This window comes from Oryctolagus cuniculus, chromosome 2, assembly GCF_964237555.1.
Source record: "Oryctolagus cuniculus chromosome 2, mOryCun1.1, whole genome shotgun sequence".
Taxonomy (NCBI): Eukaryota; Metazoa; Chordata; class Mammalia; order Lagomorpha; family Leporidae; genus Oryctolagus; species Oryctolagus cuniculus.
In genome coordinates this window covers 126,285,742-126,429,920 of record NC_091433.1, presented here as the reverse complement: position 1 = coordinate 126,429,920, position 144,179 = coordinate 126,285,742, and the positions used below count along the sequence as shown (strand labels likewise).

General features: G+C 37.5%; 1 pseudogene; it reads left to right on the top strand.

Moving 5' to 3' along the window:
* The first annotated feature begins 40,094 nt into the window (after positions 1 to 40,094).
* On the top strand, positions 40,095 to 124,581 carry LOC103347788 (U3 small nucleolar RNA-associated protein 18 homolog pseudogene; annotated as a pseudogene).
* The last annotated feature ends 19,598 nt before the right edge of the window (positions 124,582 to 144,179 follow it).

Sequence of the window (144,179 nt, the reverse complement as noted above, 5' to 3'; positions counted from 1 at the left end):
CTTTTCCTCATTTGTTCTCTTTCTTATACGTTATTTGCTGAAATATCCCTGATTTCAATATTAACTTCTTCTCACCTCTCCTGTCTTCATGTTCTCTTTATCTTCTTTCTTCTCAACTCTCTTCTACTCTTGCTACATTTTCCTTTAATTTTCTCTACCACAGAAATGTGATTAACAGCTGTATATTCTTGGACAAACTTTTCTTTGCCTCAAAGTCCTTATTGAAAAAACTGGAATAAGAGTAGTGCTCTACATAGAGTTGTGATGAGGATTTAATGAAATAAGGCAAGCAAAATACTTTAAAATCTGGCTTATAATAAATATTCAGTAAATATTTTACTATTTTTCTCATTTCTTTATGTGCTTTCTGGATTACATATCATGATTATATAACCACATTGTGTAATTAAATACCATATTAAGTATTTAAGTCATATTCTTAAGGATTCTTAGTCTATGTCTATCAGTTAGGACCATTCTAACATGCATTTGCTATTCAGTGGACATCACCACGTTGACATGTACACAGAGAAACTCATACCTTCCAAATACCCATCAAGCAAACAACAGTATGCTCGTTTTCCTATCTTTCCTCATCCTTGTATGAATTAGAAACATAAAGGTAAGGATTTTGTGACATTCCTGTTTTCCTTTTCTCATATTTGCCACACTTAAATCATTACAAAATCTTCTCAGATCTAACTTTAAAGATATTTTCAGGGCCAGCATTGGATAGTATTTAAGACACTGTGATATCTGTATCCCATGTTAGAGTACCTGAGTTCATATTGTATTTCTATTCCTCATTCTAGCTTCCTGCTAAAGTGCACTTTAAGAGGCAGCGGTGATAGGTCAAGTCCTTGGGTCTCTGCCACCCACATTGAAGACACTTTGGTTCCCAACTCTAAGCTTCAGCCCAGCTCAGACCCAGCTGTTGAGAGCCATGTGGGAAGTTAACCAGAGGATGGATACTTGCTTGCTTTCTCTTTGCCTTTAAAATAAAATACATACATACAGACAGATAAGTATAAATTTATATGTATCTCCAGTTTATCCATTATCTTCTTTTTCCACTACTGTCATCTTCGTACAGACCATCACCAACTTATATTCAGAATGTAAGCACCTTTTGGTATGTTCACTCCTACATCTGCCCTATCAAATTCCATATAATTGCTAAAGTGATTTTTTATTTTTCTCATTTCCTTGCTTTCAAATATTACTTGCTTGGGTTATAATCTAATTTAGATTAAAATTAATATGCCTTATTTGCCCTAAATGGTCTTACTTATCTCTCAGTTGCAATTCATATTATTTTTCCTAGCATTCATTACGTAGTTCTACTATGTTGCAATTCTTCAAACAATTCAGTACTTTCCCAGTACAGAGACAGACTTTATACCTGCTGTTCTCTGTGGGTGGAGTTACTCCATCCCTTCACCTGATCCACTTTGACCCAGCCTTTATGTGACCGTTTAACCATTACATCTGCGAACTCTCTCTTGATTGCCTGATGTAAATTGAGACCCTTACTTATCATGTATAAGACCATGACTTATCATATTTGTAATTTCAGATGTGGAATTGTAATTTTATAATATTTATTTGTTGTTTAATGATAATCCCCCCTGTGATACACAGGAAAACCTTGACAAATCAGATGACACAAATAGACATAGATGAAAATTTAATGTGAAGCAAGGTAAAGGTGAGTGAAGTAGAAAATCCAATCAATGGGGAGAAGAAGATGAATTCTAAGCTGTGAACTGGGACAGATATGAAGGCATAGCACGGTAAGCTGCAACTTAGGATGCCTGTATTCCACCTCTAGGAGCATAGGTCTGAGTCCTGTCTATCCTGCTACCTGGTAATGAGACTGAGAAGCAGTAGATTAAGGCCCAAGAGCCCCAGCAGATATGGCCAAGTGGTTTGTGAAACAGCAGGTGGAAGATTAATCTCTCTTTATCTCTTTCACTTTTCAAATAAATCTTAAAAGCTAAATTGTCATGAGTAAAATTCCTCCTGAAATGAAAGAAAAATTAATATGAAGATAGAACATTACATTCTTGAAAAATCAATCTTAAATTATCAACATGAAAAGAAAGTTATTGAATTTCCCGAGTAAGAGAAAATTTCTTACATGTTCAGGAACAGACACATTATCTGCAAGAGTGCAAAGTATTTTCTTATTTATTTGGAAGACATAGTTACAGAGAGAATTTGAGACACAGAGAGAAAGATACACAGACAGATCTTTCATCTGCTGGTTCACTCCCCAGATGGCCACAACGGCTGGAGCTGAGCCCATACGAAGCCAGGAGCTTCTTCCCAGTCCCACTTGCATGCAGAGGCCGAAGGACATTGGCCAGCCTCCACTGCTTTCGCAGGTGCATTAACAGGGAGCTGAATAGGAAATGGAACAGCCAGGACTCAAATTGGCAGCCATAGTGGATGATAGCCCTGCAGGCTGCGGCTTTAACATGCTGTGCCACAGTGGTGGCCAGAAGCGCAAAGTTTTGACTGACCCTAGACTTTGCTACTACAGTAGCAAATGTGAGAAGTTAAAGAAATGAAGCCTACAAAGTTGTGCATGAAAGAAGTGCGACTCAGTAGGAATATACCCAGGTGATATGAGTTTCAAGTCTGCCAGCAATGGGAAATCATCCTCAAACATCACAGAAGTCAAGGAACTAACAACTACTTAATCTTCTTGGGATACCTTCCCAGTGGCCAAATGCAGATAACTCAGTATTGAACCAGCATGTCCTGAAAAGACTAAATGTTGGTGAAATGAATTTCATACACTCTTAATTCAAACAGAATTAAACTCAAGCACATGTGGAAGTGAGACAGAAAGATACCATTGTTCTTTACCATGTAAAATTAACAATATAAATAATTATATTTGGCAGAACAGGAGATGGGAGGGAGTAAAGGGTGTCAATTACCTTGTCTTACATGGAATTCAGTTAAAAAATGCTTAATGGTTGGCCGGTGTGGCAGCTCAATAGGCTAATCCTCCATCTGCGGCGCCAGCACACCGGGTTCTAGTCCCAGTCGGGGCACCGGATTCTGTCTTGGTTGCCCCTCTTCCAGGCCAGCTCTCTGCGGTGGCCCGGGAGTGCAGTGGAGGATGGCCCAAGTGCTTGGGCCCTGCACCCCATGGGAGACCAGGAGAAGCACCTGGCTCCTGGCTTCGGATCATCACGGTACACCGACCACAGCGGCCATTGGAGGGTGAACCAAAGGTAAAGGAAGACCTTTCTCTCTCTCTCTCTCTCACTGTCCACTCTGCCTGTCCAAAAAAAAAAAAAAAAGAAAAGTTTAATGGCTGGAGTATTACATTCCAGTGAAGCAAGACAAGGGAAAACACATAGAAAGTATAAATTATTTAATTTAATTACAGATGTTTTAATGAAACCAAATCAAGATAATGAGATTACCACAAATTTTCAAAGGGTGCAATCCATTAGCTGGAGCACCAGAGAAGGCCTCTGTAAGGAAGGGGTTCACTGTGTGTCACATGTTTATGAATAACAGTAACCAACCGCCTAGTGTGTTTTTTTTTTTTAATCTTCCCTTAAATTTTTAAGAAATACTACAACTTGATGGGGGTGCATTTGGTGCAGCAGTAAGAAACTGCTTAGGATGCTTTTGTCCTGTACTGGAGTGCCTGGTTCCTGTACTGGCTCCTTTGCTTCCTGGGAGGTGGCAGGTGATGACTCAGGGATTTGGGTCTCTGATATCCCTGTAGGAGACCTCAATTGAATCCCAGCTTCCTGACTTTGGCCTAAGCCATCCCTGGCTGTTGGTGGGTGTTTAAGGAGTGAACCAGTGGATGGAAGCTCTCTGTGTGTCTACATGTGTCTCTCTTTCACACACACACAAAAAAACTGATAAATAAAAATTTATAAATGAAACAGCATGTCTTGAGAAAACAACATATTTAAAAAATAAATCAGGACATCTCTCTGTTTACTTTAGACTAACTGCATTTTTTCAGTTAAATTTAAAGTAATCATAAATGTCCTTTCTTAAAAAGAGCTTGTAGAAAATTATAGAAATCAAGTATCTCTGCCTATTTATCTGTCTCTGAGCATCTCTAGCCTTCGAGTGGTGACACAGTTACCAGGCATCTGTCACAGGGGACACATATCAGGAATACTGGTCTCCTGTTGTAGCAATTGTGGCTTCTGTGCTACAATTTTTTAAAATAAGCAATTTTACAGAACAAAGATTTCTCACCCATCTCCCCCACCAAAAAGATACCCTTTTAGAGCTCTCCTATTTGCTGCACATACTATACTGCTACCTCTTTAACTCCACATAGTTGGTTTCATTGTTTAGTTTTCTGTTTTTATTTGGCAGAATTAACTGCTGCACGGTTTGTTAGAGGAAATGACTTTATTTTTTTTTACATAATTTGGTCAGGAAAATTGATAACTGCATTCACCATAAGCTTTTGATTTCAACTGTCCTTTACTTTATCTGGTTTCATATTCATAAAAGATTTTTATTCTCACTTAAAAAGTGACCAATAGAAGCAAAATGACAGACAAAAATGTTTATCTGAGGATACACTCTGAATAGAAAAGCAGTCACTGTAAGGTAAAAATGCACCTTGGTCGTCATGAAATGTTTTCTATTTTTCTCTGCTAAGTAACCCCGTCTCAAGTGTAGGGTCACTCAGTGAAGTTGCCATGGGATATATGTATACCTTATTTTCTTTATTTGCATCATGGACAAAATATAGTGACTGTGTTCTGAGGAAAATCATGCATCACTGAGGACAGAATAAATTTGGGTTTAATTCGCAGTTGCAAATCAGCATTATTCCACTAAGAAGCTTTAACAAATGAAAACAAAATAGAAATCTAAATTTAAAAACTAATTTTGTTGTTCCTAGACATTTTTGCAGAAAAAATATTGCATAATGTACTGGAAATTAATAATGTGAGGAAGGCACTAATCAAAAAGAATCAATAAATTGGACAAGAACAGCTTGCGGCAAGCTTATACGTAACTTAGGTAAATTTAGATTACAAAAAGGATGAAAAAAGTGTGTTTTTTAAAGTGCATATTTATTTGAAAGGCAGAGAGACAATGACAGAGACAGACAGAAATCATTTATCTAATTGTTCGCTCCTGAAGTGCTTGTAATAGCTGGGGGTTAAGTCAGGTTGAAGCCAGGAGCAGAAAACTAAATCAAGGTCTCTCATGTGGGTAGAACGGATGCATTAACAGGAAGCTGGAGTGGAGAGTGGGGCCAGGCCTCAAATTTGGGCACTGTTGGTATGGGGTGTGTCCCAAGCCTCTTCCTGATCACTGCGCCAAATGTCCACCCTTTTTATTTACACATTTTATTTATTTTTTTATCCTTGCTGAATGGATCCTTGTGATTCTGAAGTTGTAGAGAAACGTCCATATATATTTGAGGATATAATTTGTACCAGTTGATAAGCTGTCAATCGACAGTGCCTTTGTTTTTTGCTCGAGTTTGGAATCAATTGGCAGAGAGATTGGATCAGGCTAATGGAAATGCTAGTGCTTCTTTCATGAATGATACAGCGTCGGTTGGCAGACGTGCCTTAGATAAGCATCCACGTGAGCTTGCTGATACTTCCTGTGCCCCACCCCTCCTGTAGCTGCAGTCCAGATGGCAACCCCTCACACGAAAAGGAAAACACAGATCTCAGAGCAGAAACACTGATCTAGAGTACAAGAGAAGACACAAAAACACAAATGCTTATGGGCTTTTAATGGATTGACATGACCCAATTGACAAATATAAATTAATGTCTGCTTTCTCTCTCTCCAGTATCTCACTTTTTTTCTGTGGGCAGGAGTGAAGAGTATATGAGAGAGAAGGTTCATCTGGTTCATCTTAGTGTGTTCTTAGAAACATGACAAGTGGGAAGTAACTATTGCTTCATTAAGCAAATAAATTCCCCATGCATCTTATAGTCTAACACTTTAAAATTACATATAATCTTTTTTTTTACCTTACATTTTTATTAATATAAAGAGAAAAGATTCCATGTTGTTCATAGGTACAAATCTAAGAACATAATATTTCTCTCCCTCTCTCTTCCTTTTCTTTATTAGTTTTCATGATAAATCTATAATATAATTTATTTTTTTAAGATTTTATTTATTTGAAAGAGTTACATAGGGGAGAGGCAGAGAAAGGTCTCCCATCCGATGGTTCACTCTCCAGTTGGCTGCAACAGCCAGAGCTGTACTGATCTGGAGCCAGGAGCTTATTCTGGGTCTCCCACACGGGTGGGTGCAGGGACCCAAGGACTTGGACCATCTTCTGCTTTCCCAGGCCATAGCAGAGAGTGGGATTGGAAGAGGAGCAGCCAGGACTAGAACCAGCACCCATATGGGATGCTGGCGCTTCAGGCCAGGGTGTTAACCCACTGCGCCACAGTGCCGGCCCCTATAATATACTTTATAGTCAAAGACTTAGTGCTGCACTAAATAGAGTTCAGCAAGTAAGGAATTAAAAGGCTGCAGTTTGGCAGGAATATGCACAAGAGCTATAGACCATCAAGTCCCAACTTAATTTAACAGAATTATTAGAAAATATAATATCAAGGTACTTCAAAAACGTTCATGGAAAATGTAATTAAAAGGTTATTTTGGTGGAAAAATCTTGAAATCGATGCACAGTTTTTTCATAATATGTGTTTTACAGGCATTTTTTGAAGTACCCACTTAGATCTTTGCATTAAATGCCACTTGCTAAAATACTTAGATCCGTATACATCCACCTATGTTTTCATTAAAATATTTTCAAAAGAAAATTATAAAAGTATTTTGATTGTCAAAATACAAAGGAAAAAGTATATGAGAAATTAACATAAAACAAGATATCACTACTCATGTGACTGTGTCAGATTTTCCCGGAATGTTTTGGTCAAATTTTATTCGCCCCGTGGGTGCTGGTTCAGTTCAGAAAAATACTGTTTTTCATAATGTGACACTTTCTTTCATTACAATACATAACAACTAAGGGCCTTGTCAATAGAAAAGTCAGAAAGAATGACAGTTCGTTCTCATGTTACTAATTTCTGAGCGACTGCATCAGTTGATTCTGCGATTTTTGTCAGACTGAGTGACATAATTGATTGGATCTACTCAATATTTCTTATGTATTAACTTGATGATTCAAAAAAGCTAGGCTTATTACATTTTCTTGTTGAGAGGAATTTGTTGATCTGAACAGTAGGAACCCCTCAGAACCAGTTCGGAACGTTGCTCAGTAAATGCGGTTGGTCTGCCTGAGAAACCAAAGTCAGGGTTGCAAAGCTCTAATCCAAAGCCAGAGACCAGTGCCAGAACCTCCTGTCTCAAGGTAATGGAGCACAAAATATGGTAATGGTCATAAGTCTTATTTGGGCTGGCACCGTGGCTCACTTGGTTAATTCTCCGCTTGCAGCGCCAGCATCCCATATGGGCTCTGGGTTCTAGTCCCGGTTGTTCCTCTTCCAGTCCAGCTCTGCTGTGGCCCAGGAGGGCAGTGGAGGATGGCCCAAGTGCTTGGGTCTCTGCAGCCGCATGGGAGTCCGGGAAGAAGCACCTGGCTCTTGGCTTCGGATCGGTGTAGCTCCATTCATAGCGACCATTTAGGGGGTGAACCAATGGAAGGAAGACCTTTCTCTCTGTCTCCCTCTCTCACTGTCTAACTCTGTCAAATAAATGTATATATATATATATATATATATATATATGTCATATTTGATCAGAGGGTCTTTTATCCAGGGCTTAAAATAATGGGTTGGCCTGCATATATATTTGCCTTTTTCAAAGAGACAGAAAATGAATGCTATCTGTTTGTCAAGCCTTTCATTGATGAGGAGCACTGGTGTGATTGTTGGGAAAGAAATTTGATATGTAGTACTGAGTAATGCATTTGATTTCTGGAAGTAATTTCTAATATGTATTTTAAAAATGATTCATAGCTGCTAGTTCAGTATTGAGTGTTCATTTTATGCATATTAAAGAAACCAATTCATAAATGAGTATAAAATATACCTTTTTTCATTCACCCTACAGGGAAAGTACAACACTTTGTTTTTTGTGGATTCATGACTGAACAGTTCCAGCCACAAGAAGGCCAATTTGCTTTTGAAAATTGTGAACAAATATTCGTTCTCTTTGTACTGGTTCATTAAGTATAGTATATTTCATCATAGATCCCTAAACCATTTGGTCTTGTCCAGCTAGTTAAGCCTTTTGTCAGACACTGGTTCATTTGCTTCATTATTAATAGAGCTAAAGCATATTTTATTTGCAATGCTCGGTAGTGTTCTCGGGTTAGTTATGAAGATTCTTAGAAGCAGACTTGCTTTTTCTGGTTCAGGTGTTTACCTTGCTACCCACTATTATATTGTTTTTCATTGCACGCTCTTGACTGGAGCTCATGGCTACCCCAGTTAGGAATAACTTAACCAGCCATGTGGTGACATGAAGCAAATGACTACAGTGTTATTTCAAAACTTACAAAAAAGTTCTGAGGAGTCTGATCATTACCTGCAAGCACCATCCATCTGTTCAATTTGGGTATCAGTCTGATACTTTGGTAGGATATGGATAAATTGTATGATTGGTTTTTGGTTACACAATTACTAGACTGTTCACTTTAGAAAAGTTAAAAATACAATGAAGCTCAAAATTCTGAATTTGGTTACAAATGACTGAACTATTAATGGGAATTTTATAATCTTGTTAATAGTAATTTGCAGTAAATACGAATGCAGATATGGCTAGATGAATGAAGGTACTTCAAAAGGTCATGGAAGTGGCTGGCACTGTGGAACAGCAGGTTAGACTGCTGCCTGTAGTACTGGCATCCCATTTGGGCACCGGTTCATGTCCTACCTGCCGCTCCTCTCATCCAGCTCCCTGTTAATGCATCTGGGAGAGGAGTGAAAGATGATCCAAGTGTCGGGGCCCCTGCATTCGCGTGAGAGACTCAAATGAATCTCTTGGCTCCTGGCATTGGTCTGGCCCAGCTCCAGCGTTGCAGCCATTTGGGTAGTAAACCAGAGGATGAAAGATTCTCTCTCTCTCTCTTTCAAATAAGTAAATCAATCTTATTTAAAAAGTTCATGGAAGACAAAATCAAGGGTAAGATTATTTTGGTAGAAACTATTTGATTTTTACATGTATGTGTATGTATTTGGTTGAGTTATAGAAGGAGGGACAGAGAGGGATCTTCATCACTGAAACTTCTTACAAATTGATTTTAGGATGATTCTCTTAAGATGATCATATCCTTGGCCAAAAGGGAGAAATTTTTATCTTTTTTACCAAAATCTATTCTGCTAATTTAATCTTACCAACACAGAAGGAAAACGTGAATATTAATTTTTTTGATGTTTTGATTTTTAATTACTTTATTTACATTTAATCCATACATAATTTATCTTGATGTAATATGATCCAAATTCATTTTTCCACATCATTTGCTGAATAATAGTCTTAAAAATTAGCATTTTATGAGTAAAAATGTCTATATATTTGAATCTGTGCACATTCCTTTCTGTTTGATTTGTTTGTTTATTCTACAAAGACTATTTATATTTCCTGCTTTAATTTTCTAAAATATTTTAACATCTGATAGACAAATCCTGTTTTGTTACTTCCATCATAATTTTACTACAATAAAATAAAACAGTGTATCAAGTTCCAACACAATCTCATTCAGTCCCTTTTGTGTCTTCAAAAAATGTCAGTGAATAAGATTTTTGTCTCCTGTAATTCTTACTAAATAGTAGGAATTATTTATTTTTGTTAATTGAAATTTCAGCTCATTATGTTTGAACCAATTTCAGTTAGCATGTAGAAAACCCTGAGATTATACTTAGAATTTGGAATTGGCCACCTCACTGAAACTTCTTACAAATTTGATTTTGGGATGCATCTCTTGAGACTATCTTAGTCTTGGCAAAATTGAGAAATTTTTATCCTTTTTACCAAAATTTATTTTCTAATTTAACTGTCTGGTTTGTTTCTGTTGTTGAAGATTTATACTGCTACACTTTAAAAATAAAAAGTTGGGGGCTGGCACCGTGGCTCACTTGATTAATCCTCCACCTACGGCGCCAGCATCCCATATGGGCGCCGGGTTCTAGTCCCAGTTACTCCTATTCCAGTCCAGCTTTGCTGTGGCCTGGGAAGGCAGTGGAGGATGGCCCATGTGCTTGGGTGCCGCACCCACGTGGGAGACCAGGAAGAAGCACCTGGCTCCTGGCTTCAGATCGGCACAGCGCCGGCCATAGTGACCATTTAGGGAGTGAGCCAATGGAAGGAAGACCTTTCTCTCTCTCTCTCTCTCTCTCTCTCTCTCTCTCTCCCTCTTTCTGTTACTCTACCTGTCAAATAAATAAAAAATAAAAATAAAATGTTGTGGTTGAAAGTGTTCTTCTGTAGAAAGTGATTATGTAGGAAAATCCCTGAAATCCAGTAACAAATAAAATATGACCAAGTAGATTTAGTTTGGGAATGCAAAAATGTTCTCCCATCAAAAAGATATGTTAATTTTAAATTACCATTTTAATAGGCCCAATGAAAATATTGTTTCAGTACATTGAAGAAAGCTCTTTGAGGAAATTTGCCATCCTGTGCAAAATCCGAATAAACTCATAATAAAACATTAGCTGAAACCAGTAACTAGCAGCATATTTAACGGTAAATACTAAAATTAGAGATTAGAGTGGATTTCTACAAGAGAAGGATTCATCCTTGTTATCTCTGTCTCTTATGTCCATAAATAAGAATCAGGGAATCTGTGTGCTGAGGCCAAAGTAGAAGTGAATGTGCAATATATGAGGGACTTCTAAAAGTTGGTGGGAAAATGGAATTAGAAGATAATGCACATTTTCCATGAAGTTTTGAACCCTTCCCGCATACAAATTTTTGAAAACTTACATTTTCCTGAAGAGCAGTTTCATAGCTCTAATAGATCCTCAAAATATCCAAGGTCTTAAAAATGAAAAAGAAAAGGGGCCGGCGCCACGGCTCAATAGGCTAATCCTCCACCTAGTGGCACTGGCACACTGGGTTCTAGTCCCGGTCAGGGTGCCGGATTCTGTCCCGGTTGCCCCTCTTCCAGTCCAGCTCTCTGCTGTGGCCCGGGAAGGCAGTGGAGGATGGCCCAAGTGCTTGGGCCCTGCACCCCATGGGAGACCAGGAGAAGCACCTGGTTCCTGCCTTCGGATCAGCGTGGTGCGCCGGCCACAGCAGCCACTGGAGGGTGAACCCACGGCAAAAGGAAGACCTTTCTCTCTGTCCTCTGTCTCTCTCTCTCTCACTATCCACTCTGGCTGTCCAAAAAAAAAAAAAAAAAAAAAAAAAAAAAAAAAAAAAAAGGAAAGACATAATAGATTAGCTTGCATAGTTACTTTTAAAATATTATTCTTGGCCGGTGCTGCGGCTCACTAGGCTAATCCTCCACCATGTGGCGCCGGCACACCGGGTTCTAGTCCCAGTTGGGCCCCGGATCCTGTCCCGGTTGCCCCTCTTCCAGGCCAGCTCTCTGCTGTGGCCAGGGAGTGCAGTGGAGGATGGCCCAAGTGCTTGGGCCCTGCACCCCATGGGAGACCAGGAGAAGCACCTGGCTTCTGCCATCATTGGATCGGCATGGTGCGCTGGCCCCAGCGCGCTGGCTGCAGCAGCCATTGGAGGGTGAACAAACGGCAAAAGGAAGACCTTTCTCTTTGTCTCTCTCTCTCACTGTCCACTCTGCCTGTCAAAAAAAAAAATATTATTCTTGTTGTGAAAGGCCACTGTAATTAGACAAGAAAATCGAGTAATAAGATTCCTTCATAGAGTCTTTAGGGAGCTAGCTTCAGTTAAGAATGAAATGAACGGGATGAAACTCAAATTTCCCACATACTCCTTCTCTTCCCTGGGTTTTGGAAACAAGTTTCCTAACAGATCACCTGGGATTATCTTCTGAAAAGAACATGGAATGTGGTCCTCTGAGTTCTAAAGTGACTGAGATCCCTTTTATGTTTTTAGAGCTATAAAAGCAAGGGGTAAGTTGGTAATATTTCATAAAATAGTAGATAATAAACCATCATCCTTGATAAGATTCTAATAAAGGAGACCAAATTGCAGCTTCCTTGTCTGAGATTAACGAAAAGTAAAATAGTTTACAGAATGTTGACTCCAAAATCAGTGGTTACAAGTACAAATGTGTATATATCTATACCTAATTACCTAATAATTACTTCAGATGAAATGTATATAAAAATCAAAAAGCTCTTTTTATGCTTCTAATAAAGATGGTAATGTTTCCAGTGGTTTCTCTCACCATACAATTACCATATTTATTGAGTGCCTAATATTCTAGACTCTATATTAGTACTAAGTAACATTTTGTGTGTCTTTACATTTATGAAGTGTTCTCAAATAAACTCTCATTATCAGGTTCAGAATAAATGACTCATTATTATTTTAAGTCTATAGCTCTATAATTTACATTTCTGAATAAGTATCTACCAATATTAATTGAGCAAATCACACTATAACTCTAATTTCCTTTATAAAATTGTTTTCCAGTAAAGGTTTGCAATTCTCTCTACCTTCCTGCAATTTTTTTGTGTATTCTTTTGTAAACGAAGATGATTGTCCTGCACTTGTGGGCCAACAGTGCCTCTGACAAGACTCTGCCTGGAATGATCAGGCTATTTCAAATTGACTGTCTTCATTTTCCGTCCCTGGTACTGAATCTCAGATTAGTTTTTCTTCTGTTTCTTCTTTTTTTTTTTTTTTTAATTAGAGGAATTAGAAACTCCTTCTCTGTCTTTATTCTTGAGATACTGCTAGGGTGTATATTTTAATGTAAAGAGTGTTTTGAGAGTAGTTTTCACATTTTAAGGGTTGTAATGTTCTCCAGGTCATTCTATGATCATCATTAGTTTGTTGATTCTCCAACAGTGAGGAGTGACTCTTATTGGCTGATGGTCCTACATCATTTCATCACTTTTTGTATTTCATCACTTTAAAGTACCATCTGGAGAGAGAAGCCCTCAATGACCAAATCTGCAACCCTCTTAGTAATTTTTTTTTTTGATGACATAGTTTTCTTTACTGGAAAGGCAGAGAAAGAGAGAGACAGGCAGACACTGGGAGATTTCTCCATCTGCTGATTATCCCCTAAATGCCTTCAATAGCTGGGGGTAGGCCAGACTGAAGTCAAGATCTCAACTAAGAACTCAGTCTAGGTCTTCCATACGGAAGGGAGGGATCCAGCCGCTGGGGACTTCACTACTGCTTTCCAGGATGTGAACTGGCCAGAATAGAGCATGGAGCTGTGACTGAGAGCCATGCATTCCCATAAGTGACACTTTAAGCACTGTGTGGATCAACCACCTCTACCCTCTCAGTATTCTATTGTACTTGGAGACATTTTTGTTGATGCCAATGATATTTGCAACTTTGTGTTTACTGTAGCAAGGGAATGAAATAATTTTAGTGCAGACTTTGTTTTTATGTATTAAGAATTATCCCTTATAGCTTTTACCACCAATCATCTTTATCACATCTTTTATCTCTGTTGTCATCCTTTAAATGTCACAAGTCTTAGAATTATCGCCATTCTTTAAGGTGCACGCATGTGTGCAGTTCTACTTACAATTTATATGTAGTGTGCACTGGATTGCTTATTTAGAAAGGCCTACTTATCAGTTAAATTACAATTCAAATGAAGCGAGACACTAGCAAGGTACTTACAGTAGATTCTCTTGTGGGCATATTCTGAGTGTCATGGTACAAAGAAGAGAAGAGGGGTGTGTAGGAAGAGGAAGAAGTAGAGCTGTGACAAAACCTTAGCCTTCTCCATTAGAAGCTGGGAAACACCGGAACAAAAATGGTTTATCAGAGTTATTCCACACTAGGTGAAAATGGCCATGCTTTGGATTTTTAAAAGATTTTTCATTCTTTGTTTATTTAAGAGGCAAAAACAACAGAGACAGCTATATACACAAAGAGAGGCCCAACTTCTATTTCACTCCCCAGATGCCCACAGTGGTTAGGACTGGGCTGAGCTGAAGCCAGAAGCTGAAACTAAATCCAGATCTCAAACCTAGGTGACAGGAACACAACCACTTGAGCCTCCCAAGGGCATGCATCGGCAGGAAACTGGAATTGGTAGTCAGAGCTGGTTATAAACCTGTGCACTCCAATATGCATTGTGCACATCTTAACCATCAGAGCCATACACCCCACCCTTGGCAGGCTTTTTAAATGCATCCTTAATCACCCTTGGGTAAGTAGGCTTTCCACAGCTATGGCAATCCCTGAAGGGGTAGACAACTCTCCAGTAATTGCAGAACAAGTAATTTTTCCAAGTACGAATCTGGGCAGCACATCTTTGGTTCCATCCATCACAACACCATTCTAAGTATAGACATAAGTATTATGGAATCATCAATCTATTGGTGGGGAGGAGAAGTGGGTGGAATAAAACATATGCAAATGAAAACACAGCTAATCTTTCAAGACTAAGATGGAATATATGTCTTTGTATCTCCATGGTTTATATCCTGAATTTTTAAATAGATGATGATGAATGATCAGAATATTTCACTTGAGAATTGTTATTATAGCAATCTAGTGTAGTTTTCCTAAGAGTTTGAAGAATAATCAGTTCCAATTAATCCAAGAAACATGCTATTTACTAGAATGACAGGTAGTTCAATGCTCTTATTTCTGAATCAATAAGGAATTGATGACACAGATAATTATGTGAACAATGTGACCCTAAAGCTAAAAAATGCCAATAGTGCAGACATTTAAAGGCAGAACTCCAGAATTAAAAGACCAGTGAAAGATAAATTATAATTAAAAAGCAACAAGCATAGGTTGTTATAAAACATTTAAATATATGTATCAATGTCCCTTTTTGAGCGAAGTTAGATCAATTGAGCAAGTAATGTGTACCAGTCATTGTTTTCTAATATTTAAGGCAGTGGAATTTATAACTGTCTCTGGAGAAATACTTCATGCATTCATGTTATATATTTCACTAGGCAAATTATAGTCTTAGCTTTTCACTGAGAACTCCCATTGGGAACAGTGTGATTCATAGGAAAAAATCAACAACAACAACAACCCTGGATCTATTCAGAGACAAATCAAGAAGATGAAAACAAGCTCTGAGGGCAGTGAGCCAAATCCCTCCTTCACAGGCATTGCCTGACCACCATTGCCATCAGCATCAATGGATCCCTCTCTGGAGCCTTTTCACAGGCAAAGCTCCTGGAGAGGACCTGCTCCAGGAGAGATTTGGTGAATCTGCCCATTTCTTTCAGAAAGCCTGAAGCATTCTTTGTGCAACTGGAATAAAACCAAGGCTATCTAATTATGTAGTCAAATGTTTTGTTTAAATGCCTCCTTTCTTGTTCTAATTATCACCTATCCCAAAGGGGAGAGCTTCACTTTACAAAAAGCAGGGAGAACAAGGTTAACTTCCCCTCCCAAACCTCTTCATAGATGAGAAAACACACAGCTGGAGTCCTCACCATACTTAACTGCGGTGTTTATCAACATAATTTGTTGTTTTTCTTTAATAGAAATTCACAAACAGTGTTTGAGAAAAAATAGGAAAAGAAAAATATTTAGATGCTTTGCATGCTAGAAGTTTGAACTCATGGACTTGGGATACCAAAAATGAAATTGTTAGTGGATTTCAAATTGGATAGAGATTAAATTAAAAAAATCGAAAAACTGTCTGATTTCTGATTAAATTATTTTATGTGTCCTGATAAAGATTAAGGAAATAACATCTTGACAGCTGTCTCTCACTTGCTAATAAGCATTGCAGCTTTTACAAATAGATTCAAGGGCGTGCTGTACTTTTAATTCCAACCTCTCAGCTAAGTAGCAGCTTAAATGCTTTCTTGAATTGTAAGGATCTCCAGCTCTTACAAGTATTTTCTTGGCCCTGACATAATTTTCACAAAACTTATCTGATGTTTTAACTTGACTAGGTGCAAAAGGTTTCTTATTTGAATAGACTGCTCACCTCATTCCAAAATATTTTTTACACATGCCTTCAAAATGAATTAGTTAAAACTTTGTTTTAGTGAGATATTCCCTGATGTTGTACTTTATGAGTTCTCATGGCATCCCCTGTCCCAATGTGCTAAATTTTCACCTTTTCCAAAGTTAAGTATTTGCATCAATGTGCTATACTGGCATTTTATATGCAATTACACTCGACTCATATACGTTATCTCACCCAAGAGCCCATCTAGACTCAAGAACTCTATAAATCTGGTTTCCTTAACATCTTTCATTCACATGCTGCCATGTGCTTGCTAAATGAAGTCATTTTAATGTCCTTCTATCATCATCAATTCAATATATTTAGAATCATTGTCAGACTTCTTTCTGTCATTAAATGTTAGTGAAATACTCACAGATTTATTTCTCTTCTTGCAACTTCTCTACTTCCACCTATGCCAAATCATACCTATTTTGCTATGATTGACCTTGATAAGAGAGAACACAATGCAAAGCAGAGAAAAAAGCATATGAGAAGAAGATAGGTCCACCAGGATAAGACAAGCCTATGGACAAATTTAGGAGAGAATGAGAGGTCTGTGAGATGGTAGTTTATGACATCAATTGTTTGGTGACAGAAAATAAAAACAGATCCATGCAAGCAGCAGCAGAAAGCACATGGAGAAGTTGAATTTTATGAAAGGTTGAGAGAGAGAGAGAAGAATAGAGATTGATTTGTCTCTCATCTTCTGATTCACTCCACAAATGCCTGCAGTGACTGGGGCGAAGCCAGACTAACGTAAGAACCAGAAACTCAATCTGGGTCTATCACATGGGTGGCAAATATCCATCACTTGAGCCTCCCAGGGTGTGTACTGGCAGGATTCTGGAATTGGAAGTGGGCCTAGGACTGAAACCTAGGCACAGTGATATGGGGTGTGGTCATCCCAAATGTTATCTTTGTTAAAAAAAAAAAAAATTGAGAGGCAGAGTTGGAGAAGGAGAGACAGATCTTCCAACCACTGGTTCACTCTCCAAATGGCCACAATGACTGGGGCTGGGCCAGGAAAAAGTCAAGAGCCAGGAGCTTCTTCCAGGTCTTTCTCTTGGATACAGGTGTCCAAGGGCAAAGGCCATCCTCTGCTGCTTTCCCAGGAGCATTAGCAGAGAGCTGGATTAGAATTGAAGCAGCTGTGACTCAAACCGGTGCCCATATGGGATGCCAGCATCAAAGTTGTTAACTTGACCCACTGTGCCATAGCACCATCCTCTCCCCCCTTCCCCAGCAAATAACATTTAACTGTTAGGCCAAATGTCTGCCCTGCCCAAGATGGGGTTTCAGGAGTGATAAAGCATAAAGATAGTCTGTGATTACAGGGAAGATGATAAAAATGCAAAGGAGAAAAACATAATAAATATCATCTAATAAGTGTGACATGGGAAGAGTGATTTAAAAAAAAAAAAAATTGAGAGGTAGAGTTACAGACAGTGAGATGGAGAGGCAGAGACAAAGGTTTTCCTTTCGTTGGTTCACTCACCAGATGGCTGCAATGGCCTGAGCTTCGCCGATCTGAAGCCAAGAGCCAAGAGCTTCTTCCGGGTCTCCTATGCAGGTGCAAGGGCCCAAGCACTTGGGCCATCTTCCACTGCTTTCCCAGGCCATAGCAGAGAGCCGTATTGGAAGGGGGCAGCTGGGAGTAGAACCGGCGCCCATAACAGATGCCGGCGTCACAGGCGGAAGATAAACCTACTGCACCACGGAGCCAGCCCCAAACGAGTCATTTTACAATGGAGAATGTAAAAACACTACCTCTCCTAGGTGATGAAGGTCAATATCAACAATGATAGCATTTTGACGGCATGTACACTGGCTATGACATGATGGGAATAGAGTTTTACCTCTGTGGTTGTCTGACTCCATTTGTGCCACTATAGTAAAATACTGGTGAGTGACTAATTTATAAAGAATATCAATTTATTTTATCACAGTTCTGCAGACTGGGAAATGCAAAATCAAAGCAATGGCAGGTTCAGTTATGTGGTCAGGGCTGCTCATAGCTTCCATGAGGGCACCTTGTTGCTGCATTCTCTAGAATGGAGGAACTGTGCGTCCTTACACGGCAGTAAAGGATGGGAACAGGGAAAAGGAACCAAGCTTCATGTGAAGCCTCTTTTATAAGGCACTAACCTCATTCATGAGTAGAGGAGCTCTCGTTAATTAATTCTTACATGCTTCATATTGGCTATCAGGTTTCAATACATGAATTTTGGGAGAGGTACATTCAAATCATAGCAGTCTTTGCTTTGACTCCCAGTTTTGCTTCTGATCCAGCTTTCTGCTCCTGCACTCCTAGGTAGGCAGCACGTAGTGGGCCACCAGTGTGGGAGACTTGGATGGAGTTCCAGGCTCCTAGAGTTGACCTGGCCCAGCCCAGGATATTGCAAACAATTGGGGAATAAATCAGTGGGTGAAAGATCACTCTCTCTCTGTCTGTTTTTCTCTGTTACTATATCTTCCATATAAATGAAAATAAACCAGTTTGTAAAATGAGCCTAGTAGCAATCTTCTTCAAGACTCTTAAACACTGTCTAACCTTGAGGAAAACATCAACCAGATTAAAATGGAAGACCTCTAAACCTGCAAGATCACCAAGTCAGCAAAAAGGGAGTCAGAGAAGCAAGCACAATCCAAAGAGCCTACAGAGGTAAGAAGACCAACTCTGATGCGGACCCCAGCTGAATTCTGGAACAGCTAAAGAACAGTAAAAATGAAGGAAATCTGACTAACACAGGGGAATTCTTTTTTAAAAAGTCAGGATTTCTTCCTTAGTTGTAATAAATGTATCAAGGGGAAAGGGAGGCAGGTGGACAATAACTTTATTCTAAAATAATTTTTTTTTTTGACAGGCAGAGTGGACAGTGAGAGAGAGAGAGAGAGAGAGAGAAAGGTCTTCTTTTGCCGTTGGTTCACCCTCCAATGGCTGCCGCTGCAGCCGGCGCACCGCGCTGATCCGATGGCAGGAGCCAGGAGCCAGGTGCTTTTCCTGGTCTCCCATGGGGTGCAGGGCCCAAGCACCTGGGCCATCCTCCACTGCACTCCCTGGCCACAGCAGAGAGCTGGCCTGGAAGAGGGGCAACCGGGACAGAATCCGGCGCCCCGACCGGGACTAGAACCCGGTGTGCCGGCGCCGCAAGGTGGAGGATTAGCCTATTGAGCCACGGCGCCAGCCCTCTAAAATAAAATTTTAAAAATAACATAAGGAAAAAGGCAAAAAAAAAATTCAGAGAATTATTCAGATAGACTAGAGGGAGGGAGTCATGGAATAAAGATGGAAACCTTAGGTTGGATACTGAAGCAACTAAGAGCTTGAACAGATTTTCTGTCATGGGTCAGAGAGTAAATATTTTCAGTTATGCAGGGCACATAGTCTGTCAAATTATTGCTCACATCTGTCATCGTAACACAGGCAGAACCAAAGTCAATCCATAAACAAATGGCCATGACTGTCTAATAAAACTTTATTTACAAGAACATGCTTGGTGAAAGTACACACTGAGGAAGGAGTGCAGGCAAGCTCAGGAGAGTGCGGTACCCAACAAGTTTTGGGGCTGTTACCTTATCCGATATGGAGGCACAGAAGGGACTTAATATTCAAAGGAGGCAGAGCCTAACACTGGGCTTGAGAGTTGCCAATTTCATTGACCAAATTTAGAAATCTGAGAAGTTTCATGGCTTTGGATACATGATATGAATGGGACTATCTGTTGTGGTAATTTTCTAAGCATGATATTTAGGCTGCCGTCTGCAACCACGTTGGGTATTTTTAGCTGGTGCCATTTCTAAGTGTCCAAATCAAGGAAGTTGCTGTTTGCTTCAGGGACAAGGAGCATTTTGGTGGTACACAGAATGGAGACTGGATCACTGCATGGAAGCAGGGAAGGGCAATGTGGGCAGAACACAGAAAGGGTGTTTGGGCTGCCTAGGCCAGGCCTGCTGCACTGCCAGCTGGGCAGGCAGGGTAACAGGCTGGTACCAGAAGACCCCAGCTGCTTTTGCTAACACCACCTTTCTTCCCATAGCAAGTGTTTTCTCAAATATTTTGCTCACCTGTTACCCAGACTGGAGATCAAGGTGTGGAGATGTATGCATGCAGGCTAAGTTACAGCATCTGGGTCCTTAGTTCAGTATTGGCTTATACCACTTTATTACATGTCAGACATTGGTCACGGTCTCCCTCCATCATTCTCACAAACCACGCAGTGCTTCTCAGAAACACTGCATGTGACCAGAGCAAAATGTCAAGAACTGTGAATCCACCTTTGAAAGGCTTTCTGGGGCCTTAAAATGTTGCCCTCTGAATTTGAAGCAATGGTATCAGGAAACGCCTGTTTAAATTGGCAATGCACAGGAGCTGGGGTGGGACAGAAATGTGCCTTTCCCAGAAAATCCATTGGCCTGGAGTTCTCTGCTGGCTTAGTTATAATTCAACTTCTGCTAATAACACAGGGAACTATCCAAACTCTGAGATGTGTGAAGAAAATCATTGAAATTAGGACACAGAAAAACTGAGTAGTCAGGGGTTTTGAACCAAAAGGCAGAGAAGTGGGTGTTCAAGACAGCATGGGAATGCTCACTAGAGACAAACTTGTTTGACCACAGCTGGAGCCACTGCTGATCACTGTGCAGTCCAGCTGAAAGTTGCTTATCACATGGGACATCAATCTCTGACTCATTCATGTCTGTCAAATGGAGGTAAATATTATTTCAAATCATTAGTTCTTCACAGATCGATAGTTTTTCTCATGTTACTACTTCCTTAATGTATTTACCATATTTTCCTTATTGCCCATTTTGTGAAATACATACTTATTGGTATTTTTCAGGCAATTTAATAGTTTAAACGTATGTTTTTGGTGAGAAGACGACTCACAGGTTAGGAACATCAACTTCCCTTTGAATTCCTAAGTTTAGAAGAATAGTAGACATAAACTTATTAGTGTAGTTCCAAGAAGTTTGATATAACGTCAAGGCCAAGTGAACAGGACTGAGTCTTGATGAAGATCAGCGACTGTTATTTCACAGAAATGAACAAATCAATAAGTCAACATATTGTCTGAATCCAAACTGATTTAGGATTGTCCCAAAATTTAGGATCTGTTGGTCTGATAATTTTGCTAAAAATTTAAAAAGAATTATCTTTATGACATGCTTTTCATTTACTTTTAAAAAAATATATACTCTCTCATTTTGGGTTGCTTTAGACCTCCCTCACTACTATATCTAAAAAAAGAAACCAAAGAAAAGTTAGTGCTACATGATGCTTAGTAAGATTGCATTGTAAGTGAGGAGCATCCATGTGGGGTGTGGTCAGGAAAATTTTTATTCCTCAAATATCTTAAGGTTTAAAAAAAAGTTTCTGATGGTGGAAGGGTGGATGTCTCAAAATACAACATATCTAGTAGACAGAGAAAAGACTACTAAATCCCAGAAACTCAGGGAGTTGGTGCAGCACTTTCAATGGGGTCAATGATCTCCCATGGTGCTTAAAAACATGGGTAGAAACTTTCTAGGGTTTGGTGCTGTGGTATAGTATAGACTAAGCCTCTGCCTGCAGTGCCATCAAACAGGGCATTATTCTTTGTGTGTCTGTGTGGGTGCAAACTTTTGAAATCTTTACTTAGTATATACCAAGTTGATCTTCTGTATATAAAGATAATTAAAGAATGAATCTTAATGAAGAATGGGATGGGAGAGGGAGTAAGAGATGGGATGGTTTGTGGGTGGGAGGGTGGGTATGGGGAGAAAACTGCTATAAGGCAAAAGTTGTACTTTTGAAATTTATATTTATTAAATAAAAGTTAAAAAGTAGAGCAGCTGAGATATAAACCTGTGCCAACGTGGGAAACAGTGCTTTTACCTATTATGCCACAATGCTTGCCCTAGTCTGTGAGTTTTGAGAAGAAGTTTCTAGAAGTCAGTGGAAAAAATACTGTTTTTTAAGAGACACAAGAAGGAAGTCATGGCCTCCTTTACTATGGTATTTTTATATTCAGATGTCAGATCCATTCTGAGCAAAAAACCTATAGAGAGAGGAGATATGAGAAAGATAACCTGAAGGAAATGAACCTCACCTTGCTCTACTTGGGAACTTTGAGTTACATGGCTTACTTAAAATTAGTTTGAGTTGAGTTGGATGCTACTTGAAGCCCAAAGGATTCTTACGTATACACCTTGTTGTTGATTCTTCCTCTATAGTTTTCGGAATCATATTTCTGTTTTCTATATTGATGAGGGGAATAATAATTTTTCTATTTACATAGAGGTATTCCACATGAAAAAAGAGTGCAATAAACATACACATTAGAATGTCTGATGTTTATTATAACAACTGTGAAATCACAAGGAGAGATCAGTGTACTTGGATTTGACTTACCGTGTCTACTATCCTTTTTATATTCCACATGAATTACTTTGGAGCTACTTACATAAAGGAGAAAGGAAATTTCTTAAGAAAATAAAGTCTTGATCATTGATATACTAGAATAGAAAGTAGTCAACAAGAGCCACTTTTTTTCTGAATATTATTGTCTAACACTCAAGATCCTTGATATAGAAGGTTACATTTAATGGCCTCGACAAGTACCACCACTTTCTTATAATTTATCCATTTACATTAGAAGTTTCATAAATACAGGTTATACTTTTATCTTTCTTGTTCAGTGAAACAGTAATTGGGGACCATTTCCTTGCAAAATAAGGCCTGTAGGCTGATAGGACACAAAGAAGTGAAAAGTTTGAACGTGGACTGTTAGTTGTAATCTCTAGGAACACCTTTATCTTCTCTACCGCTACTCCTCTTTTCATGGATTTGGGTTTTCTCTATGGGGCAGAGATAGATTTTCCCTATGAAATCTCTATAGGAGAGATCGAATCCTATCATTGAGATGTGTTGTCTCCCAGCTTCCAGTAATTTTTTTTTCTGTTATTTAGGAAACCAGTCACTTAGAGTTGATGGATAGAAAATAAGACCAGTGAGTCTCAGAAACAACAGCCTTTTATTTACTTCTTTTATTTTGAATTGGCTTCTTGGTTGGAAGCTGAGTATAAAGCGTTGAGTAATTTCATGGATGAATGATATTGACAGCAGCAGAGAAAGTAACTTCAAATCTAGATTAGGTGTCTGTTTGGCGAGGACAAAGCTTTGCCCCATACATGATGGAAGGGGTCATATTTAATCAACCTACTACCAGAGAGCAGGCTAGTACCCTAATGCATGGTGTCATATTATGGATTTGAAATTCTCAGCAGGAGGGATAGCCAAACGAAGCTTGGGAAGAGGAAATGCCATACGATTAAACACATGGATCTTTCCTATACCTTTCCCCTTAATTCCTATGTTTCTATGGGTGCATTGTATGAATACATGAACACTGACCTGGCTGAGAAAGGAAGCAAATGGGCATTTGCAGAGGTTCATCCTATCTTCCTGATTATATGGAAGACAGTATGCAGTGGTAACCCTCTGGTGCATATTCACACAGCATATAGTTATTTTCAGACTGAAGGCCAACATTTTAAAGCTATTCACAGTGAAAGATTTGATTTTTAAAAGGTGTGTAATCCATCATAAAGCAGATTTTCTAGCATTGTTCTAAGTGCATTCTTAGATCTTTAACCATAGTCTTTCAGCAAGACTCCTTTCCATTAAATGTTCTCTTATTTCTGTTCCTTTATTGGATATCTGACCACACTATCGGTCATTGTCTGAGAGTCAGTATATATCTTGACCTGAGGCCTTCTTTGTCTTCAAGGAGAAGTGAAAAGCAAGGATGTAGTTGTTGGAGATCTGCCAAGGGGTGGATTTCTTTACTGCATTCTCTGGTAATCCTTGAGAAGAGTTTTAGTACTCCTGTAAAACACATCTAGCTACTTTTACCATAGTGAAGGAACCTCTAAATCAGCTCTGGTTTTTCATCAACTGTCGTTTATGTCATGAATTAATGGTGTGATGAATGAGAGGTACTCTAAGACTGCACTTGTATAATTCATTGTGTCTTCAGATTCTGTTTGGAACTATTTTCTTTTTTTAAGACTTTAATGAAAACAGAGTAATAGAGAGGTAGAGCTAGAAAGAGAGAAAGATCTTTCATCCACTGATTCACTCCCACAAATGAACGCAACAGCTGTTCTAGTCCAGGCCCAAGCCAAGAGCCCAGAGTTCCATGTAGGTCTCCATATGGGTGGTAGGGGTGCAAGTACACTGGTCATTCTTTTCTGCCTTCCCAGGCATATTGTCAGGGGACTAGGTTGGATGAATAGCTGGATTCAAACTCATGCTCTGGTATGATATGCAGGCGTCTCAGGCAGCAGCTTAGCTCACTGCACCACAATGCCAGCCTCTGGAATTACTATATGATCTGTTCTGTTGAATGGGATAAGCCAGAAATATTAAAAGACATCTGTTTTTGTTCTCATTCAAGTCCTGTGGTCATTTATTCCATTTTCCCTTTCTTAAAAATATAACTAGTTCCTTTCAAATGAATCCTGAGGTTAAGATACCCTGTTCCACTACTCTCATACATTTTTCTATCAGCTGTGCCATAACACTCCAATGTATTACATATTTATTGAACATGAATATGGCAGTAAGACACTTGCAACAGACGTATGAGATCTTTAGCCCATCTTATATGCTACATTATCTAATTCTGCATTTCCCATAAAGCTTAGTGATTGCAAACAACCTTTATCATCCCAGTTTCTATGGGGAGAAAGCAGGGTACAGCTTTACTGGGTCCTCTGCCTCATTTTCTTTCAGAAGGCTAGACCAAGGTGTTGGCCAGGGCTGAAGAGTTACATAAAGGCTTAAAGTGTATATCTGTATGGGATCTATTTCTACATTTATATAGATGCAGGCAGGATTCAGTTCCTGGAAGGATGTTAGATTGAAATACTCAGTTTCTTTCTGGATGTTGACAGAAGCACTGCCTTAGTTCCTTAATACATGGACATTATGCTATAGCAGCATATGTTATAACTGACTTCATCAGAAGAGCAGGTAAGAGAGGAAAGACGCTAGAATTTTGTAAATTACTCATAGTAGTGAAATCCCATCCATTTTGCCGTATTCTGTTCGTTGAAAGCAGTAGATCCATTTTATATTAAGGGGATGGGATTAAAAAGGACTTGAGCATTGGGACCCTAGGGATCATTGGGAACCCTCTTTGAAGCTGTCTATCACAGATGGCTTCTGCTCAAAGCAGAGAACATTTTTGTTCTTCTAATGAAGAATAGTATCTAAATATGGCATGTTACTTTCAAAACCCAACCGAGCATAGCAGACATTACAACTCCTTCCTAGTCAAAGACATGGTACTGTGTCTTCACTTTGCAGTGCAAGTCTTGGGTCAACCCAGCCCAGCCCAATTCTTAGGAAATTCACTGAGGTGACATCATCCTGTATTTGTTGTGAGATTTATCTCCCATCCATCATCATTCACATAGATTAGAAAGTCTTCAGGGAGCTTATTATTTGTGCTTGCCAGATCCTGTCAGAATTTTATCATTAATGTAATAAACAAGAATCATGTCTTGTTAGGCTCAAAGGGATCCAAGCCTCTATGGCATAGATTAGGGGTGGGGAATGGCATTTGGTCTGGCCCTGCCACAGCAAATACAGGCAGGACTCAAAATTCAATAGTTGTATAGCAGGCTAATTTTTAAGTTACTAATTTTGTATGGTCTTCAAATGATGTTATAAATATAAAATGGCACTTGGCAGAAAGAAGCTTCCCCACCCCTGATGCAAAGTGGAAAAATTTTAGTAATATGGAGTCCTTTTTTAAGATTTATTTATTTTTATTTGAAAGAGTTACACAGAGATAAGGAGAGGCGGATAGAGAGACAGAGGTCTTTGATCTGGTTCACTCCCCATATGGCCACAATGGCCGGAGCCATGCTGATGATAAGCCAGGAGCCAGTAGCTTCTTCCAGGTTTCCCATGTGGGTGCAGGGCCCCAAGGACTTGCGCCATCTTCTTATGCTTTCCCAGGCCATGGCAGAGAGCTGGATCAGAAGTGGAGCAGCTGGGACTATAACTGGCGCCCATATGGGATGCTGGCGCTTCAGGAGGCAGCAATACCCACTACGGCACAGCACCAGCCCAGTAGTACAGAGTTCTACATTGGGTGAGAGTTTGACAACATGGATGGTCTCTGTGTATTAGAAAGGAGGAAAACCCAGCCAGAGCAGTGACATAGCCATTAAAGCTGCCACCTGCAGTGCTGGCATCCCAAATGGGTGCCAGTTGAAGTCCTGGCTGCTCCGCTTGGTATTCAGCTCCCTGCTAATGGCCTGGGAAAGCAGCAAAATATGGTCCAAGTCCTTGGGTCTCTGTACTCATGTGGGAAATCTGGATGAAGCTCCTGGCTTCTGGCTTTGGCCTGGCCCAACCCTGGTCATTGCGGCTATTTGGGGAGTGAGAGAATGGATGGAAGATTTCTCTCTTTGTTCCTCTGCCTCTGCCTTTCAGTAATTCTGACTTTCAAATAAAATGAATAAATATTAGAAAAAAAAAAAACAAAGGAGAAAAACTTGTTAGCAAGGTCAAGTACTATGCTTTTGGTACCATGGAGAAAAGTGAGCAATAGTCAAAATTAAAGTCATCTGCTGATTAAGTTTATGATAATATAAATTGTTTTCTCGCCCTACCAGTCTTGCCTCCAGGCTAAATTAGAACATTTAAAGTCACTTGTGAAGTAAAGAGAAATTGTAAAGTGCTTTTAGATGTTTCCAGCATATTCCCTAGGCAAGGAGAAAACTGCTACTGGATTTTAGTAGTGAACAAGAATAGGGTATCAGACAGGCGAAATGTATTTTAGGAAATGTTAATTTTATGAATCCTATGCTAATGTTTTTAAATTCCTACCTCCCTATTATGCCAAGATCATTCTTTGACCTTTATTTGTAAGCTTATCTTGGCCATGACAGGTTCAAGTTTTGGTAGTCAAGCTAGTGTAGAAATGTAGCTGGTTGTTGAACTAGCCTACAGATTACAGTACTAGTACCAGGTGAGCCATTGTGATAAGTTTTTCATGCTTCAAATTTATACTTTGCTATTCTTGGTCAAATACCTTAAGATTGTGTACAGAAATTTCATAATGTATATGAGAACAATATACATTGTCTTACAGATTGTTACTAACAAATAGAAACTTCAACATAAGATTGTAAGGTGTGAAAACATTTATTGCAGGTGTACTCTAGTTAATATTACTATGTAACACCACTTTAAATCTTTGCAACAAAACAACCACATTTTATATGCACAGAATCTATGAGTTAGGAATTTTGAAAAGTTACAGCAAGGACAGACTATTTTTGCTTTATGATTTATGAGGTCTCAGAAGGGCGCAGTCAAGACTGGAAATGATTCAGCATCTGGAAGCTGGAACACCTGGATGTATCTTTACTAACCTGTCTAGGAGGTGATGATAGCTTTGGGCAAGAACACCTACACAAGGCCACTCAATGTGATCTCTTCAGCTGGGCTAGTTTAGGCTTCCCTGAGGCATGGCTGCTGGATTCCCGAGCAAGTATCCAGAGAGAGTAAGCTGAAGCTACAAGTTTCCCAAGGCTGAAACTCTGAAGTTGGGGTAGTGAAACTTCTCGTTCTAGTCAAGTATTTACAGGATCCAGATTGATGGGAGGGAAAATGGACTGCATGTCCCTATGCTAGGACTCTCAAAGGATTTGGCAGCCATATTTTAAAACAGCTGCTGGGAAGCTATGATTTGTGAATGTTCTGGCTCATCTCTGTTATTGGCATTTTATTTACTTTTAAAGGTCCAATGCTTTCCTCATAATGCTTTCATGTCCTATCAGAATCCCAGAGACTTTAATTTCTGTAGTCTTAACCCAACAGTTGTCCTAAGCAAAATGTTTTATTCAGTTCTGTTGCACAAATTCCCTGAGTTTTATTCATCTTGAGCTGAGGATTTTTGGATGTGACTTTATCTGTTTATTTTAAGGAACCTGTCATTGCTGCAAGGAATAAAAACAATTCTGTTTTCAACTTTTTTTTCTTTATCAGTGACAAAGATTCATATTGGAAATAATTTGCAGTCTGAAATACAAAATCAGGGTAGGCTAGAAGCAGATTTACTGCTTCAGAGGGAATTGTAGACTATTTCTAAGCAATATTATAAGGAAATATTTCATTTTTCTTTTTTGTAAAGATTTATTTTATTTATTTGAAAAGCAAAATTAGAGATTGATTGATCTTCCATCCTCTGGTTCACTCCACAAATGGCTGAAATGACCAGGACTGGGCCAGAAGCCAGAAACTTATTCCAGGTCTCCCAATGGGATGCAGAAATCCAAGAATTTGGACTATACTCTGCAGCTTTCCCAGGTGCATTAGCAGGGAGCTAGATTATAAGTGGAGCAACCAGGGCTTGAACAAGTGCCCATGTGGAATGCCGGCGGTGCAGGCAGGGCTTAACCTGCAACACCACAATGCTAGCCCAAAGGAAAATACTTCAATTGTTCTAAATATCCACCTGCTTCTGCACAACTTTTCTTTGTCCTATAGTCACAAGTGAACACAGGTGATAATGTTCGTTGATGGGCATGTTAATTCAGACAACCACACTTAGGCCCTTGTTTTCAATATCTTGTATTCAAAGTATTCTTTGATTGCAAGATACAGAAACTGCTGATGACTAATTTGGATAAAGAAGGATTTTTTGCATTGTCATTTGAGGAGTTTTTAAAATCAAGGATATAATATTTGAGGATCTTGGGCATCACTGTGGTTATTAACAATGGAACATTTTTTTCTGAGGGTGCTGCCATTCAAGTGATTCAGCTCTAAACATTTCCAGAGCTCAAAGAAAAAAAATATTTTTTTCACAGGCAGAGTGGACAGTGAGAGAGAGAGACAGAGAGAAAGGTCTTCCTTTTCCATTGGTTCACCCCCTAATGGCCACGCTGATCTGAAGCCAGGAGCCAGGTGCTTCTCCTGGTCTCCCATGTGGGTGCAGGGCCCAAGGTCCTGGGCCATCCTCCACTGTACTCCCGGGCCACAGCAGAGAGCTGGGCTGGAAGAGGAGCGACCGGGACAGAATCTGGCGCCCTGACTGGGACTAGAACCCGATGTGCCGGTGTCACAGGTGGAGGATTGGCCTATTGAGCCGCGGTGCCCGCCAAGAGCTCAAAATTCTTAAAAATTACTGGTTGTGTGTCTTGCCTAATAACTACCCAGAACATCATTTAATTTGTTCAGGAAAACTTTGTTTCCTTTCCATAGTCTAAGCATGAAAAGTTGCTATGGGGGCATATGGGCAAACACCTCTTATTATAGTCACAGCGCTAATCTTAGAAGCTGGCAGTCTTCTGTTTTCCTTGAGGAGGTCCCTTGCTTGGCAGCTGCTCCTGACCTTTGAACTCCAAAATAAAGTTTGCACATATAGACTATTTTTCAGTTCGGGTTTATTGACTTTACTTTTTTTCCCCATTTGATCTACTCTGGAATTTTTCAAAGCAAGTTCAATTGTTCATATGTTAGATCTTTGTTGAGTGTTGACAATATTTCTGATAATAGTTTGATTAATTTTATTAGCTATTTCATTGCTGCTTTGTAATATATATAGACATTATTGAATTACTGATTCTTTGTGTTATACAGTTGTCTATTCTATAGTCATGTCTTCTAAATATTTCTTGAAGTCAATACTTCTGAAAGTTAAGCTTACAAAGTAGACTATACACTTAATTTCTGTTTTCTTATATTTTTGTTTTATAAAAATCCACTTCTGTTTTTTATCTAATGGGATCAGTTTCACATTTGTTGCAGACTATTTTAGCATTCTTACTAGGTTTTTTTTTTTAATATTCATCAAATGAAGATACTTTCCATGACTGCCATGTTCTTTCTAACTAGAGTAGACTACTTTTCATTTTGTCCAGTATCTTTCTTTCAAAATTCTCTTCTAATATTCCTCTTTGTGGTTAAGCTGAAGGGTGTGTAGGTAAAATTTTACTTAACCAGGTTTTTTTTGTTTGTTTGTTTGTTTGTTTTGTAGAAGCTCATTTGGAGTGAAATGGGATGGATTGGAAGAAACTCAATTCCTGTCAAAGATTAATTAAATCATGATTCTCTCAGTCTCTCATCATTCTTTTACCAAATGCACATACTCAAGTTTTATTTGTATGGGCCTCATACTCCTGGTACAACAGGCTGTGAGTGTTTCCTCCTGACATCCCTGTCTATCATATCTGAGAAAAGCCCAGCTGCCCTGAGAGGCACTGTCTGCTCCTGCTGCCCTATTGATGCAGCATCACTTGCTATTGCCATATTGGAGCAGCTGGTTTCATTTTCCATTGAGACCGGTCAGGTAGAGGGGCTCAGCCTTATGTGCCACTTGTTTATGTCATGCTCCTGCCCTTTTCTTTACATGCCTGACACCTTCAGATTTTGAAATCTTTCTGGAACTTCTTGCAGTAGCACATTTTTTTTCTCTGCATTTAGGAAAACAAAGTTTTCTTCTTATGAGGTTTTTTATTTTTTTATTTATTTATTTTTTTTGACAGGCAGAGTTAGAGAGAGAGAGAGAGACAGAGAGAAAGGTCTTCCTTTTCCGTTGGTTCACCCCCAAATGGCTGCACTGATCCAAAGCCAGGATCCAGGTACTTCCTCCTGGTCAACCATGCAGGTGCAGGGCCCAAGCACCTGGGCCATCCTCCACTGCCCTCCAGGGCCACAGGAGAGCTGGACTGGAAGAGGAGCAACCGGGACAGAATCCGGTGCCCCAACTGGGACTAGAACCCAAGGTACCAGCGCCACAGGTGGAGGATTAGCCCAGTGAGCTGCGGCGCCGGCTTTCTTTTGAGATTTATTGCCGGGCTTATCTTCTAATACATCTTCATTATGCCACGTCTCATTGCAATTTCACATTTATGGTATATTGATGGTACCATTTCCTTGTCGGTATGTTTGTGGTGAATTTTTCCTCTTTATTCATGTTGTTTGTTGATTTAGGTCAACATCTATAATGGTAATATAGGTGGTTCTGCTCAAGTTTCCAACCTTTAAGAAGCTTCCTTGTTTAATTTATACTGTCTCCTTGCATAATGGCAAGTTTTCGCAGGGTGATAACAAGAAAAATGATATATAGCTGATAAGGTTTGTTTCTGGTCATCCTATTAGAGTAAGGAAACAAATATAATCTTCATAATTTGTAGTGAAAACTCCTCTTGAGGCTTAGTTAGTGTTCAGAACAAGCACACATGTTGAGAGATTTATTCTAAAATCTACAATCTTATGTCCCATTTCCCATAGCCATATCTTTTAGGTGTAAGCAACCAATATGAAGTGTTATTAGAAGAAACATTTAGCATCATAGAAGACATATTTTAAATGAAAAATGAAGTAGACCTTAAACTATTTTAAAAGTGCTAAAGAAATATCAGTATTTTTGAACATAAGGAAAAAAAGAAAATTAATAGACTATAACATTCACTTGGACACAAATGATTTAAATGGCAGAAAAAAATTAAAGGCCTATCCCAGTTGAAATGTTGGTAATCTGTGTCTTAGCTCCTCAACTTGAGTGTCTTTTCCAATTTTGGGTGTTTTCTTCACATGTTCTCAAGTTATCTAGTTCTTACTCTGAAAAACTAGCTTTTAGTTTGAGATGTGAAAATTTTATTGGCAAATACATTCTTAAGATATAAACTGAATTCATTATTAGACTACTTTAACTTTCCTAAAAGTATCAGATCTAAATAGGTCAAAACCTGTTTATTGATACTTTTTTTTAAAAGAATTATTTATTTATTTGAAAGTCAGAGTTATACAGAGAGAGAAGGAGAGGCAGAGAGAGAGAGAGGGAGGCCCTCCATCTGTTGGTTCACTCCCTAACTGGCTGCAATGGCCGGAGCTGCGCTGATCTGAAGCCAGGAGCCAGGACCTTCCTCCGGGTCTCCCACGTGGGTGCAGGGGCGTAAGGACCTGGACCATCTTCTGCTGCTTTCCCAGGCCATAGCAGAGAGCTGGATCGGAAGTAGAGCATCCAGGACCTGAATTGGCTCCCACATGGGATGTCGGCACCACAAGCAGCGGCTTTTACCTGCGATGCCACAGCACCAGTACCTGTTGATGCATTTTTGTACGTAAGAAACTCTCTTAGGTGTTTTCCACTGTATACCACTGTACTCATTTCCAGATCTTCTACACTGAAATCCTATGGAACATATAATTTAAACAATCAGAATTCTATTTTCTTAAGAATCTGGTAGATACAAATTGTTGGCAAAAATTTTTCCTTTTGAGGGCTATGAGGGAGTGAGGACTATTCGCTATCTCTCTCACTGGCTTGTATATGGCCATATTCTCTGTTTGTTTGTATTGTCTCCTTTTTGTTGATGTCTGAGTCCTAATTTCTTCTTATAAGGACACCAATCATTGGATTAAAGTAGACCATGATGATCTCATTTTAACCAGTAACCTTAGGAAATACCTTATCTCAAAGTACAACCTCATTTTGAAGTTGAGGAAGTAGGTCAAACTTAAACATATGAATTCTGGAAATACAGAATTCAGCTTTTGACATGCCACATTCTATTAATATGCATAAGAAACAGGGCATGGCTCAGAGAAAAGACTGTGGAACTCTTTTGCTGATATCAGGATCCTGATTCTGTCTCTACTTCTCAGCAAGTTACCATTTCAGTGTTGCGGTGCTTCAGAGTTCCCTTGAGTGAATTAGGATGTTAAAGTAAGAGTGGATACCTGACTTGAAGATCCCTTGAACAGAAAAAGCCAGCTGGATCTCTTAAGTATTCTTAACCTTGCTTGGTTTGCAAATAAGGAAAACCTGAGATATTTTCTGTAAATACAGACATACAAGAAAAATGAAACTTGAGGCTAACCAATCAAAGATGCCAATTTACTTATGTAAATAAGTAGCTTCTAGCAGACTAGACAAATAGGCAATTGAACTGCTGTAACCAATCAAATCTTGCTTTGCTTTTCACTCATCCCATAGAAGTCTCTCCCTTGTATTTTCTAGATGGAGCTCTGAGGCAGTTGGTCAGTCAGTTTGCTCAAACTCTTTAAAATTTCATTATATCAGAGTTTAGCTTTTAACAAGGGCAATACTTATTTCATAGTCTTATTTTGTAGACTAGTGAGTTAATACATGCAAATTGCTTAGAAGTACATTACTTGGAGTACAGATTCAAGATCTGCACAATTCTCTTTTAGATATTCTTATAATTGCATAAAAATAAAAGATAAAGCATAAAGCAGGTAAACCCATCATGGTGATTAGATCAGGCAAACACATGATAAGCTAGTGTTCACGTTAGATTCCAATAAAACCTATTTTGAAAGGGATAATCATTTGAAAACTATTTAGGCCAAGGCATTTTATCCATAGTGAAATGTTTGAATTCCTTACCTGAACAGATTCTGGTCTTGGGTATGACTTGGTGTACTTTGCCTTTCCCATACACTGCAGCTATAAAACCTAAACACAACACATGGAAAAGCTATCTGAGGACTTACAAAGTATTTAGTAGTAGGCATATTGGAAAAAATCAGAATTTGGAATAGTACCACACTGGTGGTGATTTTCCTTAACTTGAGTTGGCAACTAACCAAATTAGAGCTGTCCCAATTCGGGATGTGTGTGTTTTTCCAAATAGAGAGCACTTTGACTTAACAGAAAAGAGGTCTCCTAAGAATCAGAAACAGTAGACTAAATCCCGATTTTCTTTGCCCTCAATTTCCCTCTTGTTTGATTCTTTCTCACCCCAGCACCCAGGAAAATGTCCTTGCAGGGATGGTGAGGACAGCCAGAACGAAGCAGGGCGTTCTGCACGCACCTGAAATGCAGACTGAGGCTAACGCTAGAGCAGCTGTGGCCTCGACTGCCATTGCTTGTGTTTTCTCTGTCTCACCCTACTCAGTTCCAGAGGCAGACAAACTCACCAGAAGTGTATAGCAGAGCAGATTAAATAAAACCTCAGCTTTCTCCTGAACAACTTAAACATTTGCCTGGAAACTGGAGGGTAAGGAGGTAAATACCAGTTGGGAAAAAACTCAGAAAAATGACTCCTTAAAGGTGTGTATGGTATCATAGCCTCAGCCCTGAGCTGAGTATATGGATCTTAACCTAAACAATTTAACAAAGTTTTGAAACTTAAACTAAGGTATAGATCAGAGCCTGACCACCGGCTGATGTACAAGCATGGGACACGTTAGAATAGTAACGGCAGAGACACTGAAACTGACATTGAGCAATAAACAGCATCAGATAGAATTCTTTTATAGGATCCTCACTGTTAATTACTTGCTAAGAAAAGATATAAATATTAAATATCATTTAAAGGAGGCAGTCTCAGTGGAAAATATTCCAAAATATCTTTCACGTGACTAAACATTACTAATCATATGAAGATAAAAAAGGAACCCTCAATTTGCAGGTAGGAAAGCAAAGAATAGATACCGGGGCTAACATGGTTCAGATGTTAGAATTGTATAATCAATAATTTAAATCATATATAATTGTTTGTTGCAGCAGTTTAAGCTGTTGCTTCATATGACAGAATTCCACATTTGAGTGTCTGGTTCGAGTCCTAGCTAATTTCCTTCTGGTCCAGCTTCTGCTGATGTGATCCTGGGAGGCAGCTGGTGATGGCTCAAGTCCTTGAGTCCCTGCTACACCCACAGGAGACCTGGATGGAGTTCAAGGCTCCTGGCTTTGGCCTGGCCCAGCCCTGGTTGTTACAAGCACTTGGGAAGGAACAAGCCAGAGGAGGATCTCTCTGTGTCTGTCTTTCTCTGTGCTTTCAAATAAAACAAAAAAAAAAATTAATCTAGAAAAATAAATTGGCTGTTTTAAAATGCTTCCACAAGAAATCACAGGTGCAGCTGAAATGAATAGGATGATAGAATATGTAAGCAACACAGTAAAATATGTGAAGATGGAAATGGAAATTTTAGAACTGAGCAACAAAACAATAACAATATGAAGCCTTATGAGATAGATCTGGCATTTTTAATTTAGAGTCAATAGTGGATTCCTGAGAGTAAGAGGAAGCTATATGGTCCTTGAAATTGAATTATATGTGTTATATCAAATGAGTATTTTTCTAAGTAGGTGAATACCCTGTTGAAATCCCGATGAGAAGGCCATAAGCTCTGAGGATAAGACTTAATGGCCTGTGAGTAGGGCCAGGATAATCTATTTTTAAGAAATGTACCTAGACATTTTCATGACCAGCCAGGGGCAAGAACCATTAGTCTAATACAATGCACTTAGTTTTCAGAAAAGGAGACTGATGCCCGACAGATTTCTGCCCCTCAGCGTTCTCTGCCACCTGCCGTGAACTCTACTGACTCTCAGTTGCTCCTGTGGTAGACCAGCAGGCTGATCTGACTTGAAATCTAATTCTTCACTGGCCCCCACTACAGCTGCCTCTCTTCTTTATTTCACAGGAAGATCTTTTTTATTTATATACTTTCTTTCCTGAAAGATCCCAATGAGCTGTCCTTATTTATTTATATTTTGCATTGATTACAGAGCTAGAGTGGGGCAGGATGCTTGCCTGCAGTATGGAATTTGGGGAGATATCTTAGAGTTTAGTGGTTAAAATAAGTAAATATTCAGAGGAACTATTTTAAAAAGCAAAATTAATGAAATTCATGATGAACAAAATATAAAAAACAAAGTAAAAACCACTAACAGTGCTGTGTGAAACTATATTTAAAACCAAGTCCCCCACCAAAAATATATTAATATCTGCCCTGTCTTTATTTGGAATTTTGATGCTTTGCTCTTCATGGATTATTTTCTTTTTTTCTATCAGTTTAGCACATTAATAAATGCCAATAAACTGCATTGAAATGTAGTTTGTCTTGATTGACGGGTTTTTGGTGAGCACTTAAATTTGATGCCTCACTTGGTGCTGGTTCTTTTTTTTTCTTTTTTTTTTTTTTTTTTCTCTTACTCATTCAGATCATTTATTAAGAGCGAAAAGTCGGGCCATCTCATCTCTGTGATACTGCAACATGAAAAGTCACATACATACTAAAGACCTCATAGAATTGAGAGCCTTTCAAACAGTACAGAGCCATATATTATAAAATTAAAACACAAACGATCCCCCAAATTTGGCAGGAAACAAGTACAATATGAGGAGGCCTGGAATGGAAGGGCACTTACTTTTCAATAAGGCAGTTACAAAATGGAGAAAGGAAAGATCCATACCCCAAAATACTCTGATGAGCATAGGACGACAGTGATGTTGAACAGGGATCCTGTGCAACCCTGTGTTGCTGGCAAATGTATTCAGCAAATGAAAGCAACTGAAGGGATTCTGTGACAAGACACAAGCTTGATGCAACAACTGAGTGCAGAGATTTCTGCCTCAAGAGGTCCCACTTTGCCTCAGGCAGGATTCAACCACTAACAGCAATCTACTTTATCCTTCCTAACAATAAATGTGGGAACAGTCTATAATAATGAAAGGAATAGGCAGCACCCTAAAGCACCATGCTTCCCAGGGCATGATCTTGAGTTCACCTGTTATTGAACTGCCTAATTCAGCAGGAGGGCCAGGGCCAGGGCCAGCTGAATCAGACACTCTCCAAGGACTGCCTGGGAGGTGGAAGTTTGACCCATCACACCCCAAGCCCATTTCATGAGAATTAAGATTCTATGACAACAAGACACCTTCCACTAGAACTTCTGATCCTGGGTCTTCTATTATAGGATAGATATGTTTTCCCTTTTTACTAGTTTTGCAAAACTCAGCTGGTCCAATCATTTCACTTGCCCTTAAGTTCTGCAGGTCAGTTCATAGTCCCTGGGAGCCAGGGTGGCCTTGGCAACTTCTGCTCAGTTACAGATTCTCTAGAATCTGAGGACAGCTTACTTTTTCAACTGAACTGATCTTTCCATGAGTCAGAAAGTGAGCAGAATGCTGGACAGGTCACAAGGACTACAGGTTAGTCTGATAATGCCATGTAAACTCAAGCAAATCTTGTATTGAATTTCAGCTTTATCTTTAAAAATTTATTGGACAATTCAACTTTACAAGACTTTCAGTATGGCACTTCTCTGATACGGAATCATGGCTCCCCACCCCCATGTTCTTAGCCTTTGTCTTCTCAGTGAAAACAGTGTATGAAGTTGCTATGGGAATCACAAGGAACACACTGTTGGCAACCATGGAATCTTTAAACTCCATGGGAAGCAATGACATTATTTTACAATGTCCTAGGTCAGGTTTTGCCTAAGCAATGTGGTGAGCATTAGTTTTTGTGGGGCAAGCACACAAATAAGGCCTCATCTGTCTTAGGTGATTTTTTTGTTTTTTTTTTTTTTTTTTTTTTAAAGCAAGCTGTTAACATCCCCTCTACTTCCTGCCACATGCCACCACTTTGGCAAGAACAAAGGAGAATAACCAGGCTGATGGGGTTTCCTCCACATTCTCCAACAAGGAACTAAGTGGACACAGGGCAAAGGACAGTTAGGACATGAGAATGTCTATGTCCTAGTTGCTCCATTCAAAAACACACTATGCCCTTGGATAGTGCAATTAGGGACTTTGCCAAGATGAATAACTTGTTCCACATGGGTCCCATGGGGCCGATGGAAATGACAGAGAACACAGAAAAGCCAGAGGTTTACAAGGATAGAACAAGTTCCCCCAGGAGGTAGTGAGTTCTCTGTCCTCAGAGGTGTTTAAGTCCAGACTGCTCAACCCCTTGTTGGGATGGTTGTAAGCAGAATGTCAGCACCTATGGGGAGACTAGGCCAGGCAATTTAAGGTCTTTCCACAATTTTGGTGTCTTATCCTTGTAATGACAGTCTTCAGGTGATTTCCATGGACCAATTCCCCTTGGACCCACACCCAGGACAGCCTACTCAACAAGCAAGGCCCTGAGAGTAAGTTCCCATCCCCATCCTCCCCCTCCCACCAGGCAGATGTTCTGCAGGACACCAACAAAAAGTTCCCACAAAATAAATAGCGCAAATGCCAAGGTTAGATTCAACATTCCAGCTGCAAACATTAGTATCTGTTCAAGAGGCTCATAGTAACTATTTAGCTACAAGAGGAACATCTAATAACTCAGCAGCTGTAACACATAAGTGAAATTCCTCTTCAGTTTACAACACTGGTCTTGAATCCTTTGGTTTTTCAATCTTTCATGAGATTCAGCTTTGATCATTATTACATATTTTCGCCAATCTAAGAGTTTGTTCTTCAAATAAGAAATTTGTCCATTTGTTTTTTAAAAACAAAGTGAAACAACATGAATGGCAGGACATTGATGTTTCCTTGTGATGACCTTCAGGGCACATCAAAGAACCATGCCACGCTGGAATTGAGAGGCAGGGCCCATACTTGTTAAGACAATGCCAGTTCTGGATTTCAAATTCCAGTTTTGCCCAGGAGCACCAAGAGGAAAGAAGGTAATGCTGCAACATCACAGGTGGAGAGAAGCACACGAGTCTGACTGGTGGTATAAGAATGCAGGCAGCCAAGGCGAACACTGCTTTCCCCAACCCCACTGCTCTCTACAGCCAGATTCTGTTGTTTTGGAGGGCCTGGCTGTTGCTCATAGGCAGAAGTCTTCTGCCCACAGATGAAGCTGTCAGAAACTGCGGAAGAGGCTAAGGCAAGTGGTTTAGTGGTTTCATGAAAGAACAGACTTTTGGACATGAATAAACGTTAAGTTCAAATAGCTTTGTCTTTTCTCTCAATTGACCTGTTTTTAAAAGGTTGAAGATGCCTACAACTTCCAGTTTCCAAAAGCACTTTTCAAGACAACATGAGACTCAAGTGCGCACAGCCTCTGGCTGAAGGTCACAAGTCGCCCAGGCTTCCGTTTGGAATAAAAGCAGTCTTACATACACATTTCAACATGTGAATCCTGATACCACATCTTCTTGGACGAGAATGCACTGCTGTTTCTCTCCACTGGGAAAACAGATTTGCTGTTAAAGGAGCTGTGACATTCTTAAATACGTACCTGCTACGGCTCCAGCCATGTTGAGCAATAGACTAAGTCATTATGGTACAGGATAGGTAGCTAGTGAGGTCTGCAGAACTGGAAGCCAGGAACCCCATCCCCTTCCACAAGGTACTTCCTACTTTTCACCCAGCCTCCTTCCTGGGATATATCTCGCTTACCTGAGAGGGACCTGGGGGCAGGTACCATGTGAATAGCCACTCCCACTCCCAGCCTCATAAAAGGAGCTGCCAGCCAGGAGGAAGGAGCTCTCTTCTTTTCCTCCTAGACAGTGGAAGAGGTGCTGAAGTTCTCTACTCAAACTCCTCCTCTCCAATTCTCCTTCTGGCCCACTCTCCATCTCTGCTCTACTGCGTGTGTAAGTTCACTTTCTCACCTTTGGAATAAAACTTACTTCATATATGCCAGCATTAAGAACTCCTCTCTTTATACATGGCAAGGACCTATAATAAAAATTAAGCCCCACTTCCTCTACTTCAGTTGGAAACAGGGAGCAAGGCTAGAATGACAGTGTGTTGGGTGGAGGGAGGGGACTGATGCAATGCTGTATTATAAAAGTGCTTTATCAATCAGGACTAGACATTTTCCGAGGGAGATGAAATGTCATTTCAGACCACATTTTAATGTAAAAACTGCATAAAGTGAACATAAAACTAAGAGCATCTCAGTTATTAACAATCAGGGAGATTTTTAAAAAGATAATTCCGTAGATTGGTCAGAGAGAAAGAGAATGAATAGCGGAGGGAGGATCTGAGAAGGGAACAGAAGGAGGAGCGTCATTTTGGGTACAGGAATTGCTAATGGCCAAGTTGCTTTCATTTGAAATGTAAATCTTCTCTTTCTCCCTTAAACTTTGCACAGAAGTCCATAGAAATGCCTGTGTGAGTGGGTTTTATTTTATTTTTGTGTTCTGCAAATTAAGGAAAGAGACTCATTTTCTGTCAGTGATAACAATAGCAAGAAAATGAGAGGATCCTTAAATTAAACTAATTCAGCCCAAGCAGGAGCTGGGCGGCAGAGGAGGGGATGAGAATGCAAGTTATGTTCCAGTTCTGTGGTGAACGCTTGACTCCCACCTTCCCCAGATCCTGTGGTTTCTGTGTCCAGAACTGGTATGTGGACCACCCGGTAGCAAGGTTGCTCAGCCTAACTAGGAAGTATTCGTACTTTGTAACTGTGTAATACATAGTGTTCCTTAAGTGTTTCTTCTCTTAGTCTAATGACTCTTCACCTGCTTTTATGAAAACTTACCAGAAACTTAGAAATGAAGCAAATAGGTAGGCAGAATGTCCTTTCATCACCAGATGGGGAGGAGCTAGGGCCCAGTTAAGGGTTATCTAATTTATTGCACTTTCTTCAACTCACTTTTTACTGTTATTCCGAATTCTTGGACTTAGTGAAATTATATGTAAATTGTGATTTTTTTTATGGTAGATTTAAAGAACATCTGTTTGAAAAATATCAAATTTGCAATTCATTTTCTGGAGCACATTAGCTTTATGTCTAGCCTAAAAAATCTTATAAATATAATTTTGTAAATTCCCAAAAAGAATGTAGTGTTCAAATATCTTTGAACCAGTCTTAATATCTTACTGGTTCCCTCATTAATTAACAAACAATAAAATCTTCAATATGTGTTTAAAAAATAAAATCTCATGTTATCAGCTAAATATTTAGATGAGTGTAATATCAGAAAGGAGATAACATAAGGAAGAGTTAGCAAACTTAGATCTCTAAAAATTATCCACGCTGAGAAGATAATAAAAAGACAATAAAAATGCTCAAGGACTTACAGTTGTATTAGTAATATCACAAGATTCAACATGCATGTTATTAGACTTCTCAAAGATAAGAAAGAATACAGTGCAAAAAAGTGTTTGAAGAATTGATGGCCGAGAACTTAACAGAACTGGCTAAAGTCACAAATAGATCCAATCATCTCAATGAATGTCAAACAAAATAAACACTAATAAGTATATGCCAGTGACATCATAATCAAGACACTATATATTAAACACAAGGTATCTTGAAAGTGACTAGAGAAAAATAATATATTACTTATAGGAGAACAATGGGTAGAAAAACAGCAGATTTCTTATCAAAAACCATTGAGGTCATTGAGGTGAATTGGCTCAATATTTGTAAGGTGCAGGATGAAAACCACTGTCAACCCAAATGTCTATCTCCAGTGAAAATATTCTTCAAAAATGAAAATGGTATAGCGACATCTCAAAAAAGGGAAATTAAGAGAATACATGGCTAGCATACTGCTGCAAAAATTTTATTGAAGAAAATTCTTTTGACAGAAGAAAAATTATGCCACAAGGAAATTTAAGACCTTAGGATGAAGGAAGAACAGGATACATGATAAATACTGACATTAATAAAATGGACTTTTGTTCTCTTCTTGACTTCTTTAAGTATGTTTGAGAACTGAAACAAAAAATAGCATGCTGTTTTTAGTGCATATAAATGCAATTCAAGGTCATAAGGAGATCATAAACACAATCATGAGGAGAGATGGAAAGGAACCTAGCTAAAGGTAATTTTTCTATATTCTACTGGAAGTGATATAATAAAATAAGTAGACTGTTCAAAGTTAAGTATTATTTTGTAATGCTGAGGCATTGAGTGATTGAAGGCAACTGCTCAAAGTATTTACTTTAATATTTATTTACTTTATTTACTTTTTAAAGATTTATTTATTTATTTAAAGGTGAAGTTAATATAGAGAGAGGCAGAAGTCTTACATCAGCCAGTTCTCTTCTCAAATGGCTGCAATAGCCCAAACCAGGCCAAATTGAAGCCAGGAGCCAGGAACTTGATCCAGGTCTTCCATGTGGGTGCAAGGACCCAAACACTTGGACCATCTGTCAATGCTTTCCCAGGTACATTACAGGGAGCTGTATTGGAAGTGAGCAGCTGGGACTTAGACAGCTGCCCAAATGGGATGCCAGCACTACAGGCAGTGGCTTAACCTGCTATGCTACAGCACTGGCCCTCAAAATATTATTTTAAAAATAGTCTCAATAACACAATTGATTCAGTAAAAAATGTTCAAAATTCCTGAAAGAAAGCAGGAAAGAGAAAGCATAGGCAAAAAAATAAAACAAGTAAACAGAAAAGATAAAACAGTAACCTTACAACCAAACATAATAGCAAGCGCATTGAACCACCAGTAAAAACACATCCATTTAAAAATAAGAATGCCACAATATTTAAAATTAATATCACCTACAATGTATTTACAGTAAGAAACTCATTTCTAATGGTTAGATTTATGTAAATCACATCTCATTGGAACAAAAAAAAAAACTTAAGAACAAAAATAATTACTAGGAATAGATAGGAACATTACATAGTGAAGGAAGGGTAGATTTACTGAGAAGACATGACAAGCCTAAAGTGTATGCACTTAACATGAGAGCTTCAGAAATGTAAGCAGCAAGATCTGGGAGAGCGTCATTATTGTAGTTGGAGACTGTGGGACTCTATTTCAATAATGGATAGGCATAAAATCCACAAAACACAACATAACTGAACTATCATATTCACCAAATGTATTTCATTGACATTGATAGAACATTCCACTCAAAACAGCAAAATGTATATTCATTTCAAATGTACACAGGATGGAAACCAAGCTAGTCCACATTCTGGGTAATATTACAAACTCATGTAAAAGTTTAAAATTATGTATAAACTTCATGGAATTAAAGTAGGAATCAGTAACAGAACAACAAAAGGAAGAATCTTGAAATACTTTGAAATTGAACAAAAGCACTTTTACAGAATAATTGACTCATGGAGAGAGACTCCAATTAGAAAAGATCTAAAACTGATCAAAAATAAAATTATCATTTGTGGAACGCAGCTGAAAGTTCTAAGGGGAATTTTATATCATTAATTACTAATATTAGAAAAGAATGGAAGTATCAAACCAATTACCAAGATCACAAAAAACAGCTAAAAGCAACACAGGATAGAAATAATACCTAGAACAGAATTTTTAAAAAGAATTAGAATAGAAAGTCCATGACACCAAAAGCTTCTTCCTTAAGAAGAAGGTTATGCAAGATACACGTCACTTATTTTAGGACTGAAATAGGAGATACTATTATGGACCCAGCTATCTTTAAAAAAAAATAAAATAGAAAGGAGAAGGATGGGCATTTCACAGTTAAGACACTGCTTGAGGTCTAAATTCTAGTTCTGCTTCCACTTCCAATTTTCAGCTAATGGCACACCCTAGGAGGTAGCAGGTGATGGTTCAAGTGTTAGGTACTTGTGACCCAAGTGGTTGACCCAGATTGCATTTCTAGTGATCAGTACTGGCCTGGTGAGCCTTGACAGGGGAATTGTCAAGCGTATGAGAGATGTCTAGCTCTGTCTTTATCTCTCTTTCTTTCTGTATTTCAAATAATGTAAGTAAACAAGTTCAAGAAGGAAAAATAGACAGTATTACAAAATCCGTTCACATAAATTTGACACCTTATTTGATATGGGCAAATTTCTCAAAAATCATAGTATCCAAGCCCTCCCAAGATGAAATAAAAATCTTTAATATTGCTAACATTATTGAAGGTATTGGTAAAAACACTCTCTCCGTTGATTGAGATTCTAGCCAGACATCTCTTTGTTAACTATTTGATCATGTCTAAACTTGAGCTTCCTTCTCTTCCTTGTGTAATTCAGTTGGAGCAAGAATCCTGCTGAATCAGTTTAGTGAAAATCCCCTAGGTTTGGTGTCCATCCACCTTTATCTTATCACTTTATTCTATCTTCATTGATAATCTTATCAAGTCAGTTAGCCAGAAACCACTTTTTATAATTTCCTTCTCCGCCCCTGACCCTGCCACTTGCTATAATTCCCCATTTATCCATGTTGGAGGAAGAGTTGAGTCCAATTTGTCTCCCTTACGGCAAGATCTTATTGCAATGGTCCCTGTACTGATAGTGTTGGCCATCTTTCAGTAGTCTGCCCTACCATTTAAAAAATGTTTTTGGATAATTAGTTTTCTTTAATTTCATTAAATCATAGCAAAATGTTTTTCCAGGAAAGTAATGTCCAGGTCCAGATGGTTTCACTTGATAATTTATCAAATATTTCAAGAATAACAGCAATTCTTCACAATCTTTTCTAGCAAATGGAAAAGGATTGAATACTTGCCAATTTGTTTTACAAGGCTAGTATTACCACTTTACCAAATCCAAATAAACATTTGTAGAAGTGTAGGGTGTATTGAACATAATTTTTTAAAAAAAAATCTTTCTACAAAGTTAGTTGCTTTAAAACAAAATTTTAAATAAATTAGAATCCTGGACAAAAAGCAAGCCCTGGTTAGTTGATTTGCAGTTGGATAGATAAAAGAAAACTGTATAGCTAGAGTTAATTAACTCTGCATAAGTGGGGTTACATTCCAAAGAAAAATAAGGTTTTCAGGACCTTGAGGATATCTTCTACATCATTAGAAAGCAAAGACCCTGAGAGGCTGGGGAAGAGTAGTTTGGCCTTTCAAAATGTTACATTAGTAAGTTTAGAATGGGTATCAGGATTCATTTTACCCTTTTCTATAGAGGAAAGGTATTTTTCCCCATCATTTTTATAGAGGAAAGAAAGACAATGATTTCTGTGTTGTGTATATAAGCAAAGAAGATTCCCCTTTCCTCTGTTTCCCATCTAAGTACTGACTTAATATAAACAGGAAATTTGATCTGGCTTTCATCTTGTTCTTTCGAGGGCAAGGATTGGAATGTGGAAAACTGCAGTTATTATTTTCTTTTAAGTGAGTAATGATAATCTACCTCCAACCTAGCATACTGCTTGTGAAAATTTAGAATAAAATTAATAAAAATATTAAAATCTCATCACAAAGGTAAAGAGTGCTCAGGAAATCTGAGATTGGTATTGAACTGCTCTACACTAGAATGGACACAGAGCATGTCAACTTACTGTTCTGCATCTGAAAAAAGTACCTGGCCCTGATCAGACAAAAATAGTACAGCAGCCAATGGCACAGTATGCAAAGGTAGGAGGTGCTTAACAGTGTTAATCATTGTCAGCTTTTAGAAGGCATAATAATGATAGGTTAAATGAGTTAGTATCAGCTCTCAGAAGTAAACCTTCAAACATATTAAACACAATATTTATTTAAAATTACATAATTTCTGGGGCTGGCATTGGCACAATGTGTTAAGCTGCCACTTGTAATGCTGGCATGATGTATGAGTAATAATTTGTACCGCAGTTGCTCCAGTTCCCCTCCTGTTAATGAACCTGAGAAAGCAGTAGAAGATTCCCTAAGTCTTTGGGACCCTGCCATTGCCACCTACATGGGCTACACAAATGGAGTTCTAGCTCCTGTCTGTCTTGACCCAGGTTGAGCCTTGGTGGCCATTTTGAGAGTGAACCAGCAAATCAACTCTCTCTCTTTGCCTCTCTCTTTCTCTCTGCAACTTTGCCTTTCAAATAAATAATAAATAAATGATATAATTTCACTACACACTATGAAGTAACCAATGAAGTCACTATCACTTCTACCTGGTAAGTGTAAAAGATGTTGCTTGGAGTGACCTAATTCTCACAGGGATGTTCTCTTTCAAGCCATCGTTGAGCCTCAACTAAAAAGCTCAATGGAAGCTTCTTGGCTTTCCTCTCCTCCCCAGTGGGCATTTTCACAATGTCTGTCACATTTCTAATTGATATAAATGGCAGATGTGTGAAGGTGGCTGTTGTTATCTGGAGGTCACAACCTGTAGGCCAGTCCTTATAATAAAGTATTATCCAACCCCAAATACCATAGTGCTGAAGTTGAGAAACCGGGATAAGGTCAGGAATAAAATGATCCATTCACTTGCCTTACATTTTCCCATACATATATAAATGTTTCTAAAATATAAGTATAAATGAAAGCATGCTAATAACATTTGGATAATATTAAGTATTTTCAAGGTCAAAAAGGAAAGTTATAGACAGAAACATATTTTATATATATATATATATATAACTTCCTTAAGAAAATTTTCCTTTTTTACCATATTGCTTAGAACAGACTGTATTACATGAATCCTACTACCATATACTTCCTTTTCATAGCACTTACTACAAATGATAACAAGAAACAACTTGCCATAACAGTTGTTTTACCTTATACAGAGCACTATGGCAGTTTGATCACAAATAAATAAAACCAGTCCATAGAATCCTGTTTAGCCAGGAAACAACTGACTGCCGAAGATTCTGCATGTAACATTAATAATTCCTCATTTGAGATATTCCCAAACTTCTGCATTGACTCCTTGCAGACAACCAAGGATGGCCAAATTGGCCTAAATGTCAATAGTAAAATCTTTCCCACTTCAAAACAATCCAACTTAATAGACTATTTGCCAGTCAGAGGCTAAGTATGTCAGGTTTTTACTCTGTAAACTTACATCTTTTTTCTGCATACTATTTTTTACAATCTTTACTTAGTGTAAGGTTAATCCTATGAGTATAAAGTAAACTGAAAATAGATCTTGGTAAAAATTAAAAATGGGAATAGGTGAGGGAGAAGGAAGAAAGGTGGGAACATGGGTGGGAAGGAGGGTTGGGTGGGAAGTATCACTATGTTCTTAAATCTATGTATATGAAATACATGAAATTTGTATACCTCAAAGTTAAAAAAAAAACTTACGCTCTTTTAAAATACCTTTGAACCCATGCTAACAGGAAACTTAACACAGATGCTGGGTCATTTCCACAAATTGATGAATTTTGCTAATTTTGCCTTGGACTTAGTGGTTTTTCTTTTCTTTTCTTTTCTTTTCTTTTTTTTTTTTGACAGTAATTAGATCACTTGCTGGGAAAACGCTAATTTATTGCCAGTTACCATTATTAACAGAATATGCCTATCTTGTTCACAATTGTATTCATTTCTTTGGAAGGAAAGTATTATCTTACATGCTTTTAACTAAGCTTGTATATACTTTTAGAATACTGCTTAGATCTCTCAATTCCTTTCTCATTAGGGATCATCCAGCTCCACTGATAAACTTAGAGATAATGATATGAGGTTTTTAAAAATTTTTACTTAGTGAGGTCATAACTAAATTAAACAGAGGATTAAGCTATTAGGAAAGATGATATGATAAATTTAATTAGGTGCATTAAGTTCTCTGAGGTTAGCTATGGTATACTTTCATGAAAATTTCAGGCATAAAAATAGGGCTTAAAGAATTTTGAAGTTTGCTGAAGTAAAATTAAAACAATATTTCCAACAAAGAATTTTCAACATTGTGACAGTTATGTTTATAAGTTACAGTAAAGAGAGAAGGAGAAAAGGTGGGAAGGATGGTTAGTCAAGAAGAATTCAAATGGTAAATATCTTTAAACTTTTCATTCTCTATTTGTTTTACAGATCTATGTCAAATTAGAACTTGATGTTTTATGACCAGATCTGGATATTACATAAGCCTAGGGTTGAGATAAAATTCCCAAATTTCATTTTTGCCCCTAAAATTATGTTAATTCACTGTGGTGACCAATAGGACTATTGTAAAGTAATTTAGTTCTTTACCCTTAGGTCAGTGTTTTCTCATCTTTCATAAACTCTTTTGTTGTTTGTTTTAGTTTTGGTACTGGTCATTTGACTTCATTTGGAAAATGTGACAAGAGTTAATTCTTTTAAAAATCAGTTAAAATTTGCTGGCATCTCTTCTCCATGTCTCAGAGGTCTTACAAGGAAACATGTTGATTGATTCATCAATTTAATTCACAGAGTTGTGACAATACTAAGGATTTGTGCTTACCATGTTACATGTGTATCACGGGCAAAAAATAAAATATTGTTGGTTAATCCACTGAAAGGTGGACTATTGGTTACTGCTGCATGATCAAACTTATCCTGATTGATCCACTTAACAAGTTAAACACAAAGTAGCCATGAAGAATTAAGTATTCTTCCAATTTATTTAACTGGGTAATTTTAATGCATCTACTCAATGAAATGTAGTGGGGGATTAGTAATAGAATCAGGTCTCTATATGCATCAATGATATTGGAAATCCTGTTTAAAAATAAGAAGCTTAACCAGAGAATTGAAAGGATAGGTTCTATTTGGGAAGAGCACATATACACTCTCACAGAATCATATCTTTGGAAATAGGTACCATTTAATTTTGTGTACTTTTGTTTAAAAAGTGTAAATATAGAGATTTAGAAAGAAAGTAGTTAAGGAACTAATTTATTATCGGAGAGAAAGATGATAGAAAATACAATGAGTATGTGGCCCAGGAAATCAATCTGATGAACTAAGATTTATTATTAATATTTCCTTGGGAAATCGTAGTCAGAGGAATCAGGGAGGATGTGGATATTAGGGTAGATTAAAATAGAAGAGGTGGCAATACTATCAAATATGTAGCAGCATGTCAAACATATTAAAAACTTGAGGGTCCAGTGTTGTGCAGCCACCCATTTTAGAGTGCTGGTTTGAGTTACAGCTGCTCCACTTCTGATCCAGCTCCCTGCTAATGCACCTGGGAGAACAGTGGTCAATGGTCCAAGTAATTATCACCTGTGTGGGAGACCTAGATGGAGTTCTGGGCTCCTTGCTTCTGTCTGGCCCAGCCCCAAATGTTGTACCCTTCTGGAGAGAGAGCCAGAGGATAGAAGACCTCTTTGTTTCTGTCTCTTTGTGTCTCTGTCACTCTGGCTTTCAAATAAATAATATCTTTTTTTAAACAAGTAGCTGATTTAGAAATAGCTAGAAAGAAAATTAATAATATATCTTCAGTTATTTTGCAGAAGTCTTTTAGAAACCAATACATTTCTATAAGACTGTTTAACTGGTAAAACAAAGTTGCTGTAGGGGCCCTAGTTTGGTAGTGATGTCATTTGAAGAGTGGTAAATTTGATTCTGAGAAAGAATACAAGTTCTCTGTATGCAAAAGATAAGGACGTAATTTTGGAAACCTCTTAGGTTTCTCATTGATCATTTCTGGTGAACCTGACTGAATATGCTCAACTTCAACCACATGTTGAGATGAAGGAATAAAGGGAACAGAAGTAAAGATTTGTTGTTTGATGGCTTGTCGGACAAATACTGGCATGTAAGCTAACACAACAAATTTAGAGAATTCTTGTTCAGGTAGGAAATAAAATTGATTTCATACAGGGTCAAATATATGCTACAAATATATGCTATATCTTATTTTATTAAGAAGATGACATCATAACAAAGTAATAAAGTAACTGTAGAAATAGATGCTGCAATGAAATAAAAACCAAAGAAATCCTCTTATACCTAAGAGCTTGGATGAATTGTAATGTGCTTCTAAATTGCTAGTATGTAACCAATCTCAGAAGTCAAAAGAAATGTTTAATTTTTAAAAATTTTTTAAAAATTTTTTTAAAAAAATTTATTTGTGTATTTGTTTATTTGAAGGAATGTGACAGAGAAGAAGAGAGATTGATCTTCCATTTGCAGGTTCACTCCACAAATGGCCAGAATAGCCAGTGCTGAGCCAGGTTAAAGTCAGGAGCCAGAACTCCACCTAGGTCTTCCATATGCGTTACAGGAGCCCAAGTACTTGGCCGTAATCAGCTACCTTTCCAGACACATTGGTAGGGAGCTGGATCAGAAGTGGAGCAGTTAGTGTTGCAAATGGTAGCTTAATCAACTGTGCTATATATTGGTCCCTATTTTTAAGTTGTAAATGTGGAATGGCTAATATCACTGTAGAAAAGCCGTTGGAATCATTTATCATTTAATAAATAACAATAAATTTAAGAACAGGGATCATGGCAAAATTACCATTATATACATCAGACAGTGGAGGCTGGTATTTTGCTATTAGATGTAGAACTGAGCCATTTGAGAAAGTCTCCTGCTTTATTTGTAGATATGATTTTCCTATGAGGCTCTTTCCAGTCCCTAATCACTTAGATTCTATTAAAGAATTCCTCTAAGAGCACAGAGAACAAGAGAGATGTACTTAATATTGCCTATTTAATTTCATAAAAAAATCAGCTGAGGTCAAGGAAACCTAAGATGCATACCATAATAAGCCTTTACTAGGAGATAAAGGGTCTGCAGCAGAAAAATTCACCCTGCTTGGCAGTATAGAGAAATCAACCAAAGTTATGATTTTCTTTATTTAGATGATCTCATATTGGCTGGCATAATGATTTAAATCCTTGAGTCACAAAAGTCTGTGCCCATCATCCCATTTTTCCACTGGTCTCCACCAGATTTATGAGGGGGTTAGATCAAGTCTAGGAGTATACAGAAGGACAGACAGTCCCAGGAAGCAGTTCAGTCCTTCATTCACTATAAAGCAGTGGTTTACCAAGATGGAAAGACTGTCAGAGGAACTCAGGAAAGTCAGAAGTGAATTCTTTGAAAAAAAAAAAAATTAGTAAAATCCACAAATCCCTGGCTTAGCTGATCAAGAAAAATACAAATAACACAAAATACCAGCAACAAATAAAAAGAGGGAAATGCAATATAGAGCTTTATAAAAGCAGTCTGTATTATGAAGAAAAAAAAAACTGTGGTAATAAATTAAATAATTTTAGATACTGAATTAATAGAAAATGACTCAAGAAGAAATAAAAATACATAAAAGCCTCATCTATTTTAAAACATAAATGTGTATTTAAAAGTCTTTCCACAAAGTAAAACAAATACCTAGATGTCTTTCATAGTTAATTCTACCAAACAGCTAATGAAGGAAAAGAAAATAACAATTCTACATGTATAATTTCATATAAAACAGTAGGATGAATTACCTCTTTAGTCATTTTTGTGAAATCATCATTGCTCTGTCACCAAAACTACTCAAAGATATTGCAATAAAAAGGAAATGCAGAACAGTATCTTTTATAAAGGTAGAGACAAAAAATGTTAAGAAATAACATTTACAAAAGGACAGTGTACTGTGACAAACTGGATGTTACCCCAGCAAGCCAGTTGATTTAACTATTCAAAAATAAGTCAGTGTGCTTCTTTAAATTTATCAAAAAGGAGAAAAAAACAAATAATTTCTTTAATATGTATAGGAAAATGCATTTTGCTAAATTCAAAATCTAAGTTCAAAAATTATGTTCTCCCTGATAGGTGACAACTAACTGAGCACCAAAAAGGAAACCTGTTAAAGTGAAATAAACACTATGAGAAACGGTGACTTGATCAGCCCTCACCCTGACTGTTGATGAGCAACTTAATATGTTATCCCACTTAGTATTTTTTTTTGTTTGTTTGTTCTACTTAATACTTTTGGTTGAATACTGTAATCAATACACAATTCTTCTTAAGTGCTGAAACTTAACTGAAAAGTGATTGCTGTTAAATATAAGAGTGGGAATAAGAGAGGGAAGAGATGTGCAATTCGGGACATGCTCAATTGGACTTGCCTCAAATGGCGGAGTTAGAAACATACCAGGGGATTCCAATTCAATCCCATCAAGGTGGCATGTACCAATGCCATCTCACTAGTCCCAGTGATCAATTTCTGTTCACAACTGATCATAATGATAGGATTAAGAGTCAAAGGGATCAGATAAATAAGAATAGTGTCTGCAAATACTAGCTGATAGAATCAAAAAGGGAGAGAATGATCCAACATGGGAAGTGAGATACACAGCAGACCCATAGAATGGCAGATGTCCTAAACAGCACTCTGGCCTCAGAATCAGCCCTTAAGGCATGTGGATCCAGCTGAAAAGCCCATGAGAGTATTTCAGGCATGGAAAGCCAAGACACTCTGGGGAAAAAAAAAAAAAAAAAAAAAAAAAAAAAAAAAACCTAAATGAAAGATCTCCGCGAGTGAGATCCCAGTGGAAAGAATAGGTCATCAAAGAAGGAGATACCTTTCTCTGAAGGGAGGAGAGAACTTCCACTTTGACCATGGTCTTGTCTAAAAATTATCAGAGTCAGTGAACTCAGGGGGCTTCCATAGCCTTGGCAGCTCATGACAAGAGCCTAGGGTGATTACTGAGGCCATAAACAATTTGTTAAATCAACAACAGGAATCACTGTGCACTTACTCCTCATGTAGGATCTCTGTCCTTAGTGTGCTGTACATTGAGATTTAATGCTATAACTAGTACTCAAACAGTATTTTTCACTTTATGTTTCTGTGTGGGAGCAAACTGTTGAAATCTTTCCTTAACGTATGCTAAACTGATCTTCTGTATATAAAGTGAATCGAAAATGAATCTTGATGTGAATGGAAGGGGAGAAGGAGAGGGAAAGGCAAGGGTTGCGGGTGGGAGGGACGTTATGGGGGGAAGCCATTGTAATCTATAAGCTGTACTTTGGAAAGTTATATTCATTAAATAAAAGTTAAAAAAAAGAAATTTTCTCTATGAAGGTTTTTCATTAAATATAGAGAAATAATATAATTAATGACATTGGATCCTTTTCCCCTAAAATAAGAAAGCAAAGCAAAGAGATCTTTCTTCATCACTTTCATTTAATATTGTTTTATATAGTCTGGTTTTCACAATATAGAAGGAATTTTAAAAAGGAAGAAGTTGAACAGATGTTTGGTGTAGTGGTTAAGACAATAGTTAGGATGTCCACATTCCATATCAGAGTATCTAGGTTTGGTACCCTGCTCAGGCTCTTAATTCCAGTTTCCGGCTAATACAGATTCTGGGATGCAGGGTTAATGACTTTAGTAAGTGCGTTCTTGCCACCCACATGGAAGACTTGGATTCTATTTTTGGTTCCTGTCTTTGACCTGACCCAGTCCCAGCAGCACTTGGAAAGTGAGCTATCAGCTGGGAGTTAGGTCTACTTCTGCCTCAATCTCTCTCTCTTCTCAAATATATAAGAATATATTTTAAAAAAGAAAGAAGTGAGACTTATATTTGTAAAGGTAGCATGGTTATATGTATAGAAAATTCAGATATATTGCTCTATACAGTGAAGTTGCTAATTTAAAATATAGCAGTTCCATACAATTCATCACCAATATTCAAAACTATGTTATGTTTGTAAAAAGCAGAAAAATTTTTCAATGGGGTTAAAATATAATACCATTTATTCTCTAGACTAAGACCATTTTCATCATGCTAATCCCAACAGATTTTTTATCAGTATATGACAATCTGATTTTAAAACATATGTGAATATGTAAAAGATTAGCAATAATTAAAATGATCTTGAGAACAGAGTGCAAATTTGGCTTACCCTATCTGAATTCAATACTTTATACCATAATCAAAATAATGGGGTGTTGAGGATCAAAGGGTTTTGAAAGAGAACAGAGTGCAGAGATAGGCACTGATTATTGACTAATGCATCAAGACTATACAATAAGGGAAAAATAAGTCTTTCATTAAATAATACAGGAAAAATAAATAAAAATGAACTTCCATCCTTTCACTGTTCATTACATTTTTAATTGGGAAAGATGATAAAAATTTGTAAGCTGGAGCTATAACTCTTAGAGATGAAAACATAGAATACTATATTTGTCATTGAAAGGTAAATAGAAATTTCACAAGAAGACAAATAAACACTGATTGTGAAAGATTAAACAATTACTAAATTAGGTTTTTGAAAATGCCTTATTATCAAAAAAAATGAATTATCAAGTGACAGACAAGAAAATTTGCAATATATTTGTTAAAAAGAAATCACATACAGATCACATAAATACTAAAAATCAGCATATAAATAAAAATAATGCAAAGATTTGAACTCAGGGAATAATTAAAGCAATTTGTTTGACATCATTGATTATCAAAGAAATGCAAATTAAAGCGACAAACATAAGTAAACAATAATTCAAATCATCTGCAAACACTTTGAAAAATATGATAGGAAATACTTTCTAACTCATTTTCTGATACCAAAGTCTGACAAATTTGGAAGTCAAGGAAATCACATTAATGTTCTTCACAAATAAAGACATAGTAATTCTTTAAAAAATTATCAAACCAAATAATATATAAAAAGCATAATATACCATATGTAATTATGGTGGGCCTTAGGGATTAAAGGCTGGTTTATCTTTTAAAATATCAAGCAATTCCTTTTACTACATTAAAAAAGGAAAGGAAAAAAGACCATATGAATATCTAAAGAGATGTAAAAAAATTTTTAACTAATTCAGCATCTATCATGAAAAATATTGTCAGCCAAATAGTAATGAATCAACCTGACAAAGGGGATCTAGATTAACCTAGAGCAACCATCACACTGAGCACGTCCCACGTTAAGACAGAGAGAATGACAACTACTCTTCCTACTTCTGCTTAATATTGTATGGAAGCTCTCCCTGAGGAATAAAGCAAGGAATGACACAAAGGCATGCAGATTGGAGGATGAAGATAAAAATTATCTATGTTGCTGGTTACATGAACGCATGCATAGACAATCGTAAGGCACATCCAGAGAGTTGATAGTATTAATAATTGAATTTAGCATGTATATAGCACACAGAAATTAACTGTATTTCTATATACAGACAACAAGCAATTGGGAATAAAATTAAAAGTACCAATACAATTCATTAATAGCATCTAAAATACAAAGTATTTAGAAGTAATTTAAATATTTGCAAGGTATTTACATTTAAAATCACAGAATTACTGAGAAGGCACAAATAAATTGAAAGGCATAAACTATGTGCTGAAAGACTCAAGATTATTGTGATACCGCTTTTCTATACTGATGTATAAATATGATGCAATTTAAGCAAAGTTTGCAATTTTCTATGGATATTGCCAAAGTCTGACATCTTCTGAAATGGAAAAAGTTTACAATGGCCAAAGAAAATTTAAGAAACAAGAAAAAAAATTTTTTAACTAATTGATTTAAATGTGTAGTGTAGATCTACACTAAGCATTGCAATGTGATTTAGGCATAGGATAGACATATGATAACTGCAAGAGAATAATGTCTAGAAATATGCCTATACATAACTTTAATAGATTTTATTACAAATATGTGAAACTCAATAGGAAACTTCATAAAATGGTGCTGAGCAGTTGCCTATATAGAAAAAATAAATTGCCACTCTTTTCATACTATATATAAAGTTTTAATTTGATCTAGAATTTAAACACTAAAGCAGGAAGATTTCTAGAAAAAAAGTCTTCATCACTTAGCGTAGGCAATAACATCATGGGAAGAATGCAAATGGCATGAACCATAAAAACTGATAAACTGAAATTTATAAAAATTAAAACCATAGCTCTTTAAAAGATACCTCTAATAAAATGAAAAGATGTCCCACAGACTGAGAAAATATATTTTCAAGATAGGTATTATATATACAAATTTTATTTTTAAAAATTCTCTCAAAGGGCTGGTCCTGTGGCATAGAAGGTTAGGCCTCTGCCTGCAGTGTTGGCATCCCATATGGGCTGCTCCACTTCCATCACAGCTCCCTGCTGGTGCACCTGGGAAAGCAGCAGAAGATGGCCTGAATACTTGTGCCCCTGTACCCATGTGGGAGACTCAGAAGAAGTTCCTGGCTTCAGCCTGGCCATTGTGGCCATTTCAGGAGTGAGCCAGCAAATGGAAGATTCTTTCTGTCTCTCTCTCTCTCTCTCTCTCTCTTACCTTCTCTCTTTGTATCTCTGCCTTTTAAATAAATAAATTAATCTTTAAAAATTATTTCAAATAATAAGATAACAATTTTTAAAAAGAAGCTTTTTTGAACAGATACTTCAAAACAGGAGCTGTATGAATGGTCAATGAACACGCAAAAATAACGATACAATTAATCATTAAGGAAACATAAAATAACAGGGGATAGCTCTTCATGCTTACTAGAATAATTCATTGCTGATAATCAAATTATTGTTTAGATTGCATAGCACCTGGATTTCTTATTCATTACTGATAGGGTTGTTAAATTGTACAACTATTCCATAAAGCAGTTTAACATTTTTTATAAACTTAAAATATACCTATAATAAAACCCATCAATTCCATTACTTTGCCCAAAAGATATGAAACTATACATCAATACGAATATTTTCACTAGAGTGTTTATAGCAGCTTTATTCTAAATATCCCCAACTGGAAACCACTCATATATTTATAAAGTGTTGAATTGATGAACAAATTATGATGGATCTTAGAACGGAATAGTAACACGCATTGTATTATGAATTCTAAAGCATTGTATTTTCTTGCTGCCTCTATAATCCCTACAAAGAGGCTTTGAGTACTCCTCCAGGTCAGTTATACCAGTGTGAAAACTGGTACGTGACACATGTTCCACGTCTTGCCTTCCCCTGACTGCAGACTAGTAATATTTAAATGCATCAGTAAAGTCCACTCACACATTTTGCCTGTGCACTCCACCCTGACCTCCAACAATGACATCTGCCCTTGGATCCCAGCCTCCCTCTGTCTGCTCTCCACCTGCTTGGCTGAGCTCGTTTGTTTGCTGCTCCCTTCCATGTGGTACCCTTTTGGTCTCTAGCAACTCTGTTTCTTTAGGACCTGTAACAACTTCTTCCCCTGTGCCCCTCTTGAGGCAGCACATGAGTGACCATCACCTGAAAACACCACACTTTCATCAACTAAAGGCAAGGAACTGGAATTAGGCAAACAGCATGGATATATTTCCAAAATATGCTGAGGGGAAAAACTAGACCCAAAAGATTTCACATACTGTATAATTACATTTGTATGACATTTTAGAAGAGCTGTGACTGCCAAATTGGTGGTTGCTTGGAGTTAGAGATGGGGGATATTGCTTACAAAGAGGCACAAGAGAATCTTGTACATTGGTGGAAATGTTCTCTATAGTGGTTATGGTTGTGGTTACATCATTATACACATTTGACAAAATTCATCAAAGTGTATATTCATTTGGATTCACTTTTTCTATACAAGTTATACCTCAATGAATTTTATTTTATAAATATGTACATTACTTTAATACCCAAGATCTTTATTTGGCCAGCCTTAATGTTGTCACACTTTTTCTGTTTCTGATTTATTCTTGTATTATTAACCTCTCACAACATTAAGCACTTGTATCTTTGAAACTTGGGATTTATTTTTTCCTCCATTCGCAGACCACTTTTCAGGCGTTTAGTTTAAAGACACTACTTTGGCTTGTCTTTGAAAGACTCATTTGGGAAAGTAAAATAGAGTGTCCAAATGGCTTCAAAGGATATGGTATGGAAGCATTAGTTGAAAAAGCTTGTTTGGCTTTATATTTTGTGGTTAATGAGAATCCGTTTGGATTTTGCATTGCTTCTCATTTCTTGTGCATAACAGCATCACCTGGGGGAACATGTTACAATGACCTTGGTCAGAGGTAGGCTCTAGGATCTTGGTTTTTTTTTTTTTTTGAAGTATATCACATGATTTGGATACAGGTGGTTTTCTGACCATGCTTTAAAAGCCCAGTTTTATTGGAAAGATGTTGCCTTTGTCTGTTTGGGGATAGAAGGTATGCATGTTTGTGGTGATCAGGGAGGTTAAGGAGTATTACACTTACTCAATTCATAACCCATTTATACCATTTTCAAAGTTGTGATACATTGGAGAAAAATTTAAACTTTCTGAACATCAGTTTGTCTATTCATTAAAGTTTTACCTACTCCTGCATTTTTTTTTTTTTTTTTTTACAAATTAAAGGTCTGATGTTTGGCACCCTAAGCTATGCCAGGCATATACTATGCATTAGATGTTATTTATTTCCTTTCTTCAGTTTATTTTAATGACAACATGCACATCTTTAAGCTTTATTCATGTATTGAATGTGGAGATGACATCTCAGTTAAAAAATATCTGTCTCCATGATTAGCTACAGGTTTCAAATTGAGGAAATGGAATGAACAATCCTTTGCTGGCAATAGAAGTTCTTGACTGTTTTGCATTGAGAAGATTGAGTAATTTTTGTTGTCTAAGTGGCTGAGAGCTTTCACAGGAATAAGAAACAGATTTTTTCTTCCTTTCTCTCCTTTCCCTTTCTCCTCTCCCCTCCCTTCCTCTCTTCTTCTTCCTAGGCTTCCCTTTCTTCCTATTAGCAGGTCTGGAGAAACATTTCAACTCTGATATAAGCCTCCTTGTTTCTACCTCTGTTGAGCATAGCAACCCTATGATTGAATGAGAATAACACGGCTCCATCTTTGTTGGCACGATGATACCCAGCAGAGATTCATCCAGTACGAATGGGTCAGGCCCCCAAAACAATTCATACAGATTTTTTATCTATGCTACATAGTTAGGTATATTGAAATCCACTACAGTTATTCTTCATTGTCAAAAAATAAGTTTATGGTGGAGTTATAAATTTGTCTTCGGTTTCCCAATTTGGGCTTTTCTTTGGCTTCTAAACACTTTTTTAAAGTCTAGGTCAGAATATTGTTGCCATTATTAAACTCAGATTTCATTTCAGTCACCTTCGGGTGCTTGTTTACTTCCTATTTATTATTATTGGCTCTCGATTCGGGCTTATATTTCACTATCCAGCAATCTGTACATACTATAGCAGTCGAGTTTATCTTAATCAGTCACTGAGCACACTTCTTTTCTTTCCACCTGCTTACTTTGGGTCATGCAATCTTTTTGCCAGCTTAAAGTCTTTGCTTTATTTGAGACCCTATTCAATCTCCACATTTCCTCTAGGAAACTTTCTTCAATTACTGTATCCTTCTCCGAACTCCTGCTGTGTATTTATAGCTGGATCATAATACAGTGCTCTAATTATACACAGAATGTCGGCTTTGGAAGAGACCTTAGAAATCAAAGAGTCTAGTGTCTCTGTTCACCAAGGAGCAAGCTGCAAGATGCAATTTGGGGAGAGTGGAAGGACACGCTCTTAGAGCATGGGTGGAAACAAGACTTAGAGATTATTCTGATGTTGTATTGATGCTAATGATCTCAGCAGATGCAGGCAGCCTCTAAGAAGGGTTCAGGGTAGACTCATACAAGGTGAGTACTGGGACTGGTAATTTACAAGAGCTATGCTGCTGGGTTGGAGATGAACACTGAGATTTTGATACTGATTCCTATGCTGCCTGGCAACTTCTAAATGCTGGTGTTTACTGATGGCACTGGGATTATACAGAGGCAAAGGGCAACGCGATACAAGTCCACTGGATGTATTTACTTTTTAAAAAAATCCCATATCCGAATAGATATTTTTTAAAAAGACGTGTTTTATTTATTTGAAAGGCAGAGTGACTTAGAGATTGAGGAATAGACAGAAAAACAAATCTTCCATCCTGTTTCACTCCACATGTGGCGGTGGTGGCTGGGGCTCTGCTAGGCTAAAAGCTGGAGCCAGCTACTCCATCTGATATTTTACATGGGTGGCAGGAATCCAAGTGCTAGGGACATCTGCTGCCTTCCCAGGCATATTAGCAGGGAGCTGGATCAGAAATAGAGCAGCTAGGACTCAAACTGGCATTCTGATATGGGATCCGGCAACCCAGGTGGCAGCTCTACCTGCTGCACCACATTGCCAGCCTGAGCAGTTTGTTTTAAAGCCGGTCATTCCGATTTGTCCACAAATTGAAAGATAATTGATGTGTAATCTAATTAATTAATTTTGTGTATTTGAAATGTAGAGAGAGAATCAGAGACAAATAGATCTTCCACTCACTCCTGAAATACCTACAGTAGCTGGGGCAGGGCCAAGCCTAGTCCAGGAACACAGAACTCATTTCAGGTTTCCCACATGGGTGGCAGGGACCCAACTGCTTTAGTTACCACCTGCTGTCCAGCTGGTGATGCATTATCAGCAGGCTGGAATTGACAGAGGATCCAGGCCTTGAATTCAGGCACCCTTATGTGAGATGTCAGCATCCCAAGAAGCATCTTATTCATTCACCAAACACCTGCCCCATCCCACTTCTTAATTCCTCATATCCAGTTATCAGCAGTCTTGTCCATATCTAAAACATATTTTCACGGCACACTCTCTTCCTGGTCTCTGATATCCACCTAAGCCAAGTCTCTCTCATATTTCTGTTTCAAAAGTTTCGACCTTAGTGTTGCTGCTTCCACTGTGGCTGCTCTGTAAATCCTTCTCCACAGAGCTGTTAGAGTGATCTTACTTATCCTTGGTACCGTGACCTCTCAGCTCTGCTTAAAAGCTTCAACAGCTTCCCATTGCACCAAAGATTAAATATAGATCCCCGATTGTAGCTTAGGAGACTTTAGAGATGTGGCCCACTGTGTCAGTCTCCCATTCTCTGTTAGCTTCTCCTTGAACAACTGAGCTCTTCACATCTCACTTCTCTCGATCCTGCTGTTTCCTCCATCCAGGGAGAGCTCCTCTAGTGCCTCTCAAGATTGGCTTCTTACACTTTAGGTCTCCATAAAATGTCATATGTGGAGAGGGTTTCCTCTTTTACAGTCATCACCCTCCCTTCCCGTCCCCCTCCCCAAACTTAGCTTTCCCTGTCTCATCATTCTGCTTCTCCTCTACTTATGTGAGTCGGTAATTATCTTCATAATTGACATCTGGGCAATCCGTTTCTCCTTATGCTGATGAAAGCCGCATGAGGGCAAAGGCCCAACTGTTTTGTTTAAAGGAACATAAAACAGATTCTGGCACAAAGGAGATGCCCAAGAAATGCTCATTGAATCAATCAGGAAGCACAGACTTTCACTTCAAAAGGAATAGGCCAACAAAGTTTATGCAGGTGTATAAATCTACAGCTTTTAGTCTTGAAACATAAAATTAAACATGACAACAACAGAGTGACTTTCTGCTTGTTTTATTTACTTTACTATGAATTTAATAACTTTGTTTAAAATGTCAGACAAAACGCCCACCAATTAATACCTAGAGATGCGAGCTAACCAAAACAGGTGTGCAGGATGAAGTGCTGTTGCATATACACTAAGGCTTGAAAGAAGATATTGAAAATTGGCCTTTAGAATCAGATTTTCAAACATTGAACTACAGAGTACTCTTCAGTGGGGGATTCCATCATTTATCAGGAGCCTAAGCAGCTGTAATTTTTATTTTTTTTTTATTTAGTAAATATAAATTTCCAAAGTACAGTTTATGGATTACAATGGCTTCCCCCCCATAATTTCCCTCCCACTCGCACCCCTCCCATCTCCCACTCCCTCTCCCATTCCGTTCACATCAAGATTCATTTTCAATTCTCTTTATATACAGAAGATTGATTTAGTGTATATTAAGTAAAGATTTCATCAGTTTGCACCCACACAGAAACACAAAGTGTAAAATACTGTTTCAGTATTAGTTATAGCATTACTTCACATTGGACAACACATTAAGGACAGATCCCACATGAGAAGTAAGTACACAGTGACTCCTGTTGTTGACTTAACAATTTGACACTCTTGTTTATGGCGTCAGTAATCTCCCTAGGCTCTAGTCATGAGTTGCCAAGGCTATGGAAGCCTTTTGAGTTCGCCGACTTCGATCTTATTCCGACAGGGTCATAGTCAAAGTGGAGGTTCTCTCCTCCCTTCAGAGAACGGTACCTCCTTTTTTGATGGCCCGGTTCTTTCCACTGGGATCTCACTTGCAGAGATCTTCCATTTAGGTCTTTTTTTTTTTTTCTCCAGAGTGTCTTGGCTTTCCATGCCTAAAATACTCTCATGGGCTCTTCAGCCATATCCAAATGCCTTAAGGGCTGATTCTGAGGGCAGAGTGCTATTTAGGACATCTGCCATTCTATGAGTTTGCTGTGTATCCTGCTTCCCATGATGGATCATTCTCTCCCTTTTTGATTCCATCAGTTAATATTAACATACACTAGTCTTGTTTGATCCCTTTGACTCTTAGACCTATCAGTGTGATCAATTGTGACCTGAAGTTGATCACTTTCACTAGTGAGATGGCATTGGTACATGCCACCTTGCTGGGATTGTATTGGAATCCCCTGGCACGTTTCTAACTCCACCATTTGAGGCAAGTCCGATTGAGCATGTCCCAAATTGTACATCTCCTCCCTCTCTTATTCCCACTGTTATATTTAACAGGGATCACTTTTCAGTCAAAATTTAAACACCTAAGAATAATTGTGTGTTAATTACAGAGTTTAACCAATAGTACTAGAACAAAACAAAGAAAATTACTAAAATGGATAAAGTATTACATTGTACATCAACAGTCAGGACAAGAGCTGATCAAGTCACTTTTTCTCACAGTGTCCATTTCACTTCAACAGGTTTCCCCTTTGGTGCTCAGTTAGCTGTCGCCGATCAGGGAGAACATATTATATTTGTCCCTTTGGGACTGGCTTAATTCACTCAGCATAATGTTTTCCAGATTCCTCCATCTTGTAAATGACCGGATTTCATTGTTTTTGACTGCTGTATAGTATTCTATAGAGTACATGTCGCTGTAATTTTTAATTTGCCCATAGCATTCAAATGAAGTGCCCAGAGATTAAAGACATCTATGTTTCTATCTGATTGAAAACCTCCTGGCATACTTTGGGGGAATCCTTGTAATCATGTACCTTGGCTTTAACTGATGCCAAGGGTACAGCCCCTTGGGAGGTGAAGCCTCTCAGTGAAGGACCAGCAACCTCCTTGAAAACAAGAGGCTGCCCAGAGACCTAGTTCCATCAGAAGATCATGGCCTCTGGCCCAGAGACCTAGTTCCATCAGAAGGTTAGGGTCTCTGGTGCTCCATGGGAAAACTCTCTTCTCCCTCTGTAATAAATGTGATATGACAAGGACCCAAGGCTACAAACTTGATTTAGGGGTGGTGGCACTAAAGATGCACTTGGTTTCAAATGCTGCATGTCCAAACTTGATTACCTCTGGATGAGACTGAGGATGTTAGGGTTTCCTTCCTTAGAACAGACAGTCATTAGTGGCTGCAAAATACATCACAACTGAATTAGAATTAGTCTATTTGCATATTAAATATAGCTTCAATATAATGAGAGAACTTTTTGCTGAAGAAAAGTTTTAATTCTTTATTTCTTTTAAAAAACATTCTAATTACAAATCGAACCATGTACAAGGTGAAGCCTAGTATTAAGTAACTTTATGTATTTAGCTCCAAGGTTTAAATGACTATCAACTCATTTGTAGTTTTGTTTGATGCATGCTCTTTTCAGCTTCTCTCTTCTTCACAAGTAACTTGGAGGCAAACATTAGCTATCATTTTATCTCATTGTAAGCGTCTTAGCAATATGTCTTAATGACAAAACATTTTTAAAAAACCACAGTATTGGGTGCAGGGTTAGCCTTGACACAATTGAAGACACCTACACCTGCATCCCATTTTGGAGTACCTGGGTTTGAGTTCTGGCTCTGTTCCTGATTCCAGCTTTCTGCTAATGCAGATCCTGGGGAGGCAGCATTGATGATTCAAGTAATTGAGTTCCTGCCACCATGTGGGAGATTTGGATTGAATTTCTGGCTTCCATCTCTGGCCTAGCACAGCCTCGGCTGTTGTGGGCAGTTGAGATATGAATCAGCAGATGTATACTGTGTTTCTTGCTGTCACTCTAGCTCCCTCTCTGAATATCTTTCTATATAAATAAAAAGACATTAAAATGCCATAGTGCTATCACTCCTCCTAAATAAAATAACATTTGTGTTTATAAAATATTCAATAACATGGTATAAATTAACAGTATTTATTTGAAAGGCATAGATGCACACACACATACCTCTCAACACACACACATGTACACACAAAGGATAGAGAGAAATAGAGGTATCTCCCACCCACTGGTTCACTCTCCAAATGCCCACAGTGACTAGGGCTGGGCCAGGCCAAAACGAGGAGCCTACAGCTTAAGCCAAATCCTACATGTGTGTGTCAGGGACCCAAGTACTTGAACCATCACCTGCTGCTTCCCAGAATATGCATTAAGAGGAAGCTGGGGTCAGAAGTAGAACCACATCTCAAACCCAGGCATTCTGATAGGGGATCTGCACATCCCATACCATGTCTTGACAGGTGCACCAAATGCCTGCCTTTATCAACATGCTTTTAAATGAAAGGAAAGGACCTTATTCTGAAATAGAGTTCGTGGGTACCCAGAAATAGGGGTTCTCTTGCTCCGTGGCCTTCCACATTTGGTGTCTATTTCAATAGGGGCATAATAAATACTCATAAAAACAAACATTAACTTCTCATTTTATATAGTTAGGATTTTCACATGTTTATATTCCAACAGTGTGGAAACATTTTAAAAATAGTTAGTGAAAACAGTGGCTGAGTTGAATTAGATCAAGTTATGGGGAGTTCCAAAAGTACATAAGGATGAAGAGTCAAAGGAAGGAGCACACAAATTGTCTGGTTGCCAATATGTCCAGTAAACTGGGTGAACGTCTAGGGGGAAAAGGCCCAGTTGGGGGAAAGTAAGTTTGATTTGTTGCCAAATGCTAAAGTTATAAGCATGAGATTCCTCATTATAAAAAGGAAAAACAGATCAAAAGACAACATCTTTTCAATATTATCATTTCTAGACAAGTGCTTCACATATAATGAATAATAATTTTACCTATAGATTTATTAATTGTAAATATGTTTAAAGGAGTAAATATGAGAGAAATTGTAAGAAATTGCTGTTAAAAGCAAGGGTCAGTATTATTACAAACTGTTTTAAAAGGAATAAAATGATTCTGAAGAGAAACTTCATGGACTATTTTGATCCATGTAAATTTCTATGCATTTAGCATGTGAATAGATTTGTGTAAACAAAATAGTTACCTCACCCAAATTCTATTGAGATACAGTCCTATATGCAACTCTTCTCCACTTCTAACTCTAAGAATTAATATTCGTATTCCATAACTATCACAAAAATGGAATTACATAGCATGTAACTTCTTGAGACTGGCTTCTTGAAAAAGATTAACCCATATGAGACCCAAGTTGTATGTATCAGTTGTTTCTTTTTCTTGATGAGTAGTATTTCATTGTATGGATGTAATACATTTTGTTTTCCTATACATCTGCTGAAGCTTATTTGTGTATTTTCTGTTTTAAGCAAATGTGAATAGAATTGCAATAAAAACTTCATATATAGATTTCTGTATGAACTTAGTGTTTCATTTACCTGAGGTAAGTATCTAGAAGGGAAGTCGTTCAATCATGCAATGTGATGTTGACCACTGTAAGAAGATGTCTGCTAGAGCTGCTGCACCATGTTGTATACTCTCCAGAAATGTATGACAGTTTCATTTTCTCTGTATTCTCACCAACACTTAGATTTTATTTCAGTTGTTCTAAAAGTTGTATAGTTATCTCTCATGCTTGTCACAATTTGCATTTTCTTAGGGATTTTGAGTATCATGATTTTATCTTCCATGTATTGTCTTTAGTGGTATCTGATAAATTATTTTGCCTATTTTTCAGTAATTTTTTTCTTACTAAATAATTCTTCATTTGTCCTGAATATAAGTCTTTATGAGATATGGAACTTGTAAATGTTTTCTATAGTTTCTATCTTGCCTTTTCATTCTCCTATTCATTCTTTTGTAGAGTTAAAGCTTATATTTTTTAACTTTTATTTAATGAATATAAATTCCCAAAGTACAGCTTATGGATTACAATGGCTTCCCCCCTATAACGTCCCTCCCACCCACAACCCTCCCCTTTCCCACTCCCTCTCCCCTTCCATTTACATCAAGATTCATTTTCAATTCTCTTTAAATACAGAAGATCAGTTTAGCATACATTAAGTAAAGATTTCAACAGTTTGCTCCCACACAGAAACATAAAGTGAAAAATACTGTTTGAGTACTAGTTATAGCATTAAATCTCAATGTACAGCACACTAAGGACAGAGATCCTACATGAGGAGTAAGTGCACAGTGACTCCTGTTGTTGACTTAACAAATTGACACTCTTGTTTATGGCATCAGTAATCACCCTAGGCTCTTGTCATGAGCTGCCAAGGCTATGGGAGCCCCCTGAGTTCACCAACTCTGATCATATTTAGACAAGGCCATGGTCAAAGTGGAAGTTCTCTCCTCCCTTCAGAGAAAGGTACCTCCTTCTTTGATGACCCGTTCTTTCCACTGGAATCTCACTTGCGGAGATCTTTCATTTAGGGTTTTTTGTTTTTTTTTTTTTTTTTTTTTTTTTTTTTTTACTTCCCCAGAGTGTCTTGGCTTTCCATGCCTGAAATACTCTCATGGGCTTTTCAGCCAGATCCGCATGCCTTAAGGGCTGATTCTGAGGCCAGAGTGTTGTTTAGGACATCTGCCATTCTATGGGTCTGCTGTGTATCTCGCTTCCCATGTTGGATCATTCTCTCCCTTTTTGATTCTATCAGCTAGTATTTGCAGACACTATTCTTGTTTATGTGATCCCTTTGGTTCTTAGTCCTATCATTATGATCAATTGTGAACAGAAATTGATCACTGGGACTAGTGAGATGGCATTGGTACATGCCACCTTGATGGGATTGAATTGGCATCGCCTGGTATGTTTCTAACTCTACCGTTTGAGGTAAGTCAGCTTGAGCATGTCCCGAATTGCACATCTCTTCCCTCTCTTATTCCCACTCTTATATTTAACAGCGATCACTTTTCAGTTAAGAGTTAAAGCTTATATTTTGATAATGTCTAAATAACTTCTAAAAAATTCTATGAATCACCAATGGTGTTGTGGCACAGTGGATTAAGCCACTGTCTAAGATGCCCACATCCCATATAAGTGCCAGTTTGAATGTCACAGCTGCTCTGCTTCCAATCCAACTCTCTGCTAACATGCCTGGCAATGTTGCAGAAGACGGTCAGAGTGCTTGGGCTCCTGCCACACACATGGTAAACTCAGATGGAATTCCTGGCTCCCGCCTTCATCCTGGCCTAACCTTGGCTGATAAGCCCATTTGGGGAGTAAACCAGTCTCTTCCTCTCTTGCTTGTAACTTTACATTTCAAATAAATAAATAAATCTTAATGAATCACCTTTGTAGTGTTATGTCTAAAAATTTTTTGCCTAAAATCAGATAATTGATATTTTCTGTTTCCTTATAAAACTATTGTAGTTTAACATTTTTACATTTAGATCTAGGATTCATTTGAATTAAATTATATACCAGATAAAAGATTTAGTTCAAAGTAACATCTTTTGTGATATACTGAAGTCCAATTGTTTGATTAAATTTTTGTGAAAAGACTACCCTTTCTCTAATGAATTGCCTTTGACCTTGTCCAGTATATTCATGTATGTCTTCTTCTGGACTCTGTAATCTATGGCACTTCCATACTCTTTTTATTATTGTAAATTTTTAAAAGTCTTAAAATCATGTCATGTATAATTAGTCCAACTTTATTTTGTTTTTCAAAATTGTCTTTTCTATATTCTTTGCCTTTTCATGTACATTTTATCATCAGGTTGTCAGTACCTACAAAATTCTCCTGTGAATTTGATTGGAATTGCATTTAGTATATTAATAGATTTAAGGATAATTGAAATCTATACTTGGTAACTTATTAGAATCAGAGTATATCTGATTTATTGAGCTATACTTTGATTTCTTATCTGCTTTTTAATAGTCTTCAACAAATAGAAACTATACATTGTACTAGATTTATACCTACATACTTTTGGGAGGTGTGCAATTGTAGATAATATTGAATAGTTCTAAATTTCATTTTTCAGTTTATCTTGCTAGTACACAGATTTTTGAGAGCTGATGTCACATTCTGACTTTACAAATTCAGTTATTCCAGGTTATTTTTAATAGGTTCCTTTGGATTGTACATATTCACAATCAGGTAGTCTGAGTATGGATTGCTTTGTTTAGCTTTTCTTTTCTAATATATATGCATTTTGCTATTTATTTAAAAATTATCGTTTGCTCTGCGTCAGGCTTTCAATAGTAGTGATGAAAATAGATAACCCTGCCTTATTCTCCATCTTTAGAGGAAATAATTAAGTCTTTCACTGTTAAAAATGATGCCAGCTTTAGATTTCTTAGAGATACTTTTACTAGGTTGAAGAAATTACCCTCTTTTCCTAACTTGCCCTGACTTTTAATCATAAATGAGTGTTGAATTCTGTCACATGGTTTTATCCACAGCTATGTGAACGTGTAAATTTTCTTCTTTAGACTGGCTATATGGTGGATGGTGTTGATTGATTTTATATATTCAACCAGGCTTGTAGTCCTCTGATAAATAACTATTGGATGTACCATATTTTTTTTACATTTTACTAGATTCAGTATTAAAATATCTTCTTGAAGATTGTTATATCTGTTTTCATGAGGAATAATGATAGTTTTGTGGAGCAGAGAACATGTATTTGTTTTTATGTAGAATTAGGAGTTTCTGAATAAATTTTACCGAAAATGTGGCATACTAGGCTAAGAGCAAACCTTGGGAGGTTAATTTTCAACTACATAGACAATGTGAAGGAACCAGGGTGATTTACCGAACTCTGGAGATGTGAGCTGACATTTCAAAGAAAAATGAAGCCCAGCACCTTGGAGACATCTGTGTGTTGTGAAATATGGAGATGGCAGGGCTTTTTTGGTCCTTGGAGAAATGTATTTACATGTTGTGTGCATTGCAGTCTATTCATTTTTTATTACTACACATGCCTATTTGTCTAGAATGTGATTAAATTTAAAAAAAATTCTGCATTGCATTTGGACTTGAGATTTTGGGAATTTGGAAGCCAAGTATCTGCCTAGTGATTGCCCACCATGGAATAAAGCCAAATTCAAATCTTATATCAAGTGGGAGGAGATCCCAGAATTAAATATGTGACTCTCGCCATAATAACAAAAAATGGGTTGTAATGTGGCCAAGATGTATTCAGTAAAAATTAAAAATATTTTACTCTTTCTAATTTATTTAATCTATACTGTCATCTTATGAGATAGTTACTACTTCGATTGTTTAATTTTTGGAGTTTGTTATTGGTGGGAATGGTATTAAAACATTAGCATCAACTCCTGAACCTGGACTTCTATCCATTTCCCAGCTAGGTAGACATGGAGCTGCAGGCACCATGAATTCATGCCATCAACACTGAAACATCTCAGTGAAGATGGGAATTATGGGTGATGATTCACTTCTGTGATTTCCAACTTTGTATATTTTTCTTTTAAAAATTAAAATAATTCTTTTATTTGTTACTGCATGATGACTATCAGGAAGAATTTTGGGGAGAACATTGTTTGACATATTTGGGCACTTAGGAAAGAGATATCATCTTGGGACCAATAAAGTAAATGTTAAATTGAATCAGGTCAGGACCGAATTTACTGTTTACTAAGAAAACATCAAGAAGAGTCCAAAATAGAATAAGGATATGATTTTTCTTGTGAAACACAAAAATATGATGACTTTAAAGATATATATGGGAATGCTAGGGAGGGAAGGAGAGAGACAATAGAGTGCTAGAGTCTGACATACTACTTGATTGGAGATATATATATATATATATTAAGATTTATTTATTTATTTGAAAGTCAGAGTTACACAGAGAGAGGAGAGGCAGAGAGAGAGAGGGTGGGAGGGAGGGGTCTTCCATCTGCTGGTTCACTCCCCAGATGGCTGCAATAGCCAGAGCTGTGACGATCCGAGGAGCCAGGAGCTTCTTCTTGGTCTCCCACATGGGTACAGGGGCCCAAGGACTTGGGCCATCCTCTATTGCTTTCCCAAGCCATAGCAGAGAGCTGGATCAGAAGTGGAGCAGCTGGGTCTCAGACAAGCACTCATATGGGATGCCCATGTTTCAGGCCAGGGCGTTAACCCGCTGCACCACAGCGCTAGCCCTTGGAGATAAATATTTTTTAAAGATTTATTTATTTCTTTGAAAGGCAGCTGAGAAAGAGAGACCCGGATGGGGTGCTGGCATGGAGGTGACTTTAACACATTGTGTCACAATTTTGCCTCCTCCAAGATAAATATTTGACTAGAAAATTATTTTCCTGTTTGTTTTCCTTCTTTTCTATGAATACACTTTTCCTGATTTGGGAATACCCAGTTATATAGGAAGTTATAGTTTATAGAGCACAGAGATATCAGTAACAGGAAACAATGGAGAAGGTGTGACATGATTTCCTTTATATCTAAGGCCTGTTTCAAGCCATAAACAAAAGAAGAAAATGGAAATTGTGAAATGACCGTCAGATTTAAAAGGTTCTCTCTCAATATGTCATTGGGAAAGAGTGTGATATTTTGTAAATGGGATGAAAAAGCAGTTTTTAAACTTAAAGAAATTGAATCCACTGTGAAAGTATGCCTATCCATCAGATAATAAGGCAACCATAATGCCAGCTCTATGTTTCATGGTAATTATATTACCAATGAAGTGAAAATATTATCTATACCTAGTTTGGGTGATATTCTACAAGAATTTTTTATTAAAATAATATAATTATCTCATTGCTTTAATCAAAATTGTTTAACACACGTTCTCCAGTTATCTTAATTATTTTGTATCTTCATCTCTTTACACTGCCTCCTTCCGGTAAATCAGTGGCATTATCCTCCCCTCAGCTGTAGGGGATGTTGAGAAGTTGGCTTTAAAGGATGCGTGGCCCAGGCTTAAACTGATTAGAATACTGTGTTGTCTCTGGTTTCGCATTAGGTAGCTGCCTGGGTCAAAGACCAGTAGAATGCTGGTAATTTTTGATAAAATGATTCACAATAAATCCCGAATCACAGAGGGAATCTATTACATTGACAGTTTACACACAGTGACAATGAACTATGGTACATCAAATTTTTTTATTTACTGACTGTGATAAAAGCTGCATTCTGAATTATGAGGACTACAGAGGTAAGGTATTGAGTACCAGATTGTTGGGAAGTGAGCTGCTTTAACTAAAGTAGTCAGGGAAGTGTCTGACATGGTGATGAAATCAAAGTGGGGAATAGGTAATCATAAAAAGGTTTAAGAGAGTTCCTATGCAGGAACAGCAGGAGGGGCAGATGCTATCAGATGAATGAATTCCCCATGCAGAATGACAAGCAAACTTCTGGTGCCTTGAGAATTCAGAGATTGAGTGAGGCAGTGAGATTCTCTGTCTGTGTGGACTCCCCTAACAGTGGGAACTGGCTCGGCACCTATCACCAGGATGTGGTGTTGTTCTGCTGAACATAAACAATTTCACGGAGCACAAACATCACACAAGGTCACTCTGCAATCATAAATTGAGCCAGACAGAAATAAAACTACCCCATAATTATGTCTGATCACAGATAAAAACAAGAGCACTGTCCAATCTACAAAATGGCCCATAGCCATATTTCCTGGCTCATATAAGTGACTGCTGCTTCTCTACCAATCGCAGCTTCAACCCTGGTTAGTTTCTCCTGATTTCTTGATAAGGTTTATTTATATACTCAATGATTGGATCAGCCATGGCATGCTGATAGCATCTGGCCTAGAAAAAATCATGCTTCCTCAAATGTTCTTCAGAGTTCTGATACAGGACAATCTCCTACTATACATCCTTTCTAACACCTTCTGGTTGACTTACTACAGAGCTCTTCATGGTATATTTTCTTCTTTATCTCACTCAGTCCATAAAATCAATTTTGTACAAATACAGGTGGGCAGTCTTTGGATGGTATCAACAAGATCCTGTTGAAAAATAAGATTGACTTTACTATTTTGTTTACAGATAGTTAACAGAAAATTAATGATATATAGATAAAGATAGACAAATAGGTAGATAATCTCCCAGAACATTTCTGCTTCCCTTTCTCACAGAGCAATATTTTTTACATTAATGTTGTCATTATCACCTGCTGAGCTTAAAAAAATCAAAGTAAAACAAAAAACAGAACAAAAATGCTTGGATGCCTGTCTCTTCCATTTCCCAAAGATTCTTATGTAATTGTCTGGGGAGAGTTGCAGACCTGGTTTTCAAAACTGTGCCATCAAAGTTGAGGTCTATTGCTTCAGACGCAGGTAATGATGTATTTAAAGTTTAATCAGTCCCTTACAAATTGTATTTTCCAATTCCTACAGATCTCTGGATAGCTAAGTGAGAAGTTATTAAAAGGAGCAATATATAGAAGTGGGCCAGTTTCTTATTTCCTGTAGCAAGAGAGAAGGAACTTGGAGAAATGTTTCCTTTCTTGAACTTTTTCTGAGAATTATTGTTTGTCCTTAGGAGCTGTGTTACTTATCCAATAGTCAAGGGAATGATGGTTGATAAAAAGAGTGACAAAGTCATATCTTCTATTCAGTCTGCAGGAAGAGCTCAAGTTGTTTCATCTGCCCTCACTTATAAATTACATTTTATGTATTTCTTTCATTTACTCTGACCCTTTATGACAAATAGGTACATCTCTCTAGATTTGGGTGGAGCCATTGTAGAGACAAATTACCTTAACTCCAAATCACAGCTACTGTCACTTCCATGCTACATGTTTAAGGCTGTCAACACATTTGGTCTGATTGCTTCTCACTTCCAACAACTGTCGATGAATACATTTTATTTCTCCACACTGTAGTAATTTTGTGTGTTGTAATTATTTTATGCTTTGACATTAAGAAAGATTGTTGGGAGTAGGCTTGTTGCATCCATTTTATTTGCACTCATTATCTTCCTAGCAAACCTGATAACTCATTGACCATTATATATTTTGTGAAATCCCTCTTGCATCCTGTCTCTTGTTTTAAAAAAACTATTTAATTATTTCAAAGGCAAAGTGACAGAGAGGAAGAAGGAGAGAGAGAAAGAGAGAGAGATATTAATTGATTGACCTTCCATCCTCTGATTTATTAGCCAAATATTCACAATAGCCAGAGCTGGGCCAGATCAAAACCAGGAGCCAGTAGCTTCATCATGGTCTCCCACACGGGTGGCAGGGGCCCAAGTACTTGGGCCGTCTTTTCCTTTCCCAGTTAAATTAGCAGGAATGTACATGGGAGGCAAAACAACCAGGACTTAAATCATATTTATGATGGAATATTTGCACCTTTATTTTCATATAGTTACACCAACTAATAGGTTCTTTCATTGGTTCTACCTTTGAGTCATCCCTTTACTAGACTAAAATTAGGTAAATATTCCATTCATGTGATTCTAGTTACTTTTTAAAATGTATGTTTATACTTTTTTATCTATTGAAAGGGAGAACACAGAGAAAGAAAAAGCAAGAGGGACAGAGACCTTTCACCTGCTGATGTGCTCCCCAAATGCTCTCAATAATATGGGCTGGGCCAGGCCAAAGCTAGGAATGTGGGAGTCAATTTGAGTTTCCTACATGGGTGGCAAGGCCCAAGTACTTGAGCTGTCACTTGTTGCCTTCAAAATTCATTAACAGGGAGCTTGATGGGAAGGAGAGTAGCTACAACCTAAAACAGGAACTTACATATGTGATGCAGGTATCCCAAGCAGTGGCTTAACCCCTAGTGCCAGAATGTCCACCCCTACAGTTACTTTTGATTTTAGAAAAGTTTGTGCTAGGGTTGGCATTGTGGCCCAGCATATTAACCCAGTGATTGTGACAACACCATCCTATATGAGCTCCAGTTAGTATTCCAGCTGCTGTCTTTCCAGTCCAGCTCTCTGCTAATGTACCTAGGAAGGCAGCAGAAGATGGTTCAAGTACTTTGGCCCCTGCCACTCTGATGAGAAACCCAGATGAAGTTCCTGGCACCTGGCCCAACCCTGGCTGTCACAGCCATTTGGGAAGTGAATCAACACATGGAATAGATAATTCTCTCTGACTCTGTCTCTCCTGAACCATCACTCTGTCATTCAACTACATAAATAAATAAATAAATCATGAAACAAAAAAGTATGCCAAATTGGATCTAAGTTTCGTTAAGTAGCACAAAAATCAAGTGATCTGTGAAAATATTAACGTATGTGAAAAGAGAACAGATTGGTAGCATATAAAAGTGTATTTCATTTCAAAAAGAAAATATGAAAAATAAAATATCCAAAAAAAGAAAAGAGTGCCTAGGATATAAATAAGAAATTAGAAAAAGCACCTTCCTTTATGCATTTATTCACTCAATAAAGTTATATCAAATACTCAGTACATAGTTTGTTCTATGTTATATCTTGAGGCACAGTGGTACATACTCAGGTTCCCTGACCTCATGAAGTTTAGAGAAAGTCATTAACTACAGTTGTAACTCTTTTGCTACTACACTTAAATTCCATTATGTTTAAATTATAGTATTAAATAGATATGTTTTTTCCAAAATGTATTTGGAAAAAAACAAAGAATAGTCAGTAACATACAGACTGGTCATCACTCAATGGAACCATGTTTTGATAAACATTCTTTCTAGACTATAATTTGGTAATAGTATTCATAATTGTTTAAAGTCAGTAGATTTTGGAAGTATATCCTAGGAAATAATCAACATAACATTAGTTACATAGGCTTTAAAAATAACTTACAGAACAAAATTATTTTTTGTCACATGGAAAAATGAAACTAGAAAGAGGCAGTATGATATTGCACACAAACACAAAAACACACACACACACACACACTCACTCACTCACATGGGTCAGAGTTGCAGGGCCAACAAAGAGTTCTGGAAGAACTCAATGCCTTAGAATCATGACAAAGTATAATCTCTGCTTTCTTACTACTAATGAGATTATAGATTTACTTACTCATTGAGTAGATAGTCTGTATTTTTCTTGAAACATTGTACAATAAGTGATTAAATTTACAAAAATTACTTTCTTAAAAATTTTCTTGTCTGATTTGGAAAAAATAGTATTTATTCATGTAGGCAGTGTCACTATTCATTAACCATCTATAACTATCTAGGCAGTGAGTTTATTCTATACTGAAGCCTTGGTTTTTTTTTTTTCCTGATATTCAATTTTTTATGGAAGAGTGATGATGACAAGGCTAAAATTAGTGAGTCATTCAGTAGTATAATTTTGAATTATTAAACTAATGCATTAGTTACTCAGAATGATTCTAAGCAAAGTAGGTCTTCCAATGTCAAAAAAATCATATTGGATTCCTGTGGCATAATATGCAGAAATCTCTCAAATTATCTAATGATTTGTCTAACCTTGAGTTTCAGAACAGTAGACATAATTTCATGTAAGACTACATTTTTGAATCTGGATATTATCAAAATTAAAGGGTAATGTGTGTCTAGCAAGAGAAAAAGCTAAGAGTGAATTGGTTTATAATTTAAAAAAATATTAATTGGATTTTGTCATAACATTGCCCCATGAAGTTGTGAACTGTGAGATGATTTAAAATTATAGTTGTTATCTAATATCCGGTAGCTCAATTTGTCTATGGTAAATGAAAAATGAATGATATCTGTGCCAGAGCAAAAAGGAATTAGCGAGTTTGATAAAAGCCAGGCAGAAGTCATGTAATGTATTTGTTATATTCTGTGCTAATTTTTTTTTTGTTTTTTATTTTCATGGAAACTTATTGTCCACTCTGCATGGTTCATCATTTCAGGTTTATTCATATGACTGTACACAAAATGCATGGAAATATTATCCAATGAGCTTTTTAAAAATTATTTTTTGAAAGGCATATTGGTAAAGTGGGAAAGATGAGAGAGAGAGAGGAGAGAGGGAGGAGGGAGAGACAGGTAAAGGCAGAGAGAATGTCTTCCATTTGATTCACTCCGCAAATGGCCACAATGGCTGGGACTGGGTCAGACCAAATCCAGGAACCAGGAGCTTCTTCTGAGTCTCTCATATGGGTGCAGGGGTCTAAACACTTAGGCAATCTTCTGCTTTCCCAGATGCATTAACGGGGAGCTGTGTCGGAAGTGGAGCAGCCAGGACTTGAACCAGTACCTGTATGGGATGCCATCATTGCAGATGATGGTGTTACCCTGTTTGCCAGGTCACTATCCTGCTATGATCTTTTCTTTAAGGCAACTTAAGAGATTTGGTGCTGTTTTAAGAATATGTTCATAGAAAATCTGAAAATCCATCAACCCACCAATAAGTAATTACTATACTACATGTCCACATTTACATATGAGAATCTGCATGTAGGACTTTGTAGAAGATAAGTTTTACAGGTACCTGAAAGGCATTGCCACTTCTTATCTCCCTCATCCTCTTCCCATTATATAATACGTGACAGTAAGATCCTGACTTTCCCATTTCCTCTTGCAGCCAGCAGTGTTAATATGACCCAGCTCTGGAGAGATTTTCTGTTTCCTTTTAGAAAACATTTTTCTTCAGTTGCATGCATCATTTATCCAGACTTGGAATTAGCATGATAAATGGTGGAAAATATCTTTAAAAGTCATGTCTAGGGACACACTAGAGGAATACGATCCATGGGGCTAAGGAGAGCAAAGAGGGAAGAATGCGAACCAGGTCCCTGGAGAGCCTTAGTGAGTCACTGAACCTTCAACACCACTGCTTAACCCCGAACATTTTATGTGATACAGTAAACTCCTATTTGCTTAAGCCACGATTCATCAGTTTTTATTCCTTATCTCTAAACACTGTCCTAATTGATAACCTTCCTTAACATTCATTTATTCAATAAATATTTAAGCATCTGCTAGGAGCAAGGAAATTTATTCGCCCATGTGATTGTGGTGATCATTGACAGAATTTATTCTTCATTTCAGCGGTATTTAGGTGAGTACATGTTAACATGAGAGTTGTCGCTATTCAATCAACACATAGACAGACTCTATTGCCGGGAAACAGAACCCATCAATTGAAACCTACAATCTAATGATGCCCAGCTAGGCAGAGGAGGAGCAGAAGACCGCACATGCTCAGGCTTAACGCTTGAACTGGAAGGAGCTTAGTAAATTTTCACAGTGGAAAAACAATGCTAGAAAGTAATTTTTCTATTATAATCAATTTTAAATGGCCAGACAGCATTTATTATGAAATAGGGTATAATTGAAATTAATATATTCTCTTTATAAAAAAACATGGAAGTTAACAAAACACTGGGGTTCTAAGTGGTGTTTTACATGGAGCTGAGTATACATATTTAAATTCTTTCCTTAATAAGACTTTACAATGAGAATGAAGTAGAAGAAGAAAATAAAGCACATTCACAATATCAGTACTGGTAGGAAATGTTATATGAGCAGACCATAGACTATTATAATATAGATGCTACATTAGTTTATTAATTTCTTTACATGTCTTCATTCTACTAGATCAAAGACTTAGAAAGATTTTACTTATCAGCTAATACTATGTTGAATGTAACACAGACACAGAGAATATACTAATTTTAAGTATGTAACTCAAAAATTATCATAATCACTCCCCAGGCCAAAAAAAAAGTAGAATAATCACAATGCCCCATAAACATTACCTGTGCTGCTTTTGAGAAACTCATCTCACCTCCTGTTTTCCAGACTGTGCAGATTTTGAACTTAAAGGTAATCATGATACTATTTTTTTCTTATAATTTCTATGTAGTAATAGTTGACTTACTTTTTATGCTGTACAACAACCTAAAGATTAAATGTATGGGAATTTACTGTTCTATCCTACTCTTGATGGGACATTTCAGTTGTTTCCAACAATACATTTCCATAATTTTCATTAATAAGCTCTTTTTAAAAAGTTATATAAAGGGAACAGATTTCATGTTTTTCATGTGTGCACTTTCAAGAGTATAATGATCTTCCCTCCCTCCTTCCATCTCCCACTCCCACTCTCATTTTCTTATTTTTATTTTAATTCTTACAATGATGTGCTTTCAAGTTTCTTTATAATAGGAAGGAACTCCACTAAATGATTTAACGTGTAGTAAGTAAAAAAGTAGTAAGAAAAGCCATTGTTCTTCAAGCATACAGACAGTGTCTGTAAACAATAATTGAATTCAAGATGTCAGTTTCACTCATGTACGTTAAATTTTTTTGGTACACTGTATATTGGTTGATCAAATTATGGAAAACATGTGATATTTGTCTTTTGGTACTGGCTTATTCCATTAAGCGTAATTGTCTCTACTTGTGTATACATTTTGTTGTAAAAGGATACTACCAAGATGACTGATTTTTTTTTTTTTTTTTTTGCTTGGGTGTGTGCACATCTCCTGGGCATTACAATAGGATTGCTGGATTGTAGTGGCTTAATACCTTGAAATTAGATGAACAACCATTCTGTGAAGGACCTTGCCAATTTACCCCCAACTTGAAGGTTTTGAGACTTTTAGTTAAAGCATATCTTAATCAACATTGTCAATCTTTAATTTTAGCTGTCCTGATATGTGATTAATGTTATGATTTTAATTTCTGTTTCCCTGATAAATAATAGGGTTGATTATCTTTTTAAATATATATTTATTTAACAGGGAGAGAGAGAGAGCGAGAGAGCGAGAGAGAGAGCGCACTTCTTGCATCCATTGGTTCACTCCCCAATGATTACAACAGCTGGGATTGGGCAGGGGTGAAGTCTTCCATGTGAGTGGCAAGGGCCCAAATACTTGGACATCTTTGACTTCCTTTGCCACAAGGCCAGCCCCAAGCACCTTTTCATTTGACTATTTTCCTAATATATTGTCATGTGAGATTACTATTCAACTAAGTTACCCATCTTCCTATGAAGTTGACATTGTTTTATGAATCTGTGATTTATTACTTCTAATATTCTGGATAATAGTGTTTGATTAAACATTTTATAACATAAACTATTGAGCGTAGTTTGAGCAATGCTTGCCTCCTTCCTCTCATTGTGCATTTTGTGATACAGAGCAAGCATCTTTTGGTGATTTGTTAACTTTTTTCTAAGTTTATATGAATTCCCAACATTTTATCCTCTGTACTTTCAATGTGATGGAATATTTCTCAGTTCCATTAGTGTGAGTCTTTGTTGCCTCTGTCACTTTCACAGGGCGTCTTTATTCTCTCCATCTTGATCACTTTCCTCATTAGATCATTAAACTGACATTCATTAAGTTCAATAGCTAGAATCAATCAGCGATGCTGTCATTTCTTCACAGTCAGTTATTGTTTCCTTAACTCCACTTACATTTTATTCAAACTGTACTTCAACCATCACTTTTTATTTAATTTTTTTCAACTATACTGTCATTCTTGTGGGCTAATTCCTTCTTCAACTGTCTGTTTTTGTAAAATGTCACATGGGTTACCATTAAAATTGTGAGAACAAGGTAGTAACAAACTGTGTAGTTTACTTTTTGTGCATGGGCTAAAAAACATATACTCAAGGTCCAGTTGTTAATAATAATAACCTAAAAGAAATGATTTGCTTGTTCCTGCTCATGTTGTGCATCTATTTAAGTAGAGGTTTGTGGAATATAGAGCTCTAGGAGCAAACTCTGTGCTTTATGTAATCAGTTAATATACCGTGTCAACCTAAATTTGAACTGTCATGTTGGGAGAAGGGTTTTATTTAAATAAACAGTAGTAATTGAAATTTGTACATATTAAAACTGTGCAAAACAGCATGATATTGCATGCATTCACATTTACAAAGGATGTAACTTCCTGAAGCTTTGACATTTTTATCATAATGAAGGCGTATGGTTTACTAATGCTATATTCTCTCATGTCTACATTAGATGACAGAAATGCAGTTAAATTATCTTTTGCTATTATTTGCACAGCACAACCTTTTCACATCTTTTTGTTTGCAACTATTCTAAGTTCTTGTTTAAGATACATTTCTTTGTGTAGCATGTTGTAGAATTTATTCTTTAATTCAGGATGCCAGTTTGTTTAATTAGAGCATTTAGTTCATTTTTATGCAATATAATTACTGAACTTTTCAAGTTTAAATATTCTCACCTCTTCTGTTTTTCTTTCTTGCTTTCATTGCTTAATTAAGACTTTTGCATTTTGAGTATTACATTTTCATTTCTGATTTGCCATGTTTTAGTATTTCTAGTAGGTACCGTGTAGTGCATCTTTTCAAAGTCCAATTTAAATTAGACTATCACTTCACACAGTGAAAAGACTCTTGATTCTTTTAATACCATTTACTCAGTTCTTGAATTTTGTGCTACTTTTGGTTCAGTGTTTTCTTTCCCTGTATTATAAGTCCCACAGGCATTAGTTTTATAGTAAGTATACAATTAGAGTTATCCACATAATAACTTTTGTAGCTACACCTTCTTTCTTATTTTTTCATCACAATAAATTAATTGATTTAACTCATTTTCCTACAGGCTGAAGGTCTTCCTCATTATGTCCTTTAATTTCATGTTCTGATTTCTTTGAGTTTTGCTAAAAATGCACTTATTCAATCTTTGCTTTGAATCTAAGAAGATATGTTGCTTAGTAATTAGTCATTTTAAAAGTCATGGTAATTAATGGCGAAATTGCTGAAATACATAGTTTCAGTAACAAGTTGGGGTGATGATTGAAGAACTCTTTCAGAACATACAATTAAAATAAGGTAGAGATCCAGCAGTTCCACTTTGAGCATTTATCCAGAAGAATTTAAAGCAAGGGTAGAAACAAATATTTGTATACTTAGGTTCACAATAGCCGAAGTTGGAAGCAAACCAAAGGTTCATTGATCTTGAATGGTATATGTGTGCAGTGGAATATTATCCAACCTTTAAAAATGATATTCTGATAACATGGTTACATATAGAAAATGAAATAAATCAGTCACAAAAGGACAGATATTGTAGGCTTTCAATCCCATGACGTATCTAGATTAGTCAGATTCATGGAGGCATGAAGCAGAATGACAGTTACCAGGGTCAGAGGACTAGAAGAGGGCAGGGAATGGTAAGTTGTTGTTTAATGCATACAAAGTTTCTGTTTGAAAAAGTGAAAAAGTTCCAGAGATAGATAATGGTAATGGTTGCACAAAATGTCATTGTATTTACTGTAAACTGCATATTTAAAATAGTAAATTTTATGTTATATATATTTTACCGCAATTTTTAAAATTAATGGCACGTGTTATTAGAAAAAGAAGTTAAAAGCCAGATAAATATTCAGATTCCATCTATCTTTCAAAAATAGATTATAAAAATTGTATAAATTTTGAAAAATAATTGAAGAAATAAGAAAATGTATTACCTAGATCTGATGAAAGATTATGAGGGCTAATAATCATGAATTTGAAGAAATATATTCAGTTTGTTCATGAAAAAACTTATAGAAGATAACATTACATATAATGGGAAAAATAAAAGCTTCCAAAGTGGAAAAGGCAATTATTTACAAAGAAATCAAGGGGGGGGGGCAGTTCTGTGGCATAACAGGTAAAGCTGCCTCCTGCAGTGCTGGCAACCCATATGGGTGCCAGTTCAAATCCCAGCTGCTCCACTTCTTATCCAGCTCTCTGCTAGGGCCTGGGAAAGCAGTAGAAGATGGCCCAAGTCATTGGGCCCCTGCACCCACATGGGACACCCAGAAGAGGCTCCTGGCTTCTGGCTTGAGATTGGCCTGTCATTGTAGCCAATTGGGGAGTGAACCAGTGGATGGAAGACCTCTCTTTCTCTATCTCTCTGTCTCTCCTCTATCTGTGTAACTCTGACTTTCAAATAAATAAAATAAATCTTTAAAAAAATCTGCTCAGACAGACATTGGATAGGAATTGTGGAATTTAAAATTCAATGCGAGAACCCTTCCAGTCTTTGATAGCGTTGCACCTGAAGTTATATGCCTATTCAAATTTTGAGAGCAAAATAAACACATTAGCAAAATAAACACTCAGAATTATAGAAATTTTACCTCTGCAGCCTTCCTGAAAAAAGAAACAAATCTATAATGTTGAATCCCAGGAAAACAAAAATTCAGTCCACTAAGGAAGGGGTCAGGGAATCCAAGAGCAGATGGAGCTCATTCAGGGGAACAAAGGACAAAAATCCAAGAGTGGTGGTCATGTGGATGACTCATGAAGAAATCTCCATGTATTAAATTGTTCGACAAATAACATCATTAAACGTGAATGTGAAAGGACAAGTATATTTCTTTGGCACATAAGCAAATTACAGAAATGCTGCAGTCTAAATGGGAGGTATGCTATTGTGGTTTCATTCTGACCATTTGATGGAATGCATTCAATCTGCATGCTCAGAATATTATTCTTTAAGTGCCAAAAGCTTATTGATTTAAGATGATCATATCTTATCTATGGATTCATTCACATTTCCTGGTTTTGTTGAAACACCTTTATTATTATAAGATTGTAAATAACACTGAGTGGCTTTCAATTTTAGAATCAGGAAGAGCATGAAAAAATTCAGTTACATACAAAAAAGAAAATATAACCTTGGCAATATGCCAGCCTACTTACTTAAGAGAGATTTAAAAAGAGAGGCTAGGAGAAGAAAGAAATGTAGGAAATGGAAGTGTTGCTAGTTTATTTTACATGGTGGAAAAATTACTGTCAAAAAGAGGTTAAATAATTTATTAAAACTGTTAACTATCTAAAATTTACAAAGGGTAAAAAGGGAAGGAGGAGATAGTGTATAGGGCAGATCATTCCATAATTCACATCATGGTACCAGAAGAGATGATTTACTCATAAGAAATCAAGCTATATGAATAAACATATTGTGAAAGTAAAGTTAAGCCTCAAAACATCAAAAAGAAAGCAATCCAAGGTAGAAGTTCAAAGTGGGTGAATGGAGTGAATTTGGAACAGGGGATGTAATTTTACCATTTGATGTACTTATATGATAAAAAATTACATCAGCACTTGAATACAGTTCATTCTAATGATTAGAAAGTAGAGTTAAAAAACAATCATTAAAAGGGAGAAATTAGGAGGAAAACATGCAAGAAAAAATAGGTTCAAAAGACTATTATCATTTGCAATAATTGCCTTTGACAACAGAAAACAACACTTAACGCTCAAGGTGATATTTCCAGTGAGAGAACTGTTTGAAATGCATTCATTCTCTTCTCATTAATTCTGCCTCCCAATTAACTTTTCATTTTGTGTTCTGGAAAAGGTAGTGAAGTCATTTTTTTTAAATCATCAGATATAAAAATCACAAAAGAGACAAGCTATGTATTACTTTCTCATTTTGCTTTTCACTCTTGGCACAGCAAGCAAACTAGCCCATAAAAGACAAAAAAAAAAAAAAAAAAAAAAAAAAAAAAAAAAAAAAAAAAAAAAAAACTTCATATGGAATAGAAAGGAGAATTTGACTTAATAGTTAGAGAAAAACCTTTGTTGAGACTCATTAAGGAGAATTCTGTTTCTGTCAAAATCCTATGTTTTCAGAAATTCCCCTTCATCCAAAGTAAAATAGCTTTAAGTTTTGGAGACACACTTAGATAATATAATATGCTCTTTAATATTAAAACTATTTAACTTACTAAGAATTCTTTGGCTGGAAGTTATATAGTGAAAATAATTTTTAATCAAAATTAGTGATTTTAAATGTCAACCTACATTTTTTTGTTATTTAAAGGGTATTATTATGGAATGCTAATCCTTTGAAAAGATTTTTTGTAAAAATATCATAGAATAATATCATGTGCCACCTTATACCTTAAAGGGAAATGACATTACATATTTTCCTATTGAAAGTGCTGATTTTTATTTCATCTTTTTGGGATTCTTTTAACCTAAATTTGTTATATCCTTCTCAAATGATGCTTAGCTTATTTGAGAATACAATTCTACTTCTAAAATTTAAAATGCCATTTTTAGGGGGTGGTACTTGGCACCATGGCTAAGACCCCACCTGGGATGCCCACTTTCCCTACTGAAGTGTTTGGTTCAAGTCCCAGCTCCACACTTCCTGTCCAGCTTCCTGCTGATGTACATCCCCGTGAGGCAGCAGGTTACAGTTCAAGTGCTTGGGTTCCTGTCCATCACAAGGGAGACCTGCATTGAATGCCTTTCTGCTCCCAGATCCAGCTGTTGTGGGAATTTGGGGGAGTGAACTAGCTGAGTAAAAATAAATAAATAAAACACCAGTTTTTTGGCATACCATTCTGGACTGGCAAAAAATAGTTTGTCAAGTTACTGCCAGTTAGGCCATTAACATATCTGCCTGAGGAGATAGCTATGTTACTGAAGCAAACGTCCCAATATTTATAGTATACTATCTTTTATAAGTTTATGTGTAGCCTAGCTTCTTGCTCTCTCCATGTCTCTGAAATCAGATGTCTGCCCTCTCCAGCCTACTGACCATTTGCTGTGCATCCCAGCTCCAAAGTCAACAGGCCACTCAAATGCTTTGCATTCCATTCCCTGTGCTTTGGCGCTGCTGCCCCAGGCTCTCACTGTCTCACCTCTTATTTTTTCTTCTTTTTTGAAAAAGGTTTTATTTATTTTCAACTACTTGAAAGGCAGAGTGAGAACACTTGGCAGTGGTCCACTCCCCAAAACCCCAGAACAGTCTGGGCTGGGCTCAGGCCAAAATCAGGATGCCCAGAACTCCATTAAAATCTGCCATATGAGTGGCATGGGTTCAAGCACTAAAGCCATTATCTGCTGTCTCCCAGGATGCACTAGCAGGAAACTGGATTGGAAGGAAGGACACCAGGATTTGAATCAAACAGGTGCCCTGATACGCCTGTCCCTCACTCCTCCACTTTTTGCTTAGTCTCTTAGACTGCCCTGATCATTCCCCTCACACTCACGGACTCAGTGGCCCTGCTACTGCCTGTGTTCCTTAATCTGCTTTGATTATCTACCAGCATCTGTTCCCTGGAATTACACATTCATTTGTTTTGTTAACTATCACTCTCCTCTGATCAGCATGTCAATGTTTCACAAGGGCAGATGTATTCTGCTTACTGCCTCTTGAGATGTCCAAAAGCAAGATGGCAAGGAATCCTCTGATTCACCCTTGGTCTTGTACCCTTGTTCCCTACCCTCACTCTCTCTTCTTTGTCTTTGTCCTTCCTCTCCTTTCTTTCCTAGCTAACTGGATTATACCAATGGTCTCAAGCAAATGGCAGGAAAACAGGAAGCAGGGCAAGTTTGTGTTACCGACAAAAAGAGCTTCTAGAGCCAAAGTCTACAAGGACTGGAAATTGAACTTTGCATAGACCATAAAAACACTGACCTTGCATTAATCTGGAAATCACCTGGTCATTTGGTGCCCCTTAATAAGCAGTGCTTCATAATGCTCTTAACCTCTGTTCAAATAGCTGAAACAATTTTCTTTTGATAGCTCTGTCTTGCACCTTGAACAGGTTCAGGTGTATCAGAGGGACTCTGTCTAAATATTTGTTGAAGAAATACCTGTTTGTATTCCTCCTGATATGCTAAAAATATCCATACATTTGGAAGTGGCCTTTTTACTGTTTACACATTTCACTTCGTTGAGTTTTCTCCCTCCTGCAGCATCATTTTAATGGTCAGATATTTTCCATTTAATTTCTTAACTGAATGTCAGAATTTACTCTCGTGTATATGTTGTATGATGTCCATTTCCCTTTACTTAATAGAATGTATTTCTTATAATTTTAATGTATTTGATTACTTTAGAGATGGAAGGGTTTTATGCGTACTTGTTAGATGTTTGTCAGACTTTGATAAGTTGTCTCCAACCTCTGGAGAATTCATTGTTGTTTTAAAATTTGAACTGTATAGAACATATTTCAAATATTTTGTATTGGATTGTTTGTCTTTAAATGTTGATGGTACTGTGTCTCTCTGTGTGTGTGTGTTTTGCTTTGTGGTTTTTTAATTTATTAAGTATTTAGATTTTCAAGAGTCAAATCTGTTACTTTTGATCCCTGATGCCACGCTCATTAGCATAGGTTTAGGCAGCTCGCTCCACATCTTGTGTGTACATTCTATTAATCTGCTTGGGTTGCTATAACAAAACACCACAGCCTGGATGGATTATTCAACAGAAATTAATTTTCTCACAAGCTATAGAGGATAATAGTCCAGGTTCAAGGTGTTAGTAAGGTTGGTTTCAGATGAGATCTTCCTCCTTTGCATACAATGCCTTTATATACTTTCCTGGATATTCACATAGAAGTATCTCAGTTTTCCTTTCTCGTTTTATGAAAACATCAGTTCTATCAGATTAAGGCATATATTATTTCCTCATTTAACTTTAATTAAAAGAAAAGCCCTATCTAAATATTGCCACACTGGTATTAAGACTTTTTCAACATAGGAATTTTGGGGGCACAGGATTCAATCGATAACATACATATATGTAAATATCTACTCTAATGGCAGTTTTGGTCTCCATTTCCTAAATTTCAATATTTAAACCATCTGGGAATTATTTTCTGTAAAATCTTATTACATAAGCTAGCTTTGTTTTGTTTTTTTACCGTTTTTTGTTTCATTTTGTTTTAAAGATTTATTTTTAATATATTTGTAAGCCAGAGTCACAGAGAGAGAGAGAGAGAGACAGAGATATTCGATCCACTACTTCACTCCTCAAATGGCCACCACAGACAGGGCTGGGCTAGGCCAAAACCAGGAACCAGGTGTCTCCTCTGGGTTTCCCACATGGGTAGAGTGGCCCAGGCACTTTGGCCATCTTCCACTGCTTTCCCAGGAACATTAGCAGGGAGCTGGATTGGAAGTGGAGCAGCCTGGTCACCAATGGGCATTTTTACCTGCTATGCCACAACACCAGCGCCTCCACTGTTTTAAAAGTCATCTACATCTTTAACTTTTCTATATTAATTAATTGTACAACTCTTTTCTTTATCTTGTATGTTGATTTCTATAGAAATCTTACCTTATTTTAATTATTATTGTAATGTGGCTCTTAAAAATCTTTTTCATTATTTTTTCAAGAAGTTCTTGACTATTATCATTCTCATTTTTTTTTTGTTCCAGAAGAACACTTGATTTTAATTGGGTTCCTTTAATCATGATTAAAAATTAAAAATAACTCTTGTTTTACAAAAACAATATATTCTTATATAGAAGTAAAAGCTGAAGGAAAATTGGGAAAGACAAAATTTATTTTCTTCCATCTATTTCTGGTATCTGCATTTCCAAATTGTGTTTTAGCTTAAAACCTCTACTTCCTCCAAAAAGAATATTTAAAGACTAGGTAAGTGTAGTGTTGAATTTTACAAATAGTTAAAGAGGAAAAATTATACCAATTCATATTTTTCCTGAAATAGAAAAGGTAAAAAGGTTTTTCAGTTCATATTGTACTGCTAGATTTACTGTGATATAGCAAAAGAAGTCATCAAAGATACTCAGACTGTCTTCATAGAGGGAGTTCTTTTAGGCCTCAATTAAAAAAATCCTCAATACAAAATCAGCTAATAAATCCAATAATAAATAAAAAGGATAACAAATTGACATTTATCCCAGGAATGCAAAGTTGGCATAACACTTAACAATCATATAATGTAATTCATCCTATGAATAGATAAAATCTGATATGAATAAATGCAGAAAAAATCTTCAGCAAAATTCAATATGTATTAATGATAAAAATCTAAGTAAACAGTAATAGAAAAATGCTTCCTCAAGCTAATAAAAGGCACCTATGGAAAACATACAGCTACCATCACACTTAATACTGAAAGATTCAATGATTTTCCTAAAGAATTGAAAGGGAAATGATTGTTCTCTGATCCTCCTATTCTGGGGCTCCTACCCAGTGTAAGAAGATAAGAAAAAGAAATCAGTGGATACTGATTGTAAAGGATGGAATCAAACTTCCTTAATTCAGAACAATGAGATTATCTACATAGAAAATCTCAAGGAATCTACAAAAAAAAAAAAAAAGCTCATAGAAGCAAAAAGTGAGTTTAGTTCTGTGACATATGAGGTCAACAGTAAAAGAAACCTCAAGTATATTTCTCTGTATGAACAATGAATAATTGAAAATTGAAGCAGGGAAATAGTATCATTTGAAAAATATCAAAAAAGTTTATCAAAATACAGGCTAATAATATTAAAATAAAGACAGTGACTGTTTAAAATCATAAAATATTAATGAGAAGGTTAAATTATTTTTTATAAATGGAGAGATATACTGTGTTTATGGATTGGAAGTCCCAATGTTGTTAATATGTCAGTTCTCTCTATATTAATCTATAAGTTCAAAAAATCCAAGCAAAATCACAAGTGATTATGTAGATAATACCAATGTGATTCTAAAATTTGTATGAATAGGCCCTGTAAAACCCCAAAATAGCCAAAGTAATTTTGAACAAGAATAATGTCACAAGACTAATAATACTTTGTTGAAGACATGATAAAGCCACTGTAGTCAAGACTGACATTGAAGGAACAGGCATGTAATTAATGACATAATAAGCACAGAGTTAGGACCCATATGTATGAGTTGATGTTTCACTAAGTTGCAAAAACCAAAGTTATTCTTCTAAACAAATGATGCTGGAGCAATTGAATATACAAATTAAACTTTGGGGTCCAGAAGTGTGGCATAGAGGGGTAAGCTACTGCTTGTGATGCCAGCACCCAAAATTAGAATGTCTGTTGGAGTCCTGGCTGCAATGATTCCAATCCAACTTCACCTTGAAAAGCTGTGGATGACGGCTCCAGTACTTGGGCTCCTGCCGCCCATATGGATGACCTTGCTGGATTTACTGGGTTCTCCCTTTGGCCTGGCTTAACCCTGGCTTTTGCAGCCATTTGCAAAATGTACCAGGAGATGGAAGATCATTATCTCATTTTTTCACTCTCTTTCTCTTGCTCTTTTACTTTTTCAAATAAATATATAATTATTTATAAAAACTTAACTTTGACTCATGCCTCAAACGTTAAACAAAAATTAATTCAAACTGGATCATAAATCTAAATTTAAAGCTCTAACTTATAAAACTTTTGGTCATATATAGGGTATATTGGTCAAATATAGGATAAAAATTAAGGATCATTGGGTTAGGCAAAGGCATCATAGATATGACGCCAAATATATGATCCACATAAACAAAGAAATGAACATGACTCATAAAGCAAAGTATTGAAAAACTAGAGACTGTCAAAATTAAGAGAATTTGTCTTTGAAAAATACTGTTAAGAGAAAGGAAGGCACAGGGAGAATATATACGCAAATGTCATCAAAATGGATAATAAACAAGTGATTACTAAATGGGCTGGCGATTTAAAAATATTTCACCAAAGAAGATATGAAAATGAAAAATTAGCGCATGAAAAGAATTCTCAAATAACTAATAAGTAGGGAATGCAAATTAAAATCACAGTGTTATCACCACATAACTATCAGAATGACAATAAAACAAACGGAAAAACTGACAATCCAAGTGGTGCTGAGGATTGAGAGTATTTGTAACCCTCATGTATTGTTGGCAGTAGTGCACTTTGCAGAATCATTTGGCATTTCCTATGGAGCTAAGTACATTCTTCCTCTATGGCTTGGCCTTTCCTCACTTAGGTATTTTTCAAAGTGAAATTAAAAATTATATTCATATGAAAATCTTGAGGAAAATAGAATTGCAACTTTGTTCATAATGAAAACAAGAGGAAAAAAAAATTCCCAATTTAACCTAATTTAGGTATGAACAAAGAATGAACCCTGCAGTATATCCATACAATGGCACAGTACTCAGCATAATAAGGGAACATTCTGGTGCATGCTACAACACTGATGGACATGAAATGTTTTATTCTTTTTTTTAAAGATTTATTTTATTTATTTGAAAGAGTTACAGAGAGAGGTAGAGACAGAGAGAGAGGTCTTCCATCTATTGGTTCACTCCCCAGATGGACACGGTTCACTCCCCAGATGGACAGAGTTCACTCCCCAGATGGACGCAATGGCCAGAGCTCCACCTATCTGAAGGCAGGAGCCAGGAGCTTCTTCCAGGTCTCCCACATGGGTGCTGGGGCCCAAAGACTTGGGCCATCTTCAACTGCTTTCCCAGACCCTATCAGAGAGCTCGATCAGAGGAGGAGCAACCAGGACTAGAACTGGTGCCCATATGGGATGCTGGTGCTTGAGGCCGGGGCTTTAACCCACTGCACCACAGCGCCCACCCCATGAAATGTTTTATTCTAAGGGAAAGAAGTCAGATTTAAAAGTGTACATACTCTATGATTTCATTAATATGACATTCCAGAAAAATAAAATAAAGAAACAGATCAGAAATTAATAAATATTGAGGTGATGGGAGAAGTTAATGAGACAAAAGGAGAGAATTGAGGGTTCTGTGTGTTCTGTATGTTGACTGTGTCATCAGAGGGGGTAGGTCTGCTGCCTGATGCACACACAAACCAATCTGTGATACCGATGTTATGAAAAGAGAAAAGGCTTTTTTGTTTTTTGGTTTTTGTTTTTTTTTTTTTTGGCCAGGGTTAGCAGAGGAGGTGGAAGGATTTTATTGCCATCTGCCCCCCCCCCCCAGCTTTTAAGTTTTTATGGTAACTTTGAGGGTGAAGAAGGGAGGGGCAGATTTCAGGGCAGATTTTGATTGGTGAAAAATGAAGTAGGCACTGTTGTTTCTCCTCTGGATTCATTCTGTAACAAAATAGAATACCTCTCTCTTTCGAGTATCTTCTGTCTACCATTTGCCGGCTACTTAGGTGCCAGTGAGAGGCAGACTTTTGTTCCATCCTTAGCTGTGGGCATGCAAAGCTGTGTTACTAAGTCCTTAAGCAAATCTCCTATGAAGGCATTTTTAAAATACGTGATCAGATCTTTTTTGTTGTTGTTGTTATTCATTTTTTTTTTTTGAAAGGCAGATTTAGAGAGAGAGAGAAGGGGAGATAGGGAGAGACAGACAGGTCTTCCATTCTCTGGTTTACCCCCAAATTTGCCTCAATAGCTGGAACCAGACCATGCCAAAACCAGGTCTCTCACATGGGTGCAGGGGCTCAAGCACTTGGGCTGTCTTCTACTGCTTTCTCAGGCCATTACCAGAGAGCTGGATTGGAAGTGGAACAGCCGGGACTTGAATGGGTGCCAGTATGGGATGCCAGCATTACAAGTGGCAGCTTAACTGGTTCAGCCATAATGCTGGCTCTTTGAACAGATCTTTATAGTGAGACTGTGTTATTAAAGCATAGGGCAGAAAACAGAGAAACACAATAGGAGGATTTTGAGTTTCTGTGTTTTGGGATGTCAAGTGGAAACCCAATTAAGGGGACAATCTTGTTTAAGTTGTATTAGCAGCTATCAGACTGTAGGCATTTGTCTACATTCAGAGCATCATGCAATAAAAAGTGTCCATGTCTCTGCGTGAACATTTTAAAAGTGCTTGAAAAACAAACAGAAAAACAAATAAATTAAAAATAAAAAACAGGAGCTGGGGTTGTGGTGCAATGTCAACATCCCATATCAGGGCATTGGTTGGAGTCCTGGATGTTTTGCCTCCAATTAATTCCATGCTATTGCACCTGGGAAAGCAGTGGATGGTTGCCCATGTACCAGGACCACAGTGACCCACATGGTAGACCAGGGTGGAGTTTCTCTCTACTGGAGTTGCATGGTCCAGCCTAGGCTCTTGCAGCCAACTGGGAAATAACTAATGGATGGAAGATCTCTTTTTCTTTCTGTTGCTCCCTCTCTCTGTGTCACTGAGCCTTGCAAATACATAAATCAGTAAATCTTTCTTTAAAAATTGTAGAAACTCCTAAAGGACTAAGTCAGTGATAATCTAAGAATGGTTATTTCACTGAGTTAGCATTTAGCTGGTTTTACCCAATAGACTAATAAGAAATATGCTTTCTTGTTTTCAGTTTTAAAATTTTTATTTTGATAAATATTTATTTATTTGAATAGCAGAGGAACACAGAGAAAAAGGGAGAGGGAGATCCTCAGTCTGCTGGTTTATTCCCCAAATGGCCTCAGCAGACAGCGCTGTACCAACTAAAGCCCAGGAGCCAGGAACTCCACCCAGGCCTCTCATTCAGGTGGCAGGGGCTCAAGCACTCTGACCATCTTCCACTGCCTTCCTAGGTGCATTAGCAGGAAGCTGGATCAGAAGCAGAGGAGCCAGGGCTCAAACCAGCACTCCGATATTGGATGCTGGCATGGCAAGTGGTGGCTTAACATGCTGTGCCCCAGTGCCAGCTGCACTTTCTGGTTTTTAAATGAATTAGATTACTTAAAAATTATTGTGGTGTATTTCAAATCCCAAATAATATTGTTTATTTAGTACCCCAAATTACATTGGTTTATATTTCTGTAGCAGTGTCAAATACTTGTGCTAGAATGCTCTTGCATTGTGGTTAATTTTAATGAGAATGTTCATTGTTAATGATGATGTTTACTGATGAATAAGAAACATCGGGGGGTAAAATTAAGTAAATACCCTTATATCACCATTTTGCTCAGAAGGCTTTTGGAAAACTTACCTTGTATTAAATTTTCTTTCTTTTCACAACTGTCCAGATGCACTGAGTTTTCTACTCTGAGAATATGTTATGAAATACATTTGTTTATGTCATAATACTAAATATTCTTTCCAGTAATGTATTTTGATAATATTATTTGCTAGTGTTTTATTTAGGGGGCAGAAAAAAAGGCAGGTGACTGGGTCTAGTCTCTTTTCAACTGGATCTCTAAGTAACTACATAAATGATATTTGCTAGGAGGACTATATCTTATCTATTGAATGTTGTTAGCAGGATGTCTCTGGCAAAAGGATTCCCTATAGTAAATAAATAAGGCATCTATGAAGCATTCTTCTATTAAGAAGGTTTCTTTTAGGGATTTATTATATGTTATTGGTGATATAAAATGGAGATATTTCATAGCTTAAATATTTCCCGCTGTGAGGAACTCTGTGAGACTTCATGCATTATTCTGGGACAGAGAGCATGTATTTGATGTGGCAAAAAAGAACTTAGATGCTGCTTTGATAGCCCAGTTCTCCTTCTGCTTTGATTTTTGCCTCTTGATGCCCTATTCCTTTTAGTTAAGATTTGATACTGAGTATACTCTGATTCCTGTGAGTCCGATTTGATAATCTAATCTTTCGTGATAGCTCACAAAAGGAGTAAAGCATAGTGTGATATTGCGAGACATATATTTTGCCTGAGTACCTAGTTTCCGAGGTAGATCTAATACCTTGTGGATAGTGGTGCTAGGAGCAATTTTTGTTCTAATATTTGGAATTGTCCCATTTCCTAGCACACAGCTTCTAAAACTAGTGGAGTATCTTAAGTGATAACTTAAGTTATCTTAACTTAAGTATCTTAATTGATAGCCTTTGTGTGTGCCTGTGTGTGCCTGGGGGTTCTTGATGGCCTCCAGATGAGGGCTGGTTGCCAGGGGAATAATTTGTTCATAGGATGTTGGGATTCTTAGCCTTACCTTATCTCCAGGGAGGGAAGAGAGGCTGTAGGTTCAGTTGCTTAGCGATAGCCAGGGCATAATCAATTATTCCTAGGTAGTGAAGCTCTGTAATAACCCAAAAGGTCAGGGAGCTACCAGATGGTTGATCAGATGAAGCTGGAAGCCCAGAGAAGGGATGGGAACCCCTTGTCTCTTCCTCCATACCTTGCCTTATACATCTCTTTCCTTCTGATTGTTAATCTATATTTTTGTAATATTCTTTATAATAAACCAGTAAACGGGTTTATCTGAGTTCTGTGAATCATCTCAATAAATTAGTTGAACCCAAGAAGGGGGTCAAAGAAAAATCACTGGTTGGTTTGGAAGCACAGGTCATAAATTAAAGTCTGTGATTGATGCTTTTTTTAAGATTTATTTTTTATTTACTTGAAAGGCAAAGTTACACACACACACACACACACAGATCTTCTGTCCACAGTTCATTCCCCAGATGGTTGCAATGGCTGGGCCATGCCAGTGCCAGGAGCTAGGAGTTTCCTCTAGGTCTCTCACTTGTGTGCAAGGCCAGTAAGCGCTTGGCTGGGCCACGCCAGAGCTAGGAGTCAGGAGCTTCCTGCAGGTTTCCCAAGTGGGTTCAGGGACCCAAGCACTTGGCCCATTTTCTGCCACCTTCCCAGGTGCGCTAGCAGAAAGCTGGATTGGAAGCGGATCAGCAGGGTCTCAAACCTGTACCTATAGTGGATGCCAGCATTTTAGGAAAAGACTTAACTCCCTGCACCACAATGTCAGCCCCTGTGATTGACATTTGGAGTCTTGGGGGACTAAGCCCTTAATCTGTGAGATTTGACATTACCTCCAGACACACTGTTGGTATATTCTGGAGAATTGCTTGGTATGTGGGGGGAAATTCTCACAAATTTGTTGACAAAAATGTACAGACTATTGAGTGAATGACCACAGGAAAAACCACTTTGGTTGGGGTTTTCCATCTCTAAGACATATATAAACAGACAATAACAAAGTGAACAGAGGTGAACTTATTTCTGAAAGACAGAAAAACTTAGAATGGAGGGTACAACAACCAGAGACTCTGGCACTCATGGTACTTGTGGAGTGGATTAGTGTGGAGAAAATCAGTTCTACTTACAAAGCATCAGGAGAGAACCTGCACTGTAAAGCATTGGTATTATGGAGGCATCTTGAGAATTTATATTAGAACAGTTCACTCCTTCGTTTTATTCTTCCCCATACTTTCCACAGAATCCTGAAAGTTAGTTATCAATAATAACATCAGTGATGTTAGCAAACTCACACCTAGTGCTTGCCATCTAATAATATAATGTTCTAATGCTGTATATATGCTAAATTCAAACTTCACATAAAATTTTAAGGCAGGTAGTGTTATTATTCCCATCCTACAATTCATGAGCTAAAAGCACAGAGAAACTACTCAAATAAATAAAATCTTAAAAAAAAAAAAAAAAGATGCCTGCGTCCTATATACAAATGCCTGGCTCAGCTTTTGAATTCAGCTTCCTGTTGATGCACACCCCAGCTCCCCAGGGAGCTACTGATGGCTTAAGTAGGTTGCTGATACCCATTTGGGAGACGCTGATGTAGTTCTGTCTCCTGGTTTGCCAGGCCCCAGCTGGTGTGGATACTGAGGGAGTGAGCCAATAGATGGGAGCTGATTATTCATTTCTATCTCTTTTGCTTTTGAATGAATGAAAGAATGGAAGGAGGAAGGAAGTCAGAAAGGATGGAAGGACAGCTGGATGGACTAGAATTTGAACCTAAGAAACCTGACTGTAGAGTCCATGGTCTTGTTCATTGCGGTATTGTGAGTCTCTCCTCTCTGCACCCTTGAAGCAAAAAAGGCTGACATATTTCCAGAACACCTGCAATTTTGTCAGTTTGGCTAGACTAGTGACCCTATAATTCCTTGAAATAAAAGACATATGAATAGTCTTAAGATCAAAGTGGTCACTTAAGAGAAAGTTATTTCTATATCAAATTCCGTGTTTGGCCAATCAATTGTAAAGATACTCATATAGGCATGAAGAGAAAAAAGCACATTCTAAATACTTCAAAGAAAGTATCTTGAGCTTATATTCTAATGAAAGAAAGAAAAAAATGAAAAGGAAGAGCAATTCACTGCAAAAGACACGGTGTCTTGGGGAGAGGATGAAGGATGATGGCTGCACAGTCAATGTGGGAACACTCAGCTGTCAAGAGGAGCTCTGCGCTCAGACTCTGTCAGGTAGAATTCCAGCAGAGAGGAGATACATCTGCTATGGCAAAACCACATATCATAACACCAGGCTTTCAGAAAGAACGATTATTAAGTTTGGTTGCTTTTATTGCTCCACTATTTGAGATCTCTCTTTTTGCATGCCCATTTACCTTACTGCTTCATTTCCTGGCTATTCTTAAAAACCAAAGGAGGTCTTGCCATAAATCTTGCCCTTTAATGTCCCCCAAATTCTTTTTACCAGGACGAAGGAAAGAATCGGAAACCCCATCCTGATCTCCCAAGAGGGATGCAGGGGTCCAGGCACTTGGGCTATCACCGCTTGCCATCCTGGGCATATTAGCAGGGAGCTGGATGGCAAGTGGAATGGCTGACCTTGAACCTCACTGTGGGAAGTCTTTTACTTTCTTTTATAGTCATAATTTCCTTCCATCAGCCTCATAAATTTCCTTACCAAAATAAAATAAAAAAAAAACACCTCAATTTGGTGATGTCAGCCCTCCCTGATTTCTGCTGTTCTTATATACCTTCCTGTCCCCAGCTTACTTAAGAAATTTAACAAAAAAAAAACTGACAGGAAGTGCAGTATAACAAATCCATTCAATTCATCAACTTTAAGAAGGAATTTAGTGTTGCAGGTACATTGAAGTAAATGGAGCTAATTTATAAACACTTACTTTGATTTTTTGCTAATTTTCTTGATTATTTTATTAATTTTATCATATTTTCATAGGTAGACAGATAGGTATAGATATATGGATATACAGAAATACAACATAAAATGTGTTCCACAGTCTTTGTGGTGACCTCAGCCTTTATAGTAGAATATGTTAACCAATAAAAAAAAATACCCTTAGTAAATTCTTATGCAGTGAAGTCACTGGTATATCATGTATGTAATTTTTGTTCTAAAACATATTCTCTTTATTTGGCGTAAGTTCATAATTATTTATTGTTGCTAAAAGTCAGATATATAAAATATAGTTCTTATTTTTTATTTTTAAGGAGATGCATAAAATAAGTTAGCAAGAACCAAACCTAAGGCAAAAGCTAGTTTTGAAAGTAAGCACACATTCTGGTATAATGAACCATATAATTAATCTAAGAACAAAATGATGAAGTCTCTAATCATACATATATTCAACTGGTTCTTTGTTGATTTGGTTACTAACTCAAGTGTTTCATTTAATACTCTGAGTTAATGAGGGATTCCATTCTAACAAGATGAACATTACAGGATTTCAGCCTTAGGCCCAAGGTTTTCCTAAGCCTGGTTGCAAGTACAAGGAGTGATCAGAGTACATGTGAGCAGGGATGTATATGTATGGAGTATGGGGATAGATGTGAGTATGCATGTATATAAGGGTAATTTAAACATTTTATGGAAGTGGAATTAAAAAGTAATTTTGGTGTAAAAAATTTTGGAATTCATGCATACAAGGAGAATTTACACAGGTCGTGGAAAAATATATTACAAAAATATGCATGGATTTCAAAATATTTTGCAGTAAAATTAACATCTTATCATTCCATTTTCCATGAATTTTTTAAAATACTCTCACTTATGTGTACACATGTGTTTCTATATCAGTTAGCCATTTGCATGTTTGAATAAAGTCTGTTATATTAAAATACCATGTATATGGCAAAGATGGACACATTAATTCTGTCATCAGACCAACAAAAGTATAACATGTATACTTAGTGGGATACAAAACAATTCAAGTAGGTGCTTGAGTATAATAACATTATTTAAGGAATTCAAAACCAGCTTAAGTTTGGAGTCTTTTTTTTTTTTTTTTTTTTTTTTTTTTTGACAGGCAGAGTGGACAGTGAGAGAGAGAGAGACAGAGAGAAAGGTCTTCCTTTGCCGTTGGTTCACCCTCCAATGGCCGCTGCAGCCAGCGCGCTACGGCCAGCGCGCCGCGCTGATCCAATGGCAGGAGCCAGGTGCTTCTCCTGGTCTCCCATGGGGTGCAGGGCCCAAGCACTTGGTCCATCCTCCACTGCACTCCCGGGCCACAGAGAGAGCTGGCCTGGAAGAGGGGCAACTGGGAAAGAATCTGGTGCCCTGACCAGGACTAGAACCCGGTGTGCAGGTGCTGCAAGGCAGAGGATTAGCCTATTGAGCTGCGGCACCAAGTTTGGAGTCTTATAAGTGGGATTTTTCACAGATAGATGCAGTGGGTAAGATATTCATATTTTATTATTTATTGATTTGGAGTAGGGGGAGGTAAGGGGAATGGAGAGGAGGAATGTGAATAAGAGTAAGTGTTCCTAATCACTGTTTCATTCCTTAAGTGTCCACAATGGCCAGGGCCAGGCTGGACTGAAGCTGGAAATCAGGAAATGAATCCATGGACTGAAGCTAAAAATCAGGAAATAAAATCTAGGTCTCTCTTATGGGTTGCAGAGATCTCTTGGCTCAAACATTTTGAGTTTTCACTGTTGTCTCCCAGGCTCTGCATTAGTAAGAAGCTCGAGTCAGGTATGAAACCCTATGATCCCAATGTGAGATGCAGGTGTTTTATCACATGACTTAACCACTAAGCAAAATGCCCACCCCGGATAGATAGCACTGGAGAAGGTATGGCAAGAACAAAGGTATAATAATATCTTCAGAAGCAAATGTAACAGCTTGCCTAGTTTTTATGAAATTGTGAGATATGCTAGAAACAAACTAAACATGGGTCATAGTTTTATTCATCATTAAATGGGAAATGATCAGGAAATCATTTGACAGTTGCTAAAAGATGTTTTGACAGAGGAAAGTCACAGTAATAGACGTTCTTGAGGTCCCAGGGGACAAGAATGAATAAACAAGAGACTATTGTGTGGTTGAGGAATCATTGGCAATATTGTTAGAATCTACATATTTATAAATGTGAGTTTAAATCCTTGTGTTGGCATCCAGGAATAGGAAGAAAGAATGTTTGTGGGGAACTGTAAAAGAAAAACTGACAAAAATGAGTGATATGTTGCCATGGGACATAAAGAAGAATGGGTTATTGGTATCACCAGGATACAGAGCTGGTGAAGAGTTGTAGGTTATTAAGAGGAGGCACAAGAAGTCATAGAAGCTAGTTTTGTTTTGGATGGATAAGGGAAGAGGAAGAGAGAAATAATGAATTGGAAAAAATTACCATATGTCAGAAATTGAGAGAGATTTTAGTCAAAAATCATCATTTGTCTCTAAACTTATTTTCTGAATTCTGGAGTGGTGAAAAATTCTTCAGCTATTGTTTTCAGTCACCTAAATATCAATGTGACTGCTCATGACTGAGAAGTGAATAATAAGGGAATGATATTGACAGCTGTCTTTGTGTAGCCTGTTATTAGTTGATGATGTTTCACAACTTCACTAGTACAATTGAATAGATATTTTGAAATGAAGTGATTTAATGGTTTAGCAGAATATATAATAATTTGTGTAAATTATACAAAATCCATTTATGTAACAGTATACTGGAAATATTAGTGTATTTATTTTAAAGATTTATTTATTTCACTTGAAAGTCAGAATTATACAGAGAGAGAAGGAGAGGCAGAGAGAGAGGTCTTCCATCCACTGGTTCACTTCTCAGTTGGCCACAATTGCTGGAGCTGCACCAATCTGAAGCCAGGAGCCAGGAGCTTCCTGTGGGTCTCCCACGTGGGTGCAGAGGCACAAGGGCTTGGGCCACCTTCTACTGTTTTCCCAGGCCTTAGCAGAGTGCTGGATTGGAATTGGAGCAGCCTGGACTAGAACTGGCGCCCATGGGATGCCCGCACTGCAGGTGGCGGCTTTACCCGCTATGCCACGATGCCAGCCCCAGTAATATATTATTAATTTGCCTCTATTAGGGCCAACAAAATTTATTCTTATGCACAAGATATGAAAGAATCAATTTGGCTTGGAAAAGCTTGTTTTAATTTTGGGATATGTTTTGTTCTTGAACACCTTCTCACACATCCAGAACACATTGAGGAGAACTCTGAATTGGCTTCAAAATGGGAAACTGGTCTATAGTATCACATAAGTAGGTAGCTTTTACTTTGCCAAAGGGACAGCGATGGTACACAGACAAGGGTTACTGTCCTCCATCCCTGTACCCCAAATACATTCATGGGATGTAAGAGGAAATCAATGAATACAAATCAACATGGTGAAGAATATATTTCTCTTGGAAATATTATTGAATGTTGTGCTATAATTTATGCCAATATATTTAAACAATATAGCCATGTGTCAATGACAGGGATGCATTCTGAGAAATGCATCATTAGGCAATTTTGCCATTCTACAAATATGATAGCATGTGCTTACACGAACCTTGATAGTATAGTCTACCACACACCTGGGCTGAATGGTATTGTCTTTTCTCCTAGGTTACAAACCTGTACTGAATAATTCTGGCACAGTGGTATATGCATATGTAGACATATATAAATGTAGAAAAGGTATACTAAAAATAATTATGAAAGAAAACAAATGTTGTACCTTTACAAGGCACTTACTTTGAGTGGGAGATGGGAGGCTGGTTCCGTGGCACAGTGGGTTAATCCACTGCCTACAGCGCCATCATCCCATATGGGCACCAGTTCTAATCCCCCTGCTTCTCTTCTAATCCAGCTCTCTGCTATGGCCCGGGAGGGCAGTGGAGGATGGCCCAGGTGCTTGAGCCCCTGAACCCGCATGGGAGACCAAGAAGAAACACCTGGCTCCTGGCTTTGGATCAGCACAGCTCCAGCAGATGCGGCCATTTGGGGAGTAAACCAGCCAAGGGAAGACCTTTCTCTCTCTGTCTCTCCCTCTCACTGTCTGTAACTCTACCTCTCAAATAAAAAAAAAAACAACAAAAAACAAAAAACAGAGTGCGGCTTCCAGGGCTGGAAGTTGATCTGAAGGCCTAGGGCATTTCTGTACACTACTGTAGACTTTTTAAACATTGTACACTTAGGTTGTGCTAAATATATTAAATTATTTCTTATTCAGTATTGAATTAATAGTTTGACATTTTTGCTTTATGAACTTTTTTCTAACTTTCTGACTCTCATGATAAAAGCCTGAAACAAAAATATCTTGTACACCTATTTTCTTTTTTTTAAGTTTATTTAGTAAATATAAATTTCCAAAGTACAGTTTATGGATTACAATGGCTCCCCCCGCCATAACTTCCCTCCCACTCGCATCCCTCTCATCTCCCACTCCTCCCATTCCATTCACTTCAAGATTCATTTTCAATTATCTTTATATACAGAAGATCAATGTAGTATATATTAAATAAGATTTCATCAGTTTGCACCCACACAGAAAACAAAGTGTAAAATACTGTTTCAGTATTAGTTATAGCATTACTTCACATTGGACAACACATTAAGGACAGATCCCACATGAGAAGTAACTATATAGTGACTCCTGTTGTTGACTAAACAATTTGACACTCTTGTTTATGGCATCAGTAATCTCCCTAGGCTCTAGTCATGAGTTGCAAAGGCTATGGAAGCCTTGTGAGTTCACCGACTTCGATCTTTTTTAGACAAGGTCATAGTCAAAGTAAAATTTCTCTCCTCCCTTCAGAGAAAGGTACCTCATTCTTGGATGGCCCCGTTCTTTCCACTGGGATCTCACTCGCTGAGATCTTTCATTTAGGTCTTTTTTTTTTTTCCAGAGTGTCTTGGCTGTCCATGCCTAAAATAATCTCATGGGCTCTTCAGCCATATCCAAATGCCTTAAGGGCTGATTCTGAGGCCAGAGTGCTATTTAGGGCATCTGCCATTCTATAAGTCTGCTGTGTATCCTGCTTCCCATGTTGGATCATTCTCTCACTTTTTTATTCTATCAGTTAGTATTAACAGACACTAGTCTTGTTTGTGTGATCCCTTTGACTCTTAGACCTATCAGTGTGATCAATTGTGAACTGAAGTTGACCACTTGGACTAGTGAGATGGCATTGGTACATGCCACATTGCTGGGATTGTATTGGAATCCCCTGGCATGTTTCTAACTCCACCATTTGGGGCAAGTCTGATTGAGCAAGTCCCAAATTGTACATCTCCTCCCTCTTTTATTCCCACTCTTATATTTAACAGGGATCACTTTTCAGTTGAAATTTAAACACCTAAGAATAATGGTGTGTTAATTACAGAGTTCAACCAATAGTACTAGAACAAAAAAATACTAAAATGGATAAAGAATTACATTGTACATCAACAGTCAGGACAAGGGCTGATCAAGTCACTGTTTCTCTCTTTTTTTTTTTTTTGTACAGGCAGAGTGGACAGTAAGAGAGAGAGAGAGACAGAGATAAAGGTCTTCCTTTGCCGTTGGTTCACCCTCCAATGGCTGCCATGGCCGGTGCGCTGCGGCCGGCGCACCGCGCTGATCCGATGGCAGGAGCCAGGTAATTATCCTTGTCTCCCATGGGGTACAGGGCCCAAGTACTTGGGCCATCCTCCACTGCACTCCCTGGCCACAGCAGAGAGCTGGCCTGGAAGAGGGACAACCGGGACAGAATCCGGGGCCCTGACCGGGACTAGAACCCGGTGTGGTGGCGCCGCAAGGCGGAGGATTAGCCTAGTGAGCTGCGGCGCCGGCCTAAGTCACTGTTTCTCATAGTGTCCATTTCACTTCAACAGGTTTCACCTTTGGTGCTCAGTTAATTATTGCCAATCAGAGAGAACATATGATATTTGTCCCTTTGGGACTGGCTTAATTCACTCAGCATAATGTTTTTCAGATTCCTCCATCTTGTTGTAAATGACTGGGTTTCATTGTTTTTGACTGCTGTATAGTATTCTATAGAGTGTGTGTCCCATAAACTCTTTATCCAGTCTACTGTTGATGGGCATTTGGGTTGGTTCCAGGTCTTAGCTATTATGAATTGAGCTGCAATACCATTAGGTGCAGACAGCTTTTTTGTTTGCCAATTTAATTTCCTTTGGGAAAATTCCAAGGAGTGAGATGGCTGGGTTGTACAGTAGGGTTACATTCAGGTTTCTGAGTAATCTCCAGACTGACTTCCATAGTGGCTTAAGCAGTTTGCATTCCCACCAACAGTGGGTTAGTGTCCCCTTTTCCCCACATCCTCTCCAGTATCTATTGTTGGTAGATTTCTGAATGTGAGCCATTCTCACTGGGGTGAGGTGAAACCTCATTGTGGTTTTGACTTGTATTTCCCTGATTGCTAGTGATCTTGAACATTTTTTCATGTATCTGTTGGCCATTTGGATTTCCTCTTTTGAAAAATGTCTATTGAGGTCCTTGGCGCATCTCTTAAGTGGGTTGTTTGTTTTGTTATTGTGGAGTTTCTTGATTTCCTTGTAGATTCTGGATATCAACACTTTGTCTGTTGCGTAGTTTGCAAATATTTTTACCCATTCTGTCGGTTGCATCTTCACTTTCCTGACTGTTCCTTTTGAAGTACAGAAACTTCTAAATTTGATGCAATCCCAAAGTTAATTTTGGCTTGGACTGCCTGTGCTTCTGGGTTCTTTTCCAAGAAGTCTTTTTCAGTACCTATATCTTGCAGGGGTTCTCCAATGTTCTCAAATAATTTGATGGTGTCCGGTCATAGATTTAAGTCTTTAATCCATGTTGAGTGAATTTTTGTGTAAGGTGAAAGATAGGGGTCTTGATTCATGATTCTGCCATGGAAATCCAATGTTCCCAGCACCATTTATTGACTAGACTGTCCTTACTCCAGGAATTGGTTTTGGATCCTTGATCAAATATAAGTTGGCTGTAGATGTTTGGGTTGATTTCTGGTGTTTCTATTCTGTTCCATTGGTCTATCCATCTGTTTCTGTACCAGTACCATGCTGTTTTGATTACAACTGCTCTGTAGTATGTCCTGAAATCTGGTATTGTGATGCCTCCGGCTTTGTTTTTGTTGTACAAGATTGCTTTAGCTATTCGAGGTCTCCTGTGTCTCCATATGAATTTTACATCATTTTTTCCAGATCTGAGAAGAAGGTCTTCGGTATTTTGATTGGTATTGCATTGAATCTATAAATTGCTTTTGGGAGAATGGACATTTTGATGATATTGATTCTTCCAATCCATGAGCATGGAAGATTTTCCCATTTTTTTGATGTACTCTTCTATTTCTTTCTTTAAGGTTTTGTAATTTTCATCATAGAGATCTTTAACGTCCTTGGTTAAGTTTATTCCAAGGTATTTAATTGTTTTTGTAGCTATTGAGAATGGGATTGATCTTAGCAGTTCTTTCTCAGCTGTGGCATTGCCTGTGTATACAAAGGCTGTTGATTTTTGTGCATTGATTTTATATCCTGCTACTTTGCCAAAGTCTTCTATGAGTTCCAATAGTCTCTTAGTAGAGTCCTTTGGGTCCCCTAAATAAAGAATCCTATCATCTAAAAGAGAGATAGTTTGAGTTCCTCCTTCCCAATTTGGATCCCTTTAATTTCTTTTTATTGCCTAATAGCTCTGGCTAAAACTTCCAGAACTATATTGAATAGCAGTGGTGAGAGTGGGCATCCTGTCTGGTACCAGATCTCAGTGAAAATGTTTCCAACTTTTCCCCATTCAATAGGATGCTGGCCGTGGGTTTTTCATAAATTGCTTTGATTGTATTGAGGAATGTTCCTCCCATACCCGGTTTGCTTAGAGTTTTCATCATGAAAGGGTGTTGTATTCTATCAAATGCTTTCTCTGCATCTATTGAGATAATCATATGGTTTTTCTTCTGCAGTCTGTTAATGTGGTGTATCACATTGATTGTTTTGTGCACATTGAACCATCCCTGCATACCAGGGATAAATCCCACTTGGTCTGGGTGGGTGATCTTTCTGATGTGTTGTTGCATTCTATTGGCCAGAATTTTATTGAGGATTTTTGCATCTATGTTCATCAGGGATATTGGTCTGTAATTCTCTTTCAGTGCTGCATCTTTTTCTGGCTTAGGATTTAAGGTGATGCTGGCTTCATAGAAAGAATTTGGGAGAATTCCCTCCTTTTCAATTGTTCTGAATAGTTTGAGAACAATTGGAGTTAGTTTTTCTTTAAATGTCTGGTAGAATTCAGCAGTGAATCCATCTGGTCCTATGCTTTTCTTTGTTGGGAGGGCCTTTATTACTGTTTCACTTTCTGTCTCAGTTATGGGTCTGTTTAGGTTTTCTATGTCTTCATGGTTCAATTTAGGTAGACTGCATGTGTCCAGGAATCTATCCATTTCTGATAGGTTTCCCTGTCTTCTGGAATACAAGTCCTTGTAGTAGTTTCTGATGATTCTTTTTATTTCTGTGGTGTCTGTTGTTATGTTTCCTTTTTCATCTCTGATTTTATTGATTTGGGTCTTTTCTTTTTTTAGTTAGTTGGGCCAATGGGGTGTCAATTCTGTTCATTTTTTTTTTTTTTCAAAAAACCAGCTCCTCGTTTGGCTGATTTTTTGTAATTTTTTTGGATTCAATCCTGTTCATTTCTTCTCTGATTTTAATTATTTCTCTTCTACTAGATTTGGGTCTGGTTTGCTGCAGATTTTCTAGATCCTTGAGATGAATTGAAAGCTCATCTTGGTGCCTTTCCAATTTCTTGATGTAGGCACCTATTGATATAAACGTTCCTCTTAACACTGCTTTTGCTGTATCCCATAAGTTTTGGTATGTTGTGTTGTTATCCTCATTTACTTCCAGAACATTTTTGATTTCTCTTTTGATTTCTCTTTTGATTTCTTCTATGACCCATTGTTCATTCAGGAGCATGTTGTTCAATCTCCATGTGTTTGCATATACTCTAGGAATTTTTGAGTTGCTAATTTCCAACTTCATTCCTTTATGGTCTGAGAAGCTGCATGGTATGATTCTAATTCTTTTGAATTTGCTGAGACTTGCTTTATGGCCTAGTATGTGGTCAATCCTAGAGAAGGTTCCATGTACTGCTGAGAAGAATGTAAATTCTTCAAATGTAGGATGAAAAGTTCTGTAGATATCTCTTAGATCCATTTGGGCTATAGTGTCATTTAAATCTACTGTCTCCTTGTTGATCTTCTGTCCTGTTGATCTGTCTGTTTCTGAGTGTGGGGTATTGAAGTCCCCCAGTATTATTGTATTGGAGTCTAAGTCTCTCTTTAAGTCCCTTAACAAATCTTTTAAATAAACCGGTGCCTTGTAATTAGGTGCATATACATTGATAATCATTATATCTTCCTGTTGAATTGATCCCTTAATCATTATATAGTGCCCCTCTTTGTCTCTCTTAATGGTTTTTGTGGTAAAGTTTATGGTGTCTGATATTAAGATGGCTACGCCCTTTCTTTTTTCATTTCTGTTGGCATGGAATATCTTTTTCCAATCTTTCACTTTCAGTCTGCATGCATCTTTGTTGGAAAGATATGTTTCTTGTAAGCAGCAAATAGATGGGTTTTGTTCCTTAACCCAATCAGCCAATCTGTTTCTTTTAACTGGACAGTTCAGGCCATTAATGTTCAATGTGACTATTGATAAGTAGCAACTTTGCCCTGCCATTTGCCAAAGATATTTTCTAATTTTTGCTTTGAAATTCCTGTTCTTTTGCTGTGAGGTTTCCTTTATTTACCTTCTTTCATATTGATGACCATGTTTCTGTGTTTCTGTGTGTAACACATCTTTAAGCATCTTTTGCAGGGCTGGACGAGTGGTGACAAATTCTTTCAATTTCTGTTTGCTGTGACAGGTCTTTATTTCACTTTCATTCACAAATGAGAGCTTCACAGGATATAATATTCTGGGCTGGCAGTTTTTTTTCTCTTTGTACCTGGGCTATGTCTCACCATTCCCTTCTAGCTTGTAGAGTTTCTGATGAGATGTCTGCTGTGAGTCTAATTGGAGATCCTCTGTGAGTAATCTGATGTGTCTCTCTTGCACATTTTAGAATCTTTTCTTTATGTTTCACTGTGGTGAGTTTGATTACAACCTGTCGTGGTGAGGATCTCTTTTGGTCATGTTTACTAGGGGTTCTATGAGCTTCCTGTAGTAGGATGTCTCTGTCCTTCTTCAAACCTGGGAAATTTTCTGCTAGTATCTAGCTAAAAAGGCCTTCTAATCCTTTTTCTCTCTCCATGCCTTCAGGAACTCCTAGAAACCGAATGGTGGATTTTTTAATAGTATCCTGTAGATTCCCAACAATATTTTTTAGATTTCTAATTTCCTCTTCTTTTCTTTGGTTTGACTGTATACTTTCCTGTGCTCTGTCTTTTAAGTCCGATATTCTCTCTTCTGTTTCACTGACTCTGTTTTTAAGGCTCTCTAATGTGTTTGTCATTTGATCTATTGAGTTCTTCATTTCATTTTGATTTCTCTTCACTATCACACTTTCCTGTTCTACTAGTTTCTGTGTTTCATTTTGATTCCTCCTTAAGATTTCATTTTCTCGCAGGAGATATTCTATCCTGTCCAGTAAGGAATTCCGTAGTTCAAACATTTGTTTTTGAAAACTTCTAATTGTTCTTATCATAAATTTTTTGAAATTGGTATCTTGCATTTCTTCCATCTCATCATCTTCATAATCTTGGCTTGGGGTGTCTTGTTCATTTGGGGGTGTCATAATGTCTTCCTTGTTCTTGTTTCCTCGGTTTCTCCGTTTGATGCTTGGCATTGTGGAAATGTTCTGTGGATTCTTCTTCCCTCGCTGTGGTGTTTTTTCTTGTTATACTATGACTGTATTAAGTGGACTGTCTGCTTTTGATGGAGCCTTAGAGGCTTGAGATATGTGTGGCCTGAGAGCTCTGTTTGGTTCCTCAGGGTTAAGGGTGTGCCAAAGGTGACACTCCCAGGTTAGGCCTGGTAAATCTCTCTCTCTTTCTTTGTTTTTTTTTTTTTTTTTTTTTTTTTTGATTCATAAGGGAAGGTTGTACACCTATTTTCTTTACAACTTTATTCTTAGGTTTTTCTACTATTTTTAAAATTTATATTTCTTTTATTTTGTCTTTCAAAGCTGTTTTCATTAAAAATTGAGACACAAACATTAGCCATGGCATAAGAGGGCCATAATCATCAAAATCACTTCCACTTCCACATCTTGTTCCTACTGGAAGGTCTTAGGAGCAATGACATGCTTGGAACTGTCATCTCTCATAACAAGGATGCCTTTTAGAAATCCTCTGGAAGCAACTGCTCAAGACTGTTTTATAGTTGACTCTCTTATGAGTGGATGGAATACAATTTAAAATGTTTAACATTAAGAGTATAGCATATGCACAAACCAGTTGCAGTCATTTATTATCCAATTATTATGTACTATCCCTAACTGTGCTGTTCTTTTACATGACTGGAACTGAATGCAGTAAGGTTGTTTATGCCAGTGTCACCACCGATACACAGTGCTTTGTGCTATGATGTTATAAGAGCTACAATGACACTGTTTGATGGGACTTTCTTTGTTGTTGTAATCTCATGGAACCACTGTCACTTATGCAAGCTGTTGCTGATCAAAATGTGGTAATATGGTGCCAGATTAAATACATATACATTTTATCTACTGTCTGACATATCATTCTCATTATAACCTTGCATTGTGTCTATATTAAATGGGATGCATTATACTTTTTTACTTATTTGTCTCATATTTTATAAAACATCAGCTTAAATCAAGAAATTTATAAACTATGCTTAATTTATAAAAATAATTGATATTTATATTACTTGGAATTTCAATGTATGTAAATTCATATTATGGGAAGGTCTTATTATGTTTGCAGCCTTATTATGTTTGCAGCAATATTGTATTGGTCCACTTTTATTACAGAAGAAAAAAGAAAAGTAAACATTCTTTTATCAAAATAAAGTTATATATGCATCCACAAAACTATTTTTATAGCTATTATTTTCCTTTATATTAGCATCTCGTGAGAAATATCCCTGTTTAGTTATTTTAAACTATCATCTACATATCTGGTAATATAGCTCAGATAATATTTCCAATATGTATAACTGAATTATATTTAATTTATATTGTTTCAGAAATTCCTAACAAAGTATAGAAAGGAAAGGGGATTACATTTATGTAAGCATGTGCCATGAAATATGATAAATATTTGAATGTAAATTCATCCAATTGTCTTAAGTAAATGTGTTATATTTTTCATTACTATATGTTAGATGAGAAAAATACTTATTTGTACCAGAGGTAAGACTTAACTGAAGGTAAACTTTATTCCAATCAGAAAATCATTTTCTTCACACACTCACTCCTGTATTTAAAGTTACCACCTTCTACTTAATTTCATTATCATGATGTGTTGGACATTGGTAACATTAGTAATTCTTATTCTCTTGAATTTGTACACAGCTGCATCAAAATACACTTTGCATTAACTAGCTGTTGCTTTTCAAACACTTTTTCCAGAAAATATTTCTCAGTTGATTATACCCATTTTCCATCTCCCATCTACTCACACTGTTGTTACACTGTAGTAACTGGGTCCAATGTATACAAAACTGACAGAACAAATTATACCTATGATTCCAACTCATTCAACAAATTAACTCATTGAGACATTGGTGTTGATAGACATGCATAAATCTTTTCTTCATATCTTTGGCATTTTACAATGAAAATTTCTCTGCCTCAGAAATTAGATAAACAGTATCATTGAATATCTTATTTACTTCACAAAACATTGTATACATGCTATTAAAAATCCCTTGTATACAATTTACCCATTTTAAAAGACACAAATGAGCAGAGGACTAACTTCAGATTTCTAGACAAAATGAAGGGAACACTTAAGAAGAATTTGGTGTTTTAATACATCCTAAATGCCTTCTGGCTGTAAGAAAGGATATGAAAAGGAGTGGCTTTCCAGGTGACTGCTATTAGAGTCATTGATATGGATTAGGAATTTCTAAGAAGAAGAAAGCTAGGGAGTAAAAAATAATACATGCAGTATTATTAATATTTAAGCTGTGATTTAGTCATCATATCAATATGGAAATGCCTGATACATATAAAATTCAGAAAGAACCTGACTAGAAATAAAACTCTAGGTATCTTCATATAGTTGATCATGAAAAAATTAGAAAACATTAGGTAAAAAGCAAAAGCATGGAGTAAAGAGATCTGTCAATCATTTGTATTCCCAGCTGCATGTAAGATAAAGCCTAATGTCCAAACCCCATTGCATGATGCATAGTGTCTCTCATATATGCTTTTCCTTATTCTTATTTCTTACTGCTCTCTTTCTCCTTGTACAACTTACCTTCCAGTGAGAGAAGTGATGCCCAGTTCCCTAGAGGTGCAGCTTGGGGAAACACAGTCCCTTTACTTTGAGTAGAAAACCATTTACGTTGCACTTGGAAACACTCCTTCTCAGGTGAAGCTCTAAATTCTCTGAAAATTCTTCCTTGACCTCTCAACTAGAAGTCATCTTTTTTTTAATTCCTTATATTTCTGTAGGAATATACTTCATATTATAAATACTTGCATGTGCACATGTTATATCCCATGGTTAAAATGTGAACTTCTCCAAAGTACATATTGTACCTTACTTACCTTCCATTTTCTAGGGCTTCATACATAAATGAGAGGTGGCAGCTGATGGAACATGAATTAATCCTGTAGAACAGAAAATTTCTTTAGCATGTGCTACTTTTGAGCTATGACCTGACTTTCCACCTTCAAGTGAGTTTTGAAATAAAGAGGATGATATGAATGTTAATGTTGCTTAACATTTAAAATTACATAATATCATCATTTTTTCTTCTTGGAATAAGTAATCCACCATTAGATAGTAGTTACTTCAGATCCATATCAAGAGGCATTCAACTATTAAAATTCTTTCTTCTACAAGATAGGATCTTGAAAAATTTAGTCCATACTGTCAAAAGGAAAGATTCTGGTTCTTGTACACAGTGAAGTGCTGTTTAATAAGCATGAAAATAAGACAACCGTGTCTGGCACCTCTATGAAAGTCCAGGTAGGCAAAAATTGTCAAAATGACAAATAGCACAAGGTTCTCATCTACAAAAGAAAAATTAGTGAAATAATGGCCTCAGTACTTTCCCCTAAACAAAGGGAATAATCATAATAAAAATCCCTGGTAGTTCTGCAGAGATATCCTAAAGGAACTGGAAAAGATCTCCTTTCTCCCTTCTACTCAGGGATAATCTTAATGTTATACTATCCTAGGTCTAAACAGAGATTTGGAAAAGGCACAAAAAGAATAGAGAGGAAATGTGACTGTAGGAGAATAGGATAAGCCTCGGAGAGTTCTTGAGGAGGTAAGGCTTCCAGTCAGACGGTCTCACCAAAGAAGCTTTAGGGAAAAAGCAAAAACAAAAACAAAAGCCTAGATCTCACTATGAGTAGGAATCAACTGTTTTCATTAATTACAGCATTAGAGGAGACCAAAGACACTCTGAATATTTATAAAAGTACCATGTTGAAGAAAAACCTGTTTCCCTTCAGCATAAAAAATTTTGTGAAGTTAAAAGTAGGATTTTAGTGTGGACTCTTTCCTTAAAGATTTCAGTATTGTTTTCAACACATTTCTCCACAGTCTCAGGAATTGTATTTTTGATGTGATGGTTCAAACAAGCAACTATCTAATATAGAGACATATCTTTGAAAGCAGTAGGTTTTGAAATTCATTATCCTTTTATCTTTATAAAATATTTCAATTGCTGAATTATAAAAGTTTAGCTTTTAAATATGTTGCCTGGGGTTTGAAATTTTATTTAATATATCATGATTTTAGTATATTACTATCAATACTCTTACACTATGAATAAAACGCATAATGTGTTGTGTTTTTTCAGATGAATTTACAGCTCTTTAGTGTGTATGAAAAGCATTTCTGACATACAAAATTTTCTTCTCCTTTCCTCTAAGGGACCTACTAAGCATGAATCGCTGCTAATCAGTAAAAATATGACAGAAATTTCACAGCATCGTTTTCTGTCTTCCATATAAGGCTTAGATTGGCTTGTCACCACATTTGAAACAAAAGGTTCTTATCTCTGGCATTGACTGCAGCAGTGTTGTTAATACTGAGGTATTTAGGCTGGCGCCATGGCTCAATAGACTAATCCTCCGCCTGCAGTGCCGGCACCCCTGGTTCTAGGCCTGGTTGGGGCACCGGTTCTGTCCCGGTTGCTCTTCTTCCAGTCCAGCTCTCTGCTGTGGCCAGGGAGTGCAGTGGAGTTTGGCCCAAGTGCTTGGGCCCTGTACCCGCATGGGAGACCAGGAAAGGCACCTGGCTCTTGGCTTCGGATCAGCGTGGTGCGCCAGCCACAGTGCGCCGGCCACAGCATGCCGGCTGCAGAGGCCATTGGAGGGTGAACCAACGGTAAAAGGAAGACCTTTCTCTCTGTCTCTCTCTCATTGTCCACTCTACCTGTCAAAAAAATAAATAAATAAATAAAAAATAAATAAAAATAAAAATACTGAGGTATTTAAGCCAAATTAACAGTTACTACAGGATAGCACATGTACCTTCTAGATATGGCACACATACTTAGGTAGTTATGGCAACATCAGCTTATTAAATGGTACAAAGGGACATCTAGTTTAACATAATTTTCCTGCCAGGCAACCATACCTATATTTTATCACTTTGTTGGCCAGTGAACCTTGTCCTTCCAACCTTTAAATCTTTGATGGGTTCATTTTGAATATTGTTGTCTATTGACAAGGAGCATCCTGAGAAGGCAAGGAAAACATATAGGTTGTGAATTTTATTAGAAATAAATTTAAGAACAGTGGAAAAGTGTTATGGTGTATATACGAGTACTGTTTGTGAGATGTACAGATTTGTGTAGACACACCTTGGAGATATTGTGGGTTAGTTCCAGACACAACAATAAAATGAACTGTGCAATAAAATGAGTTATAGGAACTTCTTGTTTTCCCAATGTACATAGCTTATGTTTAGACCATAGTCCATTAAGTGTCCAATAGCATGTTGTTTTATCCATCTCTCTACCTTAATTATAATGCTCAATTGCTAATTATCTGAGCCTTAAGTGAGTCATGACCCTTTTTGCTAGTGGAGAGTCTTACCTTGATATTGATGGCTGCTCACCAGTCAGTGTGGGAGCTGCTGAAGGTTGGAGTGGCTGTGATGACGTCTCAAAACATCAGTGAAGTTTGCTGCATACATTAGCTCTTCGTTTAGCAACATATGTCTCTGGAGCATACAGTGCTGGCTGAGAACATCTTACCTTCAGTAGAAATACTTTCAAAAATTGAGTCAATCCTCCCAAATCCTTTTGCTGCTTTATTAATCAACTTTAGATAATATTCTTTGCGTGTGTTTAATTTTATTTTTTTATTTTATTTAAGGAATACAAACAATGCATTTCATATATACTTTGTTGTCATTTGAACAATGTTCACAGTGTGAATATATATTTTATCTATATACTGTATCTCAAGAAACCACTTTATTTGTTCATCCCTAAGATGTAAGTCCTCATCTATGAAAGTATTATGTTGAGAGAAGTTTAGTCACATCTTTAGGCTTTGCTGCTGCTGCTGCTATTTTTTTTTTTTTTTTTTTTGCTGTTTCTTTGACATCAGCAGTGACTTCCTACAGTAACGTTACAAACTTCTCAAAGTTGTTTTTGGGATTGGAATCACACTCTTCCAAACTACTGTTATCATTCATATTTTCACTTGCTCCCATGAATCATGAATGTTCTTAATGGTATCTAGAATAGTGAATCCTATGTTGAGGATTTTCAATTTATTTTTCTCATATCCATTGGGGGAATCACTATCTATAGCAGTTATAGCCTGATAAAATGCATTTCTTAATAAGGTTTAGAGGTTGCTATTTCTCCTTGATCTGCAGGCTGCAGAATGGATGTTGTGTTAGCAGACATGAAATTTTTTTGTAAATCTCTGTAATAGCTCTTGGGTAACAAACTGCTTTGTCAATTAACAATAATCCTTTGCAAGACATATTTTTCTCTGAACAGTTAGTCTCAACAGTGAGTTTAAAATATTTAATAACTCATGTTGTGAAAGCTGTTCTGTTGTCTAGTCTTTAATGTTTCATTTACAGAACATAGACATAGTTGGTACAGAATAGTTCTTAAGCACCCTAAGGTTTGTTCAATGATAACCCAACATTCATTTGGATTTAAAGTTAGCAGCTGCATTTAGCGCCAAATAAGAGGTCATTCAATGTTTAAAAGGCTTGAAGCCAAGTATTGACTTCTCCTCTCTAGCTATGGAAGTCCTAGATGGCACCTTCTTCTAATATAAGGCTATTTCATCAACATTAAAAGCTGTTTTTTTTTTTCCGTTTGTTTTTGTACAGCCCTTTTCATCAATGATCTTAGCCAAATCTTCTGGATAATTGTTGGAGCTCCTACATGAGCACTTTCTGCTTCACCTTGCAATTTTATGTTACAGGAATGATGTATTTTCCCCCTTAAGCAGAATCAGTCAATCTGCTAGTTTCAGCAATTTCTTCTCCAGCTTCCTTCCTTCTCTCAGTAGCCTTCATAGAATTGAAAAGAGTTAGATTCTTTGTCCATATTAGGCATTAGCTTCAGGGAATGTTGTAGCTGACTTGATCTTCTATCTAGACTTTGTCCTTTATCAGCAGTAACACTGTTTTGCTTTCTTATTATTCATGCATTCACTGCAGTGGCACTTTAATTTCTTTCAAGGGTTCTTCCTTTGCATTTACAACCTGGCTAAGAGTTTGGCACAACAAGTCTTACTTTCTGCGATCTTGGCTTTCATCGCCAAATCTAATCACTTCTAGCTTTGTATTTAAAGTAATACATCTGTTTCTTTGACGTGAACACATAAAGAAATTATATATATATATGTTATATATATAATTATATATATATATTATAGAATTACCATTTCGCCCTATTAAAATATTGTGTTGCAAGAAGTAGAGAGACTAGAGTGGGGGGAGATAGGGGAACTGTCAGGGTCAATTGGGGTAGCAGTCAAAATGCAAACATTTATACAACCAGTTCACAATATTATATTGGATGGTTCATGGTGGCCCCCAAACAATTACATTAGTAACATCAAAGTTCACTAATTAGAGATCAGCATGACAGATAGAATAAGAGTAATTCTTAAAAAATCCTTACCAGTCTCGTAAAGAAAGCATAGCTCGGGCACATGCATAATGGAATTCCATACACACACCTGCATTTCTTCTCAAGCCCAAGATGCTGCCTGAGAGGAGGAACCCCTTGAAATCCTTGAGAATGTGGAGCCAAGTCTGACTTGAAGAACAAACAAGTCCATGTTGGAGAATCACAGGGCACTTACAGGCATCTGGCAAAGTTCCTCTTCCTTCCCAGAGGAAACCATGGGCTGGGCTTGACCAACAGCCACTACTGTTACAATCAGTGGAGAAGCAGTGGCAGAACTACTTTTCCAAGAGAAAAAACCAGCCAAGCTGGTGCCTGGAGAAGCTGTTCTTCGGCAGCAGATAGGACAATAATCATACTCAGCTGCCCAGTCTTCAAGATCTGCAGGTTCAAATACATAAAGACTCAGGTAACTCAGAGGTGCAGAATGAAGCAGAAGATAATTTTCTACCCCGCCCCCAAATAAATTTTGAATGGATTAATAAGATGGGAATGAAGAAACTGTTGATATAATGAACAGTCAGTTTCAGAAAGACAGGATGAAAAATGCAAGTGAAAGTAAGCTTTCAGAAGACAAGCTTCGAAAGAGCCTTGAAGAATTCTGGCATGCCATTGGAGGAGTATTTCCTGGGCAGAGACTAATAAGCTAAAAAGATCTTCAGATGATGAAAGTGAATATGATAAAGATGATTTGTTATACAGAACTGGGAATTTAATATCACATCCACTTCTCTTCCTAGAGGAATCTTGAAGAAATGATCACGTACTGATGATGAACATCCTGAAATCTCTGTGCAGTTTCATCCTTTTGCATAGGTTGCAAAGGTCGCTGGGTTGCATAATGCTGTGTCACAAGGTCAGGTTGATCAAACAGATCCTAAAATTTGGAACATCTGTTTGGAGGAGTTTCCAAAATTTAATGGAAGTTTCAGCTTTAATGGACATGGAGTTTTAGCCACAAGTGCTTTATAATATGCAAGTTGGATAATTAATTATTTCTGCTACATCAAGTGAGATGTTTGAAAGAGAAAATGGTAAGGAGCTTTGAAGTCTCTCCAGGTGGGTCCCTTTTGCTTACAAATGGTGTTTCTGGATATTTTCATTTGCTGTGAAACAAAGAACAAAGAACAACAACTAACTGGTATTATGGAAATTTATGCAAAGATTGAAGCATCCACATTCTCTCTGGATAATGAGAAAATACACACCTCTTCAGGCCATGGGGAAGTTTATTTTTGGGATGTGCACGCTAAGAAGTGGCTTCATGGATTTTTTGATGAAGGTGGTATGTATAAGATTAAGCATTGCTACATGTAGGAATGGACATCTATGGCATATGATTCTAATTGCGTAGTGACAAATAAATCTATCCAAGATTTTTGCCTCCAAGAAACAAATCCAAAAGCCAGTGAGAGCTATAATGAACTTGATAACAGGTTTTACTTCTCTTTCAATGCTGTTATAGAAATTTTGGCAATTGCTTCAGAAAAAAAATGAGAGAAGCAGTCAAATTGTTTCACATTCCTTTCATACATCATTTTCAAACTTCTAGTTGTTACCATGAATATTCATTGTGTTCATATCATACATTTTGATACCAGAAATACTTTACCTTTGGAGTCGAGAAAGGCTTTGATGTATATGTTAGGGCAGTACTCAGATTTCCAGAGATTGTTTGAAATCCCTTGAGCTATGAGAAGCCTGCCCTGTTTCATCTTTTCAGAACTTCCCTGAACGTGTGATTATGTTGGGATAATGACTGGCAGACACAACTTTGCTAAATTAGCAGCAATGTATTTACATGGTAGCTTTTGGCTGAAAATAATAAGAGCTTGTAATGTTACAAGAATTACCAAAATGTAATTTAGAGATGCAAAATGTGCTGTTGAAAAAATGACATCCATAGATTTGTTGAATGGAGGGATGTCACAGACCTGTAACCAAATTTGTTTTTAAAAAAATCACAGTATCAGTGAAGTACAGTAAATCAAATGACAATAAAGTGAGGTATGCCTAGTATAAATTTGATAATAGCAATGAATATCATCACTGACTTGCACTTTAGGACATGTGGGGAAACTGCCGCCTTTGATAAATAACTAAATTTTTGATTTTGGAAATATGGCTCTTCTGCTCTCAGTTCTCAGGATTCCTATAGGACCGGCTCCACATTTAGCCTCTGAGAAAGGATGTGACTCAAGCACAGTATCATATTAAATTGGAAGAAATGATTGCTTCAAAGAAGAGCATCTGACCAGCCATAAGTAATAAGATAGAGCTGATGGATAGCTATAGAGCCGTGTGGAACAGATTTTCTCCTTTACTGTCTTAATTGTAACACATAATCATTTTACAAGCATTAGTGAAGCCAATAAAAAAAAATGGAGGAGAATAGGAGCTGATCAAGAGTTAGATCCAGGTCTTAGTGACACTCTTTTAACTCTTACTCAATTAAGCAATACCTAAAACCAGCCCTAGCTTTGGATTTTTCCCAATTTGCATGAATATAGATTCCAAAAGTATAATTCCTAAACCTAGAGCTTGGGTAGGAATTTTAGTTGGTAGTAACCCAGAAGTCATTGAGGAAATGAATTTGAGTCTTTATGTACCAGAGCCAAAGTCAGAGCCAGATAGTTCAAGAAAAGTATAATGGCTGCAATATTTTTTCCTATAATTTTCCCCACCAATAAAAATCCTCTGCTGATGCTGTCTGATGGACCTGAGACTGCCAAGGTAGTGTGAAAGAGTGGAGGGGGTGCTGGAACTTCAGGAGGAGACAGTGAGAGAGAAATGGTTTGGTACAAGAATTTGGGGGCTGGAGAGCTTTGGCTCCAATCAGTTGTGGCAGTTACTTTTAGCTTGTGGTCTTAAGCAAGTTATGTTAAGCTCTAAATTCCTCTTGTGAAATAAAGGGGAGGTAAAATAATAGTTCTAAAGGTCAGTTGATAGTAACCAATAGTGTGATTCACCTGGTACAATGCTTATCAACAGTCTGTGGTAAACTGATGATAATTGTTATGATCATTACACAATCCAAATGTGAGTCTTTGTCACATTTGGACAATGTATTAATAGTAAGGCTCTTTCATTCTTTCAAACTCCAGTGTTTTGATCTGTCAAGTAGGGCTGACAGTTTTTTGCCATATCTACTTCATAGAATTGTCATCAAATGATAAATTATGGCTAAGTCATTCAGAAACTGTTATGAAATGGAGGCAGACTTAAGGTGACTTGAGCAGCTCTAAGCTTTTAGGCATTCTGTGACAATGAGTGACACCAAAATATCTTTCTGAAACTAAAAATGTAACTTGTCCCCTTCTATTGAATCACAGTCTTGCAAGGGTAAAAGTCAGGCATATAAAATTTGAAAAATCTCTGCAGGTATTTCTAAAGCTTGTGAATGCTAGAGGATTGATGCTTTTATACAGATTCTGAACCTTGACCACTCACTGGAATTACCCAGGGAGCTTTACAAACTACAGATTCCTAGTAGATAGCCCACAGCAATTTAATCAGAAGCTTGGGCAATGGGGCTGAGCGAATCCATATTTACGAAAGTTCACAGGGTGATACTGATGTGCATCAATGATTGAAATACCATTGTGTTAGTGAAACGGGAATGTGAATGCATTAATTAAGATCACCATATGCACCAAACATGGCAGTAGGTGTTTTGCATGTGTTACCCTGTTTAACTTTCATTTTAAATTAGCCATGTGGAATAGATGCTGTATCTCTACTTTGCAGTGGAGAACTAAGACTCACAGAGGTTATGTGGCATGCCCAGGGATACGCAGCTAGCTGGGGTAAAGCAATCATTTCTTTTGTTGGGTTGCTTCTCTACTGGCATTTGTACTTGTCAACTGAAGTCTGAGGAAGCTGTATTCTTGTAGAAAGTAAAATTACTTTTTAATGTTGAATATATTCTTCATTTATCTGTTTACTCTTCCTTTTATAAAATCAGTTTTTTAAAAAAAGCTAAATAGAGATAGTTGGGGGTTTAAAACTCATCTGTAATCTTAAAAAACTCAAGCACATTTCAGTGACAGTTGCTATTTCCAATTCCAAAATGAAACACTAGTTTTGAAACAGCCATTAAGAAAAAAACCTTCAAAACTTAAACCCTTTAGGAATATTGAGAACTCTTCTAACAGCTTTAAAATAAGTAGGTTCTCCTCAGATATTTGACAATGCATATAAAATAGTTACTTCTTGGGAACCAAATTAAGGAACTTAGAAAGTGAATGATAAACTACTGTATTACCGTAGGGAAAAGGAAGTAATTTTTTTAACTTTATGGTCCCCCAAAGGGAACTCTGTATCTGATGATATTTCAAAAGGCATCACTCCTTGAATGTCTTGAAAAAGTAAAAGAAAAAAATTTTTATAAAGCTTTAACAATAGATTCCTGCAATTTTTTAAATAGGAATTAAAAAACCCAGTGGGAATGGGAGTCAGGTAGAGGAGGAAGTCGGTTTTGAAAACCTGAGTAAAAGTTCACACTGTGAGGAGTTACAGAAAGTTCCACATATATTTTGCCTTTTTTTTTTTTTCAAACAAGAGGGTTCAAACTTCACATTAACACAGCTGCAACACTAACCGTGGGTCTGTTAATGCTGTCTGCTGACCTCGAAGCCTGCAGTCGCCAGCTTGAGCTGATACCTGTAATGCAGGAAAATTGAAACCACCAAATTCACACAGTAAATTTCTGGAAAGACAGTTTCCTAAGCAAAGTGTTAGAGGTCAGAGTCATCTCAGCTCTCTCCATATGCTGATAACTACTTGCAGGCCTAGGCCAGGAGATATTTTCTGACTCCCGGTCAAAACAATTTAGTGAAAAATATATCTCTTCCAAAAAAAAAAAAAAAAAAAAAAGAAAAAGAAAAAATCTAGGGAAGAATGACACGGAAAAGATCCAAAGTTGGCCTGTATCTTGAATTGTGTAAAACAATGAAATATCACTATCTATGATTCCATTGTTGACTGTTAGGATTTGAATGTTTAGAATAATGTTTATCAATCCTTAGTTTAGTTACATAAGTATTATTAATATGTTCATTTAGTCCATAAGGAAATTAAGAATAAATATTGTATGCATATAATTGTTTTTGCTATATTCAGCTTCCATAAAAATTTTTAGTTTGTATTTTATTTTTGGTCTAGTAAAAATTTACTGAAAATCACGTGATAGCAGTAGTGTGATGATGTATATCAATGGATCTCGAACTTAAACATGCATCACTCTCATTGGGCTGCACATCTACAATTTCTGTTTTAGTGGTTCAGGTTGTGACTTGCAAATCTGAATTACTAAACAAATTCCCAGTGGGTTGCCAGTTAGGCATTAGTAAGGGCCCAAATGCTATACTATTTTTTTTAAGATTTATTTATTTATTTGAAAGGCAGAGTTACAGAGAGGCAGAGGCAGAAAGAGAGAGAGAGAGAGAGAGAGAGAGAGAGAAAGAGAGAGAAAGAGAGAGAGAGAGAGAGAGGTCTTCCATCCACTGGTTCATTCCCCAAGTGGCTGCAATGGATGGAGCTGTGCTGATCCGAAGCCAGGGACTTCTTCCAGGTCTCCCATATGGGTGCAGGAGTCCAAGGACTTGGGCCATCTTCTACTGCTTTCCCAGGCATTAGCAGAGAGCTGTATCGAAAGTGGAGCAGCTGGGACTCAAACTGGCACCCATATGGGATGCCGGCACTGCAGGTGGCGGCTTCACTGGCTGTGCCACAGCGCCAGCCCCAAGCAGTCTTTTTATAACTTCCTCCTCTTCTTTACTTTGACAAATGGACACAGAGGGGACTGATTTTACACCTGACAGGGACACCTCCAGCCTGTGAAAGAAACTGAGATTTCCTGTATTTGCTTGGGAGTCCAAGGACAGTCTTAGAGTTAGGATGAAAGACGCCTAAATGAAGCCTTTCAGATCCTGAAATTGATCAGATGTTACATATACTTCATTGCTATATATGCAGGAGAAAAATATTCAGGGAGACAGTATGTGAGGCAGATAGTGATTTAAACCTAGAGCCTGCCATTTTCCATGATTGTTAAAAAACAACTGAGCAGATCCAAATGTTGCCTCATTCTAAGATTAAAAAAGATCAACACACATCCAAGGTACAACTGAAATGAAATTCAAGAGCATGATTGCCAACTCTTCCTATTTCCAAGTCATTATGCACAATGGATATAATAATGTAGGACCATTTGGGTAAATATTTGGTAAAAAAAATTATGTAACTAGGTTAGATAATTTCTCACATGTGCTAACCAAAATTGATTATCAATTAAGTTATTTCAATATTACCAAATAAAATGCTATAAGAAAATAAAAGTGAGAATTTATATAATTTGGGGGAATAAACTAAAGGAGATAAAATATGGGAAGAATTTGAGAGTATTTTCTCTGAAACATGACTTTTAAATCTATAAATCCAAAGCAACAAATATACTAAAAGCAAATAGCAAATTTAGGAAAATATTAAGAAAAACTAAAAGATAAAGATTGCTATTTTTAATACAGATGCCTGTGTTTTAGATCAGTTGATAAAATGAGACCCAACCAATGGAAATATGAGCAAACCGGGTGAGTAAATAATTCAAGTTCACCAATAAAATGGTCATTGATTAATAAAACATAAGACTGTTTTAAGTTTGTACAATCATGAAAGAAAGGAAAGTTATATAATGACATACTCTGCTTAATTAGTACATACTGTCCCAAGTTAAAAATAAGAAAACCTAGAGAGTGAGATTTTGTTATTTTTTTCACTTCTGGAAAAATCAGTATATAAATATATTTTCAAATCTATATAAATATGTATCTAGTAATTTAATTTCTAAGCAGTTACTCTGCATTTAATTATTGCCAAGAACAAAGATATAACTGTAGGAAATGAATTTATAATTATTTAAAATGGAGAAAATTAGAACATTGTTTATCCCAAATAACTATATTGTGTGCTTTTATAAAATATTAAATTATTAAAATGTTGTTATCAGAGATTATTTAATGAATAGAAGCCCATTTGGGGGAACTACCTAATGAAAAAGAAATTTTTAAAACAGGACATGTAGTATTACTCTCTTTACATGCAAGGCAGTATGTAGCTGATACAAGAAGGCAGAGTCCATGAGCTAATCTCCTACCTCCTTCTTAAGGTCCCTTAAAACTGTCATAAATAATTAGAATACCTGAATCAACAATAAAAACATTAAAAACATCAGTGGAAGAAGGAAATCTGTCATATTATGACACTGGTGAAACATGGTGTAAGGAACACGAAGCACATGAAATGTTTGAAGGACACTATTACAGATGAGAGACTGAATGACGTAGAGGAAGACACCCAGAACCAGGAGAAGCAGGCAGGAAAGAGGTTGGGAATAAGGAATGGAACTCACTCTGGAGGTGACAAAAAGCTATATATAGCCGGCACCGTGGCTCAATAGGCTAATCCTCTGCCTTGCGGCGCCGGCACACCGGGTTCTAGTCCCGGTCGGGACGCCGGATTCTGTCCTGGTTGCCCCTCTTCCAGGCCAGCTCTCTGCAGTGGCCAGGGAGTGCAGTGGAGGATGGTCCAAGTGCTTAAGCCCTGCACCCACATGGGAGACCAGGAGAAGCACCTGGCTCCTGGCTTCGGATCAGTGCAATGTGCAGGCCGCAGCGGCCATTGGAGGGTGAACCAATGGCAAAAGAAGACCTTTCTCTTTGTCTCTCTCTCTCACTGTCCACTCTGCCTGTCAAAAAACAAAACAAAACAAAAAACAAACAAACAAACTACATATAGTCTAAGTAATGCCCCACTTTTCTCCCATCCTCACACACGTAATGGCCAGGAATTTTCTCTTAAGTAAAAATTAGAATTAAGTACATAATCTAAGATTTGTTTGAATACCCAAGAGAAACAGCCATTTCTGCTGGAAATAAAATTGTTCCAGAAAGAGAGAAATTCATCTACCAATTGCTCCCAGTCATGCTCTGGCAATGTCTCTTTTGAGAAGAAAAAGGTTCTACTGACCTAGGTGGCAAGAAGGCGGGGAGAAGTGATGCACATCTCTCCTTGATTGGGTTGGGAAGGGGCAGGTTTCAAAACGCATAAACACCCAGAAAGTTCATATAGGCAGGGCTAGGAATCAGACCACCTTTATAGATAGATGTTTAATTCTAGATTCCTGTGTTTAAGGGAGCTATTGCTTCTGAAAGGACTCCTATATTTCAGTTCTGTGTTGCCCTGGTTTCTCTGCTTCTGCTGGTTAGGTGTTGTTTCTTCTGCCCATGCCCAAGCTGTGTGACACACAATTCTCTGCTCTGTGTTCCCTCTGCACATGTGCAGCCTTGTCCTAAAAAGTAGGGCCTCGAAAAATACGATAAAATGCAGCATTAAAGAATTAGAGGGGGAAACGCTCTGGGAAAGAATGGAGAATCATGAGAGGTTTTTGAGTTTGAGACATCAGGGAAAAATCCTGTAAGGGGGCAGTAACAATTTCAATTCTCCCTTTCTGTTCATTCTTCTGTCCTGAAGGACTGGGAAGATGTTTTCTCTAGCTAATTCCTGCTGATCAGGGGCATAGATTTTGGGCAAGGAATGGAATTGCTTTGCATTTAATGGTAAATGCCACACATGATGCTTATGTTTCTGCCATTCACTCCCAAATGAAAGCTGTCAGGAATCAAGTCTTTCTAAGGGACTGCTTTCCTCATTTTTCTATCTTTCTATTATTAACATGAAGTGGAAAATGACAATAAAACAAGCAGAAATAATGAGACAATTGACAAAAGCTTTCAGCATGAGAAACCACTAGAAGAATAAATGGAAATTATTAAATGTGTGAGAAAAGTAGAGAAAAACAACCTTGGACAATATTTTCAGAAAAATAATCAAGAGGTATTTCACTAACAATTTCAGACTTAAGTAAAAGTAAATAATTGAGAAAAAAAGGAAATATCTTTAGTATACACACACACACAAATACATACACAGGAACACGCACACACTGCATATCTCCAAATTTAAAATGAAAAAGAAGAGAAAATGTGCTTTGGATTCATATTCAGCCCCAAGGGTAATAAGAGATTCTTTTTCAGCTTAATAAATGTATTTGGTTCCCTCTATAACTCTTTAGCTCAATTTTTGAGGTCCTGAGCATGTCACTTTTACCTTCGTATCTTCAATATAATCAAAAGTTTGCAGCCCAATCCACAGCCTGTTTATTTTGTACTTAAAATCAGCAACAGCTCTAATGTCTTACAGATTTTTGCCTTAGACATTTTGTGTCATAAAGAACTCGCCTTTTTCAGATACTTGATTTGATATAGAGAAACTTGGGGATTAAATAATTATAGAAAATAAAAATGTAGTTATTAAAAACAACTTTTTTCTGTAATGAAGAGTAATTATATGGTGTGGCAGTACTGTTAACAGATTGCTAAAAATCTATTTCTTCTTCCATAATACTAGAGTGGTGGCTCAGCCACAGGACTGTTTATCAGCTAGAAAGTGTATTTCCCAGCTTTATTTGCAGCTAGGCATATCTGTGTGCCTCAATTCTTATTAAAGGACACTGATTGTCAAGTTTGTCACTTGCAGACCTGAGCCTTAAGTGAGTGGTAAATACTTCTATGTGTTCCCCTCTTGGAGTCTTGTTTAAGTTTGAATTTTTTCTTTGCCTTGTTTTGTGTTCTATTTTATAGCATGACCTTCTCTTTACTGCATATAAATGACAACTATCACAAGATTTTAGTGGTAAGTTTTTCTGTAATATAGCCCTCATTTTAAGAATTCTTTAGAAAATTCATTCATTCATAGACGAATAAAGAAAGATTCTGAGATAGACAGAATGAACCCGTGGTTCACTCCTCAAATGCCTGAAACAGCTGAGACTAGACCTCCAAAGCCAGGAGGCCTGGATTGATCCAAGAATCCCACAAAGGTGTTAGAGACCTAATTATTTAACCCTCACTTGTTGCTTCTCAAGATGCATATTAGCAGGAAGTTGTCATAGGTTTAGAGCCAAGACTGAAAGTCAGGCACTCCAATTTGGGATGCAGGTGTCTTGTCTTCTAGTCGAAACACTCATACTGTTTTGACTATTTCAATGGGAAAATATAGGAGAGACAGGTCTAATTTTAGAAATGTGTCTAATGTACCAAAAAGAGCTGTGCCCATATAAACAATATTGCAAGAGTTCAATTACGAGTTACTTATACATATGTAAAACATGATTTATTAAATTAATTTAATAATTTAAAGGATAATAGATAGCATATATAACAAATATATTGTTTGTTTTTGTATATTTATATATATATACAAATACATATAATCACATAATCTGAAGAGAATTATATAAAATTCAAATTATGTAAAAATTACAGGTGATTTTTGCTGATATTTGCTCCATTTTCTAGGATATTTTCAAGTTATTTGTATTTATGAAAACTGAAAAAATGAAAGGAAAATAATTTCCTTTATGAGTCTGTTTTTGTGGCAATTAAGAAAAAAATTTTGTAAACATAAAAACAATTTGCTTCTCTCTCATGTAATCTTGTTTTAGCAAAGATAGGTATGAAACACTTTAAATTAATTAGATAACACTAACAGATTGATTAGCATTCATTTGAAAATAAATACTCTTATATTAAATATTTCCTTAAGTTGTGCACAGTCAAAAACAAAAACATAAAAACAGAGAGGTAAGAAAGACATTTTGCAATACTGTGTTAAAATAATGTCTATATTGGTGGACTTCAGTTCATAAATTATGTATATTATTTGCATTATACTTCAGCTTATTTGTTCACATTTCTCCAGAGTCTTACAAGCAGATATTATTAATTTGCTTTACTTCTTACACCATTCCTACTTGGGAATTGCAGGCTTGTCGTGTCAGGCAAACTTAACCAACCAAGCGAAGTCACTAAACCCTGAAGAGCAAATTACAATGAACAATGTGCTAATCGGGAGTAATGATTGAGTCACATACCTTGCCTAGTGAGAGGAGTCAATTTAAACATCTAAATACAGCAACCACAATATAAAACCCAGATGCAAATAGCCCATGGAATGAAGGACACATGACTGAGAAAGATGAAAAGGCTCAGGAAGTGAATAGAGAGCAACTTGGAAAGATATTTTATTCAATTAATATTTATTTAGGGCTTCCTCCCTTCCACATATTCCCTGTTCTATTTACTTTGAAAATAGAAACTTTTTTTTCATAACAATCCATGGATAACTTGTAAACTTTTATTTTTTTTAAAGATTTGTTGATTTGAAAGGCACAGTTACAGAGGGGAGGTGTGTTGGGGGACAGACAAATTTTCTATATGTTGTTTCACTTTCCAAGTGGCCTCAATGGCCAGTACTGGCCTAGTCTGAAACCAGGATCCAGGAGCTTCTTACATGTCACCCACATGGGTACACAGGACCAAGGTCTTGGGCCATCTTCCACAGCTTGTCTCAGGCCATTTGCAGGGAGCTGGATCTGAAGTGGAGAATCTGGGACTTGAACCATTGTCCATATCGAATACTAGCAATTCAGGCCGTGGCTTAATCAGCTACACCACAATGCTAGCCCCAATATATAAACTTTTCAGCAAATATCTCTGTTACATCTGAGGTGTGTTCCTTAGTTCTGGATTCCCTATCTTTTACTAAGCCTTCTCTTGCTCCACCTCAATTGCAACTGTCCCTTAGGCTCATGGACATCTGACTTCTTTTAAATTCTTTGTTCTGTATCCACACCCAAAATTTCCTGAAATATTAGCAGTTTCCCATTTCACAAAAATTTATTTTAGAAATCATTTTATTCACCCAACTATCAATATGTAAAACATAACCTGGATTTGCTAATAGTGTTATTTGTCTCCCTCCTACCTAAATTTCTTCCTTTTGTGGCCAGTATATTCAGTTAGTCCTAGTGCCCAGGTATGTGTTTCTACTTCTGTTTCCTTCTTTAGTGGGTTTAGAGTCAGGAGATTGGTTCCTGTCATAGCCAGTTTCCATGGGCTCAGTATACCACATAGGGTCTGGTGTTGGGGTATGGTGAGTTGGGGTATGGTGAGGGAGAGGGAGAGGGAGAGGGAGAGGGAGAGGGAGAGGGAGAGGGGGAGGGAGAGGGAGAGGGAGAGGTGTTTCATCCAATAGTTCACTTCCAACTGGCTGCAATGGTTGCAACTGAGCTGATCAGGAGCCAGGAGCTTCCTCTGGGTCTCTCACGTGGGTTCAGGGGCCCAAGGACATGGCCATCTTCTACTGCTTCCCCAGGCCATAGCAGAGAGCTATATCTGAAGTGGAGCAGCTGGGACTCGAACTGACGTCCATGCCAGCACTGCAGGTGGTGGCTTTATCTGCTACACCACAGTGCTGGGCCCCAGCACCACCCCACTTTTTTCTCCATCTCTCTCCCTTTATCTCCCTCTTCTTTTCCTTCTGGCACTCTGCATTTCAACTCAATCAACCAATATTTATAAAATATGGCATCTAATCTCATAGATCTATCTAGAATAAGTGCATGGAATTCTTGAAAGTCCATCTTCAGGTATGCATTGAGCTAATCTATTCAATTTCTGCCTAGTGGTTTTGTTTCGTTCTTTTGAGATACTGTTACCCTATGGACTTAAGTGTCAGCTCTGGAAACTTAGCTCATGCCTTTGTTGAACTGACATATTATTTAGAGCTAATTCTGTTCCTCATCCTTAACACTTAGCATTGGCCATTTCTCTCTTGAATATGATCTTGTTCTAAGGGACTGACTTCATGAGTTGACAGTTGCAAATAAAACAAACCCCTTTATCCCTAGCCTTCCTTCCATGGAAAATAATACGGTGGTCCCATAATTGACTTTTATTTTATTTGGGTGGTGGAGAGGTGAGGAGAGACAGAGATCTATCTGCTGGTTCACGAACTAAACATTCACATTGGCTAGGACTGGAACCGGTTCCAGGAATGTGATCCTGTCTCCCTATATGTAAAGAAATCCAATTACATGAATCACTACTTCCTCCCCAGATCTATATTAGCAGGACCCAGGAATCAGAGCTGGATCTAGAAATCAAACCCTGGCACTCTCAAGTTGGGTATAGGTAACTTAACCTCTAGGCTAAACTCCCAGTGTGACTGCCTGACTCCCTCTTCAATGCAGGTAATAGCCCAGAGTTTGGTTATGATACACAACTTTGTTTAATAACTTCTCACTGTTCTATTTGGTTATGACCCACTGTAAACCCATTCTCACTCAGCCTTCGCTTGGTGAGGGCTCCCTGGCTGCATGACAATGTGGAAGAGACGTGACCTGGACGAGAAGAGATAAAACACAAGGGGTGACATGACTTTATAATAATTCCTTTTTCTGAGATGAGTATTAGTGACTCTAAGTGGTATACTCCCATCTAACTAAGTCCCACTGAAGTGTCCACTGCCTCAACACCATTACACTGGAGACCAAGATTCCAGCATGTGAACTGTAGGGGGCAAATAACATCCAAACAATAGCCACCTTGAGAGGTTTTCTCATTGGTTGTGCCATCCTCTTTTCAGCTATTTTATAAGGAGATCAGCTCTATTTCTCTTTCTTTTTTTGATCCCCCAAAAATATGCTTTACTTTAACCTAGACCTGAGATAGAAATTAATAGCGTTTTAGAGTTGGAGAGGATATATGGTGTTTTTATTTAAAATTTTAAAGGTTTATTTATTTATTTGAAAAGAAGAGTTTCAGAGGGTGACAGAAAGACACACAGAGAGTGATAGGGATCTTCCATCTGCTGCCTCACTTCCCGTTAATATTCTCAATGGCCCAGACTGAGCCAGGCTGAAGCCAGAAGCCTGGAACTCCATCTGGATCTCCCACATGAGTGGTAGGGGCTATCTTCTGCTGCTTTTCCATGTACATTTGCATGGAGCTGGACCAGAAGTATAGCAGCTGGGACTTGAACCAGGATTTGTATGAGTTACACAGGCAGCTGCATGGTGTTTTTAAAGCAGGTGAAATCTTTATGGACTCTTTGACATCTTCAAGTCATAGAGTTTACCAAAGTGCAGTCTGACTTCCAAGGCTTATCAAGAAAGGCCATGCAGCTTCTGACTTCTTTATTGGGACCCTCTCTCTCTTGGAGTCAAGATGTCATGTCAGATGTTGGAGTATCCTGAAACCATTATGTTAAAGAAGCAATGTAAAGCTCCCAAGGTTGACAGTTCAGCTGAGTCTGTCCTTTTGCCAAGATGGGATTATGTTGATAGGCCATCTCTGCTGTGTTTTTCCGAATCTTGAATCACAGAACACTTGAACACAATAAAGTGTTTCCTTAGTCAACCAAGTGTTGAGATGGCTTGTTAAAGTGCAATAGATAAATGGAGCTGGAGAATAGCATGTCTTTGTGTTGCCCCTCTCACTTTGCAAAAGATGAAATTGATATCTACCTTAAACTTCTACAATTTTATTATCACTCATGTAAAGTTGGGTTACTAAACCACTTTTCATGCTCATTCTCCCCTTTCCTCTGCATGGATGATATCTGATGAATGACAAGTCCAGTGGTAGACTGTCACCTTCCTTTTGTTGGATGCTCCAACTCCACTAATACAGATTAGAATTGATTTTCCTCTGTCGGCACCCATATTATTGCTTAATTAGATGAAGAGTCAACTGCAAGTCCCTAGACCTCTTATAACACCTGTCAGCTCTACTTTTTGCTCTAATAATTGTCTTATTAGTTCCAAGTCACTATTTCCATCCATTGAACTATTTTTGAATTACATCACTTTCATAAAATGCACTTGACAGTTTACACTACTAGTGTACCTACACATTAGAAATAACTGTCATAGAGTTTTCCATCTCTTTGCAGCAGCTCTGTGTTTGCTCTTCACAAATAGTCATGACTTGTGAATCTTATTGGTATAAGGAAAAAAAGCTTCAAACACAAGCCTCGAGTGAGATGACTTCAAAGCAGATAATAGAAATCTGTAGCTGAAACTTTTAACATTACTTTATATTTTTGTAGTAAGATGATGAGGAAGGTAATATTACTTTGAGAAGGTGGGGCTCATGGAGGTTAAGTGAAGTTTGTGAGGTTGGGATCTAAACACAAATGCTTATGTGTTTTACTTTGTTCCATAGTGCAGGAAGATAGCAGTGACGACTGTGCATGGTACCTCAGTCATTAAGTCAAAACTTAACAAGGATGATTGACTGGTACACTCTCTGGAGTTTAGCTTTGCATTTTTTTTTCTTGGAAACTGCTAAGAAGGTTGACAGCAAAATTTATTTTCAATTGTTACAACAAAGTTAAGCAAATTTTATATAAATAACTCAGAAGGACTTGCTCTAGAAAAATACATTTGATCAGTAGAAGAACTCTGCTTAAGGGTAACATACTGCTTAATTATGAAAGGATGACGTTGAAAAGAGGTAAGGATAAGTTAATGCAAAATCTACTTAAGTCCTGTTGGTAATGCACTGCCACGTGTGGTGAGGCAGAAATGTTGGGGAGGCCACAAGTACTTGTATACTCCTAGATAGAAGAAAACTACTAAGTGGGAAAAGTCATTATCACTTTTCTCCAAACATGCTTCTTCCTATGCACTCCTCATAATGATTAATTACATCCCTACTCACATAGCCACCTAGACAGAATGAGAAACAAACTTCAATTTCTCCTTTGTCCCTCCTTACTTTTTGTCTACTCATTAAAAAAATTCTGATTCTACTTACTTTTTTAAAGATTTGCTTTATTTATTTGAAAGACAGAATTAGAGAGACAGTTAGAGACAGAGAAAGAGGTCTTCCATCCATTGGTTCACTCCCCAGATGGCTGCAAAGGTCGGAACTGCATCGACCTGAAGCCAGGAGCTTCCTTCAGGTCTCCCACATGGGCGCAGAGGCCCAAGGAATTGGGGATCCTCTACTATTTTCCCAGGCCATAGCAGAGAGCTGGACAAGAACCGGCTCCCATATGGGAAGCCAGTGCTTCAGGCCAGGGCCTCAACCCACTGTGCCACAGCACCGGCCCCTTGATTCTACTTATTAAAGCATTCAGGCCAGCACCGCGGCTCACTAGACTAATCCTGCACCTTGCGGCGCTGGCACACCTGGTTCTAGTCCCATTCGGGGCACCGGATTCTGTCCCAGTTGCCCCTCTTCCAGGCCTGCTCTCTGCTGTGGCCAGGGAGTGCAGTGGAGGATGGCTCAAGTCCTTGGGCCCTGCACCAGGACCCAGGATAAGTACCTGGCTCCTGCCATCAGATCAGCGCGGTGCGCCAGCCGCAGCGCGCTGGCCGCGGCGGCCATTGGAAGGTGAACCAACGGCAAAGGAAAACCTTTCTCTCTGTCTCTCTCTCTCTCACTGTCCACTCTGCCTGTCAAAATAAATAAATAAATAAATATTTTTTAAAAAATTCAGATCAAGTTCCTTCTTTCCAGTTTCATTGTTCCTGCCTTAAATGAAAGCTGTAGAATCTGTCCCCTCATCAACAGTAATAATCCCAAATGTTCTTGCCTTCAATTTTGCCCCCATTTTGATACAAGTTACAAGCTGCCATGATAGTTTTCTGAATAAAAACTCTATTGCTCATTTTAACACTTATTGGGACAATGTGGAATGCACCACACCAAGTGCCTGCATAAAAGTGAATAAGATCTGTTCCTCATCCTCAAAAAGCTAATGGTCTAGTGGCCATTCAGAAAATATATCATTGCAATGTAAAAGTAGACAATATAAGGACAAATATAGCATTACATGGAAACCCAGGAGTGGAATAGTAACTATTCTTGGGGGAGTTTCCTGAGAATTTATATTATATTTTATTTTCTGAGAGTCTATATTCCAAATCATGTCTATACCCCAATTTTAGCACACAGGATACAGTTCAAACTACCTAAAAGAAATATTTTTAAAGATTTAATTAATTATTTATTTAAAAGTCAAAGTTAAAGTGAGACATGGAGAGACAGAGAGACATCTTCCATCCGCCAGTTCCCTCCCTCAGTGGCTGTAACAGTTGGGACTGGGGTAGGCCAAAATCAGGACCCAGGAGCTTCTTCCAGATTTCCCATGTAAGTACAGGGGCCAAAGCACTTGGGCAATCCTCTGCTGCTTTCCCAGGCCATTAACAGGGAGCTGTATTGGAAGTGGAACAGCTGGGGCTTGAACCAGTAACCATGTGGTATACCAGCATTGCAGACGGCAATTTAACATGCTATGCCATGATGCCAGCCCTAATAGTAATTTTTTAAAATGTGTTTATTTGAAATGCAGAATGACAAAGATAAAGGAAGACAGACAGAAGTAGATATCCACCATCCACTTGTTCACTTCTCAAATGGCCACAATGATCTGGGCTGGGATAAGGCACAGCCAGAAGTGTAGAACTCCATCCAGGTCTCCCACACGCGTGGCAGAGGTCCAAGTATTTGGCTATTTTCCACTGCTTTTCTCAGGTACTTTAGCAGGGAGTCAGAATGGAGGTAGAACAGCCAGGAGTTGAACTGTTACTTGTGTGTGATGTTGGTTGTAACACCAAGCCACCCACTCCCCTACCCCTGTTTAATAATATTTATATTTATTTTCAGAAAAAAAAACTGTATTTGATGTCTAACTTAAATAAACAAAATGGTGTTTTTCTCCAAGTATATTCTTCCACCAGTGGTGATTTAAGCCAAAGTCTTTAATTTCATTAAAAGCAACTTCCAGCTATTGAATTTTAATTTTTTAACTTCCCAATTTTGATTGCTAGAGGTGAAGTCTTAGAACAATCTCAAAATTTCCAGAAGTGACAGCTTGAAGTTCACACATCACTTGACTCATTCTCCCAAGGTAAATGATCTGTGTGTGGTTCAATTTATTGTACATGGCATCTATAGAGGAGACCTTTAATGTCCCCAAGACAGGAAGTGCCTTTATTTTGAAGGGGTCTATGGCATTCCTTTCCATTCTGAATTTTCCCTTAGGTTTTTATTACATTTCCACATTGGGATTGTCTTTCTGCTCCTATTTGACAATTTTGTCATACAGTAAATCTTTTCTCTGCTTAAAAAAAAAAAAAAACACACAGAAAAAGACCTTTGGGAAGAAAGATTGCTTCTAGCCCATCACCAACACAAGCAGAATTCACAGCAGCAGTGTAAAAAGGACATGGCTGTGGAAGCAGACAGATTGCTTGCTTCTATTTGCTAGCCTTGTGAACTAGACACTATCTCCTCATCCCAACAATCTGTTAATTACTCTGAAAAAATGGGATGATAAAGTAGCACTTCTTTTTGACAATCATGGCAAATCTTGGAGATTTAAAATTTGAACAGAATAACATTGTGTAACTCCCCAACACAAAGTGCCATAGAGCATGACAGGTAATATGTAAGTAAGTATGTCTTTTATATCTATAACCTTGTATCATACCAATAGGAACTGTTTAGACACCATTACAACTATTTGTTGTTCAAGAATATATTCATATACAGTGGCTTCACAACTCATTTTAGGTTTATATATTAAACAAACAAACAATCTTGCTCAATCTCACTCACAGTTTTGTTTTTTTTTTTTCATGTTTTTTGTAATTGTTTTACTTCAAACTGTCCCTGGGCTTATTTCTAGGATGGATTTTGATCCCACATGGGCATTCTATACATAGCCCCAGAATTTTTTTAAACCATAGATAGCTATTCTCAACACAAATAGTATAATGTAGTACACTATAGTATTCTATTAATGAAGTTTTATACATAGCATAATCTTGATTTACAAAAATAGGTCCAATTACAATGAACAATTAGAGAATGAATAGTGAAATAATCAACACCAAAATGTTAATTAAAGGCAAATACAGAAAGTTAGCTAGCATTCTGGCTGTCAGCCTCTACATTTCCAAGTTGCCAATATCTTTGCTCATGGTGATAAATTTCTTTAGATTATGCCTTTAATGGGCCAATAAGAGTATAACCGAGTTACATAACTTTCTACTCTCATGAATTAGGTTACATGTGTCTCTGAGTTGATGTAATCTCTGCTGATCCCAGGCTATGCACAAATAGAAGAATCGCCTTAGAGGGTCTGTTGTAAGGGTCCTTTAGACTTAAGTCATTGTTTGGTCTGTTCCTTCTCTAGGTTTCCATTTTCATTATATTTTAATATTTATTTAAAAGAGTGATACAGAAGGAGAGACAAAAGGGAGATTTTCATTTGTTTTTTTCACCCCCAAAATGGCTGCTACAGCCAGGGCTAGGAGAGGCCAATACCAGGGATCAGGAATTCCAGCCAGGTCTCTTAGGTGCGTTAGAAGAGCCCAGATATTTGGGTCATCTTCTTTTGCCTTCCCAGGCACATTAGCAGGAAGTTAGATTGCAAGTGAAGCAGCCAAGACTCAAACTGACACTCCCTTAGGGGATGGCAACATCACAAGCAGTAGCTTAAACCACTGGGACACAATTCCTGGCCCTTGAATATATTCTTTTTATTTTTACTTTTATTTTTTTGACAGTGAGAAGAGAGAGACAGAGAGAAAGGTTTTCCTTTGCCATTGGTTCACACTCCAATGGCCACCACGGCCAGTGCGCTGCGGCCAGTGCACCGTGCTGATCCGATGGCAGGAGCCAGGTACTTATCCTGCTCTCCCATGGGGTGCATGGCCAAAGCACTTGGGCCATCCTCCACTGCACTCCCTGGCCACAGCAGAGAGCTGGCCTGGAAGAGGGGCAACTGGGACAGAATCTGGCGCCCTGACCGGGACTAGAACCCGGTGTGCCGGTGCCGCAAGGCGGAGGATTAGCCTAGTGAGCCGCGGCGCCGGCCCCTTGAATATATTCTAAACTCAGGCATTAGATTGGAAGACTGGCCTCTTAGACTGTAACTATTTTCTGGTTGATGACTAGAAATTCTTTAAATATTCTCTGTCAATTGTTTCTTGATATTCTCTATTGCCATATATCAGATCTGACCCATTTATTTCACCATTGCATATTATACCTTGTCTTGGCATCATTGTATTGATCTGTTTTCTCTTTGTCCAATGCTGCTGACTCCAGATTTGTCCTCATTTGTCTGGTAGGAATCCAAGCGTGCTGTTAAGCCACTCTTACCTTATTTTTGGCAGTTGTGGATTATTCTTATATTGAGATATTTTATGAAAATAAATCAAACTTAGAATGGTAAAGTAATTCAAAGATATTGGCAAATTGTAAATGTAGAAAACTATGATAAATTATGTTCAATAATTCTTTAAACAAAAACATGAGTATTCACATAGTTGATTGGTGTCAATTATATAGTACATGAAAATTTTAATGTTGTGTTATTAAAATGTTTATTTGCTTGGCAATATCCATCAAATACTTTGTTTAACATTAAAAATTGGAACATTTATGGACTATTGACAATGTGCAAAGCCCTGAGTTTGGTACTATTTGCTGTATTTGTTAATCTCAAAAGCTTATAACCTGAATGTAATCATGACAAAAAAAAATCATACAAACTCAATTTGGCGAACTTTCTAAAAATACTGACTCATCTTTCTCATAGCCATAAAGGTTGTGGAAAGCAGGAGGAGTCTGAGGTATTGTCCAGCGTTAGAATTTTTTTTTTATTTTTTTATTTTTTGACAGGCAGAGTGGACAGTGAGAGAGAGACAGAGAGAAAGGTCTTCCTTTTACCGTTGGTTCACCCTCCAATGGCCACTGCAGCTGGTGCGCTGTGGCCGGTGCACCATGCTGATCTGAAGCCAGGAGCCAGGTACTTATCCTGCTCTCCCATGGGGTGCAGGGCCCAAGCACTTGGGCTATCCTCCACTGCACTTCCTGGCCACAGCAGAGAGCTGGCCTGGAAGAGGGGCAACCGGGACAGAATCCGGCGCCCCGACTGGGGCTAGAACCTGGTGTGCCGGCGCTGCAAGGCGGAGGATTAGCATAGTGAGCTGCGGCACCGGCCTCAGCGTTAGAATTTTATTTCTCAGCTAGAGAGTACTAATTTAAAATATTCTCATTGAGGATTTGCAATATTCTAAATAGGCACTTCAAATACAGGGATTGTTTCTCTGACAGTCTGGGGGAGTCAAGATAGGTCTAATGGCAATGCACCAATGGTATATTTTCTTCTAAGAGGCCATACAATTTGATGATTAGCAAAGATTTTTTGCATTTGGTAAAATTACATAAAATTGAGATATTTCCATCTTCTGTTCCATCACAAGACATCAGGGAAAAATTTCTTAGGTGTGCGAGCATTTTTGTTAGGATTATTAGAGTGATATCCTTGCATTAAATATTTGTATTTATTATCATTAAAAGTAAATTGAAGAAGGGTTTTGGTTTTGCCTATGATTTAAAATAAATTTAGAATTTTTAGGTATACTTGAGGGTAAAAATCCACTGTGTGTGTGTCTTTAACAGATGCACCTGCTGAGGGGGAGAAAATAATAGCTTTACAGAGAAGTGTTGAGGAGACTTTCTTCCACCTTGTTAAGAGCTCCAGAAGGTTACTGTGGCCTTGACTTTGTTACAAAGCAAACTCACCTACTTGGCTGTGTATTATCTTTTGATTCCCCCTGCAGATCTTTTTGTCCCTACATTATTTTTGCCATATAATATTTGCTGTTGAATCTGAAAGAGAACTACAGAAAAGATGAATTTGTAGCTCTTTGGGTTTATTTACCTGTATCTCAGTGTTGTGATACTACGATGTTTAATCTAATATACAACTAGCTTATGCTCCTAGTGGCTCAAAGAAGGATAGGGAAATATTTGATTTTTCAACAAAGTAAAAGTAGTACAGAGTGAATATAGAATACCTCCTGAGTAGTTTTCCATTGTGTATATGAGTGATATTTTCTTTTTTTAGAAACCTTTTATTTAATAAATATAAATTTATTAGGTACAGCTTTTGGAATATAGCAGTTCTTCCCAATATACCCACCCTCCCACCCCCAGTCCCATCCGAACTCCTACTCCATTTCCCATCCTTCATTGAGATTCATTTTTAATTATCTTTATATACAGAAGGCCAACTCTATACTAAGTAAGATTTCAACAGTTTGTACCCACACAGGCACAGCATTAATTCTTATAGTACAACTCATAAGGACAGAGGTCCTACGTGGGAAGCAAGTGCAAAGTGACTCCTGTTGTTGATTTAACAATTGACACTCTTATTTATGATGTTAGTGATCACCCAAGGCTTTTGTCATGAGCTGCCAAGGCTATGGAAGCCTTTTGAGTTCACAAACTCTGTCCATATTTAGACAGGGCCATAAGCAAAATGGAAGTTCTTTCCTCCCTTCAGAGAAAGGTACTTCCTTTTTTGATGGCCTATTCTTTCTGTTGGGATCTCACTCACAGAGATCTTTCATGTAGGTAATTTTTTGCCACAGTATCTTGGATTTTCATGCCTGAAATGCTCTCATGGGCTTTTTACCAGATCCGAATGCCTTAAGGGCTGATTCTGAGGCCAGAGTGCTGTTCATGACATTTGTCATTCTATGAGTTTGCTGTGTGGCCTGCTTCCCATGTTGGATCATTCTCTCCTTTTTGATTCTATCTATTGTTATTAGCAGACACTTGTTCTTATTTATGTGATTATTTTGACACTTACTCCTATCTTTATGATCCGTTAAACACTTAAAAAGATCACTTTAACCAGTAAGATGGCATTAGTACCACCAAATTTAATGGGATTTGGAGTCCCATGGCAAGTTTTTAGAATTACTTTTAGGGGTAAGTCCGTGGGAATGTGTGCTGAACTGTACATCTCCTCTCTCTTTTATTCCCATTATTACTTTTTACTGGGGGATTTAAACACCTACTAATAATTGTGTGTTAAGTAAAGAGTTCAACCAATGGTATTAAGTAGAAAAAGAAAATAGTAATAAGAATAAAATAATAAACTGTTCCTTGAGAATCAGGACAAGGGCTTTTTCTTTTTTAATCTTTTTTTTTTAATTTATTTATTTGATAGGTAGAGTTACAGACAAAGAGAAAGACAGAGAGGAAGGTCTTCCTTCTCTTGGTTCACCCCCAAAATGGCCACTACGACCAGCATGCTACGCCGATCCAAAGCCAGGAGCCAGGTGCTTTCTCCTGGCCTCCCATGCAGGTGCACGGGTCCAAGCACTTAGGCAATCCTCCACTGCCTTCCTGGGCCACAGCAGAGAGTTGGACTGGAAGAGGAGCAACTGGGGCTAGAACCCAGCGCCCATATTGGATGCCGGCGCCGCAGGTGGAGGATTAACCAAGTGAGCCACAGCACCAGTTCCTTTTTTTGAATATTTATTGGTTTATTTATTTGATAGGTAGAGTTACAGACAGTGAGAGAGAGAGAGAGAAAAGGGGCTTTTTCTTTATCCGTTAATTTGTGGATGGGCACTTAGGTTGTTTTCATTTCTTGGCTTTTGAATCATACTGCAATACACGTGGAAGAGCAGCGGTCTCTTCAACACACTGATTTGATATCCTTTGAATCTACAGCTAGTAGATCATATAATATTTCTCTTTTTAATATTTGAGGAACCTCCATAAATATTTTCCACAAAGGCTGTGTAAAAGAGTTCCATTTTTTTTTCTATTTTCTTCCAAACAGTTGCTGTCTTTTTTTTTGTCCTATTTGATAATTAGTCAATCTAACTGGGATGAGGTGATAACTCATTGAGGTTTTGATTTGCATTTCCCTGATAATTAGTAATGCTGAGTGCTTTTTCATGTACCGTTGGCTATTTGTTTTCCTTTGAGAAATGTCTGTTTAGATCTCCTGCCCATTTTAATTTGATTATTTATAATATTAGTCATAAAAAAGGAACAAATCTTGTCATTCACAATATGAATGAAACTGAAAGTCATTATGTTGTGTAATGAGCCAAATACAGAAGGACACGTATCCCATGACCTTACTCAAACATGGAGTCTATAAAAATAGGTGTCATCTCACAGAAGTTGATGGTATGATGACTGTGGTTACCAGAGGCCAGGGAGAGAAGAGAGATGAAGGATCAGTAATGGTTGATTGATGGCTACTAAGTAACAGCTAGATAGGAGAAAGAACTTCTGGGATCCTATTGTACAGTAAGGTGACTGTAGATAATGTTATATTGTATTTTTTCTCTATATAAAAAGAAAAACACTAGAAGATAAAATTTTGAATGTTTTCACCATAAGAGCATCTTAAATGTTTAATGAAATAGATAATATTTATTCTGACTGGACATTATACAATGTATACAGCATTGAAACATCACATAGTACTCCATAAATAGGTACACTTCGTATATCTGTTAAAATATTTTTAACAAAGTTAAAATGCCTTTTATAGAAAACTCCTCTCCCTTAAAGTTATCTTTGCAAATTCTTTGTTTAGTAAGGTAATTTAAAAATATGTTGTTTTCTTTATAAGATGATTGAAAATAGTAATATTACCTCAGATATTTTTAAATAATATTTTCAGAACTGGTTATTTGAGAGAATTTGTCTGAATTAAAACTACCAAAATATCTCAAATATTAAAACATCGACTATCTCAGAAAATATTGAAACCCCAAATATTTTAGAAAATAAATTTTTAAAAATTATTAAAACACTTAAAAGGCAGATAAAATTATTCTATAGATTATAAAATTATTAATGTTAAAATTTCTAATAAATGTTCTTATTGACTATCTAGCTTTCTACTAAATTACTCCCAGCTAAATTTTTCTAGATAAATGATATGATATCTAATAGTAGTGAGTAATAAGAAACAAAGAGTGGGGCTGATGCCGTGGCTTACTTGGTTAGTCTTAAGCCTGCGGTGCAGACATCCCATATGGGCGCTGGGTTCTATCCCGGTTGCTCCTCTTCCAGTCCAGCTCTCTGCTGTGGCCCAGGAAGGCAGTGGAAGATGGCCCAAGTGCTTGGGCCCTGCACCCACATGGGAGACCAAGAGGAAGCACCTGGCTCCTGGCTTTGGATTGGTGCAGTGCACCGGCCGTAGTGGCCATTTGAGAGGGTGAACCAATGGAAGGAAGACCTTCTCTCACTGTCTAAAACTGTACCTGTCAAATTAAAAAAAAAAAAAAAAAAACAGTGTGATGAATTTAAGAATTTCATTTTGATTGTAATAGAAGGAATACATGACAAATTGAATATTTCAAAACGTTGATCAATTTGAAATCAAAATTAAGAAATCCATACATCAGAGTAAGAATAAATTGAGTTATAAATGGAAAGATGATTGACATAGAAAAAATTATATGCAGGATTATTATTTCCTGCTTTATTTCAACAGCCTTCTAACTGGTATCTCTCGCTCCCTTGCCCCTCAATATTTTATTCTCAATCCCATATCCACTATGGATATTTTCACATTTTAGTTCCTGTCACTCTTGCATTCAAAATTCTAAGTTAGTTTCCATGTCTCTCAGCATAAACACAAAGTGCTTCCAAAGACCTGAGGTCTTCCATCTCTTAGGTGAATTATACCACATTTCATTTTTCCTTCTCATTTGGAATGAATACACATTCCTTTCTAGGTGTTAACACCGTCAAGAAGAAAATGGAAAATTACTACATAGGTGAAAGTTGGTTTTAATGAGTTCTTTTCCACTTTATTAACTACATTTTTGGAGTCCGAAATGCTATAACTTTATCTTTTTTTTTTTTTTTGACAGCCAGAGTTAGACAGTGAGAGAGAGACAGAGAGAAAGGTCTTCCTTCCATTGATTCACCCCGCAAATGGCCGCTACGGCCAGCGCTGCGCTGATCCGAAGCTAGGAGCCAGGTGCTTCTTCCTGGTCTCCCATGCGAGTGCAGGGCCCAAGGACCTGGGCCATCCTCCACCACCCTCCCGGGCCACAGCAGAGAGCTGGAAGGGAAGAGGAGCACTCATATGAGATGCCTGCGCTGCAGGCAGAGGATTAACCAAGTAAGGCGGGGCGCCACCCATAACTTTATCTTCAATCTCATTTAATACAGCAGGGTATTTCAGTTTAACTGGTCCTTATGAACCAGGCTAGAATCCTGCAACCTTTAGCTTATACTCCAGTGGTCCTCGGTTTTATGTTCCTAAAAGCAAAGCTCTCGATTATGTGGTACAATCAGACAAAATATCTTCACCAGTTTCTCTGCAGTTATTGACTGATACTGGCATTGTCAATGGCAGGATTAATATATTTGCCTAATTAATGTAAGATTGTTGCTTCTTTGCAGATTTTACTAATAGAAAACTTATTGATGTTACATCAGAAATTCTTGCCAAAGGCAGCCTGTGCAAAAATTTGGAAAGTTCATGAATAAAAGCAAATCTCTGGCCCTATATACAAACAGTAGAGTGTTGTTCCCAGAAAGCAGAGTATTCTCAAAGCCTCACTTCTCTGCAATTAACACATTGCTTCCTGATGACACTTAGGTTTGAGTTTTGTCAACAATTCTTCTAAAACTCATCCCACATGTGCTATTTTCTTTGTGTTATGGAGGCTCCCTGATCACATCAGTGGCACCAGCTGCTTCCTTCTTTATACCTTTTCTTTAGTCCAGACATTATCCTCCATAGGATATGCTTCAATAATATAACTATTTTTGTTCATCTAAGTTTTTTAAAAAAAAATTAATGCGATCTTTACAACCACTTTATATATTTCCTGAGAGAAAAGACTTCTAGCCTATTATCAATATGATTTTTTTTTTCTTTTTTACAGGCAGAGTGGACAGTGTGAGAGAGAGAGAGAGACAGACTCTCCAATGGCCACAGCAGCCGGTGCAGCGCGCGGATCCAAAAGCAGCAGCCAGGAGCTTCTCCTGGTCTCCCATGGGGTGCAGGGCCCAAGCACTTGGGCCATCCTCCACTGCACTCCCTGGCCACAGCAGAGAGCTGGCCTGGAAGAGGGGCAACCAGGACAGAATCCTGCACCCGAACCGGGACTAGAACCCAGTTTGCCGGTGCCGCTAGGTGGAGGATTAGCCCATTGAGCCGCAGTGCCGGCTCAATATGAATTTGCAGTAAAAGTTGTCGTAAGAATTTACAAACGTCTTCTCCATTATAAAGCATATGGGTAGGCACCATAAGTAATGTGTGTTTATGGTCTACAAGAGTTGCTTCATAAAGACTATCCTTACTGCCTTCTATAATGTTTTGCATTTATCTGGGTGGTCCTTTAAATTGATCCAAATACGAGTTTGCCTGTTGTAACAGAGCTCAAATAATAGTCACTTTTTAGAAATAAAATAAAAAGATTTATGAGGGGGTTTATATGCCTGTAATTAAGAAGTAAAGCTCATGGATTATTCCAACTGATTTTTTTCTCAGAACATCCAAACGTCTAGAATTATTCTCTTATTGTGTTCCCATCTCTGTGGGTGTTCTCCTTGCTCTCATAGGTGAATCTGATTCAGCAGTCTCCCATTAGCAATCTAGTACATGACAAGAAAGAAATTAAAACTTCAGGGCAAGCCACATCATTTTAGGATGCAGCCAAGAAGTTGTGTGCATCATTTCAGTTCTTTTGCCCAAATTTGATCATAACACCATGACAAAGCACAAGGGAAGCAGTACGTATTTCTTGTGTCTGAGAGTCCTTTGCCAGCTGAAATTGGAGATTCTATTATCAAAAGGAAGTAAGTAGCGGGGGTGGAGCTGGGGTGGGGTGTGAAGTGAATATTGCGGGTCAGTTAGCAGTCTCTGAAACATCTTTTTGACTATAAATCTTTTTTCATTTCAAGAACAATACTTGAAAAGACAAATTCACTCAGTTTTATATAGGTCTGACATTGATGATTTGAAAATGAAGTATCACCATATAATCAGCAAAATGAAGCATATAAAAACAAGCCTGGTAAAACTTTGAAACAATTTACTGTTAACACATGTTTCTAACTAGTGTGTAGTCCAAATTTTAATGTTCAATTTCTGCCCACAAATTTACCATTTAGACAAGAAAGGTAAGAGAAATACTCTGTTCTGCTTCTCAGTCCTCCTGCAGGTGATAGGTTTTGTTGGCTCTTTTTGCATTTCTGTGTTGCAGAGAGACAGCCACTTCCTTACTCCACCATGGTTCATGAGTTAATAACTCAGAATTTTTACATCCTTACAAAAGGTTGATGTAGAATTGAAAATCATTTCACTCATTCTGTCATTATCACGGAAACCCACATGCTGGAATGTGGAATATTAATCAACTGCATCGTTCTATTTACCATTATTTTTATTCCCAATAGCTAACAAAGATAATGAATACAAACTTACAGATGCTGAGAAATACAGTAACTTTCTGTGTAATGCACTGGTTGTTACAGAGTAATGCTTTCTTCTCTCTGTGCTGTTTCCGACAAATACATTTCTGGAAAATTTGAAGGTTTAAAACAAATTCAGTCCTGGGAGACACATTCCTGCTGCTCTGAGGTCCTTTCATCCGAAATTTCTTGTGTCTCAATGGCAAAATGTGGAAAATATTTAATTTGTTCCTTAATGACTTATGATGACTAATGTGTTATATTGTGTAGTAACTTATGGCAGAAGAGAAATGATTTTAGAGAAAAATCAACCTTATCCTATATATAGAGAGAGAAAGATGGTCACACACACATACATTATACACTACAGCATTACTGTGATGTAAATTAAAGAAAGAATAAAGGCATAACATACTTATAAACTTAAAGGAGAAATAAAATATATTCATATTTTGTAAATTTCTGGGAAGTTTTTTTGAGTAAATTGGAAGGTGAGGTATGTAGTTTGAGAGTTACTTCATTGCAAAGCATGGTTTAATAAGATATATACACAAGGACTCCACCTGGGGAAGTTTTCTGTAATCATTTTTCAACATTTTGGACATACAATTAGCTAATTTGGAGGCCGTTAGATCACTCTTGAAAAATGCAACTTGAGAAGCAACCTAAGAAGTAGATAGCATAGCTGCTCACATTTTCAAAACTATGAGAAACAGTGACTTGATCAGCTCTTGTCCTCATGGTTGATGTACAATGTAATACTTTATCCATTTTAGTATTTTTTTTTTGTTCTAGTACCATTGGTTGAACTCTGTAATTAACACACAATTATTCTTAGGCGTTTAAATTTTAACTGAAAAGTGATCCCTGTTAGGAATTTGGAAAACATTATGTTGAGTGAAATAAGCCAATCCCAAAGGGACAAATACCACTTGTTCTCCTTGATAGGTGACAATGAACTGAGCACCAAAAAGGAAACCTGTTAAAGTGAAATGAACACTATGAGAAACGGTGACTTGATCAGCCCTCACCCTGACTGTTGATGAGCAGCTTAATATGTTATCCCTCTTAGTATTTTTTTTTGTTTGTTCTATTTAATACTTTTGGTTGAATACTGTAATCAATACAGAATTCTTAAGTGCTGAAACTTAACTGAAAAGTGATTGCTGTTAAATATAAGAGTGGGAATAAGAGAGGGAAGAGATGTGCAATTCGGGACATGCTCAAGCTGACTTACCTCAAACAGTAGAGTTAGAAACATAACAGGGGATTCTAATACAATCCCATCAAGGTGGCATGTACCAATGCCATCTCACTAGTCCCAGTGATCAATTTCTGTTCACAATTGATCGTAATGATAGGACTAAGAACCAAAGGGATCACATAAACAAGAATAGTGTCTGGAAATACTAGCTGATAGAATCAAAAAGGGAGAGAATGATCCAACATGGGAAGTGAGATACACAGTAGACCCATAGAATGGCAAATGTCCTAACAGCACTCTTGCCTCATAATCAGCCCTTAAGGCATGCGGATCCGGCTGAAATGCCCATGAGAGTATTTCAGGCATGGAAAGCCAAGACACTCTGGGGGAAAAAAAAACCTAAATGAAAGATCTCCGCGAGTGAGATCCCAGTTGAAGAATGGGTCATCAAAGAAGGAGGTACCTT